Below are 144179 nucleotides of genomic sequence, written 5' to 3' on the forward strand. Positions count from 1 at the left end.
ATGAAGAACAGAAGTTCTAATTAGTCCTTTATTTAGGACCCATCTCATCTCCAGTTTCAGAGGTTACTTATAGCCAACTCCACTGTATAATACAAAAAGAAGAATCCCAACAGAATGCATGACCTTGCCATTCATTTTGCAAAGGGGAGGAAAAAAATCTAAGATCTGTGAGACTCAATGCTATAACTGAAAGCAGTTAGTTTCTCAGTATATTTAAGTAACTCAAAACTTGAAATTGCTCATGTACCTGTACGTGTATCTGGGTTAAAAAATGACTATTTCAAAGAAATGGAATGAACGGGAACCAATAGGGGACAAAATAGAACAGCAAGGTTGTCAGCAGCTCATTCTTGCCAAACACATTTCTCCACACATTTTATTCTCAAGCCCAGTTAAGTGACTTCACCCTATTTCCATGTCAATACCAAAGCCAATCTAAGAAGTTGGAAAATCTGGACCCTCGAATCCAGAAAATATATTCTTGGCCCAATTATTTGGGAGCCTTAACTATAACTACATTAATATTCTGTTTTGTTGAACTTACCTAAATAAACCAGATTTGTATGTAACATTTCCCTCCCCCCCAAAAAAAACCCCATCATTTTGGAAAGAGGAAAGAAATGTAAAGAGAAAAATGAGTTTTCATACCTCCTAATACCCCTTAAAGCCACTTTTACTCAAGAGAATTGAAGGCTGACTTTTCTAACTCACTAATTGAACCATAGTTTCTCAAGGTTGGCATGAGCCTTGTAGATAAAAAAATAAAACTTCCTATAAAATCTATAAACATTTTAGCTTAGTACCCTTTGGCATTGTTAAAATATTAAGTGCCAAGTAAAATGCACACCTCACTTCTCCTCCTAACATTAGAAAAAGCCATACACTGTAGGAAGAGTTAATGGAAAGCAAATACCACATATGTGTTAATCAGTGTAGGTGAAAGTTACAGAAATCCAGGTATAATCCCTTTATAAAAGGTTAATCCCTTTATAATTTTAAAATGTTGATTTATCTACAATGGACAGCTTCTTAATGTAAAATATTAAAAAGAGGGGAAAGGAGGAGTGGCCGGTTAGCTCAGTTGCTTACAGCATGGTGCTAATAACACCAAGTTTGACGGTTTGATCCCCACATGGGCCACTATGAGCTGCATCCTCCTTAAAAAAAAAGAGGGGAAAGGAAATTACTGTTTACTGTGGGCCAATTACATGTTAAGTGTGGTGCTAAATGTTTTAAGACACTGTAAACAACCTAATTGTTTTAGATATCATTTCATTAGAGGTGTTTACCTATCAGTATTAATATCTCTGAAAAAATATTCATCTCTGAATATTAACTGTGAATATTAGTACTTCATTTATCTGAGACACAAAAACAAAATCACATAAAATTAAACAGCCTAAGATTTAGTTGCAGCCAGCATACTGGTCCATAGGGAAAACGTGATGGGTGACTGATTAACTGTTCCTATTTGCTAAGTCATTAAGTTCATCCACTTGTGCTCTAGTGTTGAAAATATTTTGTGCAAACACCACTTCCCCTCTCCAAAGACCCAAAGTGTTGCTACTAGGCTGCTGTCTAGAAATAAGCACACCAACACTTTGATCAACTCGGCTCCTTTTTATTCAGGAAGCGCACATTCTTTTTATACACTTCTTTTTTTACATTCCAGAAATAAGCGAAAATAGCCATTTTAAATATGTTATAAAGTTGGCTTTTGGAGCTTAATAAGCTTTTTGAGAGAGGTACCAGCCAACTGATCTTTTCATCAAAGCACCAATGTATCTTCAGTCTTTTACCAAGTTCTACCACAGCTGTGGCCACCGCCTTGGATGTGCTGTACATCCAAACTGCGTGAAAGCTGTAACGGAGAGTTGCTGTGAGTCTCTCTGCAAGGCACCAAGAACAAACAGTTCCAGCTTCCTATCTTCAGATTAAATCAAAGTTTCTGAAATTTTTCAAGTGCTCTCTCAAGTAGTGCTCTCTCAGCATGAAGACTAGAATTTGTTAAAACTGATATATCACAAGGTAACCACTTCCAATATTCTGAAAACCACATGGTAGAAGTTATAAATAAATGGACACTAAAATTACTTTAAGAAAGTTTTACATCATTTAGTCGGTAAGGACATTTACATGTACAGCACAATTTACTGTTAAACATTCTATAACTGGCTTCACACAAAGATGAAAATAGATAATACAAAATGATCTGACACTGTAAGTCTGGAATTAAGACTAGTTTTATTGTAGTCAATATTAACTTTACATATTGTTGCAGAGCGCTGTGCGATGCCTTTTAAAATGGGAATTTCTTTTTCAGGGTGAATTTCCATTTGGATATGTGTTCTTGCTTTGTACAAACTACTAAAATCCGAGGGATACAGCAATATCAAAGACACAAACAGTAACTGCACAATATCGTCTGATTAAACTAATACAAGTGGACAGAATTTTTCAGGTCCCAATATCTACTAAAGCACTATATGAAATGAACAAGGTGGAACATCTTAAGAATGAATATACTCTGCAACCAGAACATGTAGTATTTCTTTAATTAACAAATCTACCTCATTAGGCATTTATAAAATAAATTAGTAAGTTCTCAATTTGCTTGAGGCATCACAAGCTCATAATGCCCCACTTGGCCTTCCTGTTTGAGCTGATCTAATAGGTCTTCCTTCCGTCTTTTTCTACCTACCACCAGGTACCTATCATGGCCTACCCCATGAGACTTACTCTTAAGCCCATACTTCTGGGCAATCTGATGTATTTGCTTCCGCTCGTCATTGGTCAGCTCTGTAGAGAAAGTCAAATCCGTGTGGCTCTCAGAGCGGGCGTAGTTTCTGATGATCTGTTCGATGTCTCTCTTGGCAATTTTATTTACCCTCTCTACATCAAGACCAAGCCCTTCCCGCTTATGCTGCTCTTTGACAGAGATTGGCTCCCGAATGCCCTCGCCAGATTTACCTAAACCACCACCCGTCCAACCCATCTTTCTCAGCAGCTGATTTCCTATGTTATCTTCTTTGATTTGTTGTTTGTAAGCCTCCTCTGCCGAGCGACCCTGAATTTCATTTCTTGAAATCACATCTTCAATAGTTCCTTTCTTCAAGTTGTTAATGACAGTTGGCTGGGTCTTTTTGAGGGTTTTCACAGCTTCCCCAGCAGCTTCATATTTGACAGTTTTCTTCACCCCAACTGCTTCTGCAATTACTTCACTCTCTAGAATCACCTTGCATTTCCATCGGAGGCCTGTCATTCTTTCATACACATATTCAACTGTCATTCGGTTAAACTGAGCTGTGTCATTGAGCGTGCACACAGGATTTGAAGAATTTTCATAAACTACAAGATCCTTTATATCTTTTTTTTTGCCAGATCCCCTGGGTGAAGAGCCTGTTTGGCATTGTGAACTTTTGACAGATGGGTAAGTGGGTTGTGTTTTTTGAAGGATTTTCAAAGCCTCATCAGCAGCTGCATGTTTACTTGTTTTTTTCGTTCCATAACCTTCAGCTAAGCAATGATCTTGCAAAAACACTCGACAACGCCATGTGCGATTTGGCATCATCTCATATTTGTATTCAACTGACATTTTGTTGTATGAGGCAGAATTGTTAAGGATACCAATTGCATCGTTTGCATTTTCTGTAAGCACGAAATTAGTCCAGTGTTTGGCAGAAGCATTAAAAATTGGCTGCCCAGAAGCATCTTTAGCCAGTACCACCAGCTCTTCTGGTGGTTTCAGAGCTGGAGGAAATTCATACAAAGGCATGCCAATTTGACACACCACAAGGTCCTCTCCAATTGTGTGCTTGAATTTCCGTCGGACAACCCTAACTTCAATACGTTTCTGCAAGAGTTTTACAGCCAGCTCAGTAGCTCGATCCCTGGACCCATTCTTGCTGCCAGCATAACCTGTAGTTAAGTAAATATTTTGGCATCTAACTTCACAAGCGTAACCATCAGTTAGAAGTTTTTTATTTTTGGGGATGTCAGCAGGAGGAATTTCTTTCAAAGGAGCATATATATACTCAGGATTTGTCTTACATGCCTGAATACAACGAGTTAACATGTACGTATAATTAATTTTATCAGATCCAGAAGTCATCTCTGGATTAGAAAGGTTGTTCCAGATAGTTGCTGTTAATTTTTCAATAAAATACTGCTTCTCGGCTACCACTGACTCAGGAAATGTCTGTGATGGTAGAGGCTCAGTTGCTGACTGAGAGTTTGCCTGCTGTGATATGCTGCTTAGGGCAGGGTTCCCACTGTCAAAATACATGTTGGCTGTTACAGGCTGGTCTTTTGTGAAAATAAATCCTGATGAATCACAATACTGAGAATTCCCATCTTGTATACTGAAAGAGTCTTGAGTATAATCTTGGTAGATATCTCTTGGCATGCTGGCAAAATGTGTTTGTTCATTTACCTCTTTTGTTTGAGGGCCATAAGGATCTTCCTGTCTTTCATCTTTTGAACTACTAGCTACAAAATGCACAGGCTCAAAACGAGGTCTCGCATGGAATTTGGAACCGGCTTGCTTTTTAGGAGGATTTTGACCTATAGAATGAGTGAAATTTACAATTCATTAAAATGGGAATATTTCAAAAGAACCAAGCAGGAAAATAGTACCAACCACATTATTTGTAAACTGCATTGTTGGTACAAGATACTTCCCATCACAAAACTTCAGGCCATTTAGGTAAAGGAACTTAAATATCAATGTAAGATTCCAGCATAAGGAGGGATGCTTCCCGTCCTTCCACATGTAAAGGAAGAGACGATAGAAAATACGCGGTTGAATCAGGTATGCCGGTTACCACCATGCATGAATGGTAGATGCTTCTGCATCTAATAAGTTAAAGCACAGGTGAAGTATACCAAGTAAGAGGTTGTTCCAGTACAATCTCATATGACCTGTGCTGAAAAGCTCCCTTCTTAAGGATCACAAATGGAACAGACAGTTTTAATCCAATAGAGATGGTGACCAGAGGCATTTACAAAGTATTTCTCTTTTCTATCAGAGGTGAGTGACTCTGTGATGGTGCTTTACACAGTTGTGACTAAAAATCAAATAAAAATAATTATCAAAAGATCCCAAAGATTTTCAACTTCAAAATCTTAGTTCTGACCTCTTCTGCACAAAAGGGGGTTTGCTATGTTTTATTTCTAGAACAAACAACAGCTGGAAACTAATGATTTATGGGGGATATCAAATTTAGAGCTATGGAAGAACTCTCTGCCGAGGCTATACCAGACACTAGAGCTTCCTCTCCACAACATTATTCAGTAGAAAGCTGTCCATCTTGGACCCACCCAAGAGGATTTAGTTACTAAGATGCTCAAATGATCAGAGTTTTTTCTATTTAGAGGGAGGTTCCATGACATGGACTTCAAGGAGAGCATTATAATGTGTTTATTCTTAGTTTTCAGTTCTATTTAACATCCTCAGAAACAAAACTGTACATAACTAAAAGCTAAAACTCTTCTACATTTGTGTAAGATCCAATGTTACCAATGTTATTTAAATCATATACCACACTTATCATTTAAAAAAAGCCACATTGTTTCTTCAAATCCCACCTTCCAGAAACAAATATACTCACCATCACATGTTGAGAGGTGACGTTTTTGACCTTTGGAAGGTTTGGACAGCATCAGATCATATGAAGGCATCTCCCCAATATCAATACCTTCAGCCATTTGGAGAATTTTTTCCATCAAGCGTGGGCTGTACCTATTTAAATTAATATAATCTACAGTTAAAACAGATAAGAATATAGTTTTTTTAAAAAAGCTTCTAAGTAAGCCAATCTTATAGTTGTTCCCATGGGATTTTATCAACAGAGTATCTTAGCTATAAAACCGAAGAATCTGATCTAAAATACTTACCTATCAAATGAGTAATTATGTTACCATCATTACTAGACATACAAACACAAAATCAACAAAATTTAAGTGAAGACCTTATTTTTAAGTTTGAGCTGAAAGTATCCACATAAACTCATGATTTATTTTCCTCTATCATATATGTATAGTATATGTAAATAATTGTATTGATATACTTATAAAAGTATTAAGAGGGCTACTGGGTTCTTAACATCCAGATTGTTGTCTCTACCATTTCCCATGAAAAACAATCAGTGTCTTTAGAGAAATGGCTGATTCCAAATTTGGGGCAAAAAATGTATAAGATGAACCTGTAAGATATTCTTGTGCCTGGAAACAAGGAAGCTGTCAAAGACTTCAGTAGTTGTGTCAAATGTATCAATAAGAACAATAACCACAGTAGACTGAGACACATCAAATATGTTAAAAATCCATTAGTTCATAATGATACTTATAAACTCATTATCAGTCACCTTTGGAAGATGGTAGGGAATCAAGTCATTATTCTAAAAACAGGTAATATAAAAGGAAGAAAGCAAGTTATTTATCTGACATTTTCCGGTACAAATTATACCTCAGAGCAAATAAAGAGTTGACAAAGAAAATGTCTTTTACAGAAACAGCCCAGTTAATAAGTGAAGGAATGATAGAATATTACCATTTGGCAACCCATAATGCAATAATAAATGATCATAAATGGCTGCTAAGCCTGTTAGGTGAAAAGTTGATGGGGAAGAACCCAGAAATAGACCCATACAAACATGCTCAAATGATTGTTTACAAAGCTGGAAAAGCAATTCAATGGAGGAAGGACAGCCTCTTTGACAAGTGGTGCTGGAGCAAGTGGGCATCCATAGGCAACAAACAAACACTTCAAACTAAACCTCACACCTTATACAAAAAATAATTCAAAATGTATCATGGACCTACATGCAAAATGTAAAACTATAATACTTTTTATGAAAAAAACAGGAGAAAATCTTCAGGATCTAGAGCTAGGCAAACAGTTTTTTGTTTTTGTTTTTTGTTTTTTTAAAGGAGGGCGCAGCTCACAGTGGCCCATGTGGGGATCCAACCGGCAACCTGGGTGTTATTAGCACCACGCTCTAACCAACTGAGCTAACCGGCCACCTGGCAAACAGTTCTTAATACTCGACACCAAAAGCATGATCCATAAAAGGAAAAAGTCATTAAATGGACTTCATAAAAATAAAACTTTTGCTCCCAGATGACCCTGTGAAGAGGATGAAAAGAAGCCACAAACAGGGAGAAATGTTTGCAAACCACACACTTGACAAAAAACTACTATCTAGTATAAAGGCCTCTCAAAAAGCAACAGTAAAAAAAATATATATATATACATTAAAAAAACAAACAAAAGACATGAATAGAACATTTCACCAAACAGGAATTACAGATCGCAAATCAGCACATGAAAAGATGTTCTGTCAATCTAGCTAACACCAGAGAAATTCAACTTAAAGCCACAATGAGATATTACACTATCTACCTACCACAATGGCTAAAGTAAAAAAATAGTGACAGCACCAAATGATGGGAAGAATGCAGAGAAACTGGATCATTAATACATTGCTGGTGGGAATGTAAAATAGTACGGCTACTTTGAAAAACAACTTGGGAGCTTCTTATAAAATTAAACATGCAATTACCATACGATCTACCAATTGCACTTTTGGGCATTTAGCTCAGAGAAATGAAAAGTTATGTTCATGCAAAAATCTGTACACAAATGTTCATAGCAGCTTTATTTGTAATAGTCAAAAACATTGTGCAATCAAGGGATTTCCAGTCAAGAAGGCACAGTAGGTAAATGCTGTGCTTTTATCCTCTCATGACCACATCAAAATTACAACCTAACTACAGAACGACCATCATTGAGAATCACCTGAAATCTAGCTGGACAGAAATCCTGTAACTAAGGATAGAAAAAAGAAGCCATGTTGAGACTGGTAGTTGGGGTAGAGATGCAGAACGGGCTGGTTCCACATGCTCATGTGGCAGTTAAAAATCGGGAGGGATATCTTGGATGTGGAGGTTCCCTCTAAGGAGCAATGGGTCTCAGCCCCACATCAATCAGGCACCCCAGCACAGGTTTCAAGTGCCAGGGAGAAAAGTCCCCTTAACTTCTGGCTGCAAAAACCAGTAAAGATTGTGGCTAAGTAAGACGGAGGGCTGCTGGAGCCCCAGACATTCCTCTTAAAGAGCCTGTGCATGGATTTACTCACTGATAGACTCACTCTCTCTGACCTCCAGCACTGGGAAGCAGCTTGAATGGTGCTAGGGACAACTGAATTGTATGGATTCAGGCAAGGGCTGGAGGGGCAGCTTTCTTCTAGACAGAAGTGCTGGCAGAAGCCACTGTTTCTTTGTTGAGCCCTCACCCCTCCTAGCATGTAGTCATTGCTGAGTCTCTGTCAGTCTAGCTAACACTATTCACCTTGCCCTGGTGATTCCGAGACCCCACCACACCCACACCTGCGGGCCCACCCAAGCCGCTTACAGTGGCTTTTCCATCCAGTCTGTTTCGGCTCATTCTGCAGGCTTTCCTAAAATCTGTCAAATGTTCACAAACTCCAAACAAGAAGCATCAGGTTTCAGAGTGCCCCATACCTCTTGCTAAGCAGCCCCAAGCCCGGCCCTAGCAGCAGCTGGCCTCAGTTTGGAGCTTAGCCTCTACCAGGCACCTCCAAGCCCAGCATGGCCTGTGGCAGGTCCCCTTCCAAGAGGCCCCCAAGCTGGCACACCCAGCAGCTGGCATGGCATTGGACAAGCTAAAGCACCATGAGGTCACCTCCATAGATGACACACTCAAAGGGCAGACTGGGCAGACACCAGAGCCCTGCTAAAGGAAATCTTGCTCTGTAGGGTCACCCCCTGCACAACGGCTCCTCCACTGTAGTCACAGCCAGTCTTCACAACCAATGAGCCCAAGGGTCAATCTGACATCCAAACCGGAACCAAGGCTCAACTACAACAGAAGGGCACACACAACCCACACAAGGGACACACCTGCAGCACCTGGCTCAGGTGACCACAGAGACTATACAAGACACCTACTACATAAGGCCACTCTACTAAGACCAGGAGACATAGCACCCCTACCTAATGCATAGAAACAAACACAGGGAAGTGGCCAAAATGGGGAAAATGAGAAACATGTCCCAAATGAATGAACAGAATAAAGCTTCAAAAAAGAACTAAACAAAATGGAGATAAGCAATCTATCAGATGCAAAGTTCAAAATACTGGTTATAAGGATGCTCAATGATCTCTGGGAGAACTTCAACAAAGAGATAGGAAACATAAAACAAAGAACCAGTCAAAAATGAAGAATACAATAACTGAAATGAAGAATACATTAGAGGGGATCAACACTAGATTAGATGAAGCACAGGACTGAATCAGCAATTTGGAACATAAGGTATCAGGAAAAAAAACAATCAGAACAGCATAAATAAATAAATAAATAAATAAATAAATAATGAGGCTAGTGTAAGGGGCCTCTGGGACAACATCAGGTACACCAAATTCATATCATAGGGGTTCCAGAAGGAGAAGAGAGTGAGGAATTGAAAACCTATTTGAAGAATGACTGAAAACTTCCTTAACCCAGAAAAGAAAATAGACATACAAGCCCAGGAAGCACAGAGTTCCAAGCAAGATGAACCCAAAGAGGCCCACACCAAAACACATCATAATTAAAATGCCAAAGGTTAAAGACAAAGAATCTTAAAAGCAGCAAGAGAAAGACAGTTACTGACAAGGGAGCTCCTATAAGACTGTTAGCTGATTCAGAAACTTTGCAGGCCATAACTAACAATCGGTAATAACTAACAACGGCAACTGGACCTGGAGCTGAGCTGCGCCCTCCACAACTAAGACTGAAAGGACAACAACTTGAAGCTGAATGGCACCCTCCACAACTAAGATTGAAAGGACAACAACTTGGCTTGGAAAAAAGGCCTGGAAGTACACACTGTTCCCCAGTAAAGTCCTGTTCCCCTTCCCCAATTTAAAAATAAAAAATGAACCTTACTTTTTAGACCAGTTTCACATTCACAGCAAAATTGAATGGAAAATACAGAGACCCACACCAAGACACATAATTAAAATGTCAAATGTTAAAAGCTGAAAGATAAAAACAACTTGTTATGTACAGGGGAACCCCCATCAGCAGATTTTTCATCAGACACTTTGCAGGCCAAAAGAAAATGGCATGATATAGTCAAAGTGCTGAAAGAAAAAAAAAAAACTTTTGGAAGCAATGGATATGTTTATTACCTTGATTGTGGCGATGGTATCACAGGTATATGCATATGTCCAAACTCATCAAATTGTACAAATATGTGCAGTTTTGTGTGTATCAATTATACTTCAATAAAGTTTTCTTAAAGAAAAAAAAAAAAAACAACCCTGCAATCAGCTCAAATGTCCTTCAACAGGTGAGTGGTTAAACTCTAGTATAAACACACCATGGAACACTACTCAGCAAGGAAAAGGAATAAACTATTGACACATGCAATATTGTGTATGAGTGAGAGGGAAATGGACATGGTTATAAAATGTGAGGGATCCTTATGATATTGGAACTGTTCAATCTTGACTGTGGTAGTGGATACACAAACCTATACATGTAATAAAATTTTATAGAATATACATACACGAGTACTTTTAAAACTGGGGGAATCTGAGTAAAATCAGTGGATTATAACAATGTCATTATCCTGGTTATGATATTATACAATAATTTTGCAAAATGTTACCAAAATTTTGAAAACTGGATAAAGAATACAAGGCATGTCTTGGTACTGTGTTTTCCCGAAAATAAGACCTACCCCGAAAATAAGCCCCAGATAAGATTGTCAGCCAGTCGGATGCATTTAGTACGTTATGACGATGTTCCAGAAGATGATGACATGTATTTGAATAACTACATTTATTTGAATAAATGTAGATTGTTGCACATGAAAAAATAAGACATCCCCTGAAAATATGCCCTAATGCATCTTTTGGAGCAAAAATTAATGTTAAGACCCGGTCTTATTTTCGGGGAAACACGGTATCATTTCATACAACTGCACGTGAATCTACAATTGTCTCAATAAAAATTTCAATTAAAAAAAGTTGACAGGGAACTTTATAATCTTCATAACACTAAAAATCAAACAAGCAGACATGTGCCCCCTGATGTGATATGACAGGACATACAAAGAACTATCTATAAAGTGTTCTTGCCCAGCAAATAACTGAACTTGAACCTAATCAAGCCCTTAACTCCCAGAAACATATTAAATAACACCACAAGAATATAACCAGCCAAATCCAGAATAAAGGAAACGCTATGTGAAAACCCAATTTCTTCATTGATTATGAGGTGTGATCAAACAATACGGTGAATGTTTAAACTTTAAAAAAATATTACAGTAAAAGACACATTGCCATTAATCCCCTTCAAAATACACCCCCTCACTTTGAACATACTTATCCCATCGTCCTTGCCACTTTCCGAAGCAGTTCTGGAAGTCCTCTGTCGTAGCTTTAGTTGTGCTGTCCTGGCTACCTCAATGTCCTGAATCAATTCAAAATGTTTACCTTTCATGGTCACTTTGACTTTGGGGAAGAGCCAGAAGTTGCACAGTGCCAGATCTGGTGAATAAGGCAGATGAGGACACATCGTAATATTTTTATTTGACAGAAATTACCGTATACCAGAAGCATTGTATGACATGGAGCATTGTCATGATGGAGGATGATTTACAGAACACTTTAAAACACACCGTCTCTCAACCGTAGCTCACACCTGACTGACTGCACCGAACAAGTTGAAACTTGTCACACACCATTACTAAAGGTTGACACGCCGCTTCCCGTATTGAAGATCCCTGCCTTTCCGTTAGATGGCATTCGGCAGCTGCATTCACCATATTCTGTGATCACAACAGAAAGCCTCCAGGTCACACATATCACTTCCGGTACAGCAATTTCTGTTAAACGAAAACATTATTGTGTGTCCTCATCCACCTGGCACCATGTGACTTCTGGCTCTTCCCAAAGTAAAAATGACCAAGAAAGGTAAACATTTTGAATTGATTCAGGACACTGAGGTAGCCAGGACAGTGCAACTAAAGACACTCACAAAAGAAGACTTCCAGAACTGCTTCAGAAAGTGGCAAGAACAATGGGATAAATGTGTTCGAAGCAAGTTGGAATATTTTGAGGGGGATCAATGGCAATGTGTCTTTTACTCTAATATATTTTTTTAAAATTTAAACATTCACAGTATTTTTCGGTCACACCTCATAAGTAACACCTCATGTGTAGACCTTGTTTGGATCATGAGTCAAACACTCCAATCACAAAAAGATATTTTGAGGCAAATGGAGAAAACTGAACATGGACTAGGCATTAGATGATTTTAACAAATTATTTTTAATTTTAAGGGTGAATAAACGTATTATGACTCTTCTGATCTGGTACAGATATATACTGAAGTATTCGCAGGGGGAATCATGTCAAGGTCTTCTTTAATATACTCCAGACTACCTCCCACAAAAAAAACTGTCAGCAAAAACAGATGTTGCTGGATGGCATGACCAACTGTAGATAATAGTGAAGTTGAGTGATGGGTCCATGGGCGTTTCATTAAACTCTTCTACTTAGGTATGTGCTTGATTTTTCCATAATAAAAAGCTTTAAAACACAGTTTTTAAAAAGGGCTCCTTAAAAAGTAGATTGGCTGCTTGACAAAATATCATTTTACTACAGAGAAACAAAAACATGAGCTCAAGTGAAGTTTTTGTTATCATGGGGATCTACTCACCCTTCCTATCTTCAGAGCCTTTCCCGGCCTATGACCCAAAAAGAGACTCCTTATGGTATTTAGGAGGAAAGTTATGAAAAATGAGTAACTATCACACCTTTACATGAATAGATTCTGAACTTGAAAAGGAAACATTTTCCATTTTCAGCACAATAGGTTCCACACCCATCAGGTGTCTTTCCTTGCAAAGCAGAGAAGATATGGTGGCCTTCATTTCACAGGTTACCAGAAACTAGCCCAGTTATAACCTGCACTTCAAACTGATACTGCTCTTGCTGCTGCTAACACCAGTATTTAAATGCCAGTTAATTTTATTTTCATTTTCTCTTATCCAAACATCAGAAAGCATAGCCTAAAACGTTTCTCTCTCTCTCTCTCTCTCTCTCTCTCTCTCTCTCTCTCTCTCTATATATATATATATATATATATATATATATATGTATCACTTCCATACAGATCTGGGAGTCCAATTTCCAAGGTATGAGATGAAAACAAGAGATTATGAAAATGAAATGGAAGTCTACAAGTCATAAACTGGTAATGCCACTTTTGTTACCAAAATTGGTACTATAACCAAGCCATTCACCTTGCAATGTAGTCAAAGTTCTCCAGAACTTTAATTACAGCCTGATTCCATATAGGGTATAAAACTGTAAATGGCATGTATGTCATAATCCATTGTGCATGAATGATGCATTTGGGGCTCATTCCATTCACACTCACTTTTCTCTCAGGTTTCTTCCAGCATTAGTAATGATTATACGTACTTACTGTTCCCTATCCATTACATCTGCCACAAAATTAAGCATCACCCATAGGCTACAAAAATAAGCCTTAGCATAGGTTGCCAGCCCAGTCAGCTTGTCAGTCCTTTATTAGGAAGTTGGAATACTGAAGAAGCCCAACCAGCTCAAACAATAATTGAAAAGACCATATAGTGCCTAACATCTAACTATTCTAAGAACAATGCAAATATCAGTCTAAAGACTTTGATAAGATAACTAGGATTTCGTTCCCATTTCTAAAATTCTCCAGAGAGTAGTTATCCAGAGATAAAGAAGTGGTTCCACAAATTTGAAATGAGCCAAGACAGTAAAGCTTTCATTACTCAGTTTTCCAGAGTGTATTTTTTATAGTGGATTTAAAAGTAACACCTTTACTCCAGAAGTTTCAGAGACTCCACCAAGAAAAGCACCTACAAACCCAACCACTGATAACTTCACTAACATTTTGGGGTTTATGTTTTATTCCTTTTTCTAAGTTTTCCATACTACTGCCTCCCCCTCAGTCACTATCAGATCTGGTGGGATTTTTTTTGCTCTGAATTTACTATATCATAAGCATTTTCCCCCATGTCACTACCCTATGAGATTTGATGGCTATATAGTATTCTATCTTTGGAGGGACCATGATGTAAAGTATCATTAAAGCAAGTCTAATATAGTAATTTAAAGATGCATGCATATTATATATTTGAGTCTGTTAGTTTACCCATTTAGTTGTAAATGCTTAAAAAAAAAAAAAAAAAGAAAAACAAAACAAACAAAAAAAAAAAACTCCTGGAGATCTTTAGGGTTTTCAAAGGCAGCTTATTATGAACCAAACTTTTGGGAATCAGGATGGTATCCAAGTGTCCCACCATGCCTAGCACATAAAAAGATGATTTCTAATAGACAAAGACATCTGACTTCATGAATATTGCATTCTTGAACAAAGACAGGTACACATAGGTACATACTTATGATACACAATGGCACCTACATTTAATGAATATTTAGTAATAGATGCTTTCAACAAAATTTTAAATATATTAAACTGGGTCTACTAGGTTCAAATAAAAAAGCTAAGGTTTGAAAACTCAGCAAAGATTAGGATTTCCAAGTATAAAATTGTTTATTCAAAACTATTCATAAGACTCCAAACATCATACGTGAATCTAACACACAACCAGATTACTGATAAATATTTTGAAAGCTCTCACTCACACTTCATTGTGACTGATGCCCTCTACTTCCTATGTGAAAAGTTAGTTTCACATCATGAGCCCACTGGCATCTGCCTTCCAAACACTAATATCACATCAACAAGGAAGAGAAGAGACAAATAAGGTGGCAAAGCCCTGGATGCTTGAGCTTTTTAACACTGACTACCATTGGCCTGGTTTGTGTTTTTTAATGCCCTACTTACGTATAAGGCTGCTGTTCTTGGAATGGAATCCTGAGATATAACAATAATGCGTTTTATGTCAGTTACTTGCTTTTACTTCTGGTCCATCCTTCCCAAATACAGCAGCTGTATCGCAGTGGAAAGAGCATCAGAAGACCAGGGTCCTAACCCTCACTGTGGGACCTTGGAAAAGTCACTTAACTTCTTGGCCTCCATTGATTTCGCTGTAAAAATGAGACACCACCTAATTCTCAAGGTTGTTGTATTAAGTGAAATACATAAATATTTTAAATATTTTGTACATTATAAAGCTATATCCATCCATTCACTCCACACACATTTACTGAGCAACTATTATGCAGAAGGCACTTTTCTAGGCACTGAGAATAAAGGTGTGAACAAGAAAGCAAAAACCCTTTGCCCAAAGGAGCGTACATTCTTGTGGGAAGGTTAAGATTTGTTATTATTACAAAGGATGATTAGTCTCCTCCCATGTGGTCTTTTTAAATTTTTTTTATTCAGATTCCTCATGGCCTTCTGTAATATTAAGGATATCTATGATAAAGGTACCTTTTCAACTGCAAGAACAATTGTTAAATGAAGGTTAATTAGATTTATCTGACTTGATTAATAACTGAGACTTCCCCAATTGTAACCAGTTCCTCCAGTGAAATAATCAGTATCTCTGGAGGCAGAAGTTACACTAACCCAGAGAAGATAGAAAAAAATAATTTTTTGTGATGAGAGCAAAAAAGTATCACAGTAGATGCTATGCTCAACAATTAAGGGTAGGAGTAGACAATCGTATTTTTCTGTTATCTGTTAGTCATTCCTGAAACTGAATTGGCTGAATTTGATCTGATCATTTTCCAGAATTTCTCAGCCTTCCTAATAAAATATTCACCGTGAGGAAGGAGGATCAAAAAAAGAAGCCTCTCAGTCCATCACAGGAATGATTAGTATAAGACCAATTTGGGGGTTCTGAAGGACAGAAGTCCAAGTAGTCTGTTAAAAAAAAAATGCGTTGGAACTATACTGCAGTCTCCATAGACTCCAAAGAGCTTTCAAAGAGGCCTGGTTCAAATGCGCACCAGGTTCTAGAAAAAGGGGGACGGACACACACACACAGACACACACACATGCACGCACGCGCGCGCACACACACACACACCCCTAAAACTGAGGCCAAATGTTGTTAATCCTTTTCATCACATTTAAATTGAAAAGAGGGAAATCCATTTCTATAGTAAATATATCCATTTCTTTGTTTGCGTACAGACATATTATGCGCAAATCTACAAGCAAGGCTGAGAGACCTCATACAAACCGCCTCCCAAGGAGGAGACAGTAAAATTCAGCTGGAGGGCTGCTGTTGTTTTATTTAATGGGGATGTAAAGAGAGCGAGGTCAAGAGACCAAGATTAGAACCACAGGCACTACCACCCTCCCGCCGGCCCCGCAGACCCTGGAAACCCGGACTGTAGAATATTCCCTGCAGATGCTTCATCCTTGGAAGTTCCTACGCAGGTCCGAGGTTCTGCTATCCGTCATTTCCCACGCTCTCCAGAACCATCACCACAATGACCCCCTCTCAGCAGCCGCCTTCCAAGCACAGCTTTATCTCCTTCCCTTATCCTGGAGGGGCCACTCCCTCGATCCCCGCACCCTTCTAGCTGTTCAGCCCCCTGCCACCTCACTCGGCCAACCCTCTCCCCAGGCCAACAGTGTCCTCCTGCATCTCCAAAGCTCCAGCCTCTAAGCCCTCACTCATAACCTGCCCGCGTCCCTATCCCGATCCCCATCACCTATCCCCTATCTGCGTGCCTTAACCCAACCAGCACACATTCCTCACCTGCAGCCCAGGAAAACGTGGTTGGTCCAAGCGGCAGAGAGCGCGAGGAGCTGGTCGAGGGCAGCCCCGGGATAGCTGTGCAGGTGGCGACAGATGAAACTGCGTCGCAGAGCCCACTGCCAGTCACTTTCGTGGCTATAGCGCCACTGCTCCAGCACTGGCTCGGGCGGGGGCGGCGGGAGGGGCGGCAGCGGCGGCGGCGGGAGGGGGGGCAGCGGCGGAGGCGACAGGAAGTCGCCCCCCAACAGCAGACGTCCGCCAGCCATCTTCTCCACCCCCAAGCAGGGCCCCCAGGGATGAAGCCGACTACCGACCAGGAGCGAGCGGGAACAGGGGTTGGTGGGAGGGGCGCTCTGTGGCGCGAAGACCAACTCTCAGGTTACTGGGGTGTGTGCGTAGGGGGCGACCGTTAAAGAGGAAAAGGCGCTCACGTCCCGACTCCAGGGCGCAAGCCCGCTGCACTCCTCCAACTCGTGGAGGAGCAGGAGGGTACCCGCCGCAGTCACACGCGTGCCGGGGACGCCGAGCCAAGCCCCGAGCTCCGCACTTTCAGCCACCCGCAGACACACGCACTGCGCGGGGAGGAGGGGAAAAAACACACGAGCACTCTCTGCTCCCCCTCCTCTGGGAACCAGCCTACCTACCCTCGTGCTGCCCCGAGGTTGTGAGGCCAGTTCGCATGCGCTGCGACAGTTCCCCGCCCCCCAACTTCGAAATCCCGTCGCTGAATATCGCGCGATGTACATTCTTCCCCTCCCGTGGAGTCTACCGGCCTTTGGCGTACTACAGTACATTGACAAGCGGAAGGCGGGGACTCCGGGAAAGGAATTTTGGAAGGTTCTCAGAGGTTGTGGAACATGGTTCCGTTAAGTCCCTGGAAGGCGTCGTCAGGTGATTGTTGGCAGCAACGTCTCGCGTGACGCTTTCTATGGGTTTCTGAGCGGTGCGACAGTGGGACCGTGTCCTTTGGGAGGGACTTAAGTTTGGAATGGATTTTACACTTTTTTTTTAATGTCAGTCCTCCGAAACTCCTTTTCTTCAGAGGATAGCTTGAAAAGCGTTGTTCATCATTAGCTTTGTGTTTTATTATGAAAACAGGAAAAATGAAATACTTGCAAAGAAAACCATCCACAGCGCCACTACTCAACCACTTTTATCGTACATACTCCATTCCAGTTGCAGACAAATAGAAACATCATGCTTCCACAGTTCAGATCATGATTACAAGTAATTTTATATTTCCCGTATCGATTTAAAACGTGCAAAATAATACAAAGGGGGCCCCCCAAAAAAGGCTTAAAAGCTGCACAGCAGCATATGGCGAAATCACTGTAGCCAAACGTGTTATTCTACCGGTGGATCTGTTCCTTCAATCCCTGTCTGCCGACCTGTGTTATTCAAGTAGTTAGTCAATGAGTGTCAGCAAGAATTTACACAGTGCCTACTTTGTGCTCAATATAGTAGAAAACAAAGGAAAAACAAATTACGTTTTCTGTTGTCCTTCAACTGATTGCAAGCTTGGTGGGGAGAAACAGTTCTGCATAAAATCAGTGTCCCACTGGCAACAGGACCATTGGATGAAAGTGTTTTTGCTAAAGGCTGTAGAGATTGTAGCAATGCTGAGATCAGAATCTATGTCACCTCGCTCCTCATCCACTGCTCCCTCAGCCATTTGCCATTGCATTGCCCTGTTTTGTTTAATTTTCTTCACAGCATGTATCACCTGAACTTTTCTCTAGTTTGACTACCCACCCCCCAGTCTCAGCTCCAGGAGAATGAGGAACTCATCTGTCTTGCTTTTAGCACCTGCACCTGGCTACTGTGGGCACTCCATAGATATTTGTTGAATTAAATGAATGACAGAATGAATGGAGGCTTTTTCCATTGTCCCAACCTCATGAAATTCATTTTCTTGGAGACTACATTGTAAGTTGATTTGTTATTTTACAATTGGATTTATTTCAGCCTAAGCTGCCAACCTTCATAAAAAACAGCATTGTCATCAATATACATCTTCCCCAGAAAAAGATTTGAGAAAATAAAAACTAGGTCTTCTCAGCCTGGATGAAAACTTGTTCATCGTATAGGAACAAATAATTGCAATCTGACTTTTGAACTTGGATTACAAAATGAAAGGCAATGAAACTGATGTTAGAGGCCATTTGCTCTGGAACAGCCATAACTGAATTCCATTTGCAATTCCCACTATGGAATACATAGTTTCATCCCTAGAAAGCTAAACAAAAATTTGCATGATTATCAATTACCTTATTTCCCTGGCAATCCTTCTGATCAAAAAGAATCTTTCAGCCAACCTATGCCAGCCCCTTCCCTTCTCACAAGCCACAGATGACTTCTCAGTGAGCAGGAATTGAAATCCCTAAGCAGAAATAGATTATCTGAATAATGGTTGAAGAGAGGTATAGGAGGGAGTGATGATAAAGGCAGCCATCGCAATCCAGAACAATCCAGAAACCTCCCGTAGTCATCCATCCTCCTCTCCTCCATTAACTTTCTCTGTTCGGACACAGACTCCTGTCATTGTCTTTAACACACACACACACACACACACACACACACACACACACACACACACACACACACACAGAGAGAGAGAGAGACAGCTCTGAGCTTCTTTCCCTGCCCTTTCCTAAGGGGCAGTTGGTGAATGATGAAAGGGAGAAACTTGGAGCCTAGCTAAGCACCACCCCTATAAATTAGGTCACCAAAAGTTCTTGACCAGAATAGTCTGCACTACAATATCCTCTTGAGGAATGTTTACTAACATTAAAAGCAATAGCTAGGAGCTCCCACTGGCCAAATCTTGGTAATTTGAGCACCAATAGTATTAAGCACAGTAGTAAACCATCGAAAAAATATGAAGCCATAAGTCCATAATGACACTAAGTAGATAGATAAATAATGAGGAAGGAGGGAGGGCCTTTGCTTACAATAGAATACTCTGTGCCTATTAGGAAATATGAAGGTAGTGCTGGAGTTGCAAAATCATCATTTTGTAGATTGGCACAGGCAAGAATTATCAATAGATGCTAAATCTAGGGGAAATTTTTTTATGAAGAGTAGGATATTGCATGGACTTATAGTTTCTCCCCACAGATTGTTTATTAGTAGCAAAGAAGAAGAAAAAAAAAGTAATTTATATAGTGGAGAAATTGGGCAACACCTTTACCCAAAATGAGAACAATCTATTTTTCAAATGGGACTTCAAAAATATCAGTCATAAAAGACAAAGGCTGTTCCAGATTAAAGGAGACTAAAGAGGACATAATGGGTGATCCCAGACCAAATCCTATATGGCAAGAAAAAATACTATACAGCATATTATTCATAACTGTGGTTATATAAGAGAATATCATTATTATTAGGAAACACCCACTGGAACATTTAGGGGTAAAAGACCATGATACATGTAAAGTACCTTCAAATGGTTCAGAAAAAAATATGTATATCTTATCTACTATATATTATATACATGTGCATATATATATATACGAGGTCAGACAATTAAGTTCGCAAACTCATCCTAGGAAAGGTGCTACATACCTCATTGCTGAATATCACTACAGTCACCTTTGAAGTGCTCCCCTTGGGAAGCTATGCACCGATGCCAGTACCTAGTCCACCTTTCAGAGAAATTTTGGAACTCGTTTTCTGGAATGGCCATCAGAGCTGTTGTCGTATTACACTTCATGTCCTGAATGTCATCAAAATGTCTACCTTTCAATATTTCCTTTATCTTCGGGTAAAGAAAGAAGTCATTGGGGGCCAGATCAGGTGAGTAGGGAGGGTGTTCCAATACAGTTATTTGTTGACTCGCTAAAAACTCCCTCAGAGACAGTGCCATGTGAGCTAGTGCATTGTCATGATGTAAGAGCCGTGAATTGGCGAAAAGTTCAGGTCGTCTAACTTTTTTTACACAGCATTTTCAGCACTTCCAAAGAGTAAACTTGGTTAACTTTTTGTCCATTTGGTACAAATGCATAATGAATAATCCCTCTGATATCAAAAAACGTCAGCAACGTCATTGCAACAAGTTTGCGAACTTAATTGTCAGACCGTGTGTGAGTGTGTGTGTGAGTGTGTGTATGTGTGTGTGTGTGTGTGTAGGGCGGGGAGAACACACACAAATGATAAAGCAGAAGGGGCAAAATTTTATAAATTTCAAAATTAAATGCTAGGAAAATTCAATAGTTCCCTACATTGGTGAAGAATTTCAATCTAGCTACCTCTTAATCACATTTTGTTGTGTGTCCAGCACTGTATGGGGCCCTCTGGAAGGCTATGCATGATGTTCCTATCCTTAGGAAACTTAACATCTCTTGAGGAGGAAAGTACCTCAAATGGGAAGAAGAGAAGATCGTAAAAGTTCAAGTAGGATGTTCAAAAATGGAAGAGATCAGGATAGGTAGATGGGATCAAGAAAGGCTTCAAGGAGAAGGTAGGGCCTGAGCCTCAAAGGCAGGATTTAAATCAGTAGAGGATTCAGACAAAGTCAACAAATCACTTGTGTAACTCAGGGAGAGGTCTCTGGACTGAGTATACTGGGAAGAAGACTGGATATTAGGAAGTATTGGAAAATGTGGTTGAGTAGGCAAGATGGGGCCAATCTCTAAGTTACTAAAAAATAGCATCTAACTAGAGCTCATGCAAAGTATACCCCATAGCAAAGGGCACTAATCCAAACCCATGGGAGGTGTTAAATATGCCCTTACCATTTGATTAAGGAAAAATAATTTGATAAGCCCCAAACCAAGATGGAGTTTGTCCCCAATTATATACATAACAGATATTCACACAATTTTTTATAGGTATTGAGCCCAGAGCAAGGCCTTTCTAAAGCTCAAGTCATACAAGCTAAGAGGTAGTGCAGGACTTGGATGGACACTGATGGAAAGTAGGTCTAGGTGGCAAAACCTGAATTTTGGGAGGTGACTCTGCAACATTTTCAGCATAGGGATGACTCTCCTAAAGTGGGGGCATTTCAGACAGGAGAGGACACTGCTTAACCTCAGTGCTTACACTGGAATCCTGGTTGTTGGGCCTTTTTGAGGATATTAGAGGCCTGGTTCTCTCCCCAGTAGTTGGCATTCTCACCTGCTCAGCATTGCCCCAGGAGCAGGCTCTCTTCGACACAGCAGGCTTTGCCCCCCATTTGTGCTCTAGCAAAACTGGATGCAAATTTTAATCAAACCCATGTTCCCCTTAACTTGCATTAAAACTTCAGCCATTTGTCTTCATTTTTTATTTCTTTTGACCAGCCACTCCCTTCAAACACCTTTAGTCTGATGATGCATCAACAAGCACTAAAATGCATTAGAGGTGGGGTAAGCAAACTATGGCCTACATACCAAATCTGGTCCCACCACCTGTATTTGTATGGCCCTCATGCTAACAAAGGCTTTTACATTTTTTAAAGGCTTAAAATAATCAAAAGAATAATTCAGGAGATATGAAAGTGAAATTTGTGTGTGTGTCAAATTTCAGTGTCCGTAAATAGTTTCATTGGCGCACAGCCACATTCAACCTTTTACATATCAGCTATGGATGCTTTTGTGCTATAGTAACAGTTGAATAGTTGCAGAGAGCATATTGCCTGCAAAGCCTAAAACATTTACCAGCAGGCCTTTTACCAAAAAAAGTTTGCTGACCCCTGGCCTAGAGCAATGATTCTCAACATGGGACTTTTGCCCTTCAGGGGACATTTGGCATTGGGAAAAGACATTTTTGGTTGTCACAACTTGGGGTAGGTGGTGTGGTGTGATGTGGTACTAACATATAATGGGTAGGAATGCTGCTAAACATGCTACAATTCATAGGTCCCTACAACAAAGAATTATCTGTCCTCAAATGTCAGTAGTGCTGAGGTTGAGAAACGGTGGATTAGAGAGAAACCTAAAATACTTCTAGTAAAGGGGAAACTCCATCCTTAATAAAGGATATCATTTATGGAACACCTGGTCTTTAATTTACATTAGCTCATGTAGGCTTCACAATCGCCCTATAAGGGAGTTACTGATAGTCTCCTTTTACAGAGAAGTTTTTAACACAACTTGCCCATCGTACACACGGCTAGCAACACTGTCAAGCTCAAGAGCCTGTATTTTTCTACACCTCAGTGCCTGTCGCTACTCAGTGATGTCACAGGCGATTTATGTCTCACCCGGCTGCCCCCTACTGTGCGAGCTGTGCAGACACAGGCCAGTGTCATTTCCTTCAGGCCTGGGTACCAAGCGGTTAAGGACCACTGTCCTGTCCACAGCATCTGGCCATCCCGGAAATGAAGCCAAGGAAAGGAAACTTCACCTCGACCGCAAGCAGACTTATGAAAACTGACCACTCTGCCTCTTGTCCACTTTAATGCTGGGGGCGGGAGGCTGAGGTGGGGATAGGAGCTTCCCTCCCTGGTATACCCAGGACATAAAATACTACTTGCTATCTTTAGAATGCTTTTTGAGTCATGAAGAACAGTCATATCCATGAATTTTCAGGAATCTCAAATCACAGACTTAAAAGAATCTTGTTCGGTAGGATCTGGCACTCCACTTCCTCCATCGATTATCCTAGATCATCATGAGCCCAACGGATCAGTTAAATCCATGCTAATAAAGGAAAAGTAGAGGATTTCCTGTCCACTCCCACCCCACCCTGTGGGAATTTCAATCTCAGATTGAGGAAACGGGGCACAGCAGCCCATCTAGAAAGGTTGCATATGGGCTGATGGTGCCTCCCTGAGCCCCTCAAGTCACCCACTTGGAAGACAGCTACTCACTTCTCCTAAGGCAAACCATGATGGGCCACCTCACCTAATGGTTTAACATCAGATCACACAGCCATTGAGCATTTCTTTGAAATTTTATTGAAAATTGACATGGGCATTAGAAAGGTATCAAGCTAAACAGTGCTGGTTTCAGGATGTTTCTCCTGGCAAATGAAGGCCCCAGAGGGGCAGTGACTGGTCACACCTTTGAGCAAAAACAACAAAGAAGAAAGGAAAAACAAACACAGATACTGGAAAACATGCAAAAAACGACTCTCTCAAGAGACACTGGATAGTGGGATGGCAATGGTTATAGGGATATTTAGGAATGAGCACGCACTCACATGGTATTTTGATGCAAGTTAAACCAATGAATTCAAGGCAGATTTATCAACATCAGATCTGTCCCTCCAGATTTCAAGTTGAGCAGAAACCTCTCTCAAAACCCTAACTGGCCTTGGAAGGTTGAATGGAGTAAATTTTGCTCTCACTAAGCTTATAACCCCTCCCATCTTTCCCTTCTACACTGGGTGTTAGTGGATCCATTCTCCCCCTTGCTGGGGGTCTGCAGAAGGTCTATGAATGCAGAAGAAGATACAAATGTCACTTGACTTTCTCGTCCATATTCAGAAATGTTTAATAGTGGCAATAGACAGTCAACCCACTGAACCAGAGAATTTGTGTTTAAAAAGAAAAAAAAAACCTCAAACAAAAACTTGTGAACAGCATTTCCACACCCACAGGTGAGGTTTCCTGCCCCAGTCACTTACACTTGGGTGAGTCATCCTGCAGTTGTCTCTCTGAAGTTACATTTGGTCCATTCTCCAGCTCTGATGGTTCTTTTCCTGCCTTGTTAGGTTAGGACAAGACACTTCCATTTAAAATACCATGTAACTCAGGAGAGAGCTTCTTTCCTGGACACAGGGACCCATGAACACTTGCTGAGTGTGTGTGCGCAATTTGGGGGGAGAGGGAATTTGTTGTTTTCTGGTTTGAGACAACATGGAACCCTAACTCTTCTATAATGGCAGTCTTCTCCTTTAAACTTAGTACAGCTGCTGAAGACAAGATTAAAAAAAGCTGGAAAGGGAGAGAGAGAGAAAAGAAAACATGAAATTAGCCAAAGAAAAAGAACATTCAAAGTAAGACAGGGCAAAGGGAGGGGCAATGTAAGGTAGCACAGATTATACTTGTAGAGGACAGGTTAGAAATGGGGTCCATCACCACCAGGAAATCTGCTGAGAAGGTTTTAAGAACACCACACACCAGTTTAAAGCTTCTTGTTTTAATTAAAAAACAAGCACATATTAACAGCCATGTGAAGGTCAAATGATTAAAACAGAAAACAAAGTGATCTATATTGCAGCTAGGAAAAGTAAACTTCTTGGCTTAAGAGAAATGACGGGTGTGTGTACACACATGTGGGGATTTTTCAGGCATGCCATTCCAGTCTGGAAAAATAAAAGCACTGACCATTTCTAATGACTGGTTTTGTTTCACCAGAAGTAACAGAGTAGTTAGGGTATTTTTAAAAAAAACACACCAGTAACAATTGTATTCATTAAAAGGCCTTTTCACTGAAGGAAAAAAACACACCTTTCTGTCTACAATGATAAAACAACTATTTTAATTCTTTTCATAGCATTTATCGACTTCCTAAAGGCCTTATGCTCGCTCACGGGTTAGATTTTTGTTTATTATACTTTCTTGATTATAAGGATCATCTAGGGCACCTGTTAAATATACGCATGCCTGGGCCCCATTCCATACTTCCAGGAAAGCTGACCAGCTAACAAGTGCTGGTGATCCCTACCGTCAGCAGAAGCACTCAGTTCAGGAGCTGGTCTGGAGTCTTCTGCTTTGCCCGCCGCTACCCACACATCCTTGGATATTTTTCTATGGGGAAAAAAACCCTCAAAGACCCTCTAATACTAACTATTCAGTTTCTCAGAGCATCAAAAGACCTTGTCTCCAGGAACACACATGAACAGATTGAATCTCTTTGTGAAATGGATCGGCAATCAGGAGACACTGAATTTAGCCTGGCTTCTGCCATGAAACAGTAATGGGACCTCCGGCAAATCCCTCACTTCTCTGAGCCTCAATTTTCTCTAACGAAAAAAGTGGGTCATGTCTGTCTAGTGGACCAAAATTTCTCCCTTAATACAAAATTCCTGCATACGTCTCAATACAAAATTCCTGCATACGTCTCCGAAGGTCCCTCAAAGGGTGGGTGGCTCTCAAACTTTTGAAGTTTTCAGAGTTCCTCAAGCCTCAAGTACCGTAAACAAATGCAAATGAGGGGGCTTTATTTGTGATGCAAATAATTACCCAGAGGGATGGAGACTGGTGGTTGTTTTACGTTTGGGATTCATGGGAAGCAGTTGTGAAACTGGACAAGAAAATATCAAAGCTGCAAAGTCTTCCCAGGAAGACTTGACAGCCCTAGCTCAGCATCTCTCTGAGCTACTAGCTGAGTATCCAAGTGTTTTTTGTCTGTTTTTGTTTTTGTTGTTGTTGTTTTAACTGCCAAACACAGGGTCTCCTAAAATGCTCCACTATGAGACTTAGATTTTTCAAGAAACTAGCTTATGCTTTGGCAGCAACCCCTTCACACTCGCCTCTGGCCACTAACCAATCAGCTACTCACCAGACAATACATCAAAACTGCACTCTTGCTTTGCCAACAAGATAAAGTGTGTGCATATATTTGCTTTTCATTTTTTTCTACCTTTCACTGCCTATTACTATCTATTATTGAAGAGAGAAACCCTCTCCCCATTCTCAACACTTCAAAAAGGCCTGAATATTTGGCATAGCCTTGTTAGACTGTGTTTTGGAAGAGAGTAACCAAAAAAGCCACCTCAAAAAATAAAAAAGAAGATGAAGGTCATGGTCAGTGCCAGTGGGACTGGAAGGCAGAACTCAAAAGAAGAGGTGGGGTTTGAAGTGGAAGTGCATGGCAGGAGAGGGGGATCTGGCTGCCTGGCACCCCGAAGGAACACTGTCAGTTAAAATAGGAACCTTGGCTTTAAAAGCTAAATGGAGTCCAGTCCAGCTGTAGCGGGGAATACTATTCAGTACACAGCCATGGATTACTGCAAAGGAAGGGCAGAGAAAGGGCGTGTTAGCCACAGGTCATTGCCAGCTTACCTCCAGCTCTCACTCTCTCATTGGCCAAACACCAAAGGCCACTGTGCCCGACAATGGAGGACTCTCTACTTCAAAGGGTTTCCCAAAGCCATTATCAAAATTAGGGCTGGAATATTTTTAAGATATCAAATCTTTAGACTGGAGATAAAGTTAGGGACCTTCCGAGAGAAACAAAGAGTCTTTTCACCTCTCCAGCTGATAATCTCTCCTCTTCTGATTGGGGGGACACATACAAAATACAGATTAAATCTCATCACATTCACCAAATAAATAGACTGGAAGACTCATCAAAGCTAAACTGAAAACACTGATTCTTTGACCACTCAGTTTGGCAGTTTATGACCTCCTACTGGCTCTGCCTTTGGGGCATTGTGTGGAGCCCCTTAAGAGATTACAGAGGGGATGCTGAGACACCTCAGAATATTTCCTTAAGTCTACCATTCATGACACTAGGCTGGTAATAATATTCAGATTTATTCTCACTTCCTCATCTGTGGGGTAACCAGAGAGGGGCAATTTATGCTATTTTCTTCAGCAGTCATGTTTTCTGGGAAGGGCGTGGTGTAAATAAACTTGTTCTGGATTTTTAACACAGCTTGAGTACAGTTACTTTGAGTGAATCAGAAGTGGAAAGGGCTGGGCTGCGAGGCGAGAAAGAAAAGGCACCAAAAGATCTCCTTCTTGAGCCTCTATAAAGGGGCTGTTGCTCCTATTTGGGGGCAGGGGATGCTCAGGAAAGCTCAGTGACTGGAGACTAAGGGGGAAAGCAGTGCTGACTGGTGCTTACCCAGCCACCGTGGATGCAAATACCTCAGGGAAGCGAGCAGAAACAGGGAAGCTGATGGTAGAGTGTAGCAGATGGGTCCCTGGACCATGTTACAGTCTGGCAAAGATGGGGGAAGGGAGTGGGTGGCTGGGGGTGCTGGGAGGAAGACTGAGATGCATGATGCATCACATGACTGCTGATTTGACCAGAGGCCAGATACTATCCTCAGATTCTCAGGCTTCTATAAACCTTGGTAGGAAGAGTGGGGAGGGCAGGGTTTGTATGCCCCCTAGGAGTAATTAGGAAAGGGAGACCAAGCTCTGTTGTGCAGGAAAAGAGCATCTATAGGAAGCCCAAACTGAAAATGAAAAGAGAAGTTGGGTTAATGAATGGGTGGATTAATGTAAAAAAAAAAAAGTTAGAAGAAAATTGTGTGTCATGATGACTAATTGATAAATTAGAATACATAGCTATGTTAGATGGTCTTAAGGTCCTATTACATTGATTCCTGGGAACATGCTTTCTCGCTCATACACCCACACACACCTCTGAGTGGCAGCAGTAGTGGTATTAGCTAGCAAAATAATTACCAACAGCCTCAAGAATACTTTCTCTCTTGCTAATTGCTAGGTCCTGACTAATGCCCCCCCCCAACTAGAAACTTTGTGCAGGAATACCTTCAGCAAATCTCCAGGTAGCCTCTGGCCACTGGATAGAGCACCAGGCTCTCAGCTACCAATTGCCTTGTCCCATAGGGAAAGCAGAGGATATTGAGGTTTCACCTCAGGAAGCCTTCAGGGCAGTCCCAGTCAGCTAACTGGTAACCCATAAGGAAAAGCTGTTTGAGAAGTGTCTGGGGATGGTCCAGACCACAGGTATCTGAAAACCTGAACTATGGAAATCCATGGTTGGTTTGTGTTCACATAGCACTTTGACCTTTCTTCCATTTAAACTTCATCCTTGTGACATAAACAGGGCAAGTAGTATCAATCTTCATTTGACATTTGAGGAGACTGAGAAACAAAGAAATCAACTGTCCTGCCCATGATCATAAAGAAAGAGTCACAGCCAGAATTAAAGCCTGAATCCCTTAGAAGATGTTTAATCACACCTCAGTGTTCTCAAGAACTCCTTGGCTGTGGATCTAAGCCCGTTTCTTACCTGAAGAATACATTTATCTCATTAAAGACTATTAGATATTTGGGAGGGATCATTAGAAGCATATGCATATGTGAGTATATTTGTATAGTCACTTCCTCAGAGTGAATACATCTACACACCTCTCTCACTCTGTCTCTTCTCTCTTTCTCTCTGTCTCTTCTCTCTCTCTCTCTCTCTCTCTCTCTCTCTCTCTCTCTCTCTCTCATTGGGAGTTCTACATTCTTGTTCTAGTTCTGCCACTAACTTACTGTGTGATCCTTATATTCCCTACTTCTACATTTACTCATATTGTCAACTGAAGATTATTCCTTCCTTCTCTACCTCAAAGGACTGGTATAAGGCGAAAATGAGATATCATACTTTGAAAAGTATTAGAATGTTACATGAATGTTCACCTCTTATTTTATTTTGTCTACTTCCTACAGGAAGGGAAACCTAAACAAAACTGCAACGGCCTATGTTCTGGGCTTCACAGGAAGGCTGACATACTTTGATATGTGTACACTCTTTCATATACCATGCACCCCTCAAGGGTCGAGGGCCAGTAACCATTGAGATATAGTATCTACCAACTGTGTACAGGTCAGAGAAGAACTATTTCTCTTACAGTTGCAGACAGCTACAAGTAGTGTCTCAAGCAATTTCAAAACCAGTGAAGAACAGTAGGCTTTGCTCTGATTAATGAGAGGTGGCCTTTGTGATCTACCCCCAGGAATGAGGGCTTTGGGGAGGGGACAGACTGCCTTTGCTGCTTTCGGATCCTAGAGAGCCAAGGCCTTTTTCCCCTATTTGGTTTGGAACTTATTTTGTGGTCTGGTGGGGAGGAGCCTGCCAGGAAAAGCCAACCTAGTTGGGTTGGGGTTGGCTGTCCCAGCTGTTTGCCAATTGTCGCTTACTTATAAAGTAAGGCTTTAAGTATAGTTTTGCCAGAATTCATTTTAGTGATGGCCACTATCAGTGATTTACTCAAGGAAACCTGAACCAAATTGTGTCAAACCATGTTAATTCAGTTTCATTAACTGAAATCTAACTTACCAGGATACATCTTCCCTGCTCTCCTCATTGGAAATGGGAAACAAAGAAGGTACATGTGAACTGAGCTTCTACAGGTGTCAGACACTTTGCTAGGCACTGGAACCGCAGCAGTGGACACATTATGAAGTCACAATCTTCCTAGATGAAAATCTGATGTTTAATTCCTGTCAACTAACAGGAGCTCTAAAGACTTGCCTTTTAGCTAGACAATAAATCTTTTCATTGTTATTTTAGGGTTCTTTCCTATGGCCCACTTTCATTGGCCTTATGTTTCAGAAGCCTCTATGGACTTCCTCGTTGGGATTTGCTTGAAAATACGATGTTTTACCAGCTGCCCCAAGTCCCCAGTGCAGCAGATGTAGCAATCAGTTTGGTGATAACAGCAGGCTCTCCTTTTAAATTATAAACTACACTGGTGAGTGGGGAGAAGTCTTCTCAATATTTTATATTCCCTGATCCAAACAAACCAAATGTAAAGGCATTTATGAGACAACTGGGGTATTCTGAACACTGACTAGGAATTTTATGCTAATAAATTGTTAATTTTGTAAGTGTGATAATGGTGGCATTGTGGTTGTGTTGTTTTGGGTTGTTTTTTTTAAAGGAGTCATTATCTCTTAGAGATACATGCTAATAATATATTTATAGATGAAATGATATGGGATTTGCTTTATAAAAACCCAGCAGGTTTGGGGTAATAGATGAGACAGGATTGGCTCTATGTTTGGGGGCTGGGTTGTGGGTACCTGGGGCTGCAATGAGCTATCCTCTCTCTTCTTTTGTTTGGTTTGAAAGTTTCTATGGTAAAGTTTAAAAACCAGTAATAAATCTAATTGTGTTAAATTAAATATATTTATGTTCCCTCTTACCTACTACCTGAGTACAGTAGAACAGATAGAAGGTGCTTAATCATTGCTATAACCAACCTATAAATTACGTGACGCCAGGGACTGCTGTACTCACTTCTGTAGATACAACACCTAGCCCTCAGGAATCCATCTCAGCAAAGGCAGGTGTTCATAAAGCTGGTACTTGTAGAATTAAATTTAAGGAATTCTCTATAATATCTGAGAGCTCTTCATTTTCTTCCACTTTTATTATCATCTTGAGGGGTTACATAGCCAAAAGAAATTTGAGAACTTGAACGCCTTGGATAGCCACCAGAGGCAGACAGAGAAGCAAGTTCGGTTGGCTGGGAACATTCCCAAACCTGAGGTTAATGCCACTGTCACACTGCAAGACAGATCTGCTGAACCCAACAGTTTCCCTCCTCACTATAGTCTAGTTAATTATGCAAGTAATGATTAAGGCTCTTTAAGAAAAAAATGGCCAAAACTGAAACCTCAAATGTTGATCTACCTATGCTAGCCAGCTGTTCTAGAGGCAGAAAATACCTCGCTTTTAATCAGGCAGGCAAACATTCCACATATATACTTGAAACCACACCAGACTGTTTCTTCATATTCTAAGTCACAAGAGGAAACCAGCTAGGACAATTAAGCAGCTTCCTTTATGATTAGATAAGTGTGTTGGGGGGGCAGGTTTTGGGGAGACATGTTCTAGAAGCCACTGCCAGTTCTATTTAGAGTTAATAAGGCTTACCGGGACCCTGGGTCTCATGCAGCATGCAGCAAACAGCAGAGTTAACTGTAAAACAGTAAGAGCTGATGAAGATGGAGTGAACTTGAGGAGAAATCAAATGTTATGAATTCACACAAACAATGAAGAGTTAGAGGTCAAAGGAGATTAGGAAGAGTGGAAGGGACAGTGGGGAGGGTGGGCTGGTAGGGACCCCTGAAACACAGGTACTCTTTCTTAACATCTTTAAGGGCAGCCAAAGGAAATTCTGAATATGTGACTGTATTAGATCCAACCACCATCTGTCAAGAAATGCCACTATCACCACTTCTACTTCAAACCCCACCACTGCCATCATCACCATGGGACCAGAGTGATACAGGTCTCATGATAGGTCTTCCAGAAGTTAGCTGTTTATGAAATTATATAAAAAGCCCAAGCCTGGGGCCACTTATACATCTGGAAGTATGGAAGGGGGCAGTCTATTTTGTCAGGACTTTATTGCAAATATGAGATGCCACATGCCAGTAAGGTTTTCACCCATCTCAGAATTGGAAAAGGGTACTGTAACCAATCCCAAATATTCCTGGAGAATGTACAGCGGTATCACTCTACATAGGGTCTTCTGCCTGGGGCTGGGGGTGGTCAGGTAATTTGAGACAACTGGGAAAAAACCTGATCTGGGAGTAACTTCCCCTGAACATCTAAACAGGGAATATTTATAGGTTAGTGTCAGTGGGGTCCAAACAAACGAATCTCCTAATTCCCACGAGGAGGCTGTGAAACTATCGAAGGGATTAAGTTAACGAATACCACAGGACTATGAAGGAAGCAGGTTAGAGCTGGAAGACAAATTTAGACATTTCTGATCTTAAAAATAGGAATCTATGCCTACTGGTGCAATTAACACACCATGACAAATCAACTAATATACAGTATGTCCAAAGAGGCTTTTCATTTTTGTTTTTGTTTTGGCTAGTTGAACTTTACATTAGGTAATACCAAAAAAAGTTAATTAGTGAATTTAACATATAGTAACAAAAATCACTAGACTAATTGGTGAAAAAGTTCAAATTACCCTTTTGAATAAAGAATAATTGGATTGGTAAACCGAGTGCCTTCAAATGTAAAATATTTTAATATTGTACAAAAGTCACTGTCTTATTCCTAAATGATAAGTCAGGCACAGAGGAAAGGAAGGTGTTTCCTCCTTCTGACAAATATCCAACAGTTGAGTCAGGAACAAGTGGCTAAGAACAGAGGGCAATGACCATGGACATCTTTCAGATCCTCAGGTCCCTTTAATAAGGACATTGCCTAACATGCCACCTGAGGGCTCTTTGAGTCACATTGCACAAACAGCTACAGAGCACAACGGACCACTGGGTTTTTTCCTACTGTTTTGTAGACCCCATCAGAAATGCTTTTCTCTTCTCTGGTTCTGGGATGAGGAATGCATTGGATCAGGATAATTGACCCACATGGTAACCAGAAACCCATGCTATCCTGCCTTACCAAATACCAGTGGAGAGAGATAGATTGTAAAATCATTCCCCAGGTTAAGGATGGGGCACCCGTAGTATTCCAGCATCTGAAGGCTCCCCACCAAGTCCTCGGTACCCCAGACTGGGAACAACTAAGGAGTCAAGAGGAGGGACAGCAAAGAGGTGAGAAACCAGAACTGGGCTACAGCTTTCAGCAGCAGCAGTTAAACACTGCTGGCTGCAGTTAGCGAGAACTGAGGCAGAGCGAATGTTGGCTTACAGGCACGGAGAGGAGAACACCTCAGACATAGGACTGGCAAACAGGCCTGTAAGCCCAATCAGCTCCAACTTCTGGGGCGGGGGGAGGAAGAGAGTGCCCAGAAGCTTCTGGGAAGACTCTTTTTCTTCCATTTCCCTCTATCTATCCTTCTTTTTGTCCATCTCTTTCATATAACTTTGCAGCTCTCATTGTTTCCTCCCTTTTTCCTTCTCCCTCTCACATTCCTTTTGCTTTTCCTCTCCTTTCTCTCCCTCTCCTCCTCCTACGTGAATTTGCAGGACTTTCCTAAGTAGGCCAAACAGAAGGATGGGCCTCTGGGACCAACCACTCCCCTACTCTCAGTTCCCCAAATTCAGGGAATCCTTACATCCTATGGGGACACTGAAACCAGTTACAGGTATCTAAACTCGTCTAACAGCCCACAGCTCACCTCTGGTCACCAGCCCTCAGCCTCTTCAGTCTCCAGACCCTGCCCTGAAGGGATGAACAGGAGGAAAAAGAAGCCATCACCCCAGAGCAGCCTCCCACTTACTTTTTCTTTTCTTTGTCCCTTTTCAGAGTCTGTGAGCCTCCAGCCTGGGGGCCCTGGGACTGGAGCAGCTCGGCAGCTGTCTTTCTCTGTTTGAAAGCGCTCACTTCATCATCCAGGGATTTCTTCTTATCCTCCAGCTTCTTCTTCTCATCCTGGTGTAGTTTCTTCAAACGGTCAAACTTCTCGTGCAGCTAGCAGGAAAGCATAGGGAGTTTGGGGGGAGTCCCCCGTGAGCAGCTCCCAGCTGAGCCAAGCCCAGCGCAACTGGAGACTGGCAGGGTTATTACCCTGCAGGACCTTGGGACCTTAGGAGACATTTCTGCCAGGGACAGCTATGATGGCACCAAGGGGCACCATGTTCTAGAGAGTCCACTTCTCCTCCTGCCATTTTACCTCCAAGTTTCTGCTCCTGAATATGGTCAGGGAACCATGCATTCTGCTTAATTAAACAATTCATTTTTTCAAAAAGTTGCCACACATGGTTAGTGTTGGGACAGAGCCAGGAGTGCAGTTTCCAGGCTCTCGCCCTCACGTGGAAAGGTGCTGGCTCAGGTAGTAAATGGCCATCAACTGTGATTGGATGGCCATCAGCTGTGGCTAGTTGGCCGTCAGCTGTAACCAGTGAGCCATTGGCCACTAATATAACTGCTGTGGCTACGCTAGCAGGAAAAAATGGGGGCTAGCAAGAAGATGGTGGCTGAGCTAGCAAGAGCGGATTGCAGTTAGCACGGCGGATTGCAGCTAGCAAGTGAGGTTGGTTGGCAGAGAAGTGGACGGCAGGTTGTGGATAGTGTGGCTCCTGCTTCCTGCGTCTCCAACCCAGCCGCCAGCGAGACTATAGTGGTATGATTCCCCTATCTATAGCTCCGTGGGTGTTCCTTTTTGGCCTCACCATGTCCTGCATTCTTATGTGGGGAGCGGGACAGGAGACCCCACATGACACCCTGCATGACAGTTAGTAATATCAATTATAATAGTATAACCTTTATTTAGTGCGTATTATAGGCCACGCACTGACTTTTATAAGCACTTTATATGTATTAACTCATTTAATCATCTCAATACTCCTATGAGGTAGGTGCTGTTATCTGCATTTTATGAGGAAACAGAGGTGGGAGAAGTTAAGGAATTTGCCCAACCAAGGTCCATGCATTCTTTAGAGGATTATATAGTGAGATCTCCCAATATGAAAGAGGCCCCTGCTTTTTATTATCTTCAATCAGGGAAGATCACCATGGATCGCAGAGCAAACTTCAACAATGCCAAAGCTGGTCGAAGGAAATACTTGCCCTTGGATATGGAAGGAGATAAAAATATATGTATATATAAAATAGAATGTGCGGAGACCTCAACCTTGATCAAGGGGTCCCTGCTTAACTAGCCCTGAGTAGAGCCAGACACCCAAAGGAGAACAGCAAGAATATTCTGGCATGCCATTGTAGTAAGTGGATCAGGGAGCAAGAAGTACAGTTGGTAACAAACTAGAATGTGATAAACTACCCTGAATAGTAAGAGCAGACCAAGCATAGTTTCATTTTCTTTTGAAGACTCAGGAGTGAATTTAGGATTCTGTAGCACTTGCAGCATACCATGAAGGAGGTCAGGTCTCCAGGTCCTAGAGGTATTTGAAACTGTCATTTAGCAAGGCATGGCGGACGAAAGACTTGCCAGGTAAACCAGCTTTTAATAGTCACTTGGGGTAGGGTGGTGGAAGTTCTGTCTGTCAGTTGTTTTAATCTGGCTTTTGTCCATTGACTTTTCATTCATTCTTCTTTGAGATCCCCTTACCTCTCCTAAAAATACTGGGTAACCTTTTTCTTTTGAAAAGGGAAAGTGAAATAAAATCAATACCCTTGCCCCAGGCTTTGGTGATAACCCTAGAGAGCCACGACAGATTGTGGGGGAAAAGACTTAAGAAGTAATTAAGTATTTCCCTTCATCATGGGTTTCAAGGTCCAGAGAGGTGAAGCAGTTGCTGATGTGCCCAAAACTGTAGCTAAGGCCACTTAATGGAGCATCAGTAGACAAATTGGTAGAGAGACCTTGGACCCAATGTGATAGTTAGAGAACTAACTACACTCTAATAGGCATGGCTTAAGTAATGAAAACTCCAGAAGAATCATTAAATCTTAGTTTAAAAATTCGCTAGAGCCTCACAGATGTTTCTTTAATGCTACCGTGAAATGCAACAGAATGTCCAAGTGACTAAAGAAATGCCCCAGCTGTCACTGTTTCAGGTTTCAGCAAGGTACCCAGGACTGCCTGGGACCATCTTTCCCCATGGCCATGAGAGCAGTTGGAATGGGGCAGGACAGCCAACAACCTGATCAACTATTCCTACTGAGCTCCAACCTCCCAGGAAGAAGGAAAAGAATCAGCTCACACCTTACCTCAAGGGGCTATGTCAGGTCTTGACTCTTGAGCAATGCAGCCCAATAGAACTTTCTGTGGCGATGGAAATATTCTGTATCTGCTGTCCAATACGATAGCCATAGTTGCAAGAGGGCTGAGCATGTGAAATGTGGCTAATGTGACTGAGGAACTGAGTTTTAAACTTTATTTAATTTTAATTGATTTAAATTTAAATAGCCACATGTGGCTAGCGGCTACTATGTAGACAGTGCAGCTCTAGAGAATTAAGTAACATGGAATGAGAAAATATCCTGGCCTTGGGGAATGAGGGATCAAAAAGACAGATCTATCACAACCTCCTCTGTGGCAGCCAAGGCAGAGCTACAGATGTCATTCCCCATTCCTGTCTGGAGGCTGCAAGTCTCCTGCTGACTGTGCTCTCAGGACAAAGCCCCTGCCATGCCAAAGCTCCGCATCCTTTCCCTTCCCACCTACCACCTAGGCTCACATTTACCTCTTTCTCTGCCTCTTTGAGTTCAGCTTCTTTCTCTTTGACTCTCTGGACAAACATCTGTCTCATCTCCTCTTCTTTTTTCTGGAGCTCTCCTAGGAACTCATTCCTTTTGGCCTCATATGTCTCCTGCAAACTGTGAACATGGTCAGGTTAATTACCCTGCCTTTGGAATGGCTCTTATTTGATGAAAATGGACCCCAATGATCCCCCCTGGGTTCCCTCATCTTCCCTTCCCCAATTCTGGGAGAGGTACAAAAACAGAATCACAAAGCTATGGGCAGCTAGCTTGGCATGTGACAGCAGGATCACAGGGCTCCTTGAGGTGGATGGGGCAGCCCTGGTGAACTGGAGAGATATTTGGAACTGGGAGTGACTTAGAACATCTGCTTCTATACTCGCATTTTATAGGTGAGCAAAGAGGCCCAGAGAGGTGAGGTGACTTGCTCAAGACCACATGGCTAGTTAGAAGCAGAGCTGGGACCAGAACGTGGGCCTCTTCTTTCGTTCTGGGTCTTCCCACTGCACTCTGCTGCCAGGTCCTGGCTCTGAAACTGACTACATTAATGAACTATTACAATAAACACTTAATGAGACTCCACCATGTGCTATGGAGAGAAATGAGTAATACTATGCTAGTCACTCTCAACAACTAGAGCCAACAGCCACTGTACCTGCCATCAAGGAATCCAGTCTAGTGGAAGATGCCTGGGTTAAGTCTCCCTGCCCCCAGCCTGGACTTAGAAATAAATAGGAGCAAGCCTAGTGAAGAAGAGAAGGAACTGTGTTCCGAAGAGGACAGCATGTGGGAAAGCACATGTGGAGAGAGACTGGCATACTTGAGAACCAGGCACAATCCAACATGGCTGGAGAGTCTGATGTAAGCTATGGAATGGTGGGAGATGAGGTTCCTGAGTCTGCCAAGAGAGAGCAGGCATTGAATGCCATATTAGACTTGGACATTTACCCACTGTAAGGTTTTATGCAGGAGGACTTGACCCAATTTAAAAATGAGAAAGACCACTCTGGCTTTTGTATGAAGGACAGACTTTCCAAAGATCCAAGAAAGAAATGACAGGATCTTAACGTTAAGGTGTGATAGGGAATGGGGGACCTGGAGGAACAGTAAGGAAAGCAAACTCCCAGGACTTGGGAGGACTCAAATATGATTCCGTTTTTTTGTCTTGGGTAACCAGACGGATGGTGGTATCATGAACTGCAACAGGGAACACTGGACTGGAGAAGGAGTATGGCTAAGAAGGAAGAAGATGACTTAAATTTTAGACAGCTTAAGTTTCAGGTATGTTCCCTATGGAGCATCCAAGTGAAAACATCCAGTATACAGTTAGATCAATGGGTTTGGAGCTAAAGCTTGGGAGTCATCTATTTCTACGTGGTAATTAGGGCTGTAAGAGGAGAAAGAACCAGACGCAAAGAGAATAGCAAGTGAAAGGAGCAGAGACCCTAGGAAAGCATCCTGGGGCACAACATTTAAAGGAACAAGCTGAAGAAAATGAGCCAATGAGGCCTAGAAGGAGTAGGAAGAAAGAGAGGACTAAAATCAGCCAGACCAGTGCTAGAAAAGCAAAAGGCAAAGAGAACTTTGGGAAGGAGGCAGAAGGGAGGAGTTCCAAACGATGAGATAGAAAAAGATGGGACTCGGAGGCCACATTGTAACTGGCCATGAATGTGTGATTGCTGACCTTGGAGGGAGGCATTTCAGTGGTGTGATGGGGTCAGAAACTAGTAAATACAGAGCAACTCTTTCTCCTTCCTGTCAGAGTCAAACTTCTTAACAGGGTAGAGGATGGTGAGGAGGAGCACTAAGGGGCAAGTTTCTTTAGGATGAGAATGTTTGCATGCAACACGGAAAGGAGCCAGCAGAGAAGTAGTGCAAAGGGTGAAGACATGGATAACAGGTGTTCAGGATGGAGCAAAGGAGAGGACTAGATGAACAGGTAGAGACACAACTCTTCTGCCACAGATGCGGATTAAAGCTGGCAGAAGGAAAGGAGAAAGAAACATAAGGTAGCATCCACCAGAGAGACAAGCATAACTTCCTCCAACTCCAGGAGCTCCAGCAGCTCCTATCGGTGAAAGGGAGTGAGTCCAGCCCTCCAGAACCAGGCACCCCTGAAGAAATGGCTGCGCTTTGCCCCCAGGCAGGCTTTCTACTGTATAGTGGGATCTCAAAGGCCATTTGAAAGCCTTCTTAGCCCACAAGCCTGCCCTCACTTGCATATCGATGCCTGGCATTTCCTAAAAGGAGACAGACAGACCCCCATAAAGGGCACCACATGGTCATTTAAAATGTGGGGCTTATGTCACACATCGTGCATATATTAACAGATCACTTTTATTTGGCATATCTCATCTATTGGCATAGTAAACTCCTTTCAAAAACATTCCTTTTCTCTGGAAGCATCTTAAATTCTGATTTGAGAAGTTTGTCAATACTTATTAACATCCTGTGGTCAAAACAAAACACCCTTGAATGCAAATACTAATGACAGTGAATGAAGAGCCTGAAGTTCATCAACACATGTACAATGACTGCTACCTGGTTCTATCTGGTTTTGATAATGGGCAGGAGGGTAAAGAGCACACTGAAACCCAACAGAGCAGCAGGAGCCCGATGAAGAAAGTGGGGCAGAGGACAATCACAAACTGCCACATTGCAGAACAATACCCCAGCTCAAGGTCCCCCTCTAGCTGCCGTGAGCAGGTGCCCATGCAGGCGCACTTGTGGCAGTGAGACCATCAGACTTGCTGGGGCTGTGGGCCTCCTTCCTGGTCCTGTGCTTACTAAGTCCGCCTGGCCACAGCGCCACAGCTCCCCAGCATAGGTGTGCAGAGGCAGAGAGGAACAGGTAAGTGGAAGTGGCGAGTAACTGAGCCCTGCTACTCTCATCTGGGTACCTGTGTCTAGACCCTATGTATGCTCTAGGGCAAAGCTTCTATAACCCCTGCGTGGGCTAGGCTGAGCTGGGCTGGCAGGAGACGTACCTGAAGGGTTTGCTATCGGGGTCGGTGTCCTTGAAGCCCATCTCCTCCAGCTTACAGCGGCGGTAGAGCTCATAGTGCCGGCTGTGGGTTTGCTCCCGGAGGTCCTCCATGTTGACCCGAATCAGCATCTCCCGCAGCTTCACAAAGTCGCAGTGGGCCTCATTTTCAACTGCATAGCAAGCGTTGGGGGATTAAAAGTATGTTTCAAGAAAGGCCGTAAGAAGCAGAAATGGACGAAATGAGAGGTGAAATATCTAACATTGATATCGCCTTTCAATCTGCATATATACAGCCTGTGAATTGGCCTCCTGATTTCCTTTTCTACTGAAAAAAACAAACAAAAAAACAAATGAAAAGTTACAAGAATGATAGTACTGGAAAACTGCAATGCCATAAAAAAAAAATCTACAAAGACATTCAGTAGCACCTCAACTCCAATTCACCAGAAACAGGAGTGCTTGGTCTGCACCACTTTTAGGACAATGGCACATGCACATTCGGCTGTCCTTCCAATAGATATTTATGGACTCTCTGTTCCCAGTATTGTATGAGGCACTCGGAATTCAGAAATGAAGTCATGGAGTCTTGCCATCAGGAGCTAGTGGAAGAATAGCTGCAAATAGACAAATACAATGCAGTGCAAAAATTACAGAAATGGAGGTATACAGCCAAGGTGTAATAAAAGCCCAGAAGAGGAGGGGGCTAAGAACTCCTGGGAGAGTGAAGGCTTCACCAAAGAGGCAACCCTTATGATGATTCTTGAAGGGAGAATAGGAATTTATCAGGCAGATGAGGGAATAGTCTTTGCAAACTCTCAATGAGGTTAGGCAAGGTGACATAGCTAGTAAGTTGCAGAGCTAGGATTCCAATCCAGGTCGTCTAAAGCAGAGGTAAAGGATATGACCAGGTGCCAAAGTCCTTAAGGAGCAAGGAGAAAGAACTAGGACATCAATAGACAATGGTGCCAAGAGGGCCCATCTGAATGGTAGAAACTTCAAAGGGGGTGTTTTTTTAGAGGGTGGATAATAGCCTCACAGCAGCAATGGTGACCAGGACAAAGTGGGCTCCACCTTCCAGCCTGAGTGAACATACCCCTTCCTCAAAAGAGTGCAGCAAAGGTCTGCATTTGGGGCAGTGGCCAAGAAGGACAGAGATGTCGACCAAATCACAGCAGTATGGACTTCTGATTGGAATATAAGGTTGTGAGCAGTGCTCTGGCATGTGTCTCTAGGCATGGCTCCACTGTGTCAGAATGGGAATGGCCTGACCATGTGGGGACAGTACAGTATGAGATGATGAGCAGGCACAGTCACCCCAGATTCTGTCTCACAGGGTAAGGGAGAGGGAAATGGGGGCAGGGAGTGGGTGTGGGATGACAGAATGGAGCATAGTTGCAGCAGACTGCCTTGCAGTCATCAGAGTAAACTTTCCAAAGCTCAAATCAGTTCACATAACCTTTCTGCTTAAGACCCATTGCCTTTGGGATAAAGTTCCTCACTCTCATAGAACCTAAGGTAATATCAAAAATTGCATCAGTCAAGAAACTTTTCAGGACCATCTCCGGAGAGTCAGAAGGAGTGACTTCCAAGGCCCTTACAAGCTGACCAGACAATACACAGCTTCTTCCTCACTCGAACAGAACAGTGAACCCCAGCTTACAAGAAAAATGGTCAAAAACACTTTGTTGGTTAGATGTGTGTATAAGTTGGAGGAAGTCATTGGAACCATGCCTGCTGGCTTCTCCTCATGTTACCTCAGGTTCCTGTCTCTCAGACTATAAATTCATTCCCAGGGTAGGACTGTTGGTCCAGAAACCATTTGCAAATATTCCTAGTGGAGCTTCCCCAGTCTTGGCAAAGACCTAAATCTAGCAGAGCTCTGACTACCAGTCTTGTTGTACCTATGGAAAATTGGGCTGCCACTAGAGGGTCTCCGGTATGCCCTAAATCATGCTGGCCTTTGGGTACAATGTGGACAACTTCCCACCTGCTTTCAATTGTTTGCTCTGTGGCAGGGGTAAGTATGCAGTGAGCTAACCACTCTCACACATGGTGCCCTGCAATCCCAGACCTGGCTTATAGCTGCAGACTCAAAGGGCCAGGCACCTCTTCCACCGATGGCAGAGTCCTAGGCTTTGTTTTATCCACGGAACTGACGAGTCCAAGTGTAACACACATCAGGCAGACCATAAAAGGAACTTTCCTTAGTGTAAATACAATATGTCTGTTTTTAAATTGCAAAATGATCATGTATACAAAAGAGTGTATGAAATGTGCAATTTAAAGAATTTTTTAAGATGAATACCAATGTATCCACAGCCAAGGTGAAACATTACCAGCACCTTAGAAGCTCCTTTTATCTCACCTTCCCCACCATGACACTTAATCTAACTTTTGGGTTTATCATTCCTTTGTTTTTCCTTATACTTTTACCACTTACATATGAATCCCTAAAGATATATATCTTGCTTAGTTCTGTCTACTTTTGGAATGCATATAAATGGAATCACACAGCATGTATTCTATGACTTACTTAGCTCAACAGTATGTTTCTGAGATGCATTCATGCAGATGTAACTGTAATCCTTTCATTTTCGCTGCAGTATATTATCCCATTATCTGAATATTTCACAATTCATCCAATTTATTTTTAATGAATATCTGAGTTGTTTCTAATTATTTGTTATTATGAACAACACTGCTTTGGACATTGTTGTACATCTCCTGGTACACTCAGGTACACACATGCTTTCTTGCACATTCCTTCCCCCCTCACTCCAGGTACATTTGTTTTTGTTTTAGGAATGCTTTCTCTGTTGGAGACAAAGAGCAGATAATGCAGGTATGAAGACAGTCTGCCCGTTAGTGACCCCTATGGCTGTTTGAGGCCAAAACCAAAAGAGTAGAGACTGGGGACAAGTTACAGACTGGTCACACAGTGGCTCGGGACAAGCAAAAAGACAGACAGAAGGGGCTCCCTTCTTCCTGTCTCCTGGAGACTCACTCACCCTGCACTGTGCCCCAAGGGTATTGCCGGGCCTTCATCATCTTGTTTCCTATCTTCAGTTCTTCTGTGCTACCAATGACAGCAAAAGGCAGGTGGGCCTGAAACGGAAGGCAAACAAAAGCTCAGAACTCCAGGGGAAAGGCAGAGGCTCCCACAATACAACTGCTGCTCATCTCCTAGGCCTCAGGCCCTCATGCTGCACTGTCCCTCACTGTCATCAACATCAAGATGCATTTCTTTCTTTTTTTTTAACTTTTATTTATTTCAGTGTGTTTTTCCAGGACCAAGTCAAATAGCTGTTTCAATCTAGTTGTGGAAGGCACAGCTCACAGTGGCCCATGCGGGGAGCGAACCAGCAACCTTGTTGTTAAGAGCACCACGCTCTAACCAACTGAGCTAACCGGCTGCCCAAGAAGCATTTCTTAAGCTCCCAAGCAGTGTGGGGATAAGAGGCCGAGTCCAGGCTTCTGCTGTTCAGAAATTCACAATAGAAGGTAATAATGACATGGCTGAATGCATAGAGAACAGACAGAGACAGAAAATCAGGAGAATAAGCAGATACACAGATTAGGTAGCTCTTCAGTATTCACAATTGCTGAGGGGAAAATCCTTTGGAAGGTGGGTGAGTGGGATAAGGGGGACTACGTGCAGACTGAGAGGCTAAAGGAGAGTGGAGGGGACTGGGATCACTGGTCCTCCTCTTTCTCCAGAGACAGAGAAAGAGCCCCGAGAATAGGTATATACTGAAACCACACTGCTGACTGAGCTGTACCCATCTTGTTCTCATATTTCCCTGGAGCAAGAGTTCACACTGAATGCTTGAGCCTAGAAGTCAAGTCCATAAGTATTTATCCACATGCCCATGACTGTGGTGGGTTCTATTTTGGGTGCTGTAGGAAGACAAAAGAAAAAGACAGACTCCTTCTCCCTCTAGGAGCTTACAATTTTGTTGGGGAAGCCTGAATTACATATCCTAAAATCATATAAGACAGAATACGACCAAGGGCGCAAATGTATGGTCTGGTGCTCTGCACATAGTAGGTGCTTCATAAATACTCCTGGAATAGCAGTGGCAGGGCCATGGGAATAGTAAAGAGAAAAGGAAGGCCAAGTACAAACAAGGGTCTGAGCTTCTGAGTTTGGTGCTTGCAGGGGTAATGAGGAGCAATGCGTGGCTGATGAAGACTTTGTGGGTTAGAGAGGAAGGAGGCATCTGCCTGCAGTTGGTAGTTTGGACCCAGAAAACGCTCTTTAGCACCTTTTTGGCAGGGAGCTGGCCAGGTTAAAGTGCTGAGTGATCACTGGCCAAATGGAACCACTGAGTAAATATTGTTTACATACCAGGTGATCCTGAGTAGGGCTTTACAAGGATAAGTAAAAAGTTCACTGGAGCTTTCTTAGCCTGCTTGGAGAAACAGGCCTCGATCACAGATATTTTGACCCACTTGCTCATTCATCCATTCTACAAATATTTACTGAGATCTTGCTATGTGCTGGGCATTAAGAAAAATACAATACTGAAAAAGGTCAGAGGCTGCCCCTGGAGAGTGCAAAGTCTGGTAGGGCAGAGACATGCCAACAATGATAATACAGTAAGCTTCAGAATATAAACAGGCTCGAGGGCTGGAGGAACACAGAGGAAGGAGCAGCTAACTTCGTGGGGAATCAAAGCAGGCTTCACAGAGTAGGCATTAGCAACTGTACTAATAGTATTGGTAGCTATAGAACTGGTATTAACAGCAATAGCAATTCACTCAACTCTATACCAGGTGCTCTACTTTGCATTATCTCATTAAATCTTTACAACAATGTTGGAGGTAGACATACTTATTATCCCATTTTATAGAAGAAGAAACTGAGTTCCAGAAGGGCTAAGCAACTTGCCAGCAGCCACACAGTAGTGTGGGGACAGAGCCCCAGAGAGCAGTTTCCAGGCTCTCGGCCTCACATGGAAAGGTGCTGGCTCAGGTAGTAGTTGGCCGTCAGCTGTAGCCGGTTAGCCAATTGGCCACTGATATAACTGCTGAGGCTGTGCTGGTTGGTGAGTCGAGGGGAGTCAGGCGGTTGGCAGAAAAGCAGACAGCAGGTCGCACGTCGTATGAATCCAGCCTCCAGTGAGACTATAGTGGTATGACTCCCCTACCTATGGCTCCGTGGGTGTTCCTTTTTGGCCTAGCCACATCCTGCATTCTTATGTGGGGAGCGGGACTAGAGGCCCCCCAGGCCGCCCCGCATGACAGTAGTAAGGGGCAGAGCAAAGGGTGGAATCCAGGTCTCTGATTTCAAAGCCCATCCCTGTTGGTCTGCCACACCTATTTAGGGGGTAGAGCAACAGAAGAGGTGAGCACTCCAAACCCTGGGGTGAACTGGTTGTCAAGTCCAGATTTTAAGAGGCAGTTCAATTCTGGAAAACCTGCAGCAAAATGTTTTTTTGTTTGTTTAATCTGTACACTAATTTCACAGCCAGTCCTTCCTCTCTATTCTCTTCTAGCTCTGCACCACAAGAATGTTCTTCAGGTGGAAAAAACACAGGATTTAATCAGGAGCTCAGCTCCAGGACCTCTGCTAATCCCCAGAGGTACTTGGCCATCCAGCTGAAGTGGCTCTCCCTTCACCCCCTCTCAGCTGCTCTCACAGTATCATCTCAGTTCACCTCTTCCCACTCCACTGACTGTCTCTGAAACAGGGACATAGAAAAGAAGGAAAGAGGTTATGGATACGGAAGGTGGGAGAGGGGTGGAGGTGGGAAATGTTGCATCAATCCTAGTAGGGGAATGATCGAGAGGGTTATTGGGCATGTGACACATTGGACATTACGGGGCAGTGAAATCTCGAAAAACCCTGCCCAAAGGCTGGAGATCGCTGACCTCTGCCAGTTGACTTTGTAGGGGGGTCACCTGGGCACAATTCATTCCCACTCAGGGACCCAAGACATGTCGGGTGCTTCAAATCCACCCTAAACACTTTCCAGGAAAATGTTGCCCTTCCTGTAGAGACCCCAAATCTTCAGCTACATGACACAAAAGAGCCAAGGGGAAGCAATGGCAGAGGGTAGAGGGCTAGACTGAGGGAAGAGGTGAGAAAGAGAAAACACATTGTATCATTCTCAGGAATCCTGGGCTCTCAACTGAAGGTGATGGCAGGCGTGTGAAGTGGGAAGTATTTCTCTGGGCTCAAGAGAAAAGGAGAAAAAACAAAAAACAAAAACAAGAAGAGAATAAAGGCATTTAAAAAATGTCAGTATTCCCTTGGGCCTGTCATTTTTATCTTCAAAAGACATTGTTTGTTAGAATGACAGGGTCAGTGGCTGCCCCTCTTCCTTAAAATGCTATCATTTTACTCCTCCCCGCTCTAAAACCCACAGCCCCCCTCCACCCCCACCCCAGGCATATTCAAATGGCTCTGGAGACCTCCCACTCCTTTGTAACTGGCATAAAAGTCTCTTCTGATAAGTGTGTGCAAGGATATCATTTCCCAGTGCTCCCAGGCAGATTTAATTTGATTTTCACAATAGACGTACAGGGTGGTTATTATCAACCCCATTCGTGAGCCAAAAACGTTAAAGAGTTGCCCAGGTCTTTAACTCCCATGCCCAAACCTTCCCAGGGAGTAGTGAGGACACTATACTTTAGTTGTCAGTCTCCCCCAGCCACCCAGGGTGGCCTGAGCTCTGCCTCCTGGCTAAAAGGAATTTGCTGGAAGTCAGCTAACCATGAAGGGCAGGAAATCATGAGGGCTCTGGTCCTCTTTCTGCTGCCCTTGAGAGACTGATAGCTATGACAACCAGTATGGTGTCAAGAAGAGCAGGGAGAAGGTAACCACCGCCCTCCCCCCTCATCATACTCCCAGGGGTGACATTTTGTATGCTGTCTGACAATTAAGTTCGCGAACTTGTTGCAATGATGTTGCTAATCTTTTTTTATGTCAGAAGGATTACTCATTATGAATTTGTACCAACTGGACAAACAGTTAACCAAGTTTACTCTTTGTAAGTGCTGAAAATGCTGCGTGAAAAAGTTAGACGACCTGAACTTTCCACCAACAATGCATGGCTCTTGCATCACGACAATGCACCAGCTCACACGGCACTGTCTGTGAGGGAGTTTTTAGCCAGTAAACAAATAACTATTGGAATACCCTCCCTACTCATTTGATATACCTCGATGACTTCCTTCTTTACCCAAAGATAAAGGAAATATTGAGAGGAAGACATTTTGATGACATTCAGGACATCAAGGATAATACCACGACGGCGCTCATGACCATTCCAGAAAAAGAGTTCCAAAATTGCTTTGAAGGATGGACTAGGTGCTGGCATCAGTGCATAGCTTCCCAAGGGGAGTACTTCGAAGGTGACTGTAGTGATACTCAGCAATGAGGTATGTGACACTTTTTCTTGAGTGAGTTCGCGAACTTAATTGTCTGACCACGTATGTGTGGGCCCAGGTAGGAGACTCTAATGAATGCAAGACAGTGCTGCTGCTGAAATAGCCACAGGCTCCTAAGGGGAGTCTGTGTAACTCTCTTACCTGGGAGACTTCTGATGAGGTGCCCCCAGAGGTCAGATATCCCAGTCTCAGAAAACTTCAACAACAGATAGCTTCAAGCTTCATCTTGGGAATCTATTCCCAGATTCACTACTTTTCCTGTCTCATGTCTACCTTAAATTCCTCTCGGCACACTTTAAAGTGTTTGATGATCTAATTGGCATGAATTATTCCATTCTGGTTCCACTGCATCTGTTATACTTGGGAGGGTAGATGATCGTTCCCCTCAGCTCGGTGAAAGAGAAACTCAGGACACTTTACTCCTCGTCTGATAATATCCCAACTGGGTGTGGCTTCCTCCCAGGGTAGACAGTATTTCCCAGTCATGCTTTTCCCCGTTTCAGGCTCCCACTGGCGAGTAAGCAAGAGCATTGCCCGATTCCCTCTTAAGTCAATCCTTGGTGATTCCCACCAAAGTGTGTACAAACAATGGAAATGGCACTACTGCCTCAGGAGAAGGGACAAGCTTGTGCCTGTGAGTCTTCCTGTGACCCTACTGGTCACCCATGCGTGAGCCAAACCCAAGACCTCACTGATAGCCAACCAACTGAGCTGATAGAGTAACTGGGCCTATTTCCTGGTCCCTGGCCATGGTTTGAGCCACTCCAAGAACAACATTCAATGTGAAGAACACAGCAATTTTCAGTATTAAAGTCTACAACTTTGAGAGCTATCAGAATGTTAAGTTGAAAGTAGTATGCTACAAGACCTCTCACTCCCTTCTCTTGCCCCCTCAATCTGAAATCAGGGTTTTCAGAGCCACCCATAAGCCAAGGGGGAGGCTGAGATCTCATTATTTTCATTTCCTGCCATGAAAATCCTTAGTGGTAAGCAACAGAATGGCTGTATGTTCTTCCCCACTTAGGCAAGAGGCTTCTTTCACTTCTTCCAATCCAGTTCTCATGGTAATTGGCTAGGGTGGCTGAGGCTGTGGGGCTGAAGTCAAATCCAGAATTCAAAGGCCAGAACCCATTCTTCCTACCACCCAAGCCCAGGTCTCTGATGATGCAGCATCATATACCACGGCTTTTCCGAAGACCCTGGGAACTTTCGACATAGTTGTAGTGGTGGTGGGCAGGCTAGGCAATTCTGTGTATGTATTTTATAGCAGTGACTCCCCATCCTGTCCCCCATCACAACACATGTAACACACAGCATTCACATGAATGCCTCCCTCCCACAGGCATGCCCAATTCTAGGCACACTAGCTGGGAGGCCACCCCTCTCTTTCCCACTCAGAAGAGCCTGGTGGAATGCCAGGGAATGAGTGATGTTTTTATAGGGATAACCCTAAATCCACTAAACCTCCAGTTATAAGAAATAATAAGTCATGGGGATGTAATGTACAGCATAAGAAAAATAACCAACATTATTGTAATAACTTTGGTGACAGATGGTTACTAGACTTATGGGGTGATCACATCATAAGGAATATAAATGTCAAATCACTATGTTGTACATCTGAAACTAATATGATATTGTATGTCAACTATGCTTTAATTTTAAAAAAAGGAAAAAAATTAGTTTTTCAAAGTGAAACACTGGCAAACTTTGGACTATTGTAAGAAAGGACCCAGAACCCTTTCATAGCCCATACAATGTGGTTGAGAACTGCTTCATAGCATGGGAAGTTTCCACCCTTAAGGCCGTGCCTGCCCTAGGTTCAAATAGGAAGACAGAGCTGAGCTGAGAGCAGAGGCCACAGTGGTTGTCACCCCTGATCCAAAATGCAGTTGCTAAGGGTGAAATTTGGTAGATCAATAATGTAATTAAACTTAGCTAGTTTGCAGTTTGATCCATACTGATATCCAGCTGTTTCCTCTTTGTTTCTCTTCCCACTGATTAACTGAAGAATTCAGTTTGTTCCCTTCTCCAAGGCTGCCCATACTTCATTAATGAACAACATCCTAACCTAAAAAGAGCAGCTTCTTTAATTCTCAGGCGCTGGGACCCATGATCACAACTCCCTAGCAGTTTTTTGCAGATGGCTATGGACAATAAGATTGAAGATAACTTTGAGGCAGACCTGAGGCCTCAGAAGACCACAGGAGACGACTTCTCAACTATTAGCCCTGAGGCCTGCTTTCCTTTGTTCTTTCCCATTTACCTGCCTATAAAACCTATTAATCATTTTGGCTCCAGGAAGGTGGATTTTAGACATTAGTCTACCATCTTCCCTAGCTGCCGGAATCTAGAATAAATGACATTTTTCTCCTCATCAACCCATGTCACTCTAGTTTTTTGGGGCTCTTTGGGCAGTAATCGGCACCAAACTTGAGTTAGGTAACAGTGAAATGTAGTTTTGTGTGACACCTTGAGACTGCTGAGCACTCTTAGCCCCTTTCTAAGCAAAGCAAACCACAGCCTGAAAGTTGCCTGGTGACTTAGGGAACCCAAGTTTGAAGGTATATCCACGGGGCCCGATGTTCTGAGGTGACAGGTGCTTCCAGACATCACTGCCAGTGACATCAGATGACATTACTCTCTACCTCCCGTTTTTCTGTAGGCTAGGAACCTTTTCAGGTTTTCTCATTATGACAGAACCTGGTTTCCATTCAAACACCCTGACAGCTTGAGAGAATAAGCACTGATCTTTTTTTTTTTCTCTCTCTTAATGCTCACGACTGATCAGAGGTATAACTCCACCTAACAAAATCTGCATAGCCTTACTTTTGGGCCAGATTTGTCAAAGATGATGAGGGACTTCTAATAACAAACATATCGGGTGTACTGATGGGTGGGAAGTTAGGCGAGACAATGACTTCTGCCCTGCTGTGCTAATTTGTTGGCCAATTCATCGGAGGTGTCAGCTGATGCTATAACGATAACTTTTGGGGCAGCAGCACCAGGAAAAGTTTTCTAAAAATGGCTTTTATTACAAGGCTTTCCTGAGTTTGGCTATACACAGGCATTATGTCATTAGGAAAAACTGATGCCTCTCAATAGAGAAAAGGAAATCTGTTCCCAAAGCAGAGGCTTTCTGAAAGCTATTAGCTGGCTCCTTGAAATCACAACATTGAAGATTTCATGGCAACAGCATCAACACATTGTGAAAAATCACAAGGAGATGTTTGACTTTCTGCCTTCTTCATTACTCATTCCTCTAATGGGGGTAAGAGGGGTAGGAGAGGAAAGATGGAAAGTTGGTTTCTTTAAATTCATTCACATTTAATAAGCCAAAGCATAACCGTGAAACTTGAAACTAACATTTCTCTAGTCACCAGGAAAACTGGAGGCTATATATCATTTATCCTCCCAGAGGCAGAGGGCTTGATTATCTGAGTATAGATTATCCTTGAATGTCCAAAGCCAGCCAAGTTGTTTAGCCTTTCCTTCTTGCACTGCTGTCAATTGTCACCGCACTGTTTGGGTCAGAGACAAAGAATGTCCCTGGGGGCTTCCTGGCCTAGACCGAGCAGCATCAAGTGGAGGGTGGAAGGAGAGGTCTGAATCTCCTGCTTCAGACTCTTCCTGGAGTCAGCCTTTCCCTGCCTTAGTCTCTGGCTACCGTGTTTCCCCGAAAATAAGACCTAGCCAGACCATCAGCTCTAATGTGTCTCATGAAGCAAAAATTAATATAAGACCTGGTCTTACTTTACTATAAGACTGGGTCTTACGTAATATAAGACCCAGTCTTATATTAATTTTTGTTCCTAAAGACGCATTGGAGCGATGGTCCAGCTAGGTCTTATTTTCGGGGAAACATGGTATTAATCTCTGAGGCTTTGAAGTAGCCACAGCTAGGAGAGAGGGGCTAGGAGAGAGGAGCTGTTTGGTTTTGGATTCTCTCTCACTGATACCTGAGACTCAGATAACCAAGAGTTGACTACACTAAGATAAATGGTGAAGATGTTTGACTGCTAATTTGGTGAAATAATAATAGAAATAAAGAACAAATGGCCAGCAAGTTAAACTCCTGTGCCCCCACTCACATTCATGGTTCCGTTGATCTCTGCCACTGACTCATCATCTGTAGGGAACTGGTAGATCTGGACCCCATTGCTGACAAGCTCGCTGGTGATTTTGATCTTGAACTTTGTTAGCTCACTCTTAGAAACTGCATCTGATTTGGCAATGATGGGGATGATGTTCACCTAGGGAAGGGAGGGAGCAAAGTGGGATCATTGTTGGTAACCTGCAACTATAGCAGCATGGCCTAAGACTTCCACCAGCTGCCGGAGGGAGCAGCTCAACCCAGTGGTCTAGGACTGGCCACCTCTGGAAGCCAAATAACAACATAATAAATGACAATGAGTGCTTATGAAGTATCGGGCACTGAAGTAAGTGCTTTACATGGATTAAAACAATTAATCCTGACAATAACCCTCCCAGGGGGTATCATTACCATTATTTTACCAATGAGAAATTGATGCATAGAGAGGCTAAATAACTTGTCCAAGGCCACAGAGCAGATAAGTAGCAGAACTGGGATCCAGATCCAAGTTTAACCTTATTCTTAAGTCTAGAATCTTAACCATGAGCTGTCTACCAGCTAAGATCCAAATTGATGGGCTGTGGGATATCTTAATAATCAAAGTCACTGCTCGGGTGATTTGAAGCTGAAAGATGACAGTTGATAATCTGTGGTTGACAAGGGGAGAAATGGCAACTCCTTGCTAACAGTAAACTTTCCCAACCCATCCAGTGCAGGTTAGCCCCAGCCAGTGTGATGGAGACCCACATAGGTTATGGCAGGAAGGGGAGGCAGGGTGGAGCTCAGTGAAAATGCACATCTGGCCTTATTTCTGGCAGCAAACACTGATGAACCAATCCAGTTAGGTGAAGAAGACCCGCTCAGTTCCCAATTTGATCTGAGACATATGCAAAGAGTTATATTGTCTGGGTCTTGTGGTTAATTTCTGCATAAAGAAAGCAGGCATAAACACCAAATTTCACCCCAAAAAAAGGCCTAATGCTGCCCCCAATTCAAGCCACTTGAACCCTGATCCTTGAAATTCCTCCAAGAAGGGACAAGGCTTTTGTTGCCGGAAGGTAAAGGAACTTGAAATGCATGTGACTTAGTGAGACAGAGCACCCCCAAGGTTCACACGGAGAAGTCAGTCGTTGCTGCCAGCAGCTTCCAATGGGATGGCATGGATGGAGCTGGGGTCCTGAAAAGAGCTCTGAAATGGAGGGCTGGGAGACAAAATCTGCCTCTTTTGCATTTTGCTTCAGGAGCACCTCTAAAGACTGATACCACACAGGGCTTCAGGTGCTAAGTCAAGCAAAGATTACACCTTGGAGGGACCTCCCTTGAAGTCTTTTTTGGGAGGATGGGTGGGTGACGGGGCAAAGCCCTCTCCCCTTGTCAACCACAGATTATCAACTGTCATCTTTCTGCTTCAAATCACCCGAGCAGTGACTTTGATATTAAGATACCACACAGCCCATCAATTTGGGTCTTAGCTGGTAGACAGCTCATGGTTAAGACTCCGGACTTAAGAATAAGGCTAAACTTGGATCTGAAACAGCAGGCAGAGCCAACTCTCCTTGCCACTTTTTGTTGTTGTTCTGTGATTTATTTATTTATTTATTTTAAGATTTTATTGAGGAAGTGGAACAGGATTTTATTGGGGAACAGTTTGTATTTCCAGGGCTTTTCCCAAGTCAAGTTGTTTTCCTTTCAATCGTAGTTGCAGGGGGCACAGCCCACCATCCCTTACGGGAGTTGAACCTGCAACCTTCTGGTTGAAAGGATGTACTCCAACCAACTGAGCCATCCAGGAGCTCAGCGGCAGCTCAGCTCAAGGTACCGTGTTCAATCTTAGTTGTAGGGGGCGGAGCCCACCATCCCTTGCGGGCTTCGAGGAATCGAACTGGCAACCTTGTGGTTGAGAGCCCACTGGCCCATGTGGGTATCGAACCGTCAGTCTTCGGTGTTAGGAGCACGGAATTCCAACCGCCTGAGCCACCAGGCCAGCCCCTGTGATTTATTTTTTATTTTTTATTGGGGAATATTGGGGAACAGTGTGTTTTTCCAGGACCCATCAGCTCCATGTCAAGTTGCTGTTTTCAATCTCATGGTGGAGGGCACAGATCACTGGTCCATGTGGGAATAGAACCGGTGACCTTGGTGATATGAGCTCCGCGCTCTAACCATTGAGCAAACCAGCCGCCCTCCTTGTCACTTTTTATCACGTCTCCATGGGAACATTATAAACATATACCAAAGGCTGTTTATGTACCTGCCTCCTCACCAGCCGACTGCTTCTCTGCTGCCCTGTACGGGTCATTGCAGGGGATGACAACATTTCCAGAACAGTCAATTACTCACGGGTGGTGAGCTCATTGCGGGAAAATTGCTCCTATTTTGATTATAGCTGAAATTCAGTTTTATAGTGGATGTGCTACTAAATCACTGCATATAAATTAGATTTTTGTAAAAAAAAAAAAATACCATGGAGTATGAGAGAGCTCAGTCTGAATCTCAGGCCCATAACAAGTTGTCTAAAGCTGAGCAAGATTTTTGACTCTGTGTCTCATGTGTAAAATGGGAATAATAATAGTATCCACCACACTGGATATTAGAAAGATAAAATAATGTATATAAAGTGCTCATCACAGTGTCAGCCACCTACAAAATATTAGGAGGAAAATGTACCAGTATTAGGTTTTTTAAAGAATTCCATGGTCAATTCTTTTGTACAACAAATAATCATTTAACATGAAGAATCATTGTCTGATTTACATCTGGAGTGGAATTCACATTTTTCAGTTTCTCTTAAAGCAGGACATGCCTGATTCCTGCAGCCATCTTTTTCAGGTATGGAGGCAATAGAACATGGTGCCAGGGATCTGAATTCGAATCTAAACTCTGCAAATAGCCAGCTATATGACAATGGGCAAGTCACTTAACCTATCAGAGCCTCAGTTTTCTCCTCTATAAAATGGGGGATAATGATAGTGGTTGCCTCATAGGGTCGTTGATTTAATGAGCTGATCCATGAAGTACTTAGCACAGTGCTGGCATATGAGAGTTTAAGAAATGTCAGCTGCAATTATAAAAATCAGTATTGATACTAAGAATAATAACTTTAAAGTCAAGTTTACATGTTTGGATTTAGTACAGGCCAGTTAACACTGAAACAAAGAAAAAATACCTTTTCATTGCCAAAGGCTGAGCCCTTAGACCCGGACAGAGATCTTGCTTGTATCCACCCTTATTCCCAAGAGGGATCAGAGCAGAGAGATAGCTCAGGGCAAACCTGTACCCCACGCTGGGAAAACAAAGTACTTGACACAGGTGTGGGATCAATAGCACCATCTTTATGGAGGGAGAGGGAATAAGGAGAGGATGAAGAGGCCACAAAAAAAACCACTCCTAGAATCTGGCCTCTACTTCGTACAAAAGACCAGTAAGAGTGATCCAGTTTGCCCAGCCTCCTCCCTGCCCTCACCCCTGCCTCCATACCTTACTGTCCAGCTTCTTCATCGTCACTAAGTCCAAAGACTTCAGGGAATGACCCGTGGGGGCGATGAAGTACAAGCAGGCATGGATGCGGGAGTCGTGGTAGGTGTGCAGTATCCTGCGAATCTTCAGCTCCTCCTGCAGGTAAGCCTCAAATTGGGCATCGATGAATTCCACGATGGGCTTGTAGCTAAAGGGGACAGTCAGGAGATGGCAGAACCACTTCAAAAATGAAGATTTTGATAAAGTTCCTTGGAGAAATTTAAAATGCCCTCAATAATCTGTCCCATCCAGCTGGATTTCTCCATGTTCCTCATCAGTGGGCCTCCAATCCCGTCAGGCTGATCACCCCCTTCATCCTACATAAGCCAAACTTATGCCCATCTGTATGCCTTCACTCTGGAATGCCCATTTCTCTCTTCTCATCCTAATCTTGCCCTCTCAGACCTCAGGGCCCAGTTGAATACCCCCCTCCTCCATACAGCCTTCCCCAATTATGCCAGAAATCCCTTCCGAGATCCAGGAGCATAAAAAATAATTACTCGGTTGAAGCACTTACTGTTGCTTCACAAAGATTAGTGGTCCCTCAAATAGACTGTGTCCTTCTGAAGGGCAGGGACTGTGAAGGGCACTTCTTTATCTCCCATGGGGCCCTGATGCAGCGTGGAGCCCACTGGCAGTATCTGTGGATGGGCTGATCATCCTCCAAGCTGGGCCTGAGTCTTTGCTTCTTGTGTCCCTCCCCAGTGCCTAGTATGGGAGCTAGGTACCCAGTGGTGGCCAGGACCTATCCTTGACCGACTGCTGGGGAATCCTGTTAGAACATTTTTGGTTCTGATCAGTCTTGCAAGATTCAGTGGCGCTCCCCACTTGGCACACCTAAGATCCAGATTTTTTCTGGTTCTCATTTACTCCAAGGTTGTGACTTTAAAATCTAAGTATTGGGGCAAAATTTGATAAGGATACCCCCCAGCAACAGCCTTCACAGATGTACACACACACCTGAGCTCACTAAGTCTCCACACACTGCCCTCCTTTGTGGCCCTAAGGTCTTGCCAAGGCTTCTTAAACAACATTCAGTCCTCTGCTCCTCCCTGTCCTGGGAAGCTTATCACTTCTATCCCAAGCCATTTCTGCTGTCCCTGCAGCCTCTTTCTGCTCTAACTAGGTCAGTTTCACTTCTGCCCCGCCTCTGTTCTCATCTCCCTGTCCATCTGCTGCCTCTCCATCTGGAGGGCTTCATTCATCCATTCGGGCTAGAAGAGGTTCATTATCCAGCCTAGGGCAGTGAGTTTGCAGATAGCACTGCCAGAAAGAAACATGATCAAAGGAGGAGTGGGACCCAACCAACGCCTCCTACCTTCAGCAGCCCCCAACCTAAGCCTTTTTGAAAAACCCTCTTAGTAGAGAAGGGAAAATAGCCTTTAAGAAAAAGAATCACAAAATCCTAGATTCTGGGAGCTACATACAGAGGAGATCCAGGTTCAGGGTACCTCTGGAACCACAGAGAAAAGTCTAAAAATATAGCCCTTTCTTTCTTCCTTTGAGCCCTCTGATCCAAACATTGTTCTAAAGGGTAAAAGCATCAAAGAATATTGGTTGCAGAGATCCTTAGAAGGTTCCGAAAGAATCAGGAGTGATGGTGGGGGAATGCAGCCTTAGATTCATCTAATTAATTTTGGGATGACTGGTTGGTTTCAACGACCTAATCATGGCACTGCTTCATTTTTTTCCTCCAATACATAACTTTTTTTTTACTTCATATTTTGCTCTACAAAAGGGATCAAAGGAGGAAGGAAAAGAGTATATTATTAGCTTTCCCCCCCTGAATCTAGTACTACCCTAGACCTATCTTTCTGCTGCTGCTTCTGGCTCTTAGGGTCTCTGGAGAGGTGCATGAATTAGACCAGCCAATCAACCAACAAGATTTGTTTTAAACTAATCCTAAATGGGTGATTCATCTTTGTCTTATTCATCTTTGTCTCTTCAGTATCTGGAATACAATAAGGGTTCCACCCCCACTCCCAATGGCTCATCTTCCCACAGTGGCCATCTCTCCCACCTTACTTTGTTGTGCTCACTGGACTCCAGTCCATGGTAAACAAAATCCCATAGGCAACCTCCTCACCAAATGCTTTCTTCGTCTAAGTGATACCTGACTCACTTTCAAAGACACTGTTCCCCTCATATCCTTCTCACCTGGAAATTTCTGTATCTCTCACACCAAAGTTCCATGAAGGGGTAAAGAGGGAGCTTTCTTCTAGCTTGTTATTCCCTGGCTTAGTGTGATCTCTTCCACCTCCTACAAAACCCAGCTCCAACATGTTCTACCCTTCTTCGTCACTGCTGTTTTATCTTTTACTTAACCTGGGGTCCACAGACCTCCAAGGGGTCTGTGGATAGAACTCATAGCATCCATGAACTTGGACAGGGAAGGAAACACATCTTTGTCACCAGGCTCTAACTGAAGTTTACCATTTTCCTCCGGTACAAACATAGGTAACAACCTACAGTAATTTTAGCAATACCTGAGATTTCATAACCAATAAAAATCATTGATATTTTTGTTTCCTATTACGGTTGTTGTGAAATCTCAAAAAAACATTTATACTCATCCTAATTATGATAGTTATTAGACTTGCATATAGATAGTGTTACTTCAAGAATAGAGAAGTACATGGATTATTAAATCACAATTTTGAAATATTTTGGTATTAATTGTATCTTTAGTGTCATTGGTGTATTTCAGGCATTTAAAAATGTTATTCTAAGAATGAGACTACAGATCTCACTAGATTACTAAAGGGACCAAAGTCACAAAACCTGTACTCTAGACACTACTTATTCATTTCAGTTAGTGATATGTACTATGAAGACAATAAAATAGGATAATGAGATAAATGGTAACTGAGGGTTCAGCTACTTTAAATATAGTGAGCAGGGAAGGCTTCTCTGAGGTGACATTTGAGCTGCAAAAAAGAGAATGAGAGAGCCATGGAGAATCTGGGAGAAGAGCATTTCAGGCAGAGGAATAATACATGTAATGGTCCTGATGAGGCAAGTTTGAACAATAGGAAGAGGGCAAAGGAGCCGGGAATTAGTGAAAAGAGGAAGAACAATAAGCTATTCACAATAGCCAAAGGTGAAAGCAACCCAAATGTCCATCAACTGATAACTGGATAAACAAAATGTGGAATATCCATCCAGTGGACTATCGCTGAGTCATTAAAAGGAAGAAAGTTCTGATATATGTTGCCACATGGATGAAACTTGAAAACACCTTAAGTGAAAGAAGCCAAACACAAAAGGACAAATATTGTATGAGCCCACATATCTGAAGTCCTAGAATAGTCAAATTCATAGAGGCAGAAAATAGAATAGTGGTTACCAGGGGCTGAGGGGAGGGGGAAATAGGGAGATGTTTGTTAATGGGTTTCCTTTTGGGGTGATAAGAATATTTTGAACTAGATAGAGGTGGTGGTCGCACAACATTATGAATGCATTATATGCCACTGAATTGTTCACTTTAAAATAGTTAATTTTATGTTATGTGAATTTCACCTCAATAAAAACAAGAATAATAAGAGATGAAGCAAATGAGGCAGCAGGGGACAGATCACATAGGGTATTGTGGGTAGGGTATAGTAAGCGTTTTTGTTTTGTTTTGGTTTGTTTTTTTTGCTGTGAAGGGGGCCTTCTGTTCCATGTTTTCTAATTGGTTATTGTTGGTTGATAAAAAGCCTATGGCTTTCTGCAGGTTTATTTTGAAATTGTTCACTAGAATTGTTTTTCAGTTAATTACCTTGGGTTTCCTAAACAGACATATAGAAAAATATTAATTTTACCTCTCAGTGAATACTTTTCAACTGTCATCTTTCTTGATAATGTTGACCAGTCCCTTCTTGAAACACTGTCTTCTGGCTTCACTGCCACCATTATATCCTACCTCTGTAACTCTTCCTTCTCACTCGCCTTACCTTAAATTCTTCACCTGTCTCTGAGGTTCCATTCTGGACCATTCTGTTGTCTTTCTACACATTACATGCACATTGTCCCTGAGTGGCCCCACTTATTCCCATGGCCTCACTTATCACCGTCTTCCTACTGCACTTCCTAGACACGTAAGAAGTCATCCTAGCCTCCTTCATCTCCCATGTGCCAGTCCCCTATGCCAACACAGCCATCAGAAGCTCCCCGCTGGAAACCCACAAGGCCTGGTCACAGACACTATACTAGAACACCACCATCTCAGGCGCCAAACTCAAGACATAAGGTCAGATCTACTGGAACAATGCCAAAAGTGAAACAGCTAATTCACTCTACCACCATCCTTCCAGTTACCTCTCCTTCCCTATACACTCATCCCTATTCTGCTCTATCCTCCATAGATTTGTCCTGCTGCAGCTATCTTCCTTCAATAACATTTCTTCCACTGTGCCCTCTGAAACTCCTGTACCACGATAAACAAAATTGCCTACATCTTTGCCACTCAGAGTAGGAGAGTGTGGTCCTTGGACCAGCAACACTAGCATCACCCCAGAGCTTGTTAAAAATGCAGACTCTCCAGTCCCCAACCCAGACGTAAAGGGACAGATTCTACATTTTATTAAGAGCTTCAATGGCTTGTGTGCAACGTTAAAGTTTGAGAAGTGCTGGCCTATATCATCTGCCTCTCAGAACCTGCCTACCTCTTCACCCTAATGGAAACCTCCTTCTCCCCCGAGGACACCACAACTCTGAGGACACCAATACCTGGCAGCCTTCTTCAGTGTAGGCTTCTCATTCTCCCATGACCTGTGTATCTTGGGGAAAGTAGAGTGGGCATTCATGTAGCTCCTCAGTGCCACTTCTAGACTGTTACTCCTCTACCTCCATGTAAAGCCCTTTCTTCATTTTAAACCTCTTCCATCCTCTTCTGGGGGACGGCAATGTGCTGTGGACAACCCATCAAACCTTCAGCCTCTTTATTCCTTGACAGCCTCAACTTCACAACCTTCAGCTCCCTCTAATTCAGCCACCTACACACCTTACCACTAGTACCCCACTACCTGACCACCTCACACCTTTCCGGCTCTCTTATGCCTTCAGTTGTCCTAAACCTGATCTTTCACTACATAGAATCTTTTGGTATCTTGACTTCTCCCTTATCTCACAGGATATCAGTCTCTTCCTGGCCTCATCTCCTTCTCATCCCAGGCTGAACCCCATAATTGATTACCTGGACCACTCTTATCAACACCATCATTCACATTGCACGCTTGCCTTCTACCCAACTTGCCTAGCAAAACTGCTATGCTGAATGAATTTCAGGATCTGCTCTCTCTGTTCCTACACTGCTGCTGCTCAAGTTGGCTAGAAGCAATCAGAAAACTATAGGTCTTGGCACCACTACAAGTCCATGGCCCATATGAGTATGGGCCTTTAAAACAACATGACAATCCCTTTACTCATCTTTGATTGGTTCCCTTCCCATTGCCTTCACTGACCATTCCAAACTTTTAGTACTTTCCTCAAGCTACAAAACTTACTCATGACCCTTTCACTCTGACAAGATGGTCGGCCTCCTACTTTACCAATATAATCAAGGCCACCAGGCTCACACTACCCCAACTTCCTGCCTCACTCCCTCCCCTTTAAAAATGAATCAATTCTTCCCTGTTTCTCTCTAGTTTCTGAGGATGAAGGGTCCTTCATCCTGTTCAAGGTCCATCACCCCTGTGCAATTGATCTCATTCTTTCAGGCTCTTTGAAAACCTTGCTTCATCTAACAGCTCCTCACCTCTTACTGACTCCTTCCTCTCAATCTATACACATGCTTAAGTCTTCCCTCATCTAAAAAAAAAATTTTTCCTCAATGATACATTTCTTCCCAAATACTACCCTATGCCTTTTCTTCCCTTAACAGTCAAGTTTGTCTTTTGCACCTACCACAGGGCCTACCGTATTAGTGCTCGATATTTAATGGAAGGATGGAGATTTTTTGAAAGAATAATGTACTCTTTTTTTTTTTAAATATACTTATCATTCACTGTTCAACACATTATAGATGTTTTCTACCTTCACCAGCATCCTACTTATCAACACATTGATTGGATACATTTGGTTTTCAATGATAAAAATTTAGAGGTATTCTCTTTAGTATTTTATTTTTCCCATCAATGTATATATCATTCATTCACTTGTTCATTCAACAAATTTGTACTGAATACCTATTATATGCCAGTTGACTTGAATTCATCCTATAAGACTTCAAGACTTAGTACAGCCATTCCTGATCACCTCCTCTTCCCTCTCAGCAACCTCCAACTTACACTCCCACCACCAGACTTACTGATTGCTACTCTTCCCATCCCCACATACCTGTTATTGTACTTCACCTTATGTAGAATTTGTATACATTATTTGTCTCCTGCACTAAACTGTGAGCTCCATAACTAAAGACTGTGCCTTGTTTCTTAGTATCCCTGGAACTTTACACTGTACCTAGCACACAGTTGACATTTAGTATTTTATAAACTGAACTAGGTCCCCCACATCGATTTGGTTATTAATTCTCGTGGATCCTTTTTCTCACATCTGCCCTCTCCTTTCTATCCTCTAAGGCTTCTGCTGCTGTTCAAGCCTTTATCATCTCTATCACCCCTGACCTCCTTGCCTCCCTCTGGACACTACTTTATCTCTTTTCCCCAGTTCAGAAAAGCTTTTTTAAATGAGCAGTCACCACCCACTCTATCTGCTTCCTTTAAATTTTTCCACTTTTTAAATTTTTAATTATATGAGCAATACATATACTCATGCTCCTCTCCTCAGAGATAACTATTTTCAGATTGTTGATTATCCATGCAGAACTTTTTCTGTGCATTTATATTCAGAGAAGGAGAGAGAGAGAGAGAGAGAGAGAGAGAGAGAGAGAGAGAGAGAGAGAGAGAGAGAGAGAGGTCTGTTGTTTTATCGGGAAGGGGCAGATTTATGTAAACGGCATCATGATTTGTAAATCAACCTGTAACTTCTTTTTTCACTTAACATCTCCACGTGAGTACATATAGATCTACTTCATTTTTTTTTAAACTGCCAAGTAGAATTCTATAATATGGTTGTACCATAGCTCATTTAGTCGCTCTATTGGTAGAAATTTAGACTGTTTTAAAAAAAAAAAGTTTTATTCCATAATGAATGCTACAGTGAGCATCCTTTCTGTATGCTTTTCATGAATACATGCAACTGATTCTCTATGCTATATACCTAAGAGTGGAAATGCTGGTCACATTTCAAATTTTAATAGATCCTGCCAAATTTGCTCTCTAAAAAAATCCGCATCAATTTATACTCGCAGAATCATGAATGAAATTACCAGGTGTTAGTGGATATTGTATTTTTATTTTTGCAAATCTAATGAATAAAAATATATTTGTGTTTCATTTTGCATTTCCCTAATTATTGGTGATGTTGAATGAGCATCGTTCCATATTTTGATTGGCCATTTATATTTCCCCCCGGTCAATTCCTTCTTTATTTCTCATTGAATTGTAGAAGTTCTTTTTACATTTTAGAAAAGGGCTTTGTTTGTTATATAGGTTGCAAATATTTTCTTCCCATCTTCAGTTTGTTTTCAGTTTTGTTTATGGTGTCTTTCAATATATAAAGGGTTTTTTTGTTGTAATGAATTTGAATGTCAGTCTTTTCTTCTAGGATTTTTGGATTTTCTGACACAATTAGAAAAGCATTCTCTATCCCAAAAGTTATTTTTCTCCATATATTTTTACAAATTGTTTTTTTTCATTAGTTTCAGGTGTACAAAACAATGTAGTAGTTAGACATTTATCACTTATATCCCTCACACAGTGATAACCCCCCTCCCCCAAACTACTACCCCTCTGACATCGCATACAGCTGTTATATTTCCACTATCTCTATTCCTAATGCTGTACTCCACTTCTTGTAACTATATATACATATAAAATTATAGTTGACATTCATTATTCTTCAGCTTCAGCTTCAGGTGTACAGTGCAGTGATCAGGCATCTACATCATCCCTGAGTTGGTCTCCCTAATGAGACAAGTGTCCATCGGATACCCTACAAACTCTTTACAACATTATTGATTACATTCCCCAAATTGACCTTCGTATCCCCGTGGCAATCTTGTGGTTACCGATTGTGCTTTCTAATCCCCTTACCTTCCCCCTTATCCCCAAACCCCCTCCCATCTAGCAACCCTCAGTTTTTCCTCTATATCTCCAAAACTGTTTCGGATTAGTTCATTCACTTATTCTTTTCTTTAGATTCCACATATAAGTGAGATCATCTGGTATTTGTCTTTCTATGACTTATTTCACTTAACATAATGTTTTCTAGGTCCATCAATGTTGTTGCAAATGGCAAGATTTCTTTCTTCTTTATGGCTGCGTAATACTCCATTGTATAAATGTACCACCGTTTCTTAATCCAGTCATCTACCAATGGGCATTTCAGCTGTTTCCATGTATTGGCTATTGTGTATAGTGCTGCAATAAACATAGGGGTGCATACAGTTTTTTGAATTACAGTTTTGGATTTCCCCAGATAGATATCTAGGAGTAGAACTGCTGGGTCATAAGGTAGTTCCATTTTCAGTTTTTTGAGATATCTCCACACTGTTTTCCATAGTGGCTGCACCAATCTGCAATCCCAACAGTGCACGAGGATTCTCTTTTCTCCACATCCTCGCCAGCACTTGTTGTTTGTTGATTTATTGATGACAGCCATTTTGCCTGGGGTGAGGTGGTATCCCATTGTGGTTTTTATTTGCATTTCTCTAATGATTAGTGAGGTTGAGCATTTCTTCATATGTCTGCTTGCCATCTGTATGTCCTCTTGAGAAAAATATCTCTTCATGTCCTCTGCCCGTTTTTCAATTGGGTTGTTTGTGTTTTTGGAGTTGAGTTGAGTGAATTTTTTATAAATTTGGGATATTAACCCCTTATCAGATATATCATTGGCAAATACCTTCTCCCATTCAGTAGGATCCCTTTTTGTTTTATTCATGGTTTCCTTTGCTGTGAAAAAACTTTTTAGCTTGATGTAATCCCACATTTATTTTTTCTCTTACTTCCCTTGCCCGAAGGGGTAAATCAGTAAAAATCTTACTCCGTGTAATGTCTGTAAATTTTTCCCTATATTTTCTTCTAGGAGTTTTATGGTTTCAGATCTTACATTTAAGTCTTTAATGCATTTTGAATTTATTTTTGTATATGGTGTAAGGAGGTGGTCCAGCTTCATTTTTTTGCATGTGTCTGTCCAGGTTTCCCAGCACCATTTATTGAATAGATTGTCTTTACCCTACTGTAAATTCTTGCTTCCATTGCCGTAGATTAAATGACCATATAGGCATGGATTTATTTCTGGGCTCTCTATTCTGTTCCATTGATCTATGTGTCTGTTTTTATGCCAGTGCCATACTGTTTTGATGTCAGGTATCATGATACCTCCCACTTTGTTCTTATTTCTTAAGATTGCCAAGGCTATCTGGGGTCTTTTATAGTTCCATATAAATTTTAGGATTATATGTTTTATTTCTGTGGAAAATGTCATTGGTAGTTTGATAGGAATTGCGTTGAATCTGTATATTGCCTTAGGCAGTATGGACATTTGAACGATATTAATTTTTCCTATCCATGAGCATGGTATGTGTTTCCATTTATTTGTATCTTCTTTAATTTCTCTCTTCAGTGTCTTATACTTTTCTGAGTACAGATCTTTTGCTTCTTTGGTTAAATTTATTCCCAGGTATTTTATAGTCTTTGAAGCAATTATAAATGGGATGGTTTTCTTAATTTCTCCTTCTGATATTTTATTATTGGTATATAGAAATGCAACTGATTTCTGAATATCAATTTTGTACCCTGCTTCTTTACTAAATTCATTTACCAGTTCTAATAGTTTTTTGGTGGAGTCTTTAGGGTTCTCTCTATATAGTATCATGTCATCTTCATGTAATGACAATTTTACTTCTTTCTTACCAATTTGGATGCCTTTTACTTCTTTTTCTTGTCTGATTGCTGTGGCTAGAACTTCCAGAACTATGTTGAATAGAAGTGGAGAAAGTGGGCAAACTTGCCTTGTTCCTGATCTTAAGGGGGATGGTTTTAGCTTTTCCCCATTGAGTATGATGTTAGCTGTGGCTTTATCATATATGGCCTTTATTATGTTGAGATATGGTCCCTCTATTCCCACTTTCTTAAGAGTTTTTATCATAAATGGCTGCTGGATTTTGTCAAATGCTTTTTCTGCATCTATTGTTATGATCATGTGATTTTTGTTTCATTTTGTCAATGTGGTGTATCACATTAATTGATTTGTGGCTGTTGAACCATCCTTGCATACCTGAAATGATTCCCACTTGATCATGGTGTATTGTCTTTTTAATGCATTGCTGAACTCTGTTCGCTAATATTTTGTTGAGGATTTTTGCATCTATGTTCATTAGGGATATTAGCCTATAGGTTTCTTTTTTGGTAATGTCTTTGTCTGATTTTGGGATCAGGGTGATAGTGGCCTCATAAAAAGTGTTTGGGAGCCTTCCCTCCTTCTAGATTTTTTGGAATAGTTTGAGGAGATTAGGTGATAATTGTTTTGTGAATGTTTTGTAAAATTCACCTGTAAAGCTATCTGGTCCAGGGCTTTTGTTTGTTGGGAGCTTGTTGATTACTGATTCAATTTCCCTGGTGGTAGTCAGTCTATTCAGGTTTTCTGTTTCTTCTTGAGTTAGCCTTTGGAGGTTGTATGCTTCTAGAAAATTGTCCATCTCTTCCAGATTGTCTAATTTGTTGGCATATAGTTGCTCATAGTAATTTCTAATTTATTTATTTTTTTTGTATTTCTGTGGTGTCTGTTGTCACTTCTCTTTCATTTCTGATTTTATTAATTTGGGTCCTCTCTCTCTTTTTTTTCTTTGATGAGTCTGGCTAAAGATTTGTCGATTTTGTTTATCTTATTTAAAATCCAGCTCTTGGAGTCATTGATCTTTTGTATTTTTTTTTTTGGTCTCGATTTCATTTATTTCTGCTCTAATCTTTATTATCTCCTTCCTTGTGCTCCCTTTGGGCTTATCTTGCTCCTCTTTTTCCAGATTCCTTAAGTGTAAGAATAAACTGTTGATGTGTGATTTTTCTTGTTTCTTTCTTTCTTTCTTTCTTTTTCTTTTTTTAAAGATTTTATTGGGGAAGGGGAACAGGACTTTATTGGGGAACAGTGTGCACTTTCAGAACTTTTCTCCAAGTCAAGTTGTTTTCCTTTCAATCTTAGTTGTGGAGGGTTCTGTTCAGCTTCAAGTTGTTGTTCTTTCAGTCTTAGTTGTGGAGGGCGCAGCTCAGCTCAAGGTGCCGTGTTCAATCTTAGTTGCAAGGGGCGCTGCCCACCATCCCTTGCAGGACTCGAGGAATTGAACTGGCAACCTTGTGGTTGAGAGCCCACTGGGCCATGTGGGAATCGAACTGGCAGCCTTCCGAGTTTGGAGCACGGAGCTCTAACTGCCTGAGCCACCAGGCCGGCCCCTTTCTTGTTTCTTTAGGTAGGCCTACATTGCTATGTATTTCCCTCTTAGGACTGCTTTCCCTGCATCCCATAGATTTTGGGTCATCATGTTTTCATTTTCGTTTGTCTTGAGATAGATTTTAATTTCTTCCTTGACCTCATGGTTCACCCACTCATTATTTAGTAACATGTTATTCAGCCTCCATGTATTTGTGTGTCTTCCAGTTTTTTTTTCCTGTAGTTGATTTCTAATTTCATAGCACTGTGGTCAGAGAAGACAAATGATATGATTTCAATTTCCTTAAATTTATCAAGACTTGTTTTGTGTCCTAACATGTGGTCTATCTTGGAAAATGTTCCATGTGTGCTTGAGAATAACGTGTATTCTGCAGCTTTGGGGTGAAATGCTCTAAAAATATCAGTTAAATCCAACTGGTTGTTTCTATATTGATTTTCTGTCTGGAAGACCTGTCCCTTGTTGTCAGAGCTGTGTTGAAGTCCCCTACTATGATAGTGTTACTGTTGATCTCTGTCTTTATGTCAGTCAATATCTGTTTTATATATTTTAGTTCTCCTATGTTGGGTGCATAGATGTTTGCTAAGGTTATGTCCTCTTGTCAGATCGATCCCTTTATTATTATGTAGTGCCCAACTTGCCTTGTAATATATCCTTCATTTTAAAGTCTATTTTGTCAGATATAGGCATTGCTACTCCAGCTTTTTTCTCAGTTCCATTTGTATGAACTTTCTTACTCCAACCCTTTACTTTCAGCCTCTGTGTGTCTTTTGAACTGAAGTGAGTCTCTTGTATACAGCATATGCAAGTGTCTTGCTTTCTTGTCCTCTCAGCCACCCTATGTCTGTTGATTGGAGCATTTAATCCATGTACATTTAAAGTGATTATTGGTAGGTATGTAGTTATTGCCATTTTTTATTTATAGTTAGATTGTTTTCATCTTTCTTCTGCTTACAGAAATCTTTTTAATATTTCCTGCAATGCTGGCTTGGTGGTAATGAATTCCTTTAGCTTATTCTTTTCTGGGAAGTTCTTTATCTCTCCTTCAATTTTAAATGATAGCCTTGCTGGATAAAGCAATCTAGGTTGTAGGCCTTTGTTTTTCACCACTTTGAGTACCTCCTGCCACTCCCTTCTGGCTTGCAAAGTATCTGTAGAAAAGTGATTTGACAGTCTTATAGGCGTTCCCTTGCATGTAACCCACTGTCTTTCTCTTGCTGTTTTAAGATTCTCTCTGTCTTTAACCTTTGCCATTTTAACTATAATTTGTCTTGGTGTGGACCTGTTTGGGTTCATCCTGGTTGGAACTCTCTGTACTTCCTGGGCTTGTATGTCAGTTTCCTTCACCAGGTTAGGGATGTTTTCAGTCATTATTACTTTAAATATATTCCCGGTCCCTTGCTCCCTTTCTTCTCCTTCTGGTGTTCCTATGATGCGCATGTTGTTGTACTTGATGTTATCTTACCCTAAAGGTCTCTTTAAACCATTTTCCATTGTTTTTTATTCTTTTTTCTTTTCATTGTTCCGTTTGGGTGATCTCTGCTAACTTGTCTTCTAAGTCGCTGATTCGATCCTCTGCCTCATCTGACCTGCTGGTTGGTAATTCCTTCAAGTGTGTTCTTTATTTCAGTTATTGTATTCTTCAGTTCTAACTGGTTGTTCATTATGATTTCTCTATCCTTCTTTATGTCATCACTAAGCTCCTTAAACATTCTTTTTTTTTTTTTCTTTTTTTTTTTTTTTTCTCTTCACAAACAAATGCTTTTATTATTAACATCACGGGTGGACAAGTTTTATAGGAGAGACATGAAGCTCATAAACTTTGGGGGAGCTCTTTAAGAAAAAGACAAAGATATCTTACTTTTACAAAGTCTTACAGAAATAAAAGAACTTATGAACACATTATGGGGTCCTCCTCCTTAGGGCCCCAAAAGTAGTCCATCTGTGATGAGTCCTTAAACATTCTTATCGTCAGTGTTCTGAACTCTGTCTCTGATCAGTTGGTTACCTCTATTTCATTTTGTTCCAATTCTGGAGGTTTCTTTTGTTCTTTTATTTGGGACATGTTTCTTTGTTTCCCCATTCTGGCTGACTCTCTGTGTTTGCTTCGATGGATTAGGTAGATCACCTGGGGTTCTTGGTTTTTTATGGGTGATCTTTTAGTATGTGTCATGTAGTATGTGTCCTTTATATTTGACTTGCACCACTTGCCTGTTCTCCTGTGCGTGTGCTCCAAAGGTAACCGTTGTTTTCTGTGTATTGTCCTGTTAAAGTTGATCTTTAATTGATTTTGGCTTGTCAGTAGGTGGGAGTGACTCCTAGGCTGACTAATTGTGAGTCTTGGCTCTGCCCGCAGTGGATGATCTGTTGCGTGTGGGTTGATCACTCAAATGAGGCTTGGCCCCTATGGGCTCTTGTGCTAGAATTTGTTTTTAATCCAACTGGAATCTATTTTTTGGTCACCGTTTGTGTCAGAGGGTCTCATCTTATTTTTTCCTAATGGATGGCATATTTTCCCAGCACATGTTCTTGAAAGTCCATTCTTTCCCTGTTGACTTAGTTATGCTAAGTTCCCATGTAAACATGAGTTTGATCTTGGACTCACTTCTCTGTTCTATTGTGTGTGTTTTTTCGGTATTCTGATGCTTTTACTTCTTTATCTCCCATTCATTCACGGCAATCCAGCTTCGACCCACTATGTCCCTGGAATTATTCTTAAATGTGTCAATGACCTTCATGTTGCCAAACCCAATGGATATTTTTTCAGGTCTTATCTTCCTGGATACTATTCATCATTTTCTCCCATATGTGATACAACTCTCCCTTGATTCTTTATCAATAAAAGTTATGATCATAACAATATCTTCTGTTCATTAGTTACTTAAGTGTGCCAGGCACTAAGTGTTTCATATGCCATACATGTAAAGTATGACTCACCACAACCCGCTAGGGTCGATAGTACTATTACCATCTCCACTTTATAGGTGAGAAAATTGAGGCACAGAGAATTTAAGTGTGTTGTAATGTAAGCCCAGACAGTTGGTTTTTCTTCTTCGTAATGCAAGGGCCTGACTTAAGCTTTGATTGCTGAGGCATCTACTTCAAAGAGGCATCCACTTCAAAGACCAGCCACAGAAAGATAAAGAGCCAGGATGCCCCCACCCCCAGGGGAAGCTCCTTTGTTTTAGAGATTTTTGTTGATTTCCGTAACTGACCTTTTAGACTTCTAGTTTCTTTCTCTTCCCACACTTTAAATTCCTGCTCTTATGTTTTAAATTCACGAATAAAACATGAGCCCACAAAACCCTAGCCTCACAATTTCAACTCCAAACAAAGGAGAACCCCAGGCCCATGTGTTCTTTCTTTCTCTACCTGCAACCTCACTGTTTGGCCAGTGTACCTTTTGCTTTACAGGACCTGTGAATAATAAACTATTTTTACCCCAAAGTTTCCTGGTGGTTTTTGCTGAGGGTGTCTTCCAATCAAAATAAGAACCACAAGGGGCAATCCAGCCACAACACTGGTGCTGAGACTGGCACAAAACACTTGTCCAAGATCCCTGGACCAATAATTATCAAGATGGGGTTTGAACCCAGGTCTGTCTGAGACCAAAGCCTAAGTTCCTAAGCATTCCCCTTTCCAGCCTATCTTGTCTCCCTCTTGGGTTCCTTTTGCTCCAGCATCTTTTCAATGGTGGCTTTCCCCAAGATATGGCTTTCATCACTGCTCTGTCTATCCATGCACCCTGGGTAAAGCAGGCACTCTGATGCTGTTTCCATGCAGCTGTCCTGATATATCTATGCCCAAATGGCCCTGTCAGTATGGAGAAATCACTGCTTTTTATTTTATTACTTCACCTCTGCTTCCCAGCCCAGTTTCAGAAAGGCTTTTCATTTCTACTTATTTAAGTTTATATTACAGTAGTCCCCCCCTTATCCATGGGAAATACATTCCAAGACCCCCAGTGGATGCCTGGAAACACAGATTGCACCAAACCCTATATATACTGTTTTTTCCTATACATACATATCTGTGATAGAGTTTAATTTATAAATGAGGCACAGAAAGAGATGAACAACAATAATAAGATAAAACAATTATAACAATATACTGTAATAAAAGTTATGTGAATGTGATCTCTCTCTCTCCCTCTCTCAAAATATCTTACTGTACTGTATGTACTGTACTCATCGTTTCACTTAAAGGAAGCACTTTATAGCTTCTTTTTGGAATATCCAAATTGCCAGCATTACTACTCTTGTGTTTTGGGATGATTATTAAGTAAAATAAGGGTTACTCGAACATGAGCAGTGTGATACTGTGATAGCCGTTTTGATCACCAACATGACTACTAAGTGACTATCAGGAGGGTGGTATATACAGCATGGATATATGGGACAAAGGGATTATTCACATCCTGGGCAGGACAGACAGGGATGATGCAAGATTTTGTGACGCTACTCAGAACCGTGTGCAATTTAAAACTTATAAATTGTTTATTTCTGGAATTTTCTATTTAATATTTTCAAACTGCGTTGACTGCAGGTAAATGAAACTATGGAAAGCAAAAACATGGACAAGGAGGACTACCATATTTGATTTTGTATGAGTATGTATCATATTTATAATCAGGGAAAACAATAAGGATCTTACAAATATAATGGAAGTAGATTAGCCTCTAAGGGGCCATATCAGTTCAGTCCTCCCAAACCATCATCAAGGGGTTTTCCATTGTTAAATATGCTGAATGTATGTTACTAAGAACTGTGAGAAATTTAACTGAGAGAATCCTGAGCAATCTGCAGCTGAGATTAAGCACTCACATCGTGACCCAAATATCCCCTTTCCCCAGGGTCTAATTTATTCTCAACCAAATAAGATTAGCACAAAAAGCAAGCCTATAAAAAACAGAGCTGTCCTTTGTTTAGAATTTCAAATAGAAAACAGAAATCTGTTCAATTATTAAGAAGCTAAATATATTTATTAATTATAAGAAAATGGGTGTAGCTGTTGTAACTTCAAGGAAGAAATAGGAGAACTTGTGATACACTTCATCTAAGAAGCAAGAGAATCCTCAAAGAATGAGCAGACACTGCTCAAAATGATGAATGGCCTTTTCTGGGAGGAGTGCTTGTGATAACCCTGTAACTTCTAGTTAAATGCAGATGGTATCTGACCCCACGCTTTCCCTGGCCCCAGCCTTCATCACATCCTCATCTCTGAGTTCTCCCCACCCCTCATTCACTCACCATTCTTAAATACCCCAGACCTCCTCCGACCTCTCTACTTATTTCTGTTCCTTTGCTTTTCAGGATGTCTTTTTCTCCATCTGCTGACTTAACACCTCAAGGATTTTGTCTTTAGCCCAGTGTTTATCTTGCTCAACTCTGATCCTTGGGTGATCTTACATGTGTCCACAGTTGGTAGAGATCACCCATACCTTGATAACACAAATCTCTATTTCTAGCCCAGACCCTCTTTTGACCTCTAACCTTTGTGTTGTATATTCAGCTGCCTACCATTGAAGGTCATCATGTCTCTTGAAGGCCCATAGACAGCTCAAACTCAATATGTCTAAAACAACTGATTTCCTTTAAAAGCTGGTTCTCTTGTGTTACCTCTCTTACCATTTGTCTACTCTCCAAAGCCAGAAATCTAGATTCTTTTTTGCCTCCACAACCCCACTCTAAGTCCTGTTGATTCTATCTACTCAATATTGATCAATTCTCTCTCCTTGTCCTTATCTCAGCACTTGATTTACCTCTGGCCTTGATCCGATTGGTCCAATCGTCTCCTAATTGTTCTTCTTGCTCTCTAGTCTATCTCAAAGAACCTTCTTCAAAGGCCAATCAGACGACATCATTCTACTTCTTAAAACTTTTCAGTGGTTCCACATCTGCATGTTTTATAAATCCCTCCAGGAGCTGGTTCCTGCTACCTTTTCAGGCTCATCTCCCTTACTTTTCCCCCAGCTCATTCCAACCACTCGCTCAGGGACTGACTCAGGTTTTGTGGAGCTTATATGATTTGAAGGGTCCCAAGAAAGATAATACAACATTATGACTAAAAATTAGGCCTTGGAAGGGGCCTGTGTAGGTGAGGGCCCTGAAGCTTAAGTTTCATTTCATTAGCTTCGCAGTAACTCTGCCTCTGGTCTGGCCAAACAGAGCAAGCTGAAGTTCCCTAGAATACGCCATAATGTTCCACATCTCTTTGCCTTTGTCCAAGCAGTTACCCCTGCCTGGAATGCCCTTCTTTCCCTGCCCTGTCTGTCTAGCAAAATAGCTCATCCTTCAAGGACCAGCTCAGGGGACACCTCCTCTGTGAAGGTTTCTTGACCTCCCCATATGGAAATGACTGCTCTCTCCTTCATGTTCTCATTGTAATTTGTCCTTTACTTCTTTGTACCCTGTCCTTTACAGAGCATATCACACTCAATGGAACTAATTTGTTTAAAACCAGTCTTCCCGGTGAGGGCTTCAAGGGCAGAGACAAAGTTATTCCTTTTCAGATTGTTAGAGTACAGCAGTACCAGACACAAGGTAGGAGCTCAATAAATGCCTGCCAAATGGAAACCTCAACCATGTATACGGTAAAGACACTCTTCTTTTGGCAAAGCATGTGAAGAACAGTTGCTCTAGACAGGGACCCTGGGTAGAGATGGTGCTTGTGAGGTATCTGCTGCTTGCCCACACCATTCTGAGAGGAGAGCCAGGCAGGACCATGACATCTGCGGTCTCTCCAAAACTCTTGTTGTGAGCCCTTCCCCGTGGCTTCCCACCAGCCTCCCCACTCCATCCCCTTCCTTACCTGTCCTCCTTGTTGATCTGGTCCCCAAACCCCACTGTGCTAACAATTGTGAGTTTTAGACCCACGTTGCTCTCTTGGAGGTCATAGGTACTGGACCGAAGCTGGACACCTGGCTGTGTGTGGGTGGCTGGCTCCCCTTCGAATTTGGTGTTGAACAGGGTGTCCATGAGGGTGGACTTGCCCAAACCTGTCTCTCCTGAAAAGCAAAATGATAAATTACGGTCCGTTCACACGATGAATGTGAAGCCATTCCACATCATGTTTTGGATGCATATTCATTGACATGGGAAAGTGTACACAACAAGACACTAAGTGAAAAGCATATAGAACTACATGGACTGTTTGATCTCAGTTAAGTGAAAAAAAAACTGAAAGGAACCACACCAACATATTAGCGGTAGTCATCTCAGAATAATGGAATTGGGGTAATTTTCCTTCTATTCCTCATATTTTTTATTAGAAAATTGAGTATGCATTGTTTTTATAGTTAGAAAAAGAAACTATGTTATAGGCAGTGATGAAGAGGTAGAGTTGTGCCTAGAAAAAGAGTGGAAGAAAATACAATATACTCTTACCAATGGTTAGGCCTGGGTGGTGGGGTTATATAGTTTTCATTTCTTGCTGTATGCTTTTCTGCATTTTCCAAATTTTCTACAAGGAATGTGTATAGCTTTTGTAATAAAAATTAAAAGCTTATTTTACATTTTAAAAGAAAGGGACAGCAGTCCTTCATCAAATAAATTTTCTCTCAGTACCCACATCACCTCCCTGTCTGGCCCACACAGTGCTCTGCAGATGCCCAGATGTGTGTCCCAGTGGGGAGAAGACTGTGCATCCCTCAGCTGCTCCTCCCAGGGGGTTGAGCTGTCAATGAGACCATTTTCAGCTAATAGGGAGAGAATGTAGCAGACCACAAATTATTCTTCCCTTTAAATTTCAAACAAACCAGTCATTTGTTTGTTTAACTAATATGCTGCATGATACTAATAAATTAAACCATTGGAATTTCAAAAGTCTTGACTTTCACACCAAGGAGACAAGTGGGGTAAGCGTTGTGGGGGACTGGTGAAGGTTTTTTAAAGTTATTCCTGGAAGACCCAAGGGATGTCAAGGCACTGCCATGAGCCAAGGAGTCTTCTGGGAATGAGAACATTGGAGGGAAACTGGTGGCACGGAAGTTCAGCATCTGATGTGAGGCCACAAACTGGGCTGAGCCCTTCAGCTGCTTATAATCTCTATGGATCCAGACTGTATTTGGGCCCCCATCCCAAGTGATTCAGGAATACAAGATTCAGTTGTCAATTACCGTGGACTTCCCTTTGAATACCTAGACTACCTTGTCATTCTGCTTATCACTCCTCTTCTCCCCTCTCCCCTTCCAAACCTTGAGATGTGAGCATTGACTGTCTACACAGGCAGGAGTGGGTTTGCACTAGGCAAATCCTGGCCAAGTAAATGCCCCCTTGTGACCGACAGTATGTATCAGCAAAGCGGTCCAAGGCTAGAGTCAGAGCTGCACAATGCATAACTGCAAATGGTCTATCTGGGCACGTCTAGCTTTGTATCTTCCACGCCTCTTTTCTCCCGAAAAATGAGCTCTGAATACAGAAGGTGTTTTTTAAGGTATCTGTTGATGATGAGAGCTTCTGCGTGTGGAGAGATTGGTGAAAGAGAGAGAGAACAAGGAAAACATTCAATTCAGCCTAACTCCCCAGCCCCCCAGCCCAATTTTGTAGCCAGGTCTGACTAATGGGGTTGATTGCCAGAGTGCAGAGACACGGCTCCTCACACAGATCATGTTTCCAGCCCGGGTCTGCTACACCTATTAACAGCAAAGATTCTCCCAGAAGAAGCCCCTTTGTTCCTCCCTAAAGGAACAGGAAGTATTTGGATCTCAAGAAAAATTTGGTGAGGTGAGGCCTTTGCAAGGGGAGGTGACAGACTTGGCCAAGCAATGGAATGTATCACCCCCTCCCTGCCCAAGGTAGAGGTGCAGCTAACTGCAAACTGGGCCAGCATCTCTGGGGCTGGAACACAAAGGTGTCTCCTCTACCCTAACTCACCCTCCCTCTGGGTACTGAGGTTCAAGCTACATTTCAGCCTGTCTGTATGTGCCAAATGAATTCCTTGTGTATATCTCCACCTCCACCCCCTCTTCTGTTCCATGAGGTCTTTGTGAATGCCTGACAGCTGCTAGAGAGTGATGGGCCCTGCCTCTCCACCACCCAGAGCTGGCTCTCTGGTTCACTGATCCTAAGGGTTCTCAGTGAGCAGGGGAGGGGGCAGCTTCCTGTATTGCCGACTCGAGACTCACACAGGTCTCAGGAGCAGAACTACAGAGTGAGGGGCCCACCTTGTTTGCACAGCTGGAGAAATGGAGGCCAGCAGGCAGGGCAGGGAAGCAGGGAGGGGCAGCAGGGAAAATGACCACCTGAATGCCTGCCAGCACAAATGGGCTGTGAAAATTAGATGCCCAATGACAAATGACTGGAAGAAAAGGACCCGCATGTGTCTAAGGAATCATGATAAATGCAACATGAGAAGAGGGCAGAAAATCAGGTGAGTTCGTCCTATGGCTGTTGAGTATTCCTGTTCCAGCTTTCCATTAATGTGGAGCCTGGGGTGGGGGGTCGGGTGGGCCCTCTCAACGGCTGGCACAGGCTTAACCTGAGCCTAGGATGCTGTTCATTCCCACGCTGCCCTGGACCCAGCATTGAGTGGGCAGTGGGGGGCAGGGACACACATGTGGCCTAACTCTGATCAGGTCAGCAAGAAGGTGGGGACTTGGAAATTAGATTCCAGCAGGAAATCTGAGGAGTTCCAAGGGGTCAATTTATCTTTCCTCCTCCCTCCTCATAATGGACAGCAGGGTTTCTTAACCCTTTTTAAGTCACTGCCACCATCCAAGAGGATTTCATCTCGCTGTGCTTAATGTAGATAGTATTCTGGAAACAATGGATTTAAAAAAAAAAAAAAGAATTATGATTTAAAATACGTACTATGAAATATACTTTTTTTTCAAACTATACTCCCTGGGATAGTCTGATGTTGATCTTTGTATCCCGAGTCAAAAACCACTGTAATAAAGAAAAGCTTAGCCTTTTTCCTCATCTGATGTTAATATTTGTATCTTCTGGCACCTTGAGCAATTAAGTCCTTGCCAATGATGAAATGCAGAGTCCCAGCCAGGTTATCACTAAATGGCTGTGTGACCTCAGTTGAGCCCTTTTCTCTCTCTGGGCCCCAGTCTCCTTTTCCATAAAACGAGCAGATTATAGTAGTAATAATAATAGCTATCATTTATGGAGTACTTACTATATGCTAGGCACTGCTCATAAATACTTCATATTTCCTTATTTATTCCCCTAAAATAAACTTATGAGGTAGCTACTATTATTTGTCCTTAATTTACAAGTGGGTTAACCAAGCCACTTCCCAGCTGTGTGAATTTGCCCCAGTTCTCAACCTCTCTGCAACTTACCTTCCTCATCGATAAAATATGGACAAAGTAACTGGTCCAGGGTCATAAAGTAGTAAGTGGCAGAGCCAGCAGCATGTGAATCGAGGCAGTCTGACATTGCTTATGCTTATAACCCATGCTTATAACCAATATGCTCTAGTGCATCCCATAGGCATGATATGTTGCTTCATTTGATCATTAGACAAAGATTTACAAAGCCTCTAATAGGAGCCAGGCATAGTTTTAGGGGCCAGGGATACAGCAATTAACAAGACAGCCCCAATCCCTGTTTGCATAGAGCTCACAAGTCACATGGAGCTAAAGTCTCTTCCAGCTCCAAATGTTGGAATAAAGCAAGAGAAACATCTCTGAGTTCAAGAGGGAGGTATCCAAAAGGAAACTGCTTAGAAACTCCAGTTGGCCAAGGGAGACTATGGACAGGGACCGGTCATGCCTAGCTCTGTGACCTTGCTCTGACCAGCCTCAAGTTGGCAGCTAAAAACCAGCTATTGTGGGAATAACGACATCACAGAAATCAGCAAGTGCTGCAAACCATGGCAAGTTTTCTCCTGACATCGGATTGTGAGACATTGACAAGCACACCACTGCTGGCAGCCTGTCTAGACAAGTGAGTAGCTGCCTTTCCCAATCGACCACTGACCTTGATAGAATACTAGCTGGCCGTCCCCTTCTCCTTCAGTGAGCCTCAATCCTGCTTCTCTTGTATGTTTTTTTTTTTTCTCCAAGTTCAACAGAACCCAGTTGTGCCTGGAATCCTGAGCAGCTTCAAAGTAAATATTATCATTATGACCCTCTGTTTTCCTCACAGGCATTACTGTTGCTGGCACATTCAGAAGGCTGAGTCTCTTTGGGGCTCCTTCCCAGCAAAACATTTGTACTGCTGGCTCTGGTAGCTCCTGTACTATGTCTAGGATCATGGGATCCTAGTGATTTCCAAAGCTAAGGGACTAGTAGATGTTTTCATGGCGGGGGCAGGGAGAACTTCGCCCCATTCAGTAATTATTGTCAACCTTACAGAATCTGTTGAAGAAGAGTCATAACATGCTCATAACTGTGCGCCTAGACCTCTAAAAATAATTGTTGTAGGTGCCATTTGTTGGTACCATGACATGTAAATTGGGCTCTGAATTCATAATAATTCTCTCTCCCAATCCCAATGTACACATGTACAAACATGCACACATGCACGTACGAGGTCAGACTATTAAGTTCGCGAACTCATCCTAGAAAAAGTGCTACACACCTCATTGCTGAATATCACTATGGTCACCTTCAAAGTACTCACTTTGGGAAGCTATGCACCAACTCCAGTGCCTAGTCCACCCTTCAAAGCAATTTTGGAACTCTTTTTCTGGAATGGCCATCAGAGCTGTTGTCATATTACCCTTGATGTCCTGAATGCCATCAAAATGTCTTCCTTTCAATATTTCCTTTATCTTTGGGTAAAGAAGGAAGTCATTGGGGGCCAGATCAGGTGAGTAGGGAGGGTGTTCCAATTTATTTGTTTACTGTTATTTGTTCCAGTTATTTGTTTACTGGCTAAAAACTCCCTCACAGACAGTGTCGTGTGAGCTGGTGCCTTGTCGTGATGCAAGAGCCATGAATTGTTGGTGAAAAGTTCAGGTCACCTAACTTTTTCACACAGCCTTTTCAGCACTTCCAAATAGTAAACTTGGTTAACTGTTTGTCCAGTTGGTACAAATTCATAATGAATAATCCCTCTGATATCCCTGATAAAAAAAGGTTAGCAACATCGGTGCCACAAGGTCGCGAACTTAATTGTCAGGTCTCGTATGCATGTAGGGTACCCACTCTGCTCAGCTTGGGCCTGTGATCAGCAGTCCAGCACCAAGATAAACAATACTGTGCTAAAAATAGCCTAGGTCTCTGTTAATAATGGAAGCTAGTGCTACCATAATTGTACACTTAAAATGCCCTATCAGAACAGAAAAGAAAATCCTCTGGGAGAACATATTCTATGCCCAGTCATTAAGGAAGTAAACCTGACAGTTATGTACAGGCAGTAGGTAGGCATGAAAGTATGGTCACTGAAAGTCCTGTGAAAGAAAAAAAATCACATTTACCAGCCAAACTATGAACCCTTTGCCAAGTCAGCTACAGGACTCAGCCCCATGACTGGACTGAGATTGCAACCTTAGAGCCACTCTAAGCTGCTCATGACCTTGGCCCAAATTGTGGATTCTCTGAGCAATGACAGGGTCACGAGTACAGCTGGGGAGCAGGATGCATGAGTTGTAGGCTTTTTTGGATCAGGGATGAAGAATGAAATTAACCCAGTCCAGGCTGGTGCATCGAATGGTTGCACCTATAGGGCTTTTAGGGGAGCTATTAGGACAGCCATTACCTGAAACTTTACATGAGGGGAAAGAAAGAGAGTAGGTGACTGCTTGTGGGTGAGGGCCTCCTTCCTACCCCTCTACTCTTGGAGGGTCTGTCCCAGGCAGTTGAGCTTTTCCATTCCAGTAGGTGCATGCTGAAGCAACTGTAGCTATACAATGGCTGGGTGCAAACTTGATGATAGGAGTTTACTATTTCTCCCACTCACTTTGCCATGAGCTTGGCTGCCTCTTCCTCCAGGCCCTAAGGGAGCCTGTGGCCCACATGTCCAATTACCCTATGCATCCACAGAGAGCCACTCTGATTTATATGGCCTCCCTCCTAAAGCTTCACTAGCCCACCCAATTGGTTGAAGGGTTGCTTAGGGTGGGTCTGTCATTTCACTCCTCATCTCCTCAACTCCACTACAGTTCATACGGAGCTCTGGGAGAAATACTAAGAAAATCCAGCATGTTTGTGTGGAAATTTTCAGTAATCAAATATTATGTGAAATAAGTTGGCCATCAGCCAAAGATTAGAGAGATTTGGCAGCACTAATATTGGAGGTGATAGCATTTGATCTTATGTCACCCACCATGACTTATTTATTTTGTATCCCTCTCCTAATAGAAAATAATCATAACCATCAGTGGACTTCTGGCATTTAAAGAATTAACAGCCTAGATCTGGACTCTAAGGCCCATGACATGAAATTCTGTGAAGCATATATTTTCATTTCATAGGTTCCAAAGCCAGTGTGTGGGTGTGAGTCATTTAGCTAGTGAGTGAGCCTAGCTGACTGCCTGCCATCCATATTTAAAAGTGACTTTGCTGTTCTCTACTTGCCCTTGACTGTGCAGTTTTTCTCCTACAGGAAATGGTCTGGAAAAGAGTACTGTGGATGCAGATGAAGAAAAAATAGAGTCCAAGAAAATGAATGACCTTAGTTAGAAAACAGAACTTTAGACTACATTAAAGAATAAAAGAGCCAATTCAGGAGTGGCTCAGATCCTCAACATTAATGAGTTCACCATATGCTCTATATAAAAATGAGAAAAGGCAATTAGCAGAAGTGTTTGAGTGCTCCAACCAGGGTGAAAACTGGCTTTATTATGGTGTTTATATAATCATTAAGGTTTGGAAGTAGACCATTGCAAATATGCAGGTATGCTTTATTGCACTGTATAGTGAAAATTATATGCTATGATAGTGTTTGTAAATTTGGGATTTTTTGAAGGTCCAAGGAGAGATTCTTAAAGAATGTCAGGAAACTGCTGTTCCTCATATTTAGCTGGTGTTTGACAGTTTCCAAATGCTTTCGTGTTCTCAAGAGACATTATTGGCAGCAGTTAGAGAAGCAGAGGGAGGAACAAAGAATCACGTAGACCTGAGTCCTTGTCATGGCTCTGCCACTTATTCTGTGTTGCCTCAAGTAAGTCCCTTATCCTCCCCAAGTTTCTGGGTTTCCGTCTGTTTGATGAAGATGGAATGTTCCTTGCTCTGCTCACTTGGAAAAGCCCTAGTAAGGACCCAAATTGCTAATATGGGAAAGTGTTTGAGAAGCATAATGAGTGGTTTTTGTGGGGTTAACTCATTGATTCATTTCACAAACATTATCGAACTCTCTTTGTGCTGTGATTAGCACATTAGAGGTGATTACGATGTGATTCCCACACTTGAGACTAAAAGTCCAGGCAGAGATATATTCAAAGGGGATAAAAGAACTTTGCACACAGCTGTGTGCACTTGAGCTCAAACTGTACCAAGCATAGCAGGGCTGCAGAGGAAACAGACAGACCCAGCCCACTGCCCACAGTTGTTGCCTCCCTCCCAGTTCTGCTCTGGCTCCTTTTTCTGCAGTCAAAATGAACCTGACAGCAATAGCTGAGCCAGCCAGCTTCCTTGCAAAATTTCCACTGGGTGTACACAGCTCAATTTCCCCCAAGGGATGGTCCCATAGTCTGGTGTGACCGGGGGGGGGGGGGAAATGTCATTACAACTGGCTGTTTACAAAAACAAGCAGAGGGATAAAAGAGGAAAAACACTTTTGCAACTAGAATAGAATGACACAGTATTTAACCTAATTACCTGCAAAGCCACATCCAGCCATTACGGATCCATATTCTGTAACAGAATTTCCTGCTATGGAAATACTCACCCACACACAGGATGTTGAAGCAGAAGCCCTGGCTGACTGACTTATTCACCAGCTGGTCAGGCAAGCTGTCAAACCCCACATGTCCAGCCAGGGGGACAGTTCGGCAACCTTCACCCTAATTTGGAAGGGGAGGGAGGGGAGAAAATGAAAATGTGCTTACAAGCAATCTGGGCCTCACTTCTCCATCCAAAAATATCCCCGTGCTTGGAAGTAACACCCGCCCAGACTCCATAATGAATGTCACCATAGTTCCAGACAGAGCAAACTATAGAGGGGCGTATAAGGGATGGGAGGACAAGGTCAGGGGATGAGACCGCTGGTGCCAGAGGTTCACCGACTTGGGTTAACTCTCAACTCAAATTGCTTACAAGCTCGGCAACTTCTCAAAGACTCCATTTTATTCCCTGTCTGTCATATGAGATAGTATTGCCTATTTTACAGGTGATTGGGAGACTCAAATGTGCTCATATATGTAATGAACTTAGCACAATGCCTGGTACATGCATAAATGTTCAGTAAATATTACAAAGGGACTTCAATTACTCCTCTCTCTAGGGTCTTTTGGGGTTCTACAAAGGTGGCACTGTGTAAAGGTTAAGAGACTAGGCTTTGAAATCAGGCAGGTCTAAGTTAGAATCCCACCTCTTCCACCTTCTGACCTCAGACAAGTTACTTAACTTCTCAAAGTGTCCCCATCTGTAAAATCGGGATCTTGTAGCTACTACTCCAGAAGACTGGTGTGAAGATTAGATAGGATAATACTCCTCAAGCACTGAGCAGGGTGACAAGCATGTGGTAAGCATTCCATCAACAGTAGCTGCTGTTCTTATTGCACTGTGAGGTTATCCTTCCACTTGGACTCCCCAAATAACATGTGATGCCATGGCACACTTGCAGCTCCCTCCAGCTAGAGAGCTGCCTCCCTGCTTCCTCTGATTCCTTTGTCTCCATGGAGTCAGCCAAGCCATTCACAGCCCGGAAAACAGAGGGCCTTTGCTTTGCCTGCAAATCCCAAAGCTTCTTATTGTTAATGGTTTTCCATAACAGGGAGAACTTCATACTGATGCAGCCTTCCAAAGAGCCTGGGGAAGGACAAAGGGGGGCTGCATGTACTCAAAAAATGTGCTAACTGCCAATGGCCACAGGGGAGGGGAGAAAGGAGGAGAAGAAAAGTTGGAGACAGCTAAACTAGACAAAAGGGGTGGGGGGCTAGGTAAGCAGTCAGAGTTTCTGTGAGGTGGGGCTATACCAAGATTTCCATAACCAGAAAGGCGCCAAGAGCAATCCAAGAAGAGCATGGTTAGTGCCAGGAGACCTGAGCCAGCATCCCAGGCTGTTAGCAGGTAGCTCTTAGCCTTAGCCTGGACTGGACCTGCTTTTAGACAAGGTCTATAAGGATATACTTTGACACTGAGAGGGATGGGGTGCATTGGTGGGAGAGCCTCACAGCAGCTGACATTGTCAGAACTGGTTCCCAGACAACCCCTTTACCCAATTTGAGATCCCACTCCCATTACTATTATCAAATCCTCCAAGCGTGAGAGACAAGGCTAGGTGCCAGTGACTGCCACCTGGCAAATTCATTGCCCTCACACACCCCACCCCACACACACTCCAAGTGGAGTAGTCCTGAAACACAACCATCTGCCATCATTTAGTCCAGGTTGGAGTATTCTGGGTCCCAGAGGGGCACCTGAACACACCTCCTTATTGTTTTTATTAAAGCAAACAAAATAATGTAACTTTCCCACTGTTCCTTCTTGGTCCTCAGCAATGTAGGGAGACAGAAATTTAAGAACTAATGAGCTTTCTCGATGGAGCCGCCTACATAACAGGCATTAGCAATTGGAAGGGACCTCAGAGGTGAGGTTTCCTGAGCCATATTTTATTGTCCTTGGCTGCCTCTTTCTGTCTCCAAATGCAGCACCATGAAACTTCAAGCACTCCAAGGCCTCTGGTCTAAGTGCCAAAAGGTGAGAAAAGGGAACTTTCAAAGTGAAGATAGTGGAGGGCAGTGGGGAGAACTCCACACCTTATTCTTTTTTTTTTTTTTTTTAGGCAGATGAAAGCTTTTTATTGAATTATCGATCCATATACTGGACAATGGCTAGAAAAGCTGAGTTTAAGTACAGGCCACTATGTACAGGTAAAAGAGATGGAGATTTATTTCTTGGTCTCTTCTTCCTTGGACAGTCTTGATGATTTACTCCTTCTTGGCCTGGAGCCGCTCTTCACAGCGCTTGCGTGCTTCCTTGGTCTTAGACCTACGGGCCTCAGCCTGGTCAGCAAGAAGCTTCTTGCGAGCATTGTCTGCCTTCAGCTTGTGGATGTGTTCCATGAGAATCCGCTTGTTTTTTAACACATTACCCTTCACTTTCAGGTACAGGCTGTGATACATGTGGCGGCTAATCTTCTTAGATTCACGGTATCTTCTGAGCAGTCGGCGAGAATTCTCATCCTTTTCATCCAGGTTACCTTCTCAGGCATTCAAGCATTGGCAGTACCCTTTCGCTTACCTATGCCCATATGCCTGCCCTTCCTACGGGCCAAGGTGTTTTTTTGGCAACGAGCTCAGGAATGGACAGTCACAGGCTTCCGGATGATCAGCCCATCTTTCATCAGCTTCCAAATCTGCTGGCGGGAGTTGGCATTGGCGATTTCATTGGTTTCATTGGGGTCCAACCAGACCTTCTTTTTGCCACAGTGGAGGACACTGGAGGCAAGCCTCTTCTGAAGCCTGAGCATACTCATGGCTGTGGCCACAGTGGGAAAAGGAAAGAATTCCACATCTTATTCTTAAAGATATACTTCACTGTCAAAGACTTACCAAACATCTCCCATGTGCCCACCGTTACCTCCCACCTAGCACAATGCTGGAAAGAGCCCTAAACAGCAGAAGAAAGGGGACGAGTTTTACTCCCTAGGCCAGGGGATTTAGGGGCCATTTTGAGTGTTTTGAGCAGGAAGGGCCATGATAGTAGTGGTGTTTTCAAAAAAAAAAAAGATTATTCCAGAGGCAGGGTGCTTGACTGATTGGAGGAGAGAGAGAGAATAAGGGGCAGGAAGACATGAGCAGATAACTCCAATAACTTTTTAAAAAAAACGGTTTTTTTTATTCGTTTCAGGTACACAAAACAATGTAATAGTTAGACATTTATCATTTATGTTTGGGGAATGTAACTCCAATAACTTTGAACTGGCAGAGTGACATCTAATCAGACAATAAATGCTGATTAGGGTGCACTGATCTGACTTGCGACACAGGAGGGAGAAACAAATTTGAGAGACTTCCTAAAGAAGGTATGAGACTTAATGAGCGATTGTGCAAAGGGAGTGAGGGAGCAATCAAGGCTTTAAAGCTTCAAGGTGCTAAGCCTTAGAGCTTGGATTGATGGCACCATGAAGGAGGGAAGCCAGGAAAGTGAGCTTGTTTAGTGGGGAAGTCAAGGAGTCTGGTTTCAAATAAGCTATAATCAAAAGAAACTTCATTTGTCAGACTTTTTATCTTATAAATATAATTAATGTTCACTGTAGAAATTTTAGAACATGAAAAATTGTAAAGGAGAAAAATCACAGTCACCCATAATATCACTCTCCAGAGATAATCGCTGTTAATATTTATATGTATTTCCCTCCAGTGTGTATATCTTTTTTCTGACAAAACAGGGATAATTCTGTATATTCCTTCTCATTACCTGACTTAATAACCTGACACATAATATAATATGGATGTTTTCTTGAGTAATTAAGTATACTTCTAAAACTATTATTAGCCACATAGCATTCCATTGTATGAATTTACCAGATTTTCTTAACCAATCTTCCACTGCAAGACATTTAGCATGCTTTCAAGTTTTCAACAATATAAACAATAATTCTTACAGATGCATATATCTCTGATCATTTCTTTCTGACTAAATTCTTAGAATTGAAGCCCACTGAGTCCAAGAGCACACACATTTGAAAGACTTTGGTACACATTGAGGATCACTCAACAGAGAACAGTACACATGTCTATTTCCACCACCAATATACAAGAGTGTCTGTTTACCTATACATAGACCAGCACTCACTTTCTGAAGCTTTTTAACCGTTATGAAAATGGCATCATGTCACTTAATTTGCATTTTATTAGTGAAGGTGAACTTTTTTATTGTTCAACTATATATGTGTATTGTGTTTATATATATGTATATGTAAGTTGCCTATTCATGTCTTTGTACATTTTTTTAAAAAATAGGTGTTTGTCTTTCTCTTCTTGATAACTAAAAGCATTTTATATATTAAGAAAAATAAGATAGTTTTTATTTTAAGTGAGATATCCAGGAGAAGAAATCCAAGAAATACTTAGCAATAAGGGATTGTGGGCTCAAGGAGACTTCAAGAACTGGGATATAAATTTAGGAGTGAGAGGTATGAAACTGAATGTGTTCTCCAAGAGACAGTACAGGGAGAAAAGAACTAAAGATTGAATATAGGAAATGCACACAAGTAAGGAATGGGAACATGAAGAAGATTCTTCTGAGAAGGGGGTATGACCAGAGGCCAGGGCTGAAGTCAGGAAGAAATACACAGAAATCACCATTGATCTGGATTTGGTGAAGGTCACTGATAACATTTAGAATCTTTATTTCTTCTGTATCCTTTTACCCAGGGTCTAATACGTGCATCTAAATTAAATGGAAGGTTTGGGAACTAGGGGACATGAGATCTGTTTAATGTGTGTTTTTTTCCTAACCAAGACTTAAGCAGCAAACTTTTTGTCTCAATGCTTGTAGTTGAGAAAGCTTCAAAAATGTGGTATGAGTATTTGTATATATGGTTCCTGTTTTTTTTTTTTTTTTTTTAAAGTATATGGTTCCTGTTTTAGGAAATCCTGTCTAGCAAGTACGATTCAGTCTTGCTTTGATGAATCTTATAAGATGTCAAAGTCATCATTATGAATATCAGTCCTCACTGGTCAGAGCTAAATATGCAGAGGTTAAAAGGTCGGGACACTGGACGGAATGTACACTGACCCCACGGTAGCCCCTTGAAGTTTCTCCCCTCCCCCACTAAACCTCGGATATATCTTTCCTCTTACTCTGTAAGGTGGCCTGATTAATTGAGGTCCTGATTAGTTTGATTGCAGTTAACTGAACATTCTCTGGATTACAACGTACACCAGAGGAGATGGAACTGGCAACTCAGCCAAGTACATCTGACACTAAAACCTCAAGTTATCATTTTGCAGGTAGCAGGTGGTACCATGTTCAAGGCTTGAACCGAGATGCTAGAAAGGCCGCAGTCACCAAAATGTTAAATGGCCCATCTCCTGTAACCCTGCAATCTCCCCTCAGAATCTATTCTACAAAGATCCATGTACTACAAGGAATTTCATTACAGCATTGTTTATAATACTGGAAAACTAGAAAAAATATAAATGTCCAACAATAGGAAATTATTTAACTAAACTATGGTACATGCCTATTCTGCAGTATTCTCCAGCCATTATGAATGTGGTAGGTCCATAGGTACTGATGTGAGTATCTTCAAGATATAATGTAGATAAAAGAAGTTCTAGAACAGTATGCATAGTATGAGTCCATATAAGCAAAAAGCTCTATATATATACATTTCTGCACAAATGTATGAGAGTGCATATGAAGGAGACTAAAAGACACCCACCAAACCAAGAACTGTGACTACCTCAGAGGAGGGAAATGAAAACAGAGGCTTATTCAGGAGGGTAGTCAGTATGCTTCTGTATTGTTTGATTCTTTTACAGCATGAAAGTATTCACATATTACCTATGTAATTTAAAAACATTTTTTTAAATTTATTGGGGTGACAATTGTTAGTCAAATTACATAGATTTCAGGTGTACAGTTCTGTATTACATCATCCATAAATCCCATTGTGTGTTCACCACCCAGAGTCAGTTCTCCTTCCATCACCATATATTTGATCCCCCTTACCCTCATCTCCCACCTCCCAACCCCCTTACCCTCTGGTTAAAAACATTTTTAATACAAAAAAAGAGAGTTCTCATTCAGCTTTGCAGCAGGGGCAACTAGGAGGCAGAGTTTGAGAGGAGCTAAAAGGAAGGCAAAATGAAAGCATGCTCCTGTGAACTGGGAAAGCCCCACTCCCCTCCCCAATTACATTTCCTGTTTTCTCCTCATCTGCAGTCACCTGTGGTTTTGAAATACGTTATACCACGTTGCATATTACAGGCAGAAACACTGCTCTCTTTCTCTTCCGCCTCCTCCCCTGAAGACACACCAATTTCTTTTTTTTTTAATTTATTTTTTAAATTTATTGGGGTGACAATTGTTAGTCAAATTACATAGATTTCAGGTGTACAATTCTGTATTACATCATCTATAAATCCCATTGTGTGTTCAACACCCAGAGTCAGTTCTCCTTCCATCACCATATATTTGATCCCCCTTACCCTCATCTCCCACCCCCCACCCCCCTTACCCTCTGGTAACCACTAAACTATTGTCTGTGTCTATGAGTTTCTGTTTCTCATTTGTTTGTCTTGTTCTTTTGTTATTTTTGGTTTATATACCACATATCAGTGAAATCATATGGTTCTCTGCTTTTTCTGTCTGACTTATTTCGCTTAGCATTATACTCTCAAGATCCATCCATGTTGTCACAAATGGTCTTATTTCATCTTTTCATACCGCCGAATAGTATTCCATTGTGTATACATACCACAACTTCTTTATCCATTCATCTATCGAAGGACATTTTGGTTGTTTCCATGTCTTGGCCACCGTAAACAAAGCTGCAATGAACTTTGGAGCACACGTGTCTTTATGTATAAATGTTTTCAGATTTTTTGGGTAGATACCCAGGAGAGGGATAGCTGGGTCATATGGCAATTCTATTCGTAATTTTTTGAGGAACCTCCACACTGCCTTCCATAACGGCAGCACCAGTCTGCATTGCCACCAAGTGTATGAGGGTTCGTTTTTCTCCACAGCCTCTCCAACAGATTGTAGGTCTTTATTAAGCTGCTAAAGTTCCAGGACATTGGGTTTGTGGCTTGATGCTAGTCAGAGGGAGAAAGCTCATGGAAATTGACCCGGAAACCTATGGGCTCACCAAGGTGGCAATGGCCCACAGAAGGCAACTGAGGCAGTGGATGTTATGGAGGGGCTTTTGATCTGCTTCTGGTTTCTCTCTCCCATTTCCCTGTCTTCTGACTCCAACCTAAGCCTCGACCTGGTCCGCTACCTAGCTCTGTTCAAGAGCCCCAGGACTACCTAACCCAACAAGCCAAATTCTAGGTAAAATAGCTCCACCTTAGGCTGAGACAACCCTCTGCTCAGGGTGGGTCAACTTTCCCAGAAAAGCCAGACAGATTTCCTTCAAGCCAGGCTATTTAAACAGTTTTCTAGGTGTTCTGGCCATGGTTATCTCCAATCTGTTTTATTTTTTAAGTTTACTCACAGGCCTCTGAATGAGTGCCCAACTGTCCTCTGGGGAGCCTGAATTTGCCTCTGCCTCCATCTGGTCTTGTTTAAGGGGGATCTGAGAAAACCATTCTTGCCTCAGTGCCAGTGCTCAGAGCTGGGGGTCTCTGCTGTGAAAGGAAACCCAATGCTACCTCACACCTCATCAGGGCTGCAAAAGCAGAATTCTGTTCCTGTTACCCCAGGGCATTCATCAGGGGTCAGACAGGGCCGTGGCAGGAGAAAGCTGAGACCTGAGTCCTGTCCTTGAGAAGACCCGCAAATCTTTTCCCCAGTCACCTTTAAGTGAGTGGAACGGATGAGCCAACTCCAGAGCCAGCTGAGATCATGCTGCATAATTCAGCAGATGGCTGCCTCTAATGAGAAGACACTGAAGGAGTGTCTCACCCTCCTGAGCATGTGGCCTCCTTCCTCTGTGCAGGCAGCAGAGAAACCCACAGTTTCAAATCCCAAATCACAGCAGCAGAAGCCTCCTCCTGCCAAACCTAGGAGAAAGGGTCTGTGTTTCTAATTATTCTGCCCCCCCCACTAGTTGTTACTTAAAATAATCCATCATTACATGGCTAGTGGCTCCAAGGTTTTTATTTAAAGCAATATGGGGGGGGAGAAAGAAAACCCACACATAACCCATGACTGTGCTATCTGGATCTAAACTGTGAATTTTTTTTTAACATCAGAGAGCCTTCAATGCACCGAAGTATATTATCCTCTGACCCCCATGAGTGTGCTGTGTGGGGGAAGTGCTGTGAAAAGAGGAACAAGAGGGGATGTGGCAGGATTTTCATTTTTTAGAAACATCATGAAAAGGCCAGAGTGTTTGTTTTTATATGAATCTCTATCATCTGGTAGGTGTTTCATTGTTTCATCCACTGACCAGCAATAACACTTTGGACTAAGTCACTTGGTCTCCCTGTACCCATAAAATGAAGAGAACAATAATACTTGTCTAAGAAGCTATTGGGGAAAATGACATCATACAGATGGAAGCATTTTGAAATTGTTGAAAGAAACATGTTACACTTATCCATAGTGTTTGTTTTCTTTCTTTTCTCTTTCTTTCTTGACTGTGGTTTTAATGTACTTGCAACTAGAAGCCCCTCTCAGTTGTTCATGCTAATACAAAACCACAGCTCTGATAATCCAGGAGCCCAGGAAAGTCCAGAAATCAGTCCTATTTCATTCTGAAATACCTTTTCCCAGGGGACTTAGTTTCCTAATGAGTTCTGTTCAGGCTAATACAATGGTTAGCTCCCTTACCTTGCACAAAAGGAGGGGCTGTGCTGGATAACAAAGCCAGCAATTAATAGAAAATTTACAGCAGAGACCCCACAATGTAAATGCTATGCACATGACTGAAGATCAAAATCTCATTATACTACACAAACAAATCGCTCAGTTATAATGCAGTTTTGGAATAAGAACACCGCTAACACATTTCCGGGATTTTGGATAGGAAAAGGAAATGGGACTTATTTCTGCCTCTCATCTGGAAGCTCTGAGAGGGCAGAGTCCTATTGGCCTTGGCCACCACTAGATCCCCAGCACCTGGCACAGGGCCTGGCAGAGTCGCTGCCCAATAAAGTTTCTCCCACATGTTGAAGAAATGAATGAAAATAAAAGTGCATGAATTAACAAAGGAAATGTTCTCAGCCCAGTAGCAGAAGTGAGACCTCACCCATATTCACACCTACCCTTTTCCTAGTTGAAGCTCTCAGGAAGCCTTTCCTGTCACGTACCACACCCATTCACTGCTAGATTAGGTCCTCTTTAAATGAATTCTCATAGCAGGCAATAGCTTTCCTGTGCACAACTTACCACATGATAATTATATAGTTATTGGTTGTCTGTCTCCACTACCAGATTGTAAACTCCCTGAGGGAAGGGGCCATGTGTATCTAGGGGTGTGCATTGCAATTTCCCCCCAACTTTTTATTTTGAAAAGTCTCAAACACACAGAAAAGTTGGAAAATAGTACAATGATCATCCATATAACCTTCACTTAGATTCAAGAAGCTTTACTATTTAGGGCCATGTAAATTTTCTTCAGTGCTGTATCACCAGTAGAGGTATGGGTGAATATTGGGGTTTTGCTCTCCCTGTTTAGGGTACAATATTATTTTTGGTGTGAGGTGGTGGAGATGGCTGTGGCAGGAAACTTCAAAGGTAATCATGGTGAAGTGCCGTTTGATAGCAAGCCCACAGGGCAGCCACCTGTAGGCAGATGCTCTGGGAAGTGGCCCCAGGCCAACCCCAGCTAGGGCAGTTAGCCCCTGCAAACTCTTTCGTTAGGGAGAAAGTCTATTACCTGGCCCCTACTGGAGGAAAGCATCATCGCCCATACTGTGGGATTGTTTGAAGCCAGAATCAACGAGCCATTATTTCTATGAGCCAATACTTACAGTCTGTATCCCAAAATGCAACAATGAAAGAAATAGCTTAATGCAAGAGCTAGGAAATGCAGCCTCTGGGGCCTGCACTGTGCCTGGCTAGGTTACCTTGGACAAGTCATGTAACCTCTCAGAGTATGTATATATTAATAGCAGCCAAGACACCTCATAGGCAGGGGTTGGAAGTAGGGGCATTACAAAAATTTGCTACAGTTCTTCAATTATTGTGTCCACAATTTGTCTCTCCAAACAGACTGTAAGCTTAAAAGCCAAGAGCTATGTCAACTACTTTTTTATATAGTTGACCAGGGCTAGCTATGGTGCTGAACACTTAGTAGTCAATCAAATAAACACTTGTGGTCACAATGGAAGAATCATTTTGTCATACAGAATCTTTGTGGTGTTCATTCAAATAGGATGGGATTGTATTATGTACGCAAGAATTGAACTTCCAAGTTACATGCATACCCAACAACTCTAATGCCTGTGTTTAATCACTAACAATGTTACCTTACTAACCAGAGTGACCCTCCACTGACTCTGGAAAGGACACGCCCCCCCCACACACACATACACACACACACACACACAACAATACCAGAGGACTACTTGCATGGCACCATGTCTCAGAGCTCACTAAAAAGAACTTTTAAACCAGGCACATTTCGGTTTATTCTCCAGTCTTCTCTTCCCAACCCCTGGGTACATGTTTCCTGGAAGAAACAAGCTGCAACCAGACATCCAAGTTCTCCTGAGTTAATTCCATCTTCCCCTGGGGAATTACAACTTCTTGCAGACACAAAGGAGAGCAGAGACAAATGACACATTAAACAAGAGCTTCACTGGCTGGGGGAGGGGGGCATGGAGAATGACGTCAGTTTTCCCAGAAACCCATTTATCTTGATAACAAGGTCTCAAGTGCTCAGGCTGCTCTTTGAGCTTCAGAATCTGGCATACAATTACTATGTTCTTCATCAAACACTACGGTATGGTCGGCCAGAGCAAACTGGAAATATGCAAAGCAAACCAAGTGGTCCTAAACCACCCCCACCTCCATCTGCAAAACAAAGAGGATCTCTGGGTTGCCCAGGTTGTGCCTGAGGTGAAATACAACCTTTTAAAATGTTCCTCTTCGCAACATCTGCCCTGCAATCCTAATCCAGGCAAGGGGACTGGTGAGAGAGTATGGACAGGTCGATGCAAATTAATTAGCTGACAAGAAAAATCATTAGCATCCCTTTTGGTCACTAAGGACGGGGCGAGTGTAATCCACGAAACTAAATTCCTCCACTTAAGCCATGCCATCTCTAAAATGCATGTAACCAGGAACAGAAAAGCATTCTGGGAACCCTCAAAACACTAAAGTAATAAATATTACAGTGCCAATTTTGGGGAGAAGAGAATTCTCTCAAACTCCATTATCCCAGTGCATTGTCTCCCATCTGGATCTTTGCACATGGTGACTACATAAAGAACTCCATGGTGGGGTCTGCAGAGAGTGGGGGAGGTTCCAAATAAATCACCTTGCCCTTTCAAACAGGGACAAGAGGGTAGAATAAATTCATACATATCCTGTAGAGAAAATACCCGGATTCCAGATTCACATTTTGAAAACAAATCAATTTCAATTACACCAAACACCTAGAGGCTATTTTTTTTTTTGCACTGGAATTGCATTGCATGGGCTATTTCCCTTAATAAGTAAACCACAAGGCTTTAAAACATTTGTGTGTGTGTGTGTGTGTGTGTGTGTGTGTGTGTTTCAGAGATTTTTATCAAGTAGTATTTGGCATCTTGAGATTTGACCTACCCCTACTTCAGTCTCCTTCCTGGCCTCAGGGTGCTAGTAACTGTGGGCTTCTGAAAATCCCAGAAACCCATGGATGAACAGAAGGTCTAGGTTGTTCCCCCAAATGGAATCATCCCCTCCCTTTGCAACCAAACTTTTGGTCTAAAAAAACAAGCATAGAGCCTCAGGTCACTTCAATTTGATTTCTCTGCACATCTCAGGCTGGAAAACTTCAGTTATTTAAATGAAGACTTTTTTTTCCAGAGTCGGTTGCCAACAAAAAGAGATACAGCACCGTTTTTGCAAACCTCAGTTATTTTCCTGAGTCCCCATAGAAAGAAGCCTGCTCCACAGGTTTTGGCACACAAGCCCAGTTATACCCAACACGCACCATGACAGACCCCCCGGAGGCCCGCACAACCCGGGTCAGGCGCTCAGAAACCTGCCAAAATACGCAGCCAGCCACCTATAGGCCCGTGTGCTGCACCCCACAAAGACGCACAGATGCGACCCAGAGACACGCAGCACAAGCTGAGAGGCATCTGGACACACGGGCACACACCCTGGAGGTGGCCACACAGAGAAACTGGCAGACTCATTTAGGGTCACAGAACAGCCGGGCGCCGCCGCCCGCCCAGGGGGCACAAGTGCGCGCGCGTGCACTCAGACGCACACAGTGCTACACACTCACAGACGCAGTCACACAGGTAACGCTTAAGGAGGACCCCTCCCCCCGCCAGTCAACTCTTCGTCCCCCTCACCACTCACCGCCTCCTGCCCCGGGCTAACCCTAGACCCGCGCCCCTCTTCCTAAGAAGGCTTCGGTCCCGGTGGGCAGCTGTGCGCAGGGGTGCGGCCTGGCGATGGAGGAAAACAGGCCATGGTGCCATGGATCCAGACGGCTTGGCGGCTTGTGCAGCCATTCATTCCGCAACGCCCCAGCGGCCGGGCGGTGGCTGCAGCGAGGGAAGCGGCGGCGCTTACTGCAGATCTTGGGTAATTCAAGTTGAGCCGCCGTCGGGCAGTCTTAGCCAGGCCCCCCACCAGCCCGCCACCGGCACTGTTCTCCAGAACAAGCTGGAGGACTGAGCCGCTGACCCCAGGATCAGAAGTCCCGCCGTGCCTTGGCTCCTGGATGCTGCCCATTGCCCTCCTCGCGGAGGCGTAGGTGGCGGCCAGGTCTCCTCGGCCCTGCCCAGGCCCCCAGGCCCCCAGGCCCCCAGCCCCGGCTCTGGCACCCAAGCCCCACACTCACCACCTGGCGAGCTATATCGGTCGCTGCCATCGCTCCTGCGTCCGCCAGGGCTGCCACGGGCGTCGCCGCAACTGTAGCTCCAGCACAGAAAACAGCACAGCTCCTCCGACAAAGAGAAAGTGTTACACTTTGGGCGCGACCAAGTCCGGTGGGGGGGTGCAAGGGAGGGGCCCCCTCGCCGCTGCTCCAACCCCAACCTCCCCTCTATCGCACCCTCGGAAGTGGGGTCTGGGGAGGGGACGGTTTTAACGCGCCGCTTCCCCCTACCAGCCCCCTACCAATTGTCCCTGCAACCTCTGTCTTTGGCCTTTGCGAAGGGGGGGCGGGGGATCCCCTCGGTGACCAAGTCCTGCCCCCCCCCCAGCCACTGGGCTCCGTGGTACGTCCCGACCTCCGCTGAATTGTCACACCCCCCTGCTCTCGCCTTACATCCTAGAGTCCCCAGACCCCCAAAGGCTGGAAGGGAGCCCCCGCCCCTCCCCCTCCTGCGCACAGCTGGGTTGCTGAGCTCTGCAGTCCTCCTTTCCCTCCTCGCCGCCCCCTGAATCCCTTCTTCCTCTGCACCGAGATATTAGAGTGCTGGGATGCGAGCACCTGCCTCTAGAGTCTCGATGCTCCACCATACCTCCCCCCACACCCCCATGGCCCCGGAGTGCTACTGAGGCGGGAAAGGGGGTGGGCAGCTGCGGCACCTGCCGCTCCAGGGTGGAGCTTAGAAAAGGGGCGGTGAGGGGAGCCGCACTGCAGCCCCGAAACTGAGCTGTGACATCTGGAGTCCGAGGCCAGCGGTCCAGAGATTATGAGCCCCTTCAGCCCTGGGGTTTCTAAGGCTTGGGTGCCGTGGGCTGTAATTTCGTGGCGCGGAGCCACCACTGTTGGGTACTTAATACAGACCGGCTCCATGTTTCCTCTCCTCATCCGGCCCCAGACGCTCAGCTTAGGATCCGAGGCTCAGACTGCCTACTCCCTCTCCAGCCTGGACCTCCCGGGAGTCAGAGGAGGGGCTTGGGGGTGAAGGTCCCCAGCTGTGCAAAGCGGGGTGATGGGAAGTGACCGGGAGCGGCCTCCGGTGGCTCTGTCTCGCCCCCTGATTGCCCCTTAACCTTGGGTGAGCCCGGGACTAGACAGCCGGCGATGCACAGAAGAAAGAACCTCCCAAGGCAGAGACTATGCCTATCTGCTTTCCTTTCCCTCCTGGTCAGCTGCCGCCGCGTGCCCTCTCCCTTGCCCTTGGCACCTCTCCACTTCTCCAACCTTGACGACCCCATCACCCTCCCCCGGGAGTGGCCCCTCGCTTAATTCCCTGGGTCTGGCGAAACCTGGCAGATTTGGCGCGCTCGAGGCCTGAGCGTGCAGGACACTCCAATCCACTTCAAAAAGGCAGGTGCCCTGGTCTCAAAGAGGGACCCAAACCCTGGAGCAGCACCCGGGACCGCGGGAGAGGCAGGCCTATGGGCGAAAGACGAGTCTGCAGGGGATCTGGGATGGGGGCGCGGCAGGTGGCCCCGTAGCGGCCCAAGGCGGGAGGAGCTGAAGGGGAGGCAGGAGGAAGGAAAGCCGAAAAACGGGAACCAGGGAGAGAAAGGGAGAAGGGACCCGACCCAGAGGGCCGGACCTGGGGAGAAGGAGGGAAGGCAGAGAAATGCAGTGGCCACGTAAAGCGCTTTTCTGGCACTTGATTCCATCTGCTGGGACATTCCCGTCTCACGGGTGGCTCCTTATGTGGGGAGTGTATCTGGAGAACAAGGACTCCGCACAATGCATCCCCACGTGCCCAGCTCAGAGCCTGGCACCCAGGAATCGACCAACTAAGCATGTCATGAACTGGAGGACAGAGTATTTGGGTGTGTGTGTTGAGGGGTAGGGGTAACAGAAGACACAACGAGGCTGTATGTGAGGAACGGTTGTAAGGGTAGGCCGGGACCGAATGGGGGCGGAGAGTCAGAGGTGACCTGCCGCTTTCAGGCTGGGTGTCTGGGAGACAGACAGATCTTCCCTGGCAAAGACTGAGGCGTGGTGAATGGGGAAGGGCCCGAGGTCACCAGCTCTGATCTGGACATGGGGCTTGGGTGGTGGCGGGAAGAGAAGCATGCATTTGGAAGCCAGAGCTGAGAGCTGATACCCGGAGCTGGGGGAGGGCCTGCGGAGCTGGGCAGATGGAGTACCGGGCTCTGGGGAATCCTGCCTGTCTGGCGCAGTACCCTCCTGCCTTAGCGCTCTGCGCTGACCAAAGCTCCGGACATTTCGGACCAATGCCTTAGAGTGGAATGTTTGGTGCCACGCCCATGTGCCCTACTCCGCGGCCTATCCCTAGGGACCCTCAGAACATCGAGGAGGCCTCCTCCTCCAAAACGCTGGACCTTTCAGGCTGGAACCAAGTGTGTAATTCATGTCTCCTGCAACACTTTGGTCCCCCCTCAAGACCTGCCTTTTGCATCTGCAAGTCCCCTTGGTGCCTGGGCCTCCCAATTTTCGTGGAGTGTGGATCGGTGTTGATGTGTGAGTAGGTGTGCATTTGTATGTCATTGTTCGTGTCCACTGTGTGTCTGTGTGTTTCAGTATGTCTCAATGTTTGTGTGTATTGGCGTGTGTTTACTCCTGTGTTTGCATTTGTTGGTGCATGTTTGCCAGTGTGTGTGTGTTTCAGTGTGTGTCTGTGTCCATGTGTGTGTCAGTGTGTATTTTCAGTGTATGTCAGTATGTATGTAAACCTGTGCATGCCAGTATTGTGTGTAGGTGTGTGTGTCACTATGTGCATGTTAATGTGTGTGTTGCTATGTATCATTGTGTGGTGTCAATGTAGCTGTGGGTATGTGTGGAGAGGTTTTAGCACACTATGTTCAGGGCTTCACATACCTTACCTCACTCAATGCAGCAGATCAGTAACTGAGAGGTATGGATTATCATGCTTATTTCAACAAAGAAGTTTGGATACTCACTGGGTTTGTGTCTCCCAGTATTTGGTCCTAGGCAGACAAGGAGGGCTGAGGCAAGAGGGCTCATGAGTGGTCCGTTTCTTCCTTGAATGTCTGTCCCTGTTGATGAGTGGAGCCAAAAGAACCCCCTCATGAAGAGATGTTGTGGAGTCTCAGGGACTGCTATGAACATGTGTTCATATTCTATGTGTCCTGGAGGGATTCTTTGGGCCCAGCACAGTATCTGACAGGTGCTCAATCAAAGTTTGTTGAGCAAATAACTGAACGGAAGCATGTAATTTTCAGTGTTCCCACTGACCTTAAGGAAGCTGGAGCAAGCAGCAACTTCCCAGAACAAGCAGGTCGCTGTCATTAGCATGCTAGTAATGTTGTTTGTGGAACCTGACTCCTCAGGGAGGGGAAATGGCCACCCCTGCTAGACAGAAGTGGGCCCTCATTGGAGCCAAGATTTATGATGGTCACTGTGACTGCTGGGGTAGGGATACCTATACTGGGGGCGGGGGGAGCAGGAAGGGGGAAGAAAGCAATGAAATGGAACTAAGAACTCAGGATAGGGCTTTGTCATGAAACCTTGGCATTATGAAAGGAGAAAGAGGAAGATAGAGTTGGTCTAAAGTAGAGAAGCTTTGAGAACAATCTGAAAAGATCAGAAAGTGGAAGGAGGAGGGTAACGTGAAGCAGAAGGGAAATGATGTGGGATAAACCAAATCCAGACAGTGCTTATAGAATCCCAAACTCAGTTAAGGGACTGAGTCAAGATGAACTAAGGATTCCTTTGTGCACTGTTACCTGCTGCCCTTGCTTTTATATTAATTTATTCCAGTGATTCTCAAAATGTGGCCTTTGGATCAGCAGCAGCAGCATCACCTGGGAAGTTATTAGAAATGCAAATTATTAGACCTCACCCCAGACCTACTTCATCAGAACCTCCAGGACTGGGACCCAGCAATCTATGTTTGAACAGGTCTTCCAGGGGATTCTAATTTATTAAAGTTTGAGAACCACTGTTTTATCTGAAATCTAGATGTGGGGGATGGGACACAGGCCTGGTAGGTTTGGTAGGATATAGAGGGGAAAGTTGAAAGCCAGGACTGTAGCAATAATTGCAGTCTACTGGTGGATTTCTACTGTGGGTAGCATGAGGGTATAGAATGCCTGGGGTTGAGGAAGAGGTGCCACAAAAGGTGTAGAGGGAACCCCTGTAGGGAGCTGTGAGGTTCTAAAGATAAACTATGCCTCTGCAATTTTACTCATTCATTCCACAAATGAGCACTGAGCCCCCACTACACATCAGCCACTGTGCTAAGTGCCAGAGGACTCACAAAAAAAATGGGTGACAAGAACTCCTACCATGCCAGATAGCTCCATGAACAACCAGTAATGTGATAAGTGATATAATCAGTCAGGACCAAGACCTTGGGGAGGTAGGGACCCAGAGAGGTGAGGGAAGGCACCTTGAAGAAGAGTCATTTGGACTGAATCTTGAAGAATGAGTAGTAGTATATCTGGCCATCAAGGGGGGTGGGATGTGGGACAGTAGAAGACCAGCATGTGTAAACTCACAGAAAAAAAGGACAGATAACATTTAGGGAATTCCAAGCCTTGGCTGGCTGGACAGAGTGGCAGAGGAAGGGACAGTGGCTGTAAATGAGGCTAGACGATAAGATGGGGTCAGATCTGGAAGGGTCTCATTGGTCATGCCGAAGAGCTTAGACTTTATGTCCCAGAGTGCGGGCTCTCAAGCTGTGCTCTCCGGGGACCATGCCTGCTCAGTCTGAAATCATGCCTGGTGCAAATCAGATGGATGCTCACAGTGAAAAGAAAAAATCAGTTAATGGGTAGAAAGTTCTCTATTTTAACATTTTTAGCCGTAAAATTTTCCTAAATTTTCAGCAGATCCTCCTGCTTATCTACTGGCAAGCAATAAAATGAATGAATGAGTAGCAAATGAATATTAAACAGACAATCCCAGTGCTGATCATGCTTAATTCAACTGTTTAATTTTTCATGGACATCTGTGCTTATGGCTATAATTTTATATTGCACACACATATGATGCAGACATATTTTCTGCTAGCACAAGTGTTCTTTTGAAAATTGTTTTATTTCATATGGTGTGATTTAATAGATCAATTATTTTATGGCATTCTGGAAAGGACACCATGACATCCAGATGCTGTACCACATGAATCAGTTGGAGAAACTGTCCCTTAGATGGTCAAGAGCCAATGAAGGGTGTGAGCAGGGGAGTGATATGAACATTTTTGCAATTTTGAAAGGTCACTCTGGCTCCAGCTTGGGGAAAAGAGTGGAGCAGAGAGCAATTAAAGCAGTTAGGACTCGGGAGTCAAAACACTGTTGTAGCAATTCAGGCTACACATGATGGTGACAGTGACATGGGAGTGGAGTGGCGTGGAAGGAAAACAGAGCCAGCATTAAAAGGGACCACCATTAAGGGCCTTGTGTGCAACGCTAAGGATGCTGAAGTTTCCATTTTTGGGAATAAAGAGCCTTTGAAGCCGCATTTTTTTGACATATTTTATTCAAATACCTGTCTGATCACACATGGTACAAGAACATTTGAATAATAAACCCAAAAGAAACAGATGTGAACGCTTGGTCTTCAAACATTATAGCCAATGATGCTACGCTTGCCTATGATCTCGCCGACATAAAACCACATCCACACCTCAGTGGCCACTAAACCATTCAGCAGGGCTTCCTTAACTGTGAGCTGTTTGAAGCCACCAGTCTGAGCACTACTGACTATTTATTTCAAGCTCTGAATAGCTGTAGGGATCTCAGCAGGGGTTGGAGGAACCAGCTCAACCTTGGCATAGTGCCAAAATGTGGCCAATCGAGGCTTCGAGTAAGTCACAGCAGCGTTTACCAGTGCTAGGGCCTTCTCTGCAAGGTTACGGACAAACTGGGCCATGGTTCTAGGATGCAAAGTCCATGGCTTCGAATGGCCAGCTGAATGAAGCCGCATTTCTTAATGGATGGTACCCGAACCAGCTGCAACAGAATCACCTGTGGTGCTTCTTATAGATGCAGAAGCCTGGACTCCATCTCGGACCTGCTGAATCAGAATCTTTTGTATGGGAGAAGTATGGGTTTTTAACAAGCTTTCCAGGTGGTTCTGAGGTACATCACAGCCAGAGAACCACTGCATGAACGGTTTTTGAGCAGTGGCACGACACAGCAAAATCTGTTTACACAGATTAGTTGAATCTTCACACGAAGAACCGATTGAGGACAAAACTAGAGAAAGGGAGACCAGCTAGGAGGCTACTGTGATAGTCCTAGGCTGGCTTTATACATTGGGCAAGAGCCAGAACTCAAGAGAAGGCTGGACTTATTGCCCACATCATAATATACTAGTTATCCTTATCCCTTGATTTGTACACACTGATTTAGACAAATGATACAATTTTGTATTTCCTCAAACAATTCTTGTTTGCCAAAATTAGTCCTCAGAGGTCTTCTCAGAGTCATAAAGTTAATCTAAGATGTATAATCATGTAAAATGCATTGTGCACCTACAATACTTAGGGCACTGCACTAGGCACTGTAGGAGGTACAAAGAAATATACAACATGGCTTCCATTTTCAAGGAACTTACTGTCTAAGTGGGGAGACTAGGTACATATGCACTAAAAGTCAAGTAGTAAATACTATATGTGTCATAAAGCAGTATCCAACATATAATATAGACAACAAATACCAATGATCTATTTCTTAACCTGGTGGTGGCCACATGGGTGTTTCCTTTATAAATATTGATTCTTGCTGTATATTTATGCTTTAGGAACTCTTCTGGATGTGTGTTACATTTCACAAGATAAAGACAGGTTAAAAAAGACAATAAGTTTTGTGAGTTGAAGGACATTAATCAACAGCCCATAGACATGTTGTTACAGAATCTAGAGAAACAAGACCTCTACCCAGTGACCTTGCAAACATCCACAGATGAACCATAACCCTGTGAAAGAATTGAAATATCACACAGATAGAGAAAAGATGGTAATGACACCTTGGTGAGATACTGGCTTCATCATTAGCACCATTAGTCATTGATTAAGATGAGGTCTTCGTTTGTGTCAATCTTTCAACCCTGCATTTAGGTAGTGATTTATCTTTGTATCCATATACATGTGCATATGAACACACACATACAACATCTTATTCCAAAACAGATTTTATGGGTCAATAAACTAGGAGTAGACTATCAGGATCAAAAGAGAATTCAAATATGCTATTTCTGGTGGGTTGATATAATTGCTGTGATTAAGCTTTAAATATGATTGTTAGCTTCCTGGAAGCCATAACAAACAGAGAAATACTAGCTGGCTTACTTTTGTGTGTTTCCTATACAGAAGGATCACTAAGTGATTTATTAATCCCACAAATATTAATTGAGTACCTACTGTGTGCCAAGACTTAGACTAAGTGTTAGAGATCAATGGTGAGCAAAAACAGACTTAGTCGTTGCCTTCATGGAGCTTATGGTCTAGTAGGGAAGACAGACAATAATCAAATAATCACACACATAAATGCACAAATATAACTATAATAAGGGCAATTAGGGAGATATCTATCATGCCCTGAGAACCTATAATGGGGAGTAGTGGTGGTGAAGATATGACTCAGCCTAGCATGTCAGTACAGGAGGCTTCATGGAGAAAATGATGTTTGAATTGAAATCTGAAGATTAAATAGGAGTCAGCAAGCTGAAGAAGATGGAGTGAAAAGAACATTCCAGGCAAAGGAAAGGGTATGTGTGAAGGCTCTGTTCAAGAAACAGTAAGAAAGTTAGTATGCCTGGAATACAGAGAGATTGGAGTGGAACGAAATGAAGCTGTAGACATAGGCATAGAGCCAGATAATTTAGGGCCCTAGGCCATTGTTAGGAGTATTTCTTTTTCAATTTTATTGGGGAATATTGGAGAACAGTGTGTTTCTCCAGGGCCCATCAGCTCCAAGTCATTGTCCTTCAATCTAGTTGTGGATGGCGCAGCTCAGCTCCAAGTCCAGTCACCATTTTCAATCTTTAGTTGTAGGGGGCACAACCCACCATCCCATGTGGGAATTGAACCGGCAACCTTGTTGTTGAGAGCTTGTGCTCTAATCAACTGAGCCACCCGGCCACGCCTCATATGAGTTCTTTATATAGTAGGAATATTAAACCTTTATTATCAATTTTATTTATAGTGGATTTTTGTGTAAGGAAGCTTAAAACATTTATCAATATTTCCCTTTATGATTCTTTCCTTGGTAATCTGTATTTCTTTGTAAATTAGTAAATTGGCACTCCACTTTGATTAATATGAATTTGGCTATTGTGAATTAGCTTTCCTGAGGCTGAGTTGTTTTAAATAGAAAAGGTGAAGAATAGACTGTGGATCTTAGTAAATTCACCAAGGTACTACCATCTTGTGTGTTCTCTTGGTGACCGGTAATACATGATCTGACAATTAAGTTCGCAAATGATGTTGCTAACCTCTTTTGATATCAGAAGGATTAATCATTATGAATTTGTACCAACTGGACAAACAGTTAACAAAGTTTACTATTTGGAAGTGCTGAAAAGGTTGTGTGTAAAAGTTAGACGACCTGAATTCTTTGCCAACAATTCATGGCTCTTGCATCACGACAAAGCACCAGCTCACACGGCACTGTCTGTGAGGGAGTTTTTAAACCAGTAAACAAATAACTGTATTGGAACACCCTCCCTACTTACCTCATCTAACCCCCAATGACTCCCTCCTTTACCCAAAGATAAAGGAAATATTGAAAGGAAGACATTTTTGATTCAGTACATCAAGGGTAATAAAACGACAGCTCGGATGGCCATTTCAGAAAAAAGAGTTCCAAAATTGCTTCGAAGGATGGACTAGGTACTGGTGTCAGTGCATAGTTTCCCAAGGAGAGAACTTTGAAGCTGACCATAGAGATATTCAGCGACGAGGTACGTAGCACTTTTTCTAGGATGAGTTTGCAAACTTAATTGTCTGACCTCATATAAGTGAAATCATATGGCACTTCTCTTTCTCTGTCTGACTTACTCCACTCAACACAATACCCTCTAGGTATATCCATGTTGTTGCAAATGGCAAGATTTCATTGATTTTTTTTGTGGTTGAGTAATAATCCATTGTATATATGTACAACTTCTTCTTTATCCATTCATCCATTTTGATGGGCACCCAGGTTACCTCCATATCTTGGTTATTGTAAATAATGCTGCAAAAAATACTTCTGGAGAGACATCATCCAAATGGCGGCGTGAGGTGAGCTTCTGTAAAGCTCCCCTGGAATTTACAACTAACCGAACAACAATAACTCCACAAAGGACTCCCTGCATAGCAGACAGGCAAGACGAAGAGGCCCACTACTGAATTCACCTAAAGGTGGGCGAATCGTGCGAGCAGGTGAGGAGGGAGGGAGAAGTGCAGAGATGGAGCCGCACGGGCACAGGATGCAGACCTAGCTCAGTGCTCCAAGCTCGCTGCATCCCGGAACTATCGCAGCTGTGGGAGAGGGAAGGACTTGGACTGCTAGGGCTCCGCTTATGGCCCACAGGGCTGAGGGGGCAGCATATAACACGGCTGAACCCAATGCTCACGGCAGAGACCTCGGAAAAAGACTGAGGGAAGAAGGCTGAAAAGGGTGGTTTAAGCCCTCACTGCCGAACAGAGAACGGAAGTCTTAGGCACTGAGACTAACGCCCCCTCCTTACCCTCCCAGAGCTCACCCCGCCCCCACTTGCCCGGTGCTAGAAGCAGAACAGTAGCAGTGTCAGATCAAAAGAACAGAATATTTGCTGTTCTGAGAACTGTGGACCGCAGACACAGATTCGCAGCCCAACTAGTTCTGGCAAAGGGGAGGGAGCTGTGGAGGCAGGACCGGCTGTGGTGGTGGTGGCACCATTGCTCTGGGCTACCTCTCACAACTCACCCCACCCCTGCCCCAACTTTCTGGGCGGATCCCTGCAGAGAAGTAAACAGAACTGCTGAAACATACGGGCTCTGAATCTGGAGCTGGAAGAGCTTTGGAACATCAAAAGCTCTCCGCATACCCACACGGACACTGCGCCATGTGACCCAGGCAAACTATTAACAGAAGAGAAGCCTGTCTCCCAGGGAATCCCCCTATTGTGTGAGAAGCTTGAATAGTGCAGAGAAAACATAGCACTACCGTGTGAGAGAGAAAAAAAAGGCTGCAGTCGGACAGAAAATAAAACATTCTACCAACAAGTACTGGAAAACAAAAGAAAGACCTCTTCCTATCAACCTGTTGCAGAAGCCACTCCTGTAGATGTCTAGGAAGAGAAATAATAAATCAGTAAGTGCCATGAATAATGAAGGCAACAAGACAGCTCAGAAAGAAAGTGAAAAGTCTCCAGAAAAGGAACTTAAAGATATGGAAATATGTGACTTAAATGACAGAGCATTCAAGATTGCAGTTATGAAAAAACTCAGTGAGATGCAAGAAAACACAGAAAGGCAGTTTAATGAACTCAGAAACACAATCAAAGAACTACATGAGCATTTTACGAAAGAGCTTGAAATTTTAAAAAAGAACCAAATAGAATTTCTGGAGATTCAGAACTCAATAGAAGAAATTAAGAATGAAATAACCAGCTTAGGTAGTAGAGTTGACCGGATGGAGGAAATAATCAGTGACATCAAAGATAGAAACCTGGAAATTACACAGATGGAAGAAGAAAGAGATTTGAGACTTAAAAGAAATGAAAGAACTCTACAAGAACTTTCTGACTCCATCAGAAAGAGCAATATAAGAATAATGGGCATACCAGAAGGAGAAGAAAGAGAGAAGGGAACAGAGAATATATTCAAACAAATTGTTGAGAACTTCCCAAACTTGGGGACAGAACTGGATCCTCGTCTCCAAGAAGCAAATAGAACACCTAATTACCTCAACCCCAACAGGCCTTCTCCAAGGCACATTGTATTGAAGCTGTCTAAAATCAACGACAAAGAAAGAATCTTCAAGGCAGCCAGGGAAAAGAAGACAGTAACCTACAAAGGAAAGCCCATTAGATTATCATCAGATTTTTCAGCAGAAACTCTACAAGCCAGGAGGGAGTGGAACCAAATATTCAAACTATTGAAAGAGAGAAATCATGAGCCAAGAATAACATATCCAGCAAAGATATCCTTTAGATATGAAGGAGGAATAAAGAGCTTTCCAAACATACAGAAGCTGAGGGATTTTTCTAATACACGACCTGCACTACAAGTAATACTAAAGGAGGCTATTCGACCACCATCAACAGGGACAATTTGTGGCAACCAAAACATAAAGGACTGAACCGGAATATGGGAATGGAGAAAGTAAGCGTGCTGAAGAAAATGGAATACTCTAAATATCAAACTTTCTTTTACATAAAGTTAATGGTAACCACTCCAAAAAAATGGAGAAGTGAAATACATACTGTAATAAAAGAAGAAACAGACGGAAACATCATAGAATACCACCACACAGAAATAATAGACAACAACAAAAAGGCAAAGAAACAATGGAGACACAGCCTTACCAGAAAACTAAAGATAGAATGACAGGAAATCCTCACATATCAATAATCACCCTAAATGTAAATGGCCTGAACTCACCAATAAAAAGGCACAGAGTAGCAGATTGGATCAAAACACTAAACCCAACCATATGCTGTCTCCAAGAGACACATCTCAGCTACAAGGACAAGCATAGAGTCAAAGTGAAAGGGTGGAAATTGACACTCCAAGCAAATGGTACCCAGAGAAAACCAGGTGTAGCCATACTGATATCAGATGAAACAGACTTCAGGGTGAAAAAGATAACAAGAGACAAAGATGGACATTTCATAATGGTAAATGACACATTAGATGAAATGGACATAATTGACCTATACAGAGCATTTCATCCTAAAACATCAGGATATACATTTTTTTCTAGTGTACATGAAACATTCTCAAGGATAGATCATATATTGGGACATAAAATCAGCCTCAACAAATTTAAGAAGATTGAAATCATACCAAGCATATTCTCTGATCTCAAGGCTTTGAAATTGGATGTCAACTGTAAAAAGAAAGCAGGAAAAAACACAAATACATGGAGATTAAACAACATACTTTTAAAGAACGACTGGGTCAAAGAAGAAATTAGAGGAGAGATCAAAAGATACATAGAAACAAATGACAATGAAAATACATCCTACCAAAATTTTGGGAATGCAGCGAAAGCAGTTTTAAGAGGTAAATTTATATCATTATAGGCCTCTCTCAAGAAACAAGAAAAATCCCAAATAAGTAAATAATGCTGCAATTAACATATGGATGCACATGTCCCTTTGAAGTAGTACTTTGAATTTCTTCGAATAAATACCCAGAAATAGGATTACAGGGTCTTTCTTTGTCTCTTGTTATAGCCTTAGTTTTAAAGTCTATTTTGTCTGGTATAAGTATGCTACCCCAGTTTTTTTTTTTTTTTTTTTTTCCCATTTCCATTCTTATGAAATATCTTTTTCTTTCCCTTTACTTTCAGACTGTGTGTGTCTTTCAATCTGAAGTGAGTCTCTTGTAGGCAGCATATGTAAGGGTTTTTTTTTTTCTTATCCAGCCTATGTTTTTTTTCTTATTTTTTTTTAATTGGTGATCAGTGTGTTTTTCCAGGACCCATCAGGTGCAAGTCAAGTCATTGTCCTTCAATCTAGTTGTGGATGGCGCAGCTCAGTTCCAAGTCCAGTCGCCATTTCAATCTTAGTTGCAGGGCTCGCAGCCCACCATCCCATGGGGGAACTGAACCGGCAACCTTGTTATTGAGAGCTCTCACTCTAACCAACTGAGCCATCCGTTCGCCCATCTGGCAGCTAAGCGGCAGCTCATTGTCTTCAATCTAGTTGTGGAGGGCACAGCTCACTGGCCCATGTGGGAATCAAACAAACAACCCTGTTTTTAAGAGATCACACTCTAACCAACTGAGTCATCTGGCCACCCCAGCCACACTATGTTTTTGATAGAAGCATTTAATCCATTTACATTGAAAGTAATTATTGATAGACATATAGTTATTGCCATTTTATTGTTCATATTTTTCCCTTCTTTTTCTTCTTAAAGAAGTCCCTCTAACATGCCTTGTAATACTAGATTGTTGGTGTTGAACTCCTTTAGCTTTTTCTTGTCTGGGAAGCTCTTTATCACTCCAATTTTAAATGATAGCCTTGCTGGGTAGAGTTCCCTTGGTTGTAGGTCCTTGCTTTTCATCGTGTTGAATATTTCTTGCCAATCCCTTCTGGCTTGCAAAGTTTCCGTTAAGAAATCAGCTGACAGTCTTATGGGAGCTCCCTTGTAGGAGTTTTGTTTTGCACTTTTAAGGTTCTCTCTTTGTCTTTGACCTTTGGCTTTTTAATTCAGATGTGTCTTGGTGTGGGCCTCTTTGGGTTCATCTTGTTTGGAACTCTCTATGCTTCTTGGTCTTGTATGTCTATTTTCTTCACCAGGTTAGGAAAGTTTTCTGTCATTATTTCTTTGAATAGGTTTTCAATTCCTTGTGCTCTCTCTTATCTTGGTACCCCAATGATACGAATGTTGGTATGCTTGATGTTGTCCCAGAAGTCCCTTAAACTGTTCTTATTTTTTGGATTCTTTTTTCTTTTTGCTGTTCTGATTTGGTGTTTTCTGCCACCTTAACTTCTAAATTGCTGATTCTATCCTCTGCTTCATCTAATATATTCTTTATTGTATTCTTCATTTCTGACTGGTTCATTTTTATGTCTTCTATCTCTATTTTTATATTTCCTATCTCTTTGTTAAAGTTCTCACTAAGTTCATTTACTCTTCCCCTAAGTTCATTGAGCATCCTTATAACCAGTGTTTGGAACTCTATGTCTTGTAGATTGCTTGTCTCCATTTTGTTTAGTTCTTTTTCTGGTGCTTTGTTCTGTTCATTCATTTTGGGCATGTTTCTTTGTCTCCCTATTTTGGATGCCTCACTGTGTTTGTTTCTATGTATTAGGTAGGGCTGCTATGTCTCCCAGTTTTAGTAGAGTGGCCTTATGTAGTAGGTGTCTGGTGGAGCCCAGTGGTGCCCTCTCCCTTGTCACCTGAGCCAAGTGCTCCAGGTTTGTCCCTTGTGTGGGGTGTGTTTACCCTCCTGTTGTAGTTGAGCCTGGTTGCTCTTTGGACATCAGTGGGAGGGCTGATTGGTTGTGAGAACTGGCCATGTCTACAGTGGAGGAGCTGTTGTGCAGGGGCTGATTCTGTGGAGCAGGATTTACTTTAGCAGGGCTCTGGTGCCTGCCTAGTCTGCCCTTTAGGTGTGTCATATGTGGAGGTGGCTGGTCGTGCTCTGGCTGGTCTAATGCTGGCCGCCGGGTATGCCAGTCTGGGGGCCTCCTGGGAGGGGTCCTGCAAGAGGCCAAATTCAGTCATAGCCTGAGCCCTGCCTGGGGCCACCAGGCATGAATCACAAAGCAATTCGCAGATGGCAGCCATCTGTGCTGGGGTTGGAGGTGCCTGGGAGAGGCAAAGCTGTGAACCAAGGCTTGCTTATCCTCATGCCAAGCTTGGGGCTGCTCAGCAACAGGTACAGGACATACTGAGGCCAGATGCTGCTTTTTTTGATTTTTGTTAACCTTTGAGATATTTTAGGAAAGTGCAAAGCACGAGTCAAGGCAGGCCATTTGCATGGAAAAGCCACTGGAAGTGGCGTGGGTGGGCTTGCAAGTTGAGTGGGGCAGGATCTCAGGGACTCATCAGGGCAGGGCAGATGAATGGTGTTAGCCAGGTTGATGGAGACTCACATATGGCAGCCGCCTGCATGCCAGGAGTGGGGAGGGCTCAACAAAGAAATAATGTCTTCTACCAGCACTTCTGTACAGGAGAAATCTGCCCCCCCCCCCAGCCCTCATGCTGCAACCAGACGATTCAGTTCCTCCCTGAATGTCCCTGGTGCCTTTTGAGCTGCTGTACTAGCACAGGAGCTCAGAGCATGTGAGTACATCAGCAAGTAAGTCTGTGTGCGGGTCCTTTAAGAGGAATGTCTGGGACTCCAGCCACCCTTCATCTCATTCAACCACAATCTCCACTGGTTTTCACAGCCAGAAGTTGTGGGGACTTCTCTTCCCAGCAACCTGGACTGGGGAGCCCAGTGTGAGGCTGAGACTCCTCATTCCTCAGGGGGACCTTCACAGCTGAGATATCCCTCCCAATTTTTAAAGATTCCCATGCAGGTATACGACCAGTCTGTTCCAATGTCTGCCCCAACTACTAGTCTTGAGGTAGCTTCTTCTATATGTACTTAGTTGTAGGGCTTCAGTTCAGCTAGACTTCAGGCGATTCTCAGTGATTGTTATTCTGTAGTTGTGATTTTGATGTGGTCATGAGAGGAGGCAAGCACATTTACCTACCCCACTATCTTTCAGGGATTTTCTTTATAAAAGGTGGTCTCCCTTTTGTCTTGGTGGAACGTACTTTCGGTTTCCACCTATGCTGTGTTTCTCCGGTTTGCAAACTGTTCACCTGAATAAAGTTTCTCCTTCTTCCCACCTTCTTGGGAATTTTTGTTGACAGAAGTAATTAAGATATGGGCTGGCCTGGTGGCTCAGGCGGTTGGAGCCCCGTGCTCCTAACGCCGAAGGCTGCCGGTTCGATTCCCACACGGGCCAGAGGGCTCTCAACCACAAGGTTGCCAGTTTGAGTCCTTGACTTCCACAAGGGGTGGTGGGCTCCACCCCCTGTGACTGAGATTGAACACGGCACCTTGAGCTGAGCTGCTGCTAAGCTCCCAGATGGCTCAGTTGGTTGGAGCGCATCCTCTCAACCACAAGGTTGCCGGTTCGACTCCCACAAGAGATGGTGGGCTGCGCCTCCTGCAACTAACAACTGCAACTGGACCTGGAGTTGAGCTGCGCCCTCCACAACTAAGATTGAAAGGACAACTAGACTTGGAAAAAAAGTCCTGGAAGTACACAGTGTTCCCCAATAAAAAAGTCCTGTTCCCCTTTCCCAATAAAAAAACAAGAAGTAATTAAAATAAAATTGTAGCCATTGACTTTAGCACATATTTTCTGTACTCAATTGGTCATTATTAAATAACTTTATAAAGTAGACCTAGTAACCTGGAGCCATATTAACTTGCAGCTAATTCAACCAAGCCAACTCATGGGGAAGTGAGGTTATTTAAAATCAGACATTCCATAGGTCAATCTAAAGCTGAGGGATCAAGTCAAGAATACAGCCAGGATTTATAAGTGTAGGTAAGCCAGTAGAATGATTTCACTTATTTCTTTATTCACTAAAGGTTTGTGGAGCACTGCTTGGCACTGTACATAACACTGGGGAGATGGCAGTGAACAAGTACTATTATGGAACTTACATTCTAGGTGGGAATAGAAGTCTATTATACTACAGAGTTATAAAGAGAATAATGGAAACTCTGGGACCCTCGGAGGGAATGGGTACCTAATTCAGACTCAGGTAATTAAGTAAGGCTTTCCAGAGGTGGTGATAACCACATTGAGGTCTGAACAGCAGTAGGGGTTGGATGGCTGAACAAGACAAAAAAATAAAAATTACCAGAATAAGATGTGAGAATGGAATGCTAGTAACAAGAAATGAGTTGAGAAATACCAGATGGTCAGCAAAGGCTCAGGGGTGAATTCCAATGGTGTGAGTCCATTATGTTGAACTGGAGTCAAAAATTGAGGGTAAGCATGGATGGATGTGTATATGGGGATGGGGCAAGTTCCAGAATTAAGAACCTTTAGTTCTCTCTGCAGAGACATGAAGTATGGAGACTTTAAATAGATCTCCAAAGTCCAGCAAAGCTGAAATAACCATGCCTGAAGTGTAGGTGAGATCTTGTCAGAAAGGACCAACACCCTCTACTGAAGCTTGCTTTCATATGGTATGCCCCACTCTCACTCTTCGAAGGGGACCTATAAGGCCTATGTAGCCTTTGCTGAGCTGGAGTATTATTGAGGTGTGTGTTTTTGTTTATGTTTTTAAATGACTATGGCAGTTTATTGGTTAATGCCATGCTTCATATTGTGGAACTCAGAGACTCAATATAGAGTGCTTTTTGAAATGTTGGCAAATACCCAAAACTGCTTCCTGGGGAAGATCTGGGCTTCACTTCACTGTTAGTAGTTTCATGTTCTACCTCCAGAGGTCCTTGACCTTCCATTTAAGAGAGACCAGAGGTCAAGCTTCTCGACTTTCATAACAGAATATCTGCCAACCACCTCCTCTATTGGTTCTCAAAATAAATAGATTAGCCCTCAATAAACAATAGAGATAAAATAATAGCTCCCTAAACCTTTATCAGAGATTATAGGTTTAAATGGCCTTTCATGTATTTCTAATCAGAAATCTAGACAAGAAAATTGAAATTTTGGGAAAATTCATTTAAGGTGGTACATCCACATTTTTTTCCATTATAGGTCACATAATAAAGATGCAGATACGTTCAGGCCACATAAATTTATAGTAATAGTGAAATATGGCTTGTTGACTATTCAACAATGGGGACTGTAGGGACAGTAATACAAAAGCATCCACAAAATTTTAATCAACTGTATTTACTCAAAAGTGCATATTTATAGGCCTATTGTTGGTCATTGGTTAATTTTGATTGATTGAATAATAAGAGTACAACACTGACATTTAACAAAATGAACTGGAACAACAGGAGCTATTCAGTCTGGGCCTGTCTCATGCTGACTCCAGAGACAGACTCCTAATGGGGCTTTAGTTTTGGCAGTTTTAAGAAATAATTGTCTTCTGTTTAAGCCAAAGGGGAAAAAAAGAAATAGAACACACTTGCAGCTGCATCAGGAACACCCTAACCTTGTCTAGAGCTTAGCCATCCCACTCAAGAGGTTGGGATAATGTTTACCTGAAAAATTCTTTGTGGATCCTGTTCACTGAGCTGAATGTTGACACACACTAGTAATGGTTTTGATAATTTAGGCATAGGCAGAGTATAAATAAATAAATAATGACCTAATATCTATACACCCAAAGTAATCATAAAATGTCTTTTAAGTTATATTTTGTTTTTTTATGAAAATAAAGGGCTCTCTGTATTTATCACAACCTATGAACCAGATGAATTGTGTGGCATGTGATTATATCTCAACAAAACTCATATGAGAAAAAAAACAAAACCTATAAACCTCTTTTGACCATCACATTACCATACCTTAAACTCACTTGGGCCCTCTGTACCCTACCACAGCTGGTACACAAAATGCAGGAAAATCAACCATGCCTGGCACCTGCCAAGCATGACCCAGGCCTGGAAGCTAGTTCTGACCCTGCTGTTATTACTCTCGTCTTTTTGGCATACAGATTCCTGGCTCTGCATGTCTAGCCTAAGGTAAGAGATTCCCTCCTCCAGTCCTGGGCTCTTGGGATTCTGTGGTCTAAACTCTCCTCTGCATCCCTCCCCCTGCATCCTGGGGAAGGGAATTCTCACACAGTTGTAACTTATCTTCCACCAAACATAGTGCAGCATTCTTCAAAATCTATGAATGCATCAAACTCAAGACAGCTCAGCAATGGAAAATGAGTGGTTTCCAGTCACCATCTGTCCAATACACATGTCCAGTTGGAGTCTGCATTTCCTTGAAAAAATCAACAGTTTTTGTTTGTCCCCCCTGCAGTTTCAAGTTCAATGTGTTCAGATGTCTTGTCACATCCCTAAGAAAATATAAGCCTATGAATCACTGGAGGTCTAACAAATTGGATTTGGTAACTCTTTTATTGCAAAAAGTCCTTGATTGGGGATGGCAGCTCAGTAAATCTCCATAATTGGGATCAATCTCTTCTAAATAGCTCATAAACTGCTTATGATTAAAGGCATGAGCACAGAAAATTTTTAACTGCTTTCTGCATCACATCATGTGGTGTACTGGACTTGCAAAATTCATGACATGAGGCATGCAGCAATGACAGCTGGACCCACCAAATTTCTCTTGGCTTGAATACATTATTTAAATCTTGTTTGCCTTTCAAAGCAGATGCTCCATGTTTAGCAAGTGAACTTTTCAGAGAAGGGCTTTGGCCTGGAGGTGGAAATATGTTTAGAACTTTTTAAAGTCCTTACTTTGAGCTGGTCGGAAGCTCCTAATTCATGTGGGTTGATGTATAAAAAAAAGCAAAGAATCTGGAGCAAGACCCCTTAGTTTTTAAATCTCAGTATGCTTCTTGCTAGCTGTGTGATCTTAGGCAAAATGCTCAAACTCTCTGTGCCTCCGTTTCTTCTTTCCCTTTAAAATTCAGATAATAATGATAAGAGTACTTATGTATGGTGTTGTTATGAGGATTAAATATGTTTACATCTGTAAAACGCTCAGAACAGTAATGGCATATAGTAAGTGTCATAAGTATTAGTTACTAAGTGAATTAGGTTAATTAATTTTTCTAAAAAGCTCAGGCAGTCACAAACAGCTCCTCCCCCTTTCCCAGGCCATGTTTGGAGATGCAGGTTTCATGTTAGACACGCTGGATAAGGGGCATGCAGTCCATTCACTCTCCTAGGTACTGTAAGTTGTATTCTTTAGTCAAATTAGACCACTTGAAACCTGTGTACTTGGTAGCCTTTGCAGGATCACCTTCCCTGAGTTTTGCTTCTAATTCTATGCTTTCAACTTTTTTCAAAGATCACTACAATAAAGAGTTATGTGAAATGTTTTTCTGCTGGCTACTGAAAAAATGTTGTTGAGGACAATATTCAATATTGCACATATTTGCACAACCAGCCCAAATTCCTTCTCTGAGCCCTAGCTTCATGTATCCAACTGCCCATCTGGCATCTCCACTTGGATATTTCAAAAGAAACGAACTCAACAAATCTAAGATAAAACATATCATCTCCTCCTTTCTCTTGACCCTCAACCTGGTTTTCCTCCAGTGTTCCACCTCACAGAGAATGGCACCACTATTTATCCTGTCACACAGGTCAGAATTAAAGAAGTCCATCCCTAGATATACACCCAAGAGAAATGAAAACATATGGTCACCCAAAAGCTTGTACATGAATGCTCATAGTAATATTAATCATAACAGCCAAAAAGTGGAAACAACCCAAATATACATCAATGGATAAATAAATAAATGTGGTATGTCCATACAATGGAATATTATTCTGCAATAAAAAGGAATGAGATTCTGATACATGATGCAACATGGATTAACCTTGAAAACATGATGCTAAGTGAAAGAAACCAGTCACCAAAGACCATATATTGTATTATTGTAATTTTATAAACTGTCCAGAATAGGGAACTCTATAGAGACAGAGCATAGATTAGTGTTTGCCTAGAGCTGGGAAGGTTTGGAAGGGACTAGGGAGTGACTGTTAAAGGCTATAGGGTTTCATTTTGAGGTGATGAAATGTTCTAAAATTAAATAGTGATGATGGGGTGGCCGGTTAGCTCAGTTGGTTAGAGCATGGTGCTGGTAGCACGGAGGTTGCTGGTTCGATCCCCACATGGGCCACTGTGAGCTGTGCCCTCCTTAAAAAATATATATATAAAAATGGTTGCACATATCTATGAAATACTAAAAGCCATTGACTTGTACCTTTTTAAAAGGTAAATTATATAATATGTGACATATATACCTCACTAAAGCTGTTATTAAGAAAAATCTCTGTGGTGACACGTACAGAAGAGAAACTGGAGTCAGCGAGACTGGAGGCCATAGAGTAACTGGTACAGGGTCTGGCAGGAGAGGACGAAGCCTGAGCTGAAAAAGGGGTTGTGTAATAAATTCAAAAGAGATTCTGGATGGAAATAGGCCAGGACTTGGTGATGATTCATTTTTTTAAGGTATTATGTTAATATGCTCATTGAACAAAATTATTTAAACACTTGGTATATTGGTTTAGTATTAAATACGCTTATTCAGTGAAACATTTTGGTCTTTTTTTTTTTTTTTTAGTTTCTAGTTTTTTTAAAAAATTTTATTAGTTTCAGGTGCACAAGACAAAGCAATACTTAGACGTTTATCATTTATATCCCTCACACTGTGTGAACCCGCCCCCCCATCCGCTATCCCTCTGACAGTGATGATTCATTTTTGGCTTGATTCTTGGTTCCATAGTATCTGTCCTGATACTACTAGAGTTTATGTCTCTGCATTGCTCTCTATCTTCAAAACTATCACACTGCTCCAGGCCACCACCACCATCATTCATCTCAACTACTGCCCTCTTGGATGGTCTACCTGTATCTATTCATGTTTCCTGACAATCTCTTCTCTACACTGGAGCCACAGTGATCTTTTCACACTGCAAATCTGATTATGTCATCCTCCTGCTTCAAACTCTTCAAAGATTTCCCTTTGCACTTAGGATAAAGACCAAAATCCTTAACCCACTTGTCCAGCTTGAATGTCCTGGCTCCTGCCTATCTCTGTGACCTGTCTTTCACTCTTTGTGCTCTGAGTCCACTGGACTATTTTCAAGTGCCTCAACATGCTCCCTCCTAGCGCTAGGTCTTTGCACTTGTTGTTACCTCTATGGAATGCTCACTTCCCTGTTTCCCCTGGTGACTTCAGCTCTCCCTTCAGTTACCAGCTTAATTATCATTTCCTCAGCAAAGCCTTCCCTGATGTCCCGAGTCCCCTATTTTATGCTCTCAGAGCTCTTCGCACTTGTTCTTCATTACCCTTTTCACAGATGTAATTTTATCCTTATTTGTGGTACCATTTGATTAATGCCTGTCTCATTAGATTGTAAGCTCCATAAGATCAACATCTATGGCCGTTTTTGTTCACCATTATACAAGGTGTTATCACAAAATATGGTGAACATTTAGGGGGTGGCCGGTTAGGTCAGTTGGTTAGAGCGTGGTGCTGATAACAACAAGGTTGCCAGTTCGATCCCCGCATGGGCCACTGTGTGCTGCGCCCTCCTTATTAAAAAAAAAAAGTACGGTGAATATTTAAATTAAAAAAATTATTACAGGGCCGGGGGGTGCCTCAGATGGTTGGAGCGCTGTGCTCCTAACACTGAGGTCACCGATTTGATTCCCACATGGGCCAGTGAGCTGCGCCCTCTACAGCTAAGATTATGAACAACAGCTCTCCCTGGAGCTGGGCCTCCGTGAGCAGCAGGAGGTTGGCTGTAAGCTGCCGAGGGCTGCTGTATGCTGCTGTGGGCTGCTGTATGCCGCCATGAGCAGCTGGTGGCCAGCATGAGTGACCAGCAGCCGGCGAGAGCTTCTGTGAGCTGCCGTGAGGTACCACGAGCTGCTGTGAGTGGCCGAATGACTGGTCACCTAGCCACCGACTGCCTCAGCTGGGGGGGGGGGGCGTTGAGCGCAAGGCTCATAAAAGCAGCATGGGCCAGGAAGCTGTGTCCTACACAACTAGACTGAGAAACAATGGCTTGAACCGAAGTTGAGGGGGGGGAGGCGGGAGAAGGGGAAAAAATTATTACAGTAAAAGACACATTGCCATTAATCCCCCTCAAAATACTCCCACTTGCTTCAAACACACTTATCCCATCATTCTTACCACTTTCTGAAGCAGCTCTGGAAGTCCTCTTTCGTGAGTGTCTGTAGTTGTGCTGTCGTGGCTGCCTCAATGTCCTGAATCTATTCAAAACGTTTACCTTTCATGGTCATTTTAACTTTGGGGAAGAGCCAAAAGTCGCATGGTGCCAGATCCAGTGAATAAGGTGGATAAGGACACACCATAATGTTTTCATTTGACAGCAATTGCCATACCAGAAGTGATGTGTGACACAGAACAGTGTCATGATGGAGGATGAAGTAAAGACACTCACAAAAGAGGACTTCTAGAACTGTTTCAGAAAGTGGCAAGAATGATGGGATAAGTGTATTTGAAGTGAGGGGGCGTATTTTGAGGGGGATTAATGGCAATATGTATTTTACTGTAATTTTTAAAATTTAAACAGTCACTGTATATTTTTATCACACCTTGTATCTCTGGTGCCTAATACAGTGTTTGGTACACAGTAGATCCTGATTATATTTGTTAAATAAATGAATAAACCTCAAGAACAATTTTATTATTTTTTTAAATTAAAGTTTATTGGGATGACAATTGTTAGTAAAGTTACATAAATTTCAGGTGTACAATTCTGTATTACATCCTCTATAAATCACATTGTGTGTTCACCACCCAGAGTCAGTTCTCCTACCATCACCATATATTTGATCCCCTTTACCCTCATCTCCCACCCCCCACCACCCGCCCCCCCTTACCCTCTGGCAACCACTAAACTATTGTCTATGTCTATGAGTTTCTGTTTCTCATTTGTTTGTCGTGTTCTTTTGTTGTTTTTAGTTTATATACCACATATCAGTGAAATCACATCGTTCTCTGCTTTTTCTGTCTGACTTATTTCGCTCAGCATTACACTCTCAAGATCCATCCATGTTGTCACAAATGTTCCTATATCATCTTTTCTTACCGCCGAATAGTATTCCATTGTGTATATATACCACAACTTCTTTATCCATTCATCTATTGAAGGACATTTTGGTTGTTTCCATGTCTTGGTCACCGTACACAAAGCTGCAATGAACATTGGAGCACACGTGTCTTTATGTATAAATGTTTTCAGATTTTTTGGGTAGATACCCAGGAGAGGGATTGCTGGGTCTAATGGCAATTGTATTCATAATTTTTTGAGGAACCTCCACACTGCCTTCCATAATGGCTGCACCAGTCTGCATTCCCACCAACAGTGTATGAGGGTTCCTTTTTCTCCACAGCCTCTCCAACACTTGAGAACAATTTTAAATGCTAATTAAAGCAATAGTGATCTACCCTATTGTGTCCATACATTGGCAAAAGTTAAAAAGATTCAAAATATCCAGTGTAGGCAAGGGTTGAGGAAATGAGTACTCTCATACTTTAGACCTTCAAATATTCACATGGTTGGACTCCACAATTCTACCTATGAAAATGTATTCCAAGAAAATGATTATTCATGTGCATAATGGCATTCACTGTGGGTTGCTTATTGAAGCACTGTTTCTAATAGGAGAAGGTTGAAAACAAGCTAAATGTTCAACAATAGTATATTAGTTAAATAGGTCACGGTGCATTCATCCAAATAATCATGTAAATTGTATTTATTGACATGATTAAGATGTTTATGATAGAATCTTTAGTGAAAATCAACAGTTACTAAAAAGTATGATGGAAAGATCCTAGGTTTTCTATTTTAATAGTATGTAATATAGATATCTAAATTCATAGAAAAAGAACTGCAAAGATAAATACAAAGCTATTTACTATGAGTTGCTTCTGGGGTCTTTCACATTTTACCCTATATAGTGCTAAAATATTTTATGAATATGTACTCATGTATCACTTGCATAATCAAAGAAATTTCAAATCAAAAAAGAAAAAGAAAGATAAGACATCAAAGGCAAATATGCGTATACCGTATTTTGCCATGTCTGAGTATAATGCGCTCCTGTATATAATATGCACCCATGTTCTTGGCCCAAACTTTCATGGAAAAAATCTTTCATTTTAATTTTTTTAATTCAAATTTTTAGTTGTTTACATTTAGGTACTTGTTTTTTGTATTATAAAGGAATTTTAGCATTCATTTTTAACGTATTCTGGTACAAGGAATTTTATGTAACAAATAATTACAAAACACAAGAACAGATACAAAGTACAAGAACTTTTATGTACTGGTAACAAATTTACGATATTTATGCATCATAGAAGGCCAAGAACTCTTCAGTGTTGCAAGTTTGTCGAAAGTTCAACAAAACCGGTTATCGTATTCCAGGGTATTATTTTGCATACGGATATCGTTATTGATTTCTAGAGTTACACTTTTAACTCATAATCATAAATAAAAGAATTAAAAACATTTATATAGATATGGAATTAGTACTACCCATGTGTAATGCACACCCTTATTTTTTCCTCACAAATTTGGGCAAAAGAGTGCATTATACACAGCAAAATATGGTATAACCATTGGTATTGTAGATAAATATACATATGAAAAGGATCTGAACTAATAATCATGAAAGCATTAACAGTAATTGTTCTGGGTTGGATTATGGGTTACCTTTATGATCTGTTTTTTCTTGCATACATTTTCTATAATTAGCATCTATTAGTTTTGTAATAAGAGAACATCATAAAATATATTTCATTTAGAAAAAAACGTACTGCAATAAGAAATAGAGGCTAGGAGAAAAGAACTGTTCATGCTGGCTAGCCAGACCTATGTGATGGGGGGGCACATTTTCATCAGAAGATTGCTTAATGACCATAGAACCAGAGCAAAAGGCTTAGTTAGATGGCTTTAATATCCAAAGACAGCAAGCAATGGCAGCCTAATACATTCATCTCCACCGCAGTGATAAACTGCCTGCCCTGAATAAACTGCCTTTAGAACAGCCTGATACATCTAGTGCACCAAGAATCCACTCCAAGATTGTTTGATCTCATTGCACTGGACCCTCCCTGCTTGTGTACAACTTATCCTCACCTGGCAGTAAACTCTCAGCTCCACAACCCCACTTTGCATCCATTGGAGGTCTGGTGTTTAAACCTGTTTTAGCATTTGCCTTTGGTCTCTTTGAGGCTTAATTTGCAGCCTCTCCCTAATAGATTTCCGTTGGACTGGCTCTTTGACACTTCCTGCTAAGCTTCCTAGTTGCAGAGTCCCAGTAGGGGCCCTGCCTCTCTCTCTGTTCCACTCCTGGCGCGGGGATTCAGACATACACCTGACAAGTGGCCCAGACGTTTCAATAAGCTGAGTGAGGCCCTCAGACATGATAGCACTGGGTGGGTCCTGCCAACCCCTTTTCTCTCTCATTCCTGTTTCTCTGTGTCTAATGTTGACTGCTCTTCTTCCAACTGACACTTCCTTTCTTTAACTTATACAATAGTTCCCCCTTATTCTCAGGGGATATGTTCCAAGACCCCCCACACAGAGGATGCTTGAAACAGCAGATAGCATTGAACACAACATATACTATGCTTTTTTCTATACATACATACCTATGATAAAGTTTAATTTATAAATTAGGCATGGTGAGAGATTAACAACAATAACTATAATCAAACAGAAGAATTATAACAATATACTGTATTAAAAGTTATGTGAATGTGGTCTCTCTCTTCCTCTGATAACCAAACTGATAATGAGATAACTACTAAATGACTAATGGACAGGGAGTGTGTACAGCATGGAGACACTGGACAAAAGGATTATTCACATCCCAGGCAGGACAGAGCAGAGCAGTGTGACGTTTCATCATGCTACTCAGAACAGCACATAATTTAAAACTTATGAATTGTTTATTTCTGGAATTTTCTATTTAATATTTTCGGACCATGGTTGACTACGGATAACTGAAACCACATGGATAAGGTGGGACTACTGTAACTCTGTTAAGTTACAATCAATTTCTTACTCTTCTCTCTTTAGGTATAGGAAATATTTTGCCCCTAAAGTATTTTTTTAATGTTTGATCTTATCCTATCCATCATATGCTAATTTTATTACTTTGAGGGAGGGATTGCCCTGCAATTCTCTTGCACAAATTTAAAGCCGCTCATAAACAGAAACCAAACTATGTTTTAAATTTCTCCTATACCCTCAGTGTCTACCACAACATTATGTGTGCAATAGGTACTAATAACTGAGTGAAAAAATGAATGAAAGCAGATGCAAAAGATATATGGACAACAGAGTGGGAACATGGAATAAATCAGTCTTTTAGAGTTCAAGTCTTAAAATATAAATTTATTTTGAATTGCACAACTAATACACAAATCCATTCTTACAAAAAAGAAAACAAAGCAAAAAAAGAATAAAGTTACCTTTCATCAGCCATCTCCAAACCTAATCTCTTCCCTAGAGGTAATCACTGTTTGACATACGTCTTTCTAAAGCATTTTCTCTATATCTATATGTTCACTGACATGGAGTCAACTCAAAGATATATTGTTAAATGAAAAAATATTGCAAAACAGTATTTGCATTCTGACACCACATATTTTTTTAAACTGTCATTAACTATTATTTAGTTTCTAGACACAGTTCCCATTGGGGGAGGGGGCCCTCCCCACACCAACGAGCAATTATCAGACACCAGCAGAGTGAGTGAGAATTCAACTCAATTCTGACACTGTCTGATAGTGTTAGAGTGCACAGGTTAAGGTTTCAGTCTCACAAGACTGTCCCCCCACTTCAGATTCCCATCGCAAGTCCAGGTTGCCACCTGTGCTTCTGACCAATTGACTGTAAATCAGACCCTCTCCTCAGGTTCAATTAATTTGCTAGAGTGGCTCATAGAACACAGAGAAATACATTTACAAGTTCATCTATAAGAATACAGATGAACATCCAGATGGAAGGGATGTATAGAGCAAGGTATGTGGAAAGGCGTGTGGAGCTTCCATGCCCTCTCCAGGCATGCCACTCTCCCTTCACCTACAACTGTTCACCAACCTAGAAGCTCTCTGAACCCCATACTTTTGGGATTTTATGGAAGTTTCATCACATAAGCATGATGGATCATTCATTGCATTTTCAGTTCCTCTCCTTTTTCAAGAGAATAAGGGGCAGGGCTGAAAACTCCAAGCTTCTAATCATGGCTTGGTTTTTCTGGTGACCAGCCCTTATCCTGGAGCCCAAGAGTCATCTCATTAGAACAAAAGACACTCCTATCACCCAGGAAATTACAAGAGTTTCAAGAGATTTGTACCAGGAACTGGGGGCTGATATATGTATATTCTGTTATCTCACAACTATGAGTTCTATATGTGCCAATTGATGTGTTTATGATATTGTCTTCCCACTCCTGAACATGGCATGTCTCTCCAAACATTCAGGTATTCTTTTATGTCCCCCAGTAACAGTACAAGTCTTCACTGTGCATAATACAGAGTCTTGTAAATATTTGGCATACTATAAATGTTTATTGATGAATATTTCATAAGGGTATACTTGAGAATTGGATATCAAGGAGACAGGGCCAACCTTATGTAAAAGTAGGCCTATTTGAGGCAAGTTTGTATTTGTTTGGTGTTTCACTTCCAAATCCTGACCTCAACTCAGTGTCCCGCATACATCCACACTCCCTTGTCTGCAATCCCCAACCTATGACAGAAGCGAGAAGATGGATGTGCTAAATAAATACTTGGCACTAGATTCCAAGTGGCCATGGAATTCTGGGACCAGCAGCATGCTATTAAATCTACTTGAGGACTACTTGCTGGGGATGCTATGTCACCAAGCCCAACAGGCAAGTTCTGTGAGACGAGTGACTGCAGAGGATCCAGATGAAAATGATCACTTTTTGGTAAAGCCACTCCTTTCCTTCTCTGGGCACCACTCCTGTCCATCTACAGGATGGACCTTCATGGGTTTCCTAAGGCTACTGTAACAAAGTACCACAAACTAAGTGACTTAAAACAACAGAAATGTATTGTTTCACAGTTCTTTAGACTAAAAGTCCAAAATAAAGGTTTCATCAGGGCCATACTCCCTCTGAAACCTGTAAGGGACTCCTTTCTTGCTTCTTGCTACCTTCTGGTGGTTTGCTGGCAATCGGTGTTCCTTTGCTTGTAGATGCATCCCCCCAATCCTCTGTCTTTACATGCTGTACTTTCTGTGTGTCTTCACATCATTGTCCCTCTATGCATATCTATCTCTGTGTCCCAATTTCCCCTTTTTATGAGGACACCTGTCCCATTGGATTAGGGCCACTTTATTGACTTCATTTTAACTTGATTACCTCTGTTAACACCCTGTCTCCAAATAAGGTCATATTCTGAAGTACTAGGGGTTAAGATTTCAACATATCTTTTTGGAAAGGGACATGATTCAGCTCATAACAGCCCCCATGTTTAGATTGCAGGGCTCCATCTTGCCCCCTCCCCACCATGGCTGATTGAACTAGGATGACCCATGGCGAATCAAGTGGGCTTTTTCTCTCAGGAATTTGGATTTTGAAGTGAAAAATGCATAGTCTCCTTGTGTGACTAGAATTGTGCCATGTGAACTATGAGCTAAAGAGTGCTATTGTTCACTCTGTGGACCAGAAAACCAGTCTGCAGAGTTCAAAATATTTAAGAAAAATAGAGGGAGAAACCACTAATAATTTATGTAATTCCCATTTATTTGGTACTGACAATTGCAAGGTGCTGGTGCTTTATATCCATTAGTTCATTGTATCCTCTTAACGTATACATACATGAGGTCTGACAATTAAGTTCGTGAACTCATTCTAGGGAAAAGTGCTATATACCTCATTGCTGAATATCACTGTGGTCACCTTCGAAGTATTCCCCTTGGGAAGCTATGCATTGACGCCAGTGCCTCGTCTACCCTTCAACGCAATTTTGGAACTCTTCCTGGAATGGCCATCAGAGCTGTCATCGTATTATCCTTGATGTCCTGAATGTCATCAAAATGTCTTCCTTTCAATATTTCCTTTATCTTCAGGTAAAGAAAGAAGTCATTGGGGGCCATATCAGGTGAGTAGGAAGGACATTCCAAAACAGTTCTTTGTTTATTGGCTAAAAACTCCCTCACAGACAGTGCCGTGTGAGCTGGTGCATTGTTAGTGATGCAAGAGCCATGAATTGTTAACGAAAAGTTCAGGCAGTCTAACTTTTTCATGCAGCATTTTCAGCACTTCCAAACGGTAAACTTGGTTAACTGTTTGTCCAGTTGGTACAAATTCGTAATGAGTAATCCCTCTGATATCAAAAAAGGTTAGCAACATCACTGCAACAAGTTCGCTACCTTAATTGTCAGACCTTGTATTATCCCCATTGTAAAGATGAGAAAAGTGAGGTTCAGAAAAGATAAATTGCTTGCTCAAAGTCACCCAGCTATTAAGTAGCAGAACAAAATTTCAAATCTTCCTGGATTCACAATTGTGTACTCTTAGTGATCAGACTAGATTGCTGACCTCTCTCTATTCCCATCCTAAGACCCACATACATTCTTGTCCTTGAGTTCTAGGACACATCACTGTGGCATTATAATAAAGTTCACACATCCTAAGTGTATAGAGCAATGAATTTTTACATATTTTTACATACACCTGTCTATATGTATGGATACATGTCTAATTCATGATGTAGGCCATTTCCAGCATCCCAGAAGTCTCCCTCCTGACCCCTTCCAGTCAATCTCCCCCAAACCACTTCTCCAAAGTCTCTAGCACCACAGATAAACATGTGTATTTTTACTAGCTCTTGTGAGTTTCTCTTACCTGCAACCTGAGAGTCCTAATTCAGTGTGTTTCAAACTGTAAGTGGCAACCCATTAGTGGCTTTTGAAATCAAGCATTTTCTTTTTCATTAAATAGAAAGGAAGAGAAGAGAAAATACCAGAGGATATCAAAGGTAAGTAGGGTATTATTTTGAAAGTTTTATGATAATGTGTGCATGAGTGTGTGTATACTAGGTTGTGATGAAAAATGCATTTTGCAACGTGGGTCACCATCAAAAATATTTTCGACAGATCCAAGATGGTGGAGTAGATAAACACTGTGCCTGCTTCCTTCCATGAACATATTAATATTACAACTAAGTTATAGAAAAATCAACCCGGGAAACCGTCTGAAGTCTAGTTGAACTGAAGTTTTATAACTAAGGATATAAAGAGGAAGTCAGGTCAAGACTGGTAGGACGGGCAGAGATGCAAAATGGGCTGGCCCCAAACATCCACGTGATGGATGAAAATTGGGAGGGATATCTTGGCCATGGAGGCTCCCCATGGAGGAGCAAGGGACCCCAACCTCACACCAGGCTCCCCAGCCAGGAGTACTGGTGCTGGGAAAGGCACCCCCACAACATCTGTTAGTGAAAACAGTGGGGATTCTGATCGTCCAGGTGGGACAGAAGGCTGTGGGAAACCCAGACATCCTCTAAAAGGCCTGAATACAGACTCACTCACAGGCACTCACCCTAGGCTCTGGCAGAGGGATGGTGACTCAGGGAGCGTCAGAGGCATATGAGGGGCAGACTGAGATGTGTGGCCTTGGGAAGTGGCCTGGAAGACAATTGGCAATTTCTGTTTCTTTCTTCCTCCCATGCAGCCTGCAGGTGGGTGCAATCTTTCTTGTGTTGAGCCCACCCCCATCCTTAGGGCCATATCTGAATCTGATTTGCCTGGTGAACTCTGCAGCTCCACCCTGCTGATTCACTGAGACCCCACGACACCCAACTTGGTACTGCAGGAGGCTTTATCTGCAGCTGAGCCTTAAGGGTGTCAGCAACCAGCAGCAGGCCTCAGTGTGTCCTGGTTTTTTGCAGAGCTACCCCAGACTCTGTACTGGTGGCAGCTGTCCTCAGTTCACAGCATGGCCACTGCCACATGCCTCCAGGTCCAGCACAGGCAGCGACCAACTGTGGATCACTTTGTAGCTCCTACCAGGTAGTCCCCAACTGGTCACAGGCAGTGGCTGACCTGGGCCTACACCGGAGACCCTCCCAAGAGGCCCAAGAACCAATACACTTGGAGGTAGGCTGCAGAACATTGCCCAGTTAGCTCCACAAATGGCACACCCAAAAGGCTGTCTCAATAGGCACCAGAGCCCACTGAGGCAAATCCTATTCTGTGTGGTAAGCCCCCCAGCACAGCAGCCCATAAGCTGTAGATGTGGCCAAACCCCACAGCCACTCAGCCTGAAGAACAATCCCACCTACTGATGTGCCAATAGCAATCCAGGCTCAAATATAAAAGGAGGGCACACACAATCCACACGAGGGACACTCCTGGAGCACCCAGCTCAGGTGACCAAATAGAATGTGCCAGTGCTCCACAGGGCACCTACTACATAAGGCCACTGGCAAGAAATGTAGCAGAGCTACCTAGCACACAGAAACAGAGACAGCCAAAATGAAGAAACAATGAAATACGTTCCAAATGAAAGAACAGGAGAAAACTCCAGAAAAAGAACAAAATGGAGTCAAGCAACTTACCAAAGACAGAGTTCAAAATACTGGTTATAAGGATGCTCAAGGAATTTAGTGAGAACTTCAACGAAGAGATGGCAAGCATAAAAAAAAGATATAGAAACCATAAAAAAGAACCAGTCAGAAGTGAAGAATACAATAACTGAAATGAAGAACACAGCAGAAGGAATCACCAGCAGACTAGATGAAGCAGAGGACCGAATCAATGATTTGGAAGACAAGGTAGCAAAAAACACCCAATTGGAACAGCAAAAGGAAAAAAAGAATTAAAAAAAAAATGAGGATAGTTTAAGAAACCTCTGGGACAACATGAAGTGTAACAACATTTGCAGAATAGCGGTACCAGAAGGAGAAGAGAAAAAGCAAGGGATTGAGAATCTACTTGAAGAAATAATGACTGAAAATTTTCCTAATCTGGTAAAGGAAATAGACATACAAGCTCAGGAAGTGCAGAGTCCCAAACAAGATGAACCCAAACAGGCCCACACCAAGACACATTATAATTAAAGTGGCAAAGGTTAAAGACAAGACAGAATCCTAAAAACATCAAGAGAAGGGCAACTACTAACTTATAAGGGAGCTCTCATAAGATTGTCCGCTGATTTCTCAACAGAAACTTTGCAGGCCAGAGGGAATTGGCACAAAATATTCAACATGATGAAAAGCAAGGATCTACAACCAAGACTAATCTACACAGCAAGGCTATCATTTAAAATTGAAGGATAGATAAAGAGCTTCCCAGACAAGAAAAAGCTAAAGAGGTTCATCACCACCAAACCAGTATTACAAGGAGTGTTAGAGAGACTTCTTTAAGATGACAAAAAAAGATGACGTCATCAAAATGGCAGCGTGAGGTGAGCCTCTGTAGATCTCCCCTGGATTTTACAACTAATCGAACAACTATAACTCCACAAAGGATTCCCTGCACGGTAGACAGGCAAGATGAAGAGGCCCACCACTGAGTTCATCTAAAGGTGGGCGAGTCGCGCCAGCGGGGAAGGAGGGAAGGGAGAAGTGCGGAGGCGGAGCTGCGCGGGCGCAGGACGCAGACCTGGCTCAGTGCTCCGAGCTCGCTGCATCCCGGAACTACTGCAGCTGTGGGAGAGGGAAGAACTCGGACTGCTGGGGCTCCGTTTATGGCCCACAGAGCTGAGGGGACAGCATATAACAAAGCTGAACCCAACACTCACGGCAGAGACCGCAGAGAAAAGACTGAGGGAAGAAGGTTGAAAACGGTGGTTTAAGCCCTCACTGCCAAGCAGAGAGCGGAAGCCTTGGGCACTGAGACTGGCCGCCCCCCTCACTACCCTACAAGAGCACGCCCCATCCTCACCTGCCCGGTGCTGGAGGCAGAGCAGTGGCAGTGTCGGATCAGAAGAACAGACTGTTTGCTGTTCTGAGAGCTGTGGACCGCAGACACAGATTCACAGCCTAGCTGGTTCGGGCAGAGGGGAGGGAGCTGTGGAGGCAGGACCGTAAACTGCTGAAACACACGGGCTCTGAATCTGGTGCAGGAAGAGCTTTGGAACTTCAAAAGTGCTCCACATACCCACACAGACACTGCGCCCTGTGACCCAGGAGAACTATTAGCAGAGGAGAAGCCCATCTCCCAGGGAATCCCCCCATTGTGTGAGAAGCTGGAATAGTGCAGAGAAAACATAGCACTACCGTGTGAGAGAGAAATAAAAGCTGCAGTCGGAGAGAAAATAAAACATTCTATCAACAAGTACTGGAAAACAAAAGAGAGACATCTTCTTATTTACCTGTTGCAGAAGCCACTCCTGTAGATGTCTAGGAAGAGAAATAATAAATCAGTAATTGCCATGAATAACCAAGGCAACAAGACAGCTCAGAAAGAAAGTGAAAAGTGTCCAGAAAAAAGAACTTAAAGATATGGAAATGTGTGACTTAAATGACAGAGAATTCAAGATTGCAGTCTGAAAAAACTCAACGAGATGCAAGAAAACACAGAAAGTCAGTTCAATGAGCTCAGAAAAAACAATCAAAAAACAACATGAGCATTTTACGAAAGAGATTGAAATTTTAAAAAAGAACCAGATAGAATTTCTGGAGATTAAGAACTCAATAGAAGAAATGAAGAATGAAATAGCCAGCTTAGGTAGTAAACTTGACCAGATGGAGAAAAGAATCAGTGACATCGAAGATAGAAACCTGGAAATGACATGGATGGAAGAAGAAAGAGACTTGAGACTTAAAATAAATGAAAGAACTCTATAAGAACTTTCTGATTCCATCAGAAAGAACAATATAAGAATATGGGCATACCAGAAGGAGAAGAAAGACAGAAGGGAACAGAGAATATATTCAAACAAATTGTCAATGAGAACTTCCCAAACTTGGGGATAGAACTGGATCCTCGAATCCAAGAAGCAAATAGAACACCGAATTACCTCAATCCCAACAGGCCTTCTCCAAGGCACATTGTATTGAAGCTGTCTAAAATGAACGATAAAGAAAGAATCCTCAAGGCAGCCGGGGAAAAGAAGACAGTAACCTACAAAGGAGAGCCCATTAGATTATCATCAGATTTTTCAGCAGAAACTCTACAAGCCAGGAGGGAGTGGAACCAAATATTCAAACTATTGAAAGAGAAAAATTATGAGCCAAGAATAATATATCCAGCAAAGATAACCTTTAGATATGAAGGAGGAATAAAGACCTTTTCAGACATAGAGAAGCTGAAGGAATTTTCTAATACACGACCTGCACTACAAGAAATACTAAAGGAGGCTATTCGACCACCATCAAAACAGACAATTTGTGGCAATCAAAACATAAAAAGGAGGACAGTAAAGGCCTGAACTGGAATATGGGAATGGTGACAGTAAGCGTGCTGAAGAAAATGGAATACTCTAAATATCAAATTTTCTTTTACATAAACCTAAGGGTAACCCCTAAAAAAAAATCGAGAACTGAAATATATACTGAAATAAAAGAAGAAACAGAGGGAAACATCATAGAATACCACCACACAGAAATAATAAACAACAATAAAAAGGCAAAGAAACAATGGAGACACAGCCTTCCCAGAAAACTAAAGAGAGAATCACAGCAAATCCTCACATATCAATAATCACCCTAAAAGTAATGGTGCTGGGAGAATTGGATAGCCATGGGCAAAAGAATGAAACTGGCCTGCTATCTGTCACCATGTACCAAAATTAATTCAACACAAATCAAAGACTTAAGCATAAGACCTGACACAATAAACTGCATAGAAGGAAACATAGGTACTAAACTTATGGATCTTGAGTTCAAAGAACATTTTATGAATTTGACTCCAAAGGCAAGGGAAGTAAAAGCTGAAATAAACAAATGGGAATATATGAAACTTAAAAGCTTCTGCACAGCAAAAGAAACCATCAACAAAATAAAGAGGCCACCAACTGAATGGGAGAAGATTTTTGCAAACAGTGCCTCCGATAAGGGGCTAATATCCAAAATATACAACGAACCCATGAAACTCAATAACAAAAAAACAAACAACCCAATTGAAAAATGGGCAGACGACCTGAAGAGACATTCTCCAAAGAGGACATACAAATGGCAAATAGACATATGAAAAAATGCTCAGCATCACTAATCATCAGAGAAATGCAAATCAAAACCACAATGAGATATCACCTCACCCCAGTCAGAATGGCTATCATCAACAAGGCAAATAGTAGCAAGTGTTGGAGAGGCTGTGGAGAAAAAGGAACCCTCATACACTGTTGGTGGGAATGCAGACTGGTGCAGCCATTATGGAAGGCAGTGTGGAGGTTCCTCAAAAAATTATGAATACAATTGCCATTAGACCCAGCAATCCCTCTCCTGGGTATCTACCCAAAAAATCTGAAAACATTTATACATAAAGACACGTGTGCTCCAATGTTCATTGCAGCTTTGTGTACGGTGACCAAGACATGGAAACAACCAAAATGTCCTTCGATAGATGAATGGATAAAGAAGTTGTGGTATATATACACAATGGAATACTATTCAGCGGTAAGAAAAGATTATATAGGAACATTTGTGACAACATGGATGGATCCTGAGAGTGTACTGCTGAGCGAAATAAGTCAGACAGAAAAAGCAGAGAACGATGTGATTTCACTGATATGTGGTATATAAACCAAAAACAACAAAGAACAAGGCAAACAAATGAGAAACAAAAACTCTAGACACAGACAATAGTTTAGTGGTTACCAGAGGGTAAGGGGGCTGGGGGGTGGGAGATGAGGGTAAGGGGGACAAATATATGGTGATGGAAGGAGAACTGACTCTGAGTGTTGAACACACAATGGGATTTATAGATGATGTAATGCAGAATTGTACACCTGAAATCTGTGTAATAGTACTAACAATTGTCAGCCCAATAAACAAACAAAAAGAATGCTAAAATTCCTTTATAATACCAAAAACAAGTACCTAAATGTAAACAAATAAAAATTTCAATTAAAAAAAGATAAAAATAGGGCCGGCCCGGTGGCTCGGGCAGTTAGAGCTCCATGCTCCTAACTCCGAAGGCTGCTGGTTCGATTCCCACATGGGCCAGTGGGCTCTCAACCACAAGGTTGCCGATTCAACTCCTCAAGTCCCGCAAGGGATGGTGGGCTCCGCCCCTTGCAACTAAGATTGAACACGGCACCTTGAGCTTTGCTGCCGCTGAGCTCCTGGATGGCTCAGTTGGTTGGAGAGCATCCTCTCAACCACAAGGTTGCCAGTTCGACTCCCGCAAGGGATGGTGGGCTGTGCCCCCTGCAGCTAGAAAACGGCAAATGGACCTGGAGCTGAGCTGCGCCCTCCACAACTAAGACTAAAAAAAGGACAACAACTTGAAGCTGAACGGCATCCTCCATAACTAAGATTGAAAGGACAACAACTTGACTTGGAAAAAAAGCCTGGAAGTACACACTGTTCCCCAATAAAAGTCACGTTCCCCTTCCCCAATAAAAATCTAAAAAAAAAAAAAAAAGGTAAAAATATAAATAATAAAATGGCAATTAGTTACATATCTCCCAACAATTCGTTTCAAAATATATGGATTAAATGCTTTGATTAAATATATAGGGTGACTGAATGGATAAGAAAACAAAATCCTTACATACTTTTATGCTGCCAACAAGAGAGTCATTTCAGATTAAAAGACACACCCAGACAGAAAGTAAAGGAATGTAAAAACATATTTCATGAAAATGGAAATGGAAAAAAACAAAAAAAGTTGGGGTAGCAATACTTACAAAGGACAAAATAGACTTTAAACAAAGGCTATAACAAGAGACAAAGAAGCCAGTAATCCTACTTGTGGGTATTTATCAGAAGAAACCCAAAACACTACTTCGGGGGGAGTTGTGCATCCATATGTTCATTGCAGCATTGTTTACAATGGCCAAGATGTGGAGGCAGCCTAGGCATCCATTGATTGAAGAATAGATAAAGAGGAGCACATTATCTTGACTGCTCATGGCCCAAGGTGACAGAGAGGAAAGCGACCTGACATGCTGGGAAAGCTGGAGGTGCCACTGAAAAACAAAGACTTTTAAAACTGGAGTTATAGGGGCTGGCCCGGTGGCTCAGGTGGTTAAGAGGGCCATGCTCCTAACTCCAAAGGCTGCTGGTTTGATTCCCACATGGGCCAGTGGGCTCTCAACCCCAAGGTTGCCAGTTCCATTCGAGTCCCGCAAGGAATGGTAGGCTCCGCCCCCTGCAACTAGCAATGGCAACTGGACCTGGAGCTGAGCTGTGCCTTCCATAACTAAGACTGAAAGGAGAACAACTTGAAGCTGAACAGCACCCTCCACAACTAAGATTGACACACTGTTCCCCAATAAAGTCCTGTTCCCCTTCCCCAATTAAAAAAGAATGGTTCAAGTGATACATTTTTTTAACAAAAGAGAGAGATACAAAAAAAAACTGGAGTTACAAGGGGATTCTAAGTACAAATCTTGCAGCTTTTGTGCAACACTTGAAATAATTCACAAATAAAAACTGAAAAAAAATAATTACAAAAAATAATTCCCTCCTGGGGATTCGTTCCCTGCTGTGGGCATTTCTGGCCAGGAAGGAGAGGGCATCCCTATGACAAATGGGTAGGGGTGCTCCCTGGGAGCAAGTGAGGCCTGAGTTTTCTTTGCTGCTATGAGTTAATCTCCATTGCATAGGTTTCTAGATAAAGCCAATATTAATCAATATAGTTCTTATCAATATAGGTGTGCGGCAGTGGTTTACATCCAGGGCAGAAATCTCCCAGATATGTGACTACCTCCCAGAAGTACCCTCTGACTTGCCCCCATCTCCAATGTCTGAGTGAGGTGCACCTCCCTGGGCAGGTCCAACTCCAGTCTGTCCTCAACACAGAAGCTGAGGGAACTTTCCAAATCACAAACATGCCGCTCCTCTCTGAAAAACTCGCCAGTAAACTTACCTCCTCATTGCCTTGCCAAGGCGTCCAGCCCCTGTATGACCAGCCCATGCTTTACCCCTCTGGCGCCCTCTCCTGGCAATGCCAGCCTTGCTCAGTAGAACAGAACTACCCCCAGTTCCCCCACACTCCATGCAGTTTCACATGTCTGTTTTGTTGCTCATGTGGTTCCTTTTACTTTGTAAACCCTTTCATCCTAGTCCCCTATCGCCAATTACCTGGTTAGGTCCTATTCATTCTTTGAGACTCGGTTCAAGTGCACTTTCCCTGCAACCACAAGCTAGCTGTGTCAGGGACCGCTCCTCTGCACTCCCATAGCACCTAATGCTTATGCCTCTCAGGGACTCCTCATGCTGCCCTATAATTTTCTATTTGTCTGTCTCCCCTGCTAGAGAGTAGGGATCATGTGAATCCTAGTCACCACTTAATCCCTTGAGCCAGCTCAGGGCCTAGCACCAAGGCACAGAACTGAGCTAGTGAATGTGAAACAAGCCGAGTCTCTGAGAGAACATGTGGATTTACTTTGAGACCCCAGCTACTCACTGTCAATATGAGTTTGGCTTTCTAACCTTACCCTTACTTATGGTAGAGTGGGGACTTGGGGTGTGATTTGAGTCATACATGAAAGAGTTCCCCATCTCCAACATAGCTCCCATCTCCCAACATGTCTACAGGGTGATGGTTTTCATGTCTCTAGTGCAAACACCCCTGGGAGAGGTAACACATTTAACTGGTATTTAGTCCCTGACTCCCATATGTGACGCCATTTACCAAACTCTGTTCTTCTTCCTGATAGAAATAGCTCAAAATAGCCAGGATAGTTGCCTGGATCCCAGGTGGTACATGAAATGTAGAGGTTCAGAAAAACAAATGATTCATTTTCATTCCTTCATTCTATAAATATTCATCAAGAAGCTGCTATATACTGAGCACTGTGTTAGGAACTGGTTACTCAGCTGAGGGAAGGAATGACACTATCCTGCCCTCATGGAGCTCAAACTCTAATAGAGGTCAACAATTAAGAATCACATACAGACATGTAAAATTACAACCATGATCACGTCTAGGAAGGAAAATTAGCTGAGAACATATAATAGGAGGAATGTGCATGACTTTTCTAAGGCTATGATCATTGAGCTGAGGTCAAAGGGATGAATAGGTATTCACTAGGCAAAGAGTAGAGGGAAGACTTGTTTCAAGAAAAGGGGACAGTCTGTGTAAAGGTCCTGTGGTGGGAGGCTGCTGGGTATCCATGAAGAATTGAAAGCATGTCAGTGAAACTAGAGTCCTGAGAGCAAGGAGAGCTTAGGGGTGATAAGGCTAGAGAGGCAGCAGAGCCAGGTCTCACAGGGCCTTAGAAGACATGCCAAGAAATGTGACCTCTATTTTAAGAGGAAGGGAAACCATTGAAGTATTTTAGATAGGGGTCGGTAGAAGCAGGGGAACCAATTAGACAACCATCCAGGATTCCAGTTAGAAAGATGAATATAGTGGTGACAGTGGGGATGGAGGGAAGTGGGCAAACTTTGGAGACCCAAAGAAGACCCGTAGCCACAGAACTTGGTGGTGGTTTACACAGAAGGAGTGAAGGAAAAGAGTGGAGATATGGAATACTGGAAGAAAAGAGGGCCAGAGGTCTGGAGGGGAGCTCACGTTGATTTGGAGAGGTCTTTTAAACATTCAGGTTGAGATGTCCAAGACATAGCTAAATACATGTCTGGAGTGCAGAGGCATGTTTGGCTTAGCCATATAAATTTGGGAGTCATTGGCACATAGATGGTATTGAAGCTGGGAACAGTACGGAGAGAAGAGTAAAGAGGGCAGACTGCAGAAAGAAGAAAAGATGCTCAGGAGCAAGGCTTGAGAAGCATCTACATTCGTTGGCCAGGGAGAGAAGACCGAGCCTGCAAAGGAGACAGAGAAGGAGAAGCCAGAGAGGTGAAAGGAACCCCAAGGGACGATGGTGTTACAGAAGCCAAGAATATTGGCAGTGTCAAAACTTGAAAATTTTGACTTTTCAGCAGACAGCTGAAAAATGAACTTTGGGCTTGGTGACATGGAGACTATTAGTGGCCTTGCTGATTGTTGTTTCTGTGGAGAGGCGGTGGCAGGATCCAGATTGGCAGGTGGAGGCAGGAGTGAGAGGGGATGTAATGGAGATAGTGAGTACAGGTGCTCCTCAACTTACAATGGGGTTACGTCCTGATAAACCCCTTGCACACTGAAAATATTGTAAATAAAAAATGCGTTTAATACAGTAAACCTTCTGAAAATCATATCTTAGCCTAGCCTACCTTAAACTTGCTCAGCATACTTACACTAGCCTACTACAGTTGGGCAAAATCATCTAACACAAATATGTCAGGTAATTTATTATGTGTATTGTTTTCACACCATCGTAAATTCAAAAAATCATAAATCGAGCCATCATAAGTCAGGGACCATCTGTATAGACAACCTAAGAAACGCAGTTATGATGGAGAAGAGGGAAAAATGGCAGTGGCTGGAGAGGGGTGTAGTGGGGTTGAGGCAGAGATTGTTTGTTTTATTTTTCATGAAGATCTTGAGCAGGCTTTGATGCAAGCTAGCTTGGAAGCAGCATAAGATGGTGAAAAGAGCTTGGTCTGGATCTCAGTTTAAATCCCATCTCTACTAGATGGAATGAAAGTTAGAGCTCAAGCTCTAACACCACCTCCACACTTAGACTCCATGGTGGGACTTTGGGCTGGTTACTTGTGTCTGAATTTCCTTTTCTGTCAAATGGGCATAATAATAGTACCCATTCCATAGGATTGCTGTAAGAAGTGAGATAGTTCATGTGAAGGGCTTAGAACAGTGTGTGCCTTGCGTATAGTTAGTGCTTCCTATGCATTAGCTGCTTTAACTTCTCATCTGTCATTCAACCTCTCATTTAACTTCTCATCATTCCTCACTAGATTGCTCCAAGGGTTCAAAGTTCCTGGCATATAATGGGTATTCAATAACAGTCAGTTCCCTTGGTTCTTTTTATAATAATAGTATTTAACATATGAACACTTACTATATGCTGAGCATTTTACCTATTACTTTAATTATCGCACTTAATTATCAAAACAACCATATGAGGAAGGTATGATATTGGAAAGCAGGTATCCTTAGTTTACAGATGAGGAACTTGTGGGTCAAATACACTGCAACTGACCCAATGGCATACACTAAGTGGCTGAGCTGAGATTTAAACTACTATTTCTTTTTCAAATATTGCTGCTGGAGTGGGTGATGGCCAGTCATTTATAAATTCAGTAGCCGATCCTTTACTGCTGCTATATGGCTTCAGACTGATTCTCCTTACTAGCTGGTAATGAAAGGCTTTCTTGCCTTCCTTTAAGAGTGGGAACACTTTGCTGCCCCCTTGTGACCCACCAAGTTCTTACCTCCCCGTTCCACTTCTTACAAAAAAACAAAAACAAAAACAAAAAACTAACCATCTTTTCTATTACAATAATTTCACTCTAGGAAAGGTGTTGCTTTGGGAGAGATGAGGAAAACAGATGATTGGGGTTGACTTTTATTATTTTTTGAGATTTTTAAAATATAGAGCATAAAATACCATGTCTCTTACACTAACCAGGATGGTTTTCCAGGTATATCTTTCCCCCAGGACAAAAGCAACACAGCAACTGACCTCACTGGAGGAGAGCGTTCTGACAGTCAGTTCAGGCTGGATTTCTCCAAGCAAGACTCCCAGTTTCCATCCCTGTGGAAATATCTTCTCCATCCATCCCCGCATCTCAACTCCCAGGAAAGCTGGTACTGTTTCCCCATCTGCTCCCGGCCTTCACAGGAAGGATCTAGGGGATCCTGGTTCTGTCCACCATTGATTTATTTACCTATGAGGGTTCCTGTCCCGCCAGGCACATTTTTACTTCTAAAGGTCCTGCTTGTGGATGGGGGCGCCATGGGGGCCTAGGCAGAGCCAAGCCTTCCAGGGCCTCTGATGCGGACATACAACTGTCAGCTACTCATGGAATTATGACAGTGGGCAGGTGCCTATTACAATATGAAGATGCCACTGGTATGAATTGGAAGGTACAGTGTGTTTTCATTCATGTATTTTACATATGCACTTACAGGTATACATTATGTTTCATATACACATGTGCATGTGCATTGGTGACTACACACATACCAGAGAAAATTATGTCAAAATATTAACAATGTTTAAAATCTAGAATGTAGGATTATTGATGGGTTCTCTCTACACTTTGTCTGTACAGTACTTTCTAAATATTCTCTAGTAAACATGTATTAGATCCATAAGCCCTAATTCTTGGTCACATTCACCCTAACAGAAACATGAACAGCCATAAGTCCTACATGTGATAGAATTCAAAATTCAGTCTTGTTGTCTAAAACACGTGATAAAACTTCTTAGATCATGGTTGCTAATTTTGGAGTTTGAAAACTAAGGTCATTGTGGCTGAGAGCTTAGCACCTATTGCTAGACAGTTTGGATGAGGGGGCAGGGTGTCAGGATTGGTCTAGAGAGCAAGGGAACTTCCACAGTGAGGGGCTCTCAGGCACCCTGAGGACACCTACAGGGAAAGAGATGGCTTCCTCTTTCCATCCTTTCTATTTCCTTCCCTCATCAGTTGAATCATTTATTTATTCAGTTATCAAACCTTTACCAAATACTTACTTAAGGCTGGGCAGGCACCAGACTATTCCTTGGGGAAACAGGATGACAAGACATGGTATCTGTCCTCAGAAAGATCACAGTTTCCTGGAGAAGACAGAAATATCACGTGAGAGTCAGGCATTAATTGAGGCATGTACAAGATGCTTCAGGGTGACCAAGAGAAAACTGGCTAGCTCTACCTGGGGACACAGGAGCTTCACAAAGATGGTGACAGTTGGGTAAGATCTTAGAGGATGATTATGAGTTTTCCCAGCACACTAGAAGGAGGAAGGGCCTTCCAAGCAGAGGGAACAGCATTGGCAAAGGCACGGAGATGCAATGGAGCATTGTATGATATTAAGCTGGGAGAGCAACATGATCATTCTTTGACTCAACACATGTGTGCTAGGCACTGCACTAGGTGGGAGGGACGGTGATGGCAGTGAAAAAACCAAATCCCTTAATTCATGGAGCTTACATTCTAGTTGGAGAGATCGACACAGAGCAAAGGGAATAGAGAGAGAGCAGAGGGTGGTTTTAGACAAGGGTGGCCAGAGAAAGCCTTCGTGACAAAGTGACCTTTGAGCAGGACTGAATGAAGTGATTGAACTGGCCTTGCTAATGAATAGGGAAAGGTCATACCAGGCAGTAGGAACTGCAGGTGCGAAGGCCCTGGGGTGGGAACTTGTTTGGCATGATCAGGGAACAAGCCGGAGGGATGGGGGAGGACTGGAGCAGCATGAGGGTGTTGAGGTGGGGGATGAACTTAGTAGGAGATGGGCAGGTGAGATAGAGGAGGACCTGATCATGTAAGGCCGTGGGGGCCACAGCAAGGGGTGGAGATCTCATTTGAAATGGGATGAGAAGAGATTGCTGAGATTGCATGTTGAGACATAATGGGAAAGTGAGGTGTTAGGATGATGCAAAGGTTTTCACCCTGGCAACTGGAGAGATGGAGATGCCATTAAGCGAGGTGGAGGAGAGTGGAAGGAAGCTCAGGAGGACTTCAATTTTGATGTGCTAAGTTTGAGAGGCCCATTAGACTTCTCAAACTGGATCTGTTGAGGACGCAACTGGATCTGTCTGTCTATAACCCAGATCAGGGGTCAGAGCAGCAGGTGTTGTGCAGAGGGGCGTTTAAAGGCCTGAGATGGGATGATATCCTCGAGGGAGTGAGTACACACACAGAAGTGGTCCAAGGCCCAAGCCCCATGGCTCTCTTGCCTCCAGACTTTAGAAATTGAAGAGAGGAGGAGCCAGCAGGAGGCACTGAGGACTGACTAGCTAGTGAGATTAAAGGTAAACCAATAGAGCTTGGTGTTCCAGGAACCAAGGGAAGCACGAGTTGCAAAGAAGACAGAGGATCAACTTTGTCAAACTCTGCCAAGAAGCCCAGTTAGGTAAGGACTCAGAACTCACTGGTGGATTTGACAGCAGGAAGGGAGTGCATGGATGTACATATCTGCTTTGTGCACATGCAACCTGTGCAGTCAGACAGGGCCCTGGTCTCAGCAGGGTCCTGTGCTGATCTAGTGTTCTTCTGTGACCATCTTGAAATTCTTAAGTAACTTTATGTAGTGTGTTTCATTGTGGCGCCTCTCTCAAAAAATACCTCCACTTATTTGGAAAAAGGATCTTTGAAGATATAATTAAGGTAAAGATTTTAAGACGAGATAGTATTACATTAGGGTGGGCCCTAAATCCAGTAACAGGTATCCTAATGAGAAAAGAGTGGGGAAAGACACAAAGAGAAGGTGATGTAAAGATGGCGGTAGAGACAGGAGTGATGTGATGTAAGGAGAAGCAGAGTGTGCCACTCCAAAATATGCCTTTTTGGGATATTGATCATTTTCAGCTGGTTATTTTTAAGAAGCAAAAGACTCAGAAAAACAAACCTTGACCTTCCTCTAACTGCCTAAAAGAATTTAGATAGAGGATCTGCTCCAGGAAGAAAACTATCATTGTAGATAACTATAGTTTAATATGAACTAAGTGTGATAGACAGGAAGGAACCTATCAAGGCCAATTTGATCAAAGTCCTCTTTGTATCCCATTGTTAAAGATGGCCCAGCAAACATTTATTTACCAAACACTTGCTTTTGCATCTCCATGTGAATTGCCTTCCTGCCCTTTGAAATCCCAAACAACAACCTCCCTTTTCTTCTTCACTCAAGATGATGTATAAGCCTTAACTGCTCAATTTGTCTCGGGGTCATATATGCTTATGGAGCTCCATATGTACATACATAATAAATGTGATTATTTTCTTCATTAATCTGCATATCAATTTGACTATTAGACCAGCCAGAAGAAATTAGAAGAGTAGAAGGAAAATTATGTTTCCTCCCCCACAGATGCATCTATAAGGCAAAGGAATGCCAAAAATTGCCTGTAGCCATCAGAAGTTAGGAGAGAAGCATAGAATAGATTCTCTTTCAGAGTCTCCAGAAGGAACCCACCCTGCTGACACCTTGATTTTGGATTTCCAGCCTCCAGAACTGTGAAAGAATAAATTTCTGTGTTTTAAGCTACTCGGTTTGTGTTAATTTGTTATAATAACTCTAGGAAACAAATACACTTTTGAACAAGGGGTCCCGCATTTTCACTTTGCACTGGGTCCTGCAAATTATCTCGTCGGTGCTGCCTTAGCAAGTGTGGATTCTGAGGCTTGGTGGGGTGTGAACATTATTGGCATGTGTTCAAGAGACAATGGGAGGTGAGAAAGTAGAGACTGCCAGAAAAAAACAACTTGAATTCCAGGGAATTTTGCTGCAAAGGAGGGCACAGAAATGGGGTGGTGGGTAGTTGGGGACATTGAGTCAAGAAGGTTGCAGTTTTTTTAAAGAGAGGGAACATTACAGTATGCATGAATGTGGGTGGCAATGCTCCATTGGCAGGGAAAGGGGTTAGTGATATAGTAACAGGAGGGGACAATTGCTCAAGCAAAGTGCTTCAGAGGAGAATAAATGGAAAAATTTATGTTTTTCCCCATAAGATCAGGATTTTGTGCCTTAATCTAAATGCTACACCCACACCACACACAGCAACAACAGCAGCATCTCTCCTCACCAGTATGTTTACCAAGAGTGTTCACATCCATGATCTCATTTGATCCTAATAAAAGGCCTGTGAGGTAATAAAGTAATTCCTTTCATGTCCATTTTTCAGATGAGAAAATAGAGGCTCAGAGATGTTGTGATGGCCCAAGCTACACAGCTGGTGACTGGTAGACCTAGGGCTCCAATCATAATAAGGTCTTTCCCTCTCTCATGGCTGCCCATTTTAGCCAGTTTTCAAAGTGTGAGGAGTGGAGGTAGCAAATTTGTGAGGTATGTCCACTCATAAGTGTGGAAGCCAATATCTCTATGGGGGGTGTTGGCTGCTTATCTCACAACAGTGATCCAGGCCAACCTTTGGCACGACTTCCTCTCCGGAGTCAGGCTCAGAGCGAGCCAGCTGGCAAGAAGCCAAGCTCATAGAGTGCACCCACTTGGAGCCAAGAGCCCTCTGAAGGGCACTGCAGGAACATGGGGTCCAACAAGCTCAGGCTGTGTGCTTCTGCCCCAGAGAAGACAATGGTGCTGTGGGGGCCACAGGCAAGGGCAGGAAGAGGGGGTAGATCAAAGCATGCCTGGGGCAGTGGCTGTTCAGTTGAGGCTGGATCAGGATAGCAGTTTGAGGTGCTGGTTGAAGGAGGGTAGTGACAAGCTGGGCTAAGTGACAAGAGTAAGTGGGAGGGCAGTCCAGACTCTGGAAAAAACAGCACATAAACTCTTCTTTGTGACAGTAAACTGACCAGATAAATGTCACTTGAGGGCCTGCAAATGGGTAGGGAGGCACAATAGTGATTTTTGCTGCAGCTTCATCCTCACTCCGGAGCTGGGGGTTGCAGGGCAAAGTAGCTGGACTTTGCCATCTCATCAACTTTGTGACAAACAGAGCATTCAGTGTTTAGTCACCAAAGTCAAGACCAGGGGCTCTGACGTCCCATTTCTGGTGGAGCTGAGTGACCCAGATGCTAAAAAGGGGGGCAGAGGATGGGCAGGGCCAGCAGCTGCTCTGCAGGGCACCTGCCACAGCCCATCAGGCAGGAGCCAAGGAGAGAAAGGAGGCTGAGTGACTCCATTAGCAGGAGGGGACGGCCAGATGCTGCTCTCTGAATGACAGCTAAAGAAAACAATCTCCAGGGAAAGGACAAAGAAGCCTAAGGCCAGCCAGGGAGGTCACAGCCAAATCTGGATCACAAAACAAAACTAAGTCCAGCTCTTATTAACTGAAGTTTGCCACGTGCCAGGCATTGTGCTATGTGGTATCTTTGGAGGAGCTACTTCAATTCTTAGGAAACTCCTATGAGGCATAATTAACATGACCTCTGCTTTACAGACAGCACAGAGCAGCGCAGTGCTTTACAAAGGTCATATCGTTAAGTCTCCAAGTTGAGACTCAAATCAAGTCTGGTGACTCCAAAGCCCATTCGGTTAATTCTCCCCTGCAGGGCTATTATAACCATAAAATGAAATGTAATATATTAATAAGAGTAAAAATAACTGCCTCCTTCTATTGAGCACCAACAATGTGTCACACATTGTTCTAAGAGTTTTACAGGCAATAAATAACCCATTTAATTGTCACTATAACCCTGAAAGTAGGTATTATCATTGTTATCACCCTCCTTCTACAAATGAGGAAACTCATTTGTGTAGAATGAGGCAGAAGGTCCAGTTTACTGTAAATTTCCCAAGGGCTCCTGGATGGGGACTGGTCACCAGAAAGACTAAGCCGTGATTAGGAACTTGGAATTTTCAGCCTCACCCTTCATCCTCCAGAGAGGGGAGAGGGGCTGGATGTGGACTTAATAACCTGCCATGCCTCTGTGAGGAAGACTCCATAAAATCCCAATGGTAAGGGTTTGGAGAGCTTCCAGGCTGGTGATCACATCCACACAAAGAGGACGGCACACCCTAACTCCATTGGGACAGAAGCTCCTGCACTCGGGACCCTCCCAGACCTCGAACTATGTATCTCTTTATCTGGCTGTTCACCTTTATCCTTTATAATATCCTTTAATAAACTAGTAAACCTAAGTGTTTCCCTGAGTTCCGTGAGCCACTCTAGCAAATTAATCTAATCCAAGGAGGGAGCCTTTGGAACCTCTGATCTACACAGCCAGTTGACCAGAAGCACAGGTGACATAACCTGGGCTTGCGACGTGTCTGAAGTGGTAGGGGGTGGCAGTCTTGTGGGACTGAGCCCTTAATCTGTGAGATCTGATGCTATCTCTGGGTAGATAGTGTCAGAATTGAGTGAAATTATAGGACACCCAGCTGGTGTCTCAGAGAATTGCTTGATCTAAGGAAAAAGCTCCACACACTTGGTGACCAAAAGTGAAGTGTTTTGGATTCTGCAGTTGCAGAATCCAGACCTTCAATGTATAGAGACATGGCTGAGCAGCTAGGGGCTCTTCCCCTACCAGAAAGTCAACTCTTTTGGGAAAATTCCAAGTTTCTAATCATAGCTTGGTCTTTCTGGTGACCAGTCCCCATCCAGGAGTCTGCCAAGATCAACAAAAGATGTTCCTAGTGCTCTTATCATTTAGGAATTTACAAGGGTTTTAGGAGCTCTGTGCCAGGGACCAAGGTAGAGACTAATACATGTATTTTCTATAATCTCACAGTGGTCTTAAGGAAGAACTTTGGTGGAGTAGTGAGGGAAAAAGCCAGATTAGAGTACGTAAAAGAGAGGGTTGTAGGAAAAAGATGAGGCAGCAAATGCAGGTCGTTCTTTTTTTTTAAATATTTTATGTATTTATTTATTTTTATATTTTTATAGTTAGATATTTATCATTTACATCCCTCACACAGTGATAGCCCCCCTGCCCCCATCTACTACCCCTCTGACATCGCATGCAGCCATTACATTTCCACTGCCTCTATTCCTAATGCCGTACTCCACTTCTTGTAATAAACTTGTAGTTGACATTCATTATTGTTCAGCTTCAGCTTCAGGTGTACAGTGCAGTGATCAGGCATCTACATCTTCCCTGAGGTGGTCTCCCTAATGAGACAAGTGTCCATCGGATACCCTACAAAATCTTTACAACATTATTGATTACATTCCCCCAATTGACTTTCATATCCCCGTGGCAATCTTGTGGTTACCGATTGTGCTTTCTAATCCCCTCACCTTCCCCCTTATCCCCACCCCCACTCCCATCTAGCAACCTATCCGGAGAAATCCAAAACTCTAATTCAAAAAAATTTATGCACCCCTATGTTTATTGCAGCACTATACGCAATAGCCAAGACGTGGAAACACCCAAAATGCCCATCGGTAGACGACTAGATTAGGAAACTGTGGTACATTTATACAATGGAGTATTATGTAGCCATAAAGAAGAAAGAAATCTTACCGTTTGCAACAACATGGATGGACCTAGAGAACATTACATTAAGTGAAATAAGTCAGACAGAGAAAGACAAATACCATATGATCTCATTTATATGTGGACTCTAAAGAAAAGAATAAATGAATGAACTAATCAGAAACAGTTTCAGAGACAGAGTAAAAACTGAGCATTCCTTTTTTTATTGACTTTTTTCCTTTATTTTATATAGTTATATTTATTATTTATAGTTTATTATAGTTATATTTATAATAAACTATATATTTATAATAAACTATACATATATATAGTTATATATATAGTTACATATATACATATATATATATATATATGGTCACAGGATATGGAGTACTGCATACAGAATAGAGTCAATGGAATTGTAACAGCAGGTTGCTCTTTTGAACAATTTAGTAGAAGGGAAAAAGAGGCACGGGAAATAGCTAGAGGAAACCGTTTTTGTTTTTCTTCAATTGGAGAACAAACAGCATATTTGTGTGCCAATAGAAAAGAGCCAACAGAGAGAGGAAAAAATGATGATACAGGAGAAAGGGGGCAACTGCTGGAACAAGGTCTTGTGGTATGTGAGAGGGAGTGGGGTCAACTGTAGAAGTGGAGCATGGACAGTTCATTATAGTAATAGGACTTTGCAGAAACTCAGTATAGACTCTTCAACCCTAAAGGTTTGGAAGGACCTTAGAAGTGATGTACTCCAATTTTCTTACATATGCAGGAATTCCCCCAGGGAGCCTCCCAGAAAACTCTGGTCCAGCGTCCATGTGAACATCTCCAGTGATGATAAACTGGTTACTTCCCAAAGCGGCCATTTGCATTTTATGTCCCCTATGGTTAGATAGCTCTGCTTAATTGTACTGTGGCAAAATCTGTCTCTATCGTTTTCACCCACTGGACCAGGCTCTGTGCTCCAGGAACACAGAGACTTACAGTAACATAAACTGCCAAGCATTTTGCAGATTTCAAGCACTTTTTTAGAGACCCCTTCTCACTGAATCCTCAAAACAGTACAGTGAGGAAGGTATTATCTCCCCACTGCACTGATGAAGAAACCGAGGCTCAGGGAGATTAAGTGATTTACCAAAGAGAGCAGGCCTAGTAAATTGCAGAGTTGTGAATTCAGCTGGCAGTTCCTGAGTCCATAACTCACATGTTCCACTCCTCAATTCTGCCTTAAGTCCCCTCCCTCTCTCCCACGGGCCAGCCCTTCAATTTTTTAAAGGCA

General features: G+C 42.6%; 2 protein-coding genes and 2 pseudogenes across 5 annotated transcripts; all 4 read right to left on the reverse strand.

The window, feature by feature from the left end:
• Positions 1-1600: 1600 nt before the first annotated feature.
• On the reverse strand, positions 1601-17443 carry NKRF (NFKB repressing factor). The gene is made up of 3 exons (XM_019717043.3): positions 16752-17443; positions 5610-5740; positions 1601-4563 (listed from the first exon to the last, which is right to left on the reverse strand). Exons 1-3 carry the CDS (start codon positions 17015-17017, stop codon positions 2606-2608), a joined length of 2355 nt encoding a protein of 784 aa, XP_019572602.2. The 5' UTR covers positions 17018-17443; the 3' UTR covers positions 1601-2605.
• A 6162-nt stretch (positions 17444-23605) lies between these two features.
• On the reverse strand, positions 23606-93714 carry SEPTIN6 (septin 6). 4 transcript variants are annotated; one of them, XM_019717028.3, is made up of 11 exons: positions 93562-93714; positions 80662-80776; positions 72686-72881; positions 54352-54538; positions 50873-51034; positions 42395-42491; positions 39388-39556; positions 36385-36517; positions 33519-33709; positions 31247-31291; positions 23606-24609 (listed from the first exon to the last, which is right to left on the reverse strand). In XM_019717028.3, exons 1-10 carry the CDS (start codon positions 93589-93591, stop codon positions 31288-31290), a joined length of 1284 nt encoding a protein of 427 aa, XP_019572587.1. In that variant the 5' UTR covers positions 93592-93714; the 3' UTR covers positions 23606-24609; positions 31247-31287. The 4 variants fall into 4 exon arrangements, with proteins under 4 accessions (XP_019572587.1, XP_019572585.1, XP_019572586.1 ...); XM_019717027.3 differs by lacking the exon at positions 23606-24609 and adding an exon at positions 24799-26627; XM_019717026.3 differs by lacking the exon at positions 31247-31291.
• LOC109437668 (large ribosomal subunit protein eL19 pseudogene) lies at positions 82810-83458 on the reverse strand (annotated as a pseudogene).
• A 5310-nt stretch (positions 93715-99024) lies between the features above and the next one.
• LOC141569599 (ATP synthase F(0) complex subunit g, mitochondrial pseudogene) lies at positions 99025-99432 on the reverse strand (annotated as a pseudogene).
• Positions 99433-144179: the final 44747 nt, after the last annotated feature.

Source organism: Rhinolophus sinicus, chromosome 18 (assembly GCF_057876585.1).
Source record: "Rhinolophus sinicus isolate RSI-liver-muscle chromosome 18, RSI-T2T, whole genome shotgun sequence".
NCBI classification, from domain to species: Eukaryota; Metazoa; Chordata; class Mammalia; order Chiroptera; family Rhinolophidae; genus Rhinolophus; species Rhinolophus sinicus.

Coding starts and splice junctions, on each gene's coding strand:
- SEPTIN6 (XM_019717025.3), bottom strand. CDS start 93,591: ATGGCAGCGACCGATATAGCTCGCCAGGTG. Junction 80,777..93,561: donor CCGATATAGCTCGCCAGGTG/GTGAGTGTGGGG, acceptor CTTCCAAATTAG/GGTGAAGGTTGCCGAACTGT. Junction 39,557..42,394: donor CCCTTGGGGCACAGTGCAGG/GTGAGTGAGTCT, acceptor CTTGCTATGCAG/TTGAAAATGAGGCCCACTGC.
- NKRF (XM_019717043.3), bottom strand. CDS start 17,017: ATGGCTGGCGGACGTCTGCTGTTGGGGGGCGACTTCCTGTCGCCTCCG. Junction 5,741..16,751: donor CACGTTTTCCTGGGCTGCAG/GTGAGGAATGTG, acceptor TAATTTAAATAG/GTACAGCCCACGCTTGATGG. Junction 4,564..5,609: donor TCACCTCTCAACATGTGATG/GTGAGTATATTT, acceptor CTCATTCTATAG/GTCAAAATCCTCCTAAAAAG.